This window comes from Pinus tabuliformis, chromosome 4_1 (assembly GCF_031772625.1).
Source record: "Pinus tabuliformis cultivar Carrire ecotype Pingquan chromosome 4_1, CPIR1, whole genome shotgun sequence".
NCBI lineage: Eukaryota > Viridiplantae > Streptophyta > Pinopsida > Pinales > Pinaceae > Pinus > Pinus tabuliformis.
The window spans coordinates 217,847,379-217,991,557 of NC_142303.1; the positions used below are offsets into that span (position 1 = coordinate 217,847,379).

General features: G+C 38.7%; 1 pseudogene across 1 annotated transcript; it reads left to right on the forward strand.

Moving 5' to 3' along the window:
- The first annotated feature begins 21,340 nt into the window (after nucleotides 1-21,340).
- LOC149175016 (dual specificity protein phosphatase PHS1-like) lies at nucleotides 21,341-105,936 on the forward strand (annotated as a pseudogene). Its single transcript, XR_016257957.1, has 11 exons — nucleotides 21,341-21,688; nucleotides 21,821-21,910; nucleotides 24,713-24,876; nucleotides 42,144-42,348; nucleotides 43,364-43,540; nucleotides 48,129-48,289; nucleotides 102,762-103,853; nucleotides 103,963-104,109; nucleotides 104,339-104,566; nucleotides 104,740-104,900; nucleotides 105,034-105,936. The product of XR_016257957.1 is annotated as a dual specificity protein phosphatase PHS1-like (transcript).
- Nucleotides 105,937-144,179: the final 38,243 nt, after the last annotated feature.

Consider the following 144,179-nt stretch of genomic DNA (forward strand, 5'->3'; position numbering starts at 1 on the left):
ACTGAATCAAAGGGTTAAATTTTAAGATTTTAATGGGCCATAGGCGACATTAAAATATTTAATGTAAAAGCGCAAATCCCTTTAATTTAATTCCTTCGTTACCAGAGAATTTAAACTTCAATTTCCAGCCTCTTGGTCTAACACCTCGGCTCTTGGCTTCTAAAACTCGATTTCCTCTGTAGGAAATTCGATCTCCCTCTAGGCTCTGCACTGCCATTGCATCAGCATTGCATGCGCAAACGTCAGCCTCTCTCTGGACGTCGTTATTTCCTCTCTGCCTTGTACTCTCTGGCCCAGGAAAATATTCCTCACCAAATACTATCCATGCACCTCTCTGCAAAAGATCACTTCAAAATTATTTCTGGCAGTTGCTCTGCTTCAAAAAATTGATCTTCTGATCTTCACTCGATGTGTTCTCCAATTTCCCCTCAAGCCTCTTCTTATATATTTTTGTTGGACAACCAACAACCCAAATTAACTTCTAATCAATGTCTTGATCCTTGTCTTCTTCTATAGTTTCACCCACAATTTAGATTAATACCCATTAATTATTTTAATTTCCTAAGTTTAGACTTAGCCACTCATTAAAAAAAAATTAATTGTTTTAATAAAATTGTCTTCGGGTGGAATTTCCCAAAATTATTTCTGGGTATTGGAGAATGCATGTGTCTAAGCCTCCCTGCAAATTTTGAAACTTAGAACACATCCAATGCTACCAGAAATCAACACAATTCTCCTTCGAATACCCTAAACATAGATTTAGCTTACCTAACTAACCTCAACAATATGTAGAGATGATCTTTACAGTTGAAAATCGTTAAGTATTGTTTACTGCAAAGTTGACTTGGATGGAGGAATCCTTATAGTATAATTATGAGGTATGTGGACTCAAATGAATCCAGAGAGCTACTAAAAGAACTACATGTGAGGGTTTGTGGTGGTCACTTATCTACTCATACCACAACACACAAAATCATGTGAGGTAGCTATTATTGGCCAACACTCCTTAGGGACTCGCATAATTTTCTAAGATTTTTGTGAAGCTTGCCACAAATTTGAGGGAAAGCAAAAGTTATCTACTCTACCTCTTGACATAATTATTGTACAAGCCCCATTTTAACAGTGGAGTCTGGATTTTACTAAGAAATTTCTACAAAAAATTAGCAATGGTTATAAATAGATATTGGTTGCTACATATTACTTCACAAGATGGGTAGAGGAAATCCCATTGAGATCTTCAACCACTCCACGTATTGTTAGTTTTTTGGAAGATCACATACTTATGAGATTCAAAGTTCCACATAAAATTATAATAGATAATGATAGTGTCCTGAATCAATTGAATTGGAATCATTTTGCTCTCACTATAAAATTATGTTGTCCCATTTAGCTAATTATTACATGTAGTGGAACATGCTATGAGAGTCCAATAATAATAAACTTATTATAATAATAAGGAAGACAATGGGAGATAACAAGAAAGCTTGGAATATCCATTGGAAGTATGCATTATGGACTAACTATATTACTAAAAAACATACCACTAGTAAGAGTCAATTTGAGCTTGTGTTATGGTTCGGATGTAGTCTTGCTACTAAACATGAGGTTGCTAGTCTACAAGATGTTAGAGCAATTCACCAATATCAAATAGGCGTTACAACATGTTGACAGTGCTGGACCAGCCAAATTTCAATGGCTCTCCCTGATATGTGGTCCCAATTAGACCTCACGCCATTTGGGATAGGAGCCCCATTCGGAATATCGCCTGGTTGTTGGTTTCTTAAAGATTTGCCTTGGCTCTAAATATCAACAAGAGAGAGGAATGAAAATGTGCCTTCGAAAAGCAAGTGAGTGTGCCTGGTGAGTGTTTAGTTGTAAGTGTGTCAAGTTTCTTCTACTGCAGAGGGAGGAAAGACAATGAGCCTCTAAGAGAGAGGTAATAGTACCACCCTAGTAGAGACACATGTAACCAAGAAGGATTTGTCTAACATCCAGCGAAATAGTCCACAAAGATGTGATGATCAATACAACCAATCAACAAGAGAGATTTGTCTAATATCCAACGGAATAGTCCACAAGGATGTGACAACAATAGTAACCATTACAACACATTCTCAATATGATAAGTACTAAAATAACCGAAATAGTTCAACTACTTTAGCACAGATGAAAGCAAACATGAATTACAAACATCCACATAATAGTCTTACAAATATTCATAATCCATGCATGAAGAACGTGTTGGCCATGAGGCTTCTTATATTAAGTAAAAGTTCCAAGACACATGTATACAATGAACACCACTAGCTCCAATAGTGGAGCATTGGAGCCACTCCTTGCTCCCCAAAAGAACTAGCTTGTCTCTCTAATGCTTTGTGGGAGGAGCCAAGGTGAAAATTCCTTTGCTCATATAATGAGGGTGTATATATAACCAATGAGGTGATGCTTCACCTTCCTTGTGACTCTTTGACTACCTCATGACTCTTTGAATTCCTATGACTTTTCGACTTTACATGAATCTTCATATTCTGAATGTGTCCTTTGGACTTCCACTTTAAAATACATTTTGAATAGATAATTACATAACCCACAATGATGATGTGGCATATGACAACTCATGACATGACATGGCATGACACTGTTGATATGGACTGCTTGATGACATGGCAATTCCAAGCCACTTCTGTTGTTGCTTGCTACATGTCTTCTTGAGGATGCTCTTCTATCCACCTCCTTATGGCTTAGAGGTAAGGAGTCTTCAATGATATCAAGTCTTGAGCTGTGGTCGCAAACTGGTGTCCCTTTTATCTTCTCTTAATTGATCATCTTACATAATCAACCACACAGGTGTCTTTCAACATGTTTCCTTCTCCATCTCCCTCTTCATCGTCTTGTCATGGTATGATAGAGTACTTACATCTACAACTTGCTCATGACGAGATGACATGAGTTCGATAAAACCCCTAGTCTAAGATGGCACATGTTGATCCACTGACTGAGTCAGAACTGGGTTGCACGCTGGGAGGGAGGCTCAGTGACTGTGAAATTACGCAGTTTATGAACTTAGGGATGAAGCTTGAGCCTTGATACTGTGTAATGTGTAGTCCAGGCTAGACTAAGGAAGGAAACTGCACAATCTAGGAGATCAGTGTGACAGGTTGAGGAGATGGGCACTAGTTCAACCCATTATGTAGTTCTAGGAGGCAAAGAGGTTGAGTGACTGCACAATTGCGCAACTCAAGAGCTCAATGGTTGAGGTTGAGATTAGAGACCACGCAAGGCATAGTTAAGGCCAGGTTAGAGGATTGGATTGCACAATTTTGGGGGCCACGTTCCGAACTTGGGCACTAGAACTGCACAGTGCACAGTCCTGGGAGGCAAGAACTATGCATTATGTAGTGGCAAGGGACAATGTTGTAGCTTAGGGATTGGAACTATGAAATGCTTAGTTGGGGAAGGCTAGATGAGGCTAAGTTGTTGGGAAATTTATGAAAATTGACTAAGTGTGGGGTCAGTGAACTTATGTGATCAATGACATGACTTGACTGTGACCACACTTAAACACTTGATGACACAACAACATAGATCATCAGTTACACATTAACCACACATTTCCCTTAGTGTGACAACTTTGTGATGACTTATGACAAGTGCAACACCAAAGATACAATTTGCGACAACTGTGACGATACTTGTGTGGCAATGCTTAAAACTTTAGGAATGACTGTGATCAAGTCATTTTCCCAAAGATAGCCCCTTGAAACCACCAAAATGAGCTTCTACACATTATGCGACAACTAATGTGTGAAAAGACAACATTTTTCCTTTCTCACAAAAGGGACCAAAACACTTAAATAAAACACATGGAATGGACTTCAATGTTTGCGATGGCAAGATGCAAGACTAAGGTAGGCTCCGAAATTTGGTGCAAGCCAAAATTTTGGAGGGTGTTGTAGCAATGAAAACACTTGGAAACACATTGGTGGAATTCCAGCTTCTTTGTCTCGATCAACTTGTTTGTGCAGGGCCTTGGTTGTTTAGGGAGTATTGATTCATTATGCAGATCACTTTGGTTTCCCCACTCACCTTATGAATAAACATGGTCCCCTTTTTTCCTTTCTAGGTTGAACACAAGCATAAGATTCAACACTATTGCAATGTTTCAAATTGGAAAGGGTAGTGAAGTTTGTGAGCTTTGGATTTTCGGAGTATTTTCCTTCGAAACTTCATCAACCGGCATATGTGACCCAAAACAAAGAAGGAGAAAAAAAGTTATCCAAATGTTGTGGTGTCACAAGACTCTTTTCAATTCCGCCAAAGCCAAAGAAGTTGGAAAACACATTCACACACGACGCTTAATTACATAAACGAAAACAAAACAAGACCAACAAACAAACAAGAAAGAAAAGAAACTATGTACATAGGGCAGGGCACAACCCCAAATCATCATTGAAAATAATGTTTTAAGTCTTGGCCATTAACAGGAAGAGAGTTAATATTCTTGTCCAGTGATTGAAAACGAAGTGTGTGTTGGACAAGCTTTTCGTGTATAGTGAATGGTCCAATCCACAGGGATTAGAATTTAGTGTATTTGCCTTTGTCCTCGTGGGCTTTGTCCCACTTAAAGGCTAAGTCACCCACATTGAATTCATTCTTCCTGACAGACTTCTTGTCGAACCACCTTTTGATACGACTCTAATGAAATGATTTTATTTTTTTTTGCTTTTTGCCTTTCTTCCTACAACTTGTGAAGATTGTTTATCCTACGTTGAACCAATAAGCATGGCTTGCCCTGGGATTCTTGTGAAAGTTGAAGGGCAGGAAAGTAGATGTTCAGGGGTAGGATGGCTTCTTTTCCGTACACCAGGAAGTAAGGAGAGGTGTTCAGAGAAGGTTTTGGCGTGATTCGGTTAGCCCATAAAGCATTCACCAAAGCGAAGTGTGAGTTACTCTGTTCAGAGAAAATAGTCTTCTTGATAATGCGGATAAGGTTTTTATTTCTAGAGTCAACGAGACCATTTCCCTGTGAATAATAGTTAGATGAATGTTTCAATACAATTCCATTTTCTAATGCAAAATCATATTATTTTAACGATGGAAATATGTTTCATTGTAAAAAACAAGTGAAGTTGGGAAGCCAAACCTGGACATGATGTTCTGCGTAAGGAAGCTAATGACTTCATGATCATTCACTTGTTTGAGCGGAACTGCTTATTTCCATGCGTACCAGTGAGGATGTAGTGGTGCTGCTTTGACGAGTGCAGAAAAATTTCACCAATCACATCTAAGCCCCATTGTTGAAATGGTTCTTCCATTGCAATAGGCTACAATGGGGCGGCTGACCTCTTTCCTCTATCAATACACCTTTGACAGACTGGACACTTGTGGGCATAGATGTGAGCATCTTTGAATAATGTGGGCCAATAGAAATCGGCTTGCATAACCTTGTGTGTGGTTATGTTACCTGCAAAGTGTCCCCTGGCTAGACCATCGTGGAGATCACGCAAAATTTCTCTGAATTGTTCACTTCCACGCATTTGAGAAAAACTCCATTATGGTGCTTCTTGAAAAGCACCCCATGCACCAACTGATAAGATAATGCTTCGAGTCTGAGCTCCCTCTTCTGTCATGCGGATAAGTGAGAATGAAGGGTGTCATGCTCAAGATACTAGCGCACATTTGTGTACCAAGAGTTTGCAATGGTAGTGGGGGAAGCTCACTCAACATTGTACATTTCAATTTCATGCTCCCAACCAGACGACTATTCTTCTTTCGCAACTACTACTTCTACCGCTAGACGACAAAGACCGTGGCCCTTGATTGTGTGACCTGGATTGAATTCTAAGTCATACTCTTGTAAACCAGTCATCTAATTTTCTCTTCTCTCACCCATCTCTTGTTGAACAAACAATGATCTAACTGTTGGGTGTGACACAAAGATAATGCAATGGTTCTTTAAGAGATAGGGCTGGAAGTGCTTCACCACCTTATAAACTGTGTATGCCTACTTATCAATGGCAAGGTAGTTGAGTTCAGGTCCCTAAAGGCTAGCACTCATGAAAGATATTGGTCGCTCATTATTCTGGTCATCCTTCTAAGTAAGCACTGCAACAAGAGAAGTATCAGAAGCGAAAGTGTAGAGCAAAAAATCTTTGTTGAAATATGGGTTATACAAAGGATACGCTTTTGCAATGGCTTGCTTAATTCGGGAGAACACATCCTTTCCCTTTTTACCCCATTTGTATATCATGTCCTTCTTCACCATCTCTTGTATGGGTTTAAAAATCTGAGCATAATGAAGATAAACTTGCGAAGGAAATTGATCTTTCCCAGGAAGGACTGCATAACTTTCTTGTTCACTGGGAAGGGAATCTGCATGATGGCTTTGACCCTTTCCGGGTCTACTTTAATCCCACTCTTTGCGATAATATGGCCCAAGAGATTTCCCTCGGACACTGTGAAAATACTCTTTTTGGGATTAAGGGATATCCCATATTTGCGACATCGCTTGAAAATTTTCTTCAAATGGCACAAGTGGTCAGATCTCTTCTTGGAAAACACTGTGACATTGTCAAGATAGACCACTACGTCTTACCCGATGAGTCCACGGAATGCAATGTCCATGGCACGTTGAAATGTCGCATCGACATTGACCAACCCAAATGGCATTCTTCTAAATGCGAATGTGCCCCACTTGGTGCAGAATGTAGTTTTGAGTCTGTCAAGATCTGAGACAAGAACCTAGTTGTAACATGATATTCGTCTAACAAAGAAAACATCTCTGACCCCGATATTATCTGTAATATTTGCTCCATAGACGACACATGGTAGTTATCCTTGTCTGAGGCACGATTCAAGTTGCAAAAATCTACACACAAGCGGATTTCCTGGACTTCTTCCTTACTGGGACCAGATTTGATACCCAAGTAGAATGTTGCACTTTATATATGATTTGAGCATCCAACAACTTCCTTAAATCCTTTTGAATCAAAGGCTCAAGCGTTGGGTGTACCTTTCGCAACTTTTGTTGGAAAGGCTTGGCCCCTTCTTTGATTGGAATAACATGTTAGATTATTTGTGTGTCATAGGTTTTTAACTCTTCATACGTCCACGTGAAAACATCTTAGTACTGCTTGAATAAGAGGATGAAAGCTTGCTACTCCCATGGTGTATAACAAGTACCGAGATTGACAAATTTTGAATCTTTCTGTGTTCCAAGATTTATTTACTCACACAACAATGTTGAGATATGGGTTTTTGTGTTCACTGGCCCTCGGAAGCGATTCTACAGGTAATACAACTTCTCAAGTGATACCATGCCTTTTGGCATGGGGTTTTCTTTGTTTGTGTAAGCTGCATCCTGCAATGCTTTCTCGTGCTTATCTTCGTCAATAGATGCGTCCTTGAATAAATCAAAATTCACCATAAAGGATAGTATATTTTGGTCATCATTAAAAACACGTAAATTAGTTATATTGTCAGGGACAGATGGTCTATAAAGAATTTCTACAGAAAAACCATCCCTAAGTGGTGGCAACCTAGCAGCAACATTTGCTAATGCATCTGTAGTTGTGTTACACATTCTAGGAACATAAATAATATTGAAAGCTTGGAAATGAGAAATAAAACACCATACCTCTTATTGATACCCTTTTAGATGAGGTGACACATATTGTATAGTATCATGTACTTGTTGTACGACAATTTCTGAGTCACCTACTGCATTGAGGACTACAACATTGAGGTCAATGGCTCTTTTCAAACCCAATATGAGTGCTTTGTATTTTGCAGTGTTATTGGTGCACTCAAATTCCAAGTTAAATTTTGAAAAAATTGATATACAAATAAATAAAAAATTCCAAATAATAAGACATATATGGTGTTATTTCGAGATATTATTACTGTATGAGTGCATTAAGGATATTGTCCAACGTTTCAGGTGGACACTCGTCCATCCTTATGGACCAATGAAGCCAAGTGATTAGAAAACAGTGAGCATATAGGGTTATAAAGGTGCAAAGAATGAGAGACATTAGGAATGTTAAGTCAAAATGGAACATGATATTATAACAAAATAATTATAATAATTCGAAAATTAAATACTTTAATGGATTTTTAATTTGAATATTTGTAATTATAGTTAATAGTATTTAAATAAATACAAATGAAATTTATATGATAGAGGAGAAATATATATCGGCCAAAAATGAAATATATAAATATTAAGTAATTTATTGATTAGAACATAAATTAAGGATGATTATCTTAGTAAATTATTATTATTATTATTAAACATTGATTTAAATAAGAATTTATTAATTAAATAAAACATAGATTTAAAATAAGAATTTATTCAATAAATAGATAAATTATAGCATAGAGAAAGAAAGACGGGGAGAAAGGAAGGGGAGGAGGGAAAGATTACAAGGTGGGGGGGAGTTAAAGTAAGAAGATGATCAAAGGAAATAATTAAGATTGTTATTAAAAATATTAACAATGGGGGAGGAAAAAATAAGAGGGAACGAAAGGAATCTTGGAAAATCAATGCTTAAGGTTATGCATTATAGGTTTCCAAGATTAGCTTAATTTGTAGTCATCTTCCCAATTAATTTTATTCATATGTTTTTTTATTTCAAGGGCTGCGTGGATAATCCAAGTGGAATAGAAGGGGGTGGGGGTGAGGATTTTCGCTTGGTCAAAACATATGAGATGTTTTGATTTGAAGGAATGTTTAGCAAGTGCATATTTTGAACAACGATTATGATATGTATCTGTCATGTGTTCTTTTAGACAAGTTTTAATGGATCTGCCAATTTGGACTATATAAGAATGACCACAGGAGCATGGAATGTTATAAACTCAGGGCCTGTAATTGGATCCAATTTAACTTTGGAAGATTTAAATAATTGTTTTAAAGTCTTGAAAGGTTTGAATAGAGTTTTAATGTTTTTCTTAGTTAAAAAGCTAGAGGTGTGATCAATGATTCCTTCTATATAGAGAAGTGAGATCATGGCTCTAGGGGGAAGGGTTGGAGGTTTTTTGAAAGGAGGACGTTGAGCTGCCTGAAAAGCCTTATTGATATGGTTAAAGGAATAACCATTATTTTTAAGGGCTTTTTAATATGACATCTCTCTTGGTAGAGGAAATGGGGATTAGAGATGCGAATGGTTCTTGAAAAAGATGTGAATGGCTCTGAAAAAAGTCATTAAAAGCAATGGTTATTCCTCCAACAAAATCAATATAGATTTCCATGCAGCTTGACTTCCTTCCTCCAAAAAACCTCCAACCCTCCTCCCTAGAGCCATGATCTCAGATCCCTATATAAAAGGAACCATTGATCACATTTTTTAGCCAAGAAAAATATTAAACTCTATTCAAACCATTCAAGACTTTAAAACAATTATTTAACTCTCTCAAAGATCAATTGGATCCAATGACGAACCTTAGAGTTTATAACATTCCATGCTACTATGGTCATTCTTATATATGCCAAACTGGAAAATCCATTAAAACCTATTTAAAAGAACACGTGGCAGATACATATCATAATCGTTGTTCAAAATTTTCCCTTACTAAACATTCCTTCAAATCCAAACATCTCATATGCTTTGACTAAGCGAAAATACTCACCCTCGCTCCCTTCTATTCCACTCGAAAAAACCTTTGAAATCGAAAAACATGTGAATAACTTTAATCAGGATGATGGCTATAGTTGATGTTTTATATAATAGTGAAAAGTATTCCCTTTGAGACAACAATATATATACATATACATGTGTGTGTGTGTGTGTGTGTGTGTATATGTATATATATATATATATATAATATTTGCTCAATCGTAAAAACAAAATTAAGGTTGAGAATTTTTCAAGTGTGTAGTGATTGATAATAAGGCAATAATTGCCAAGATTTGAAAATAAGAAAGAATTCAACATGGTATCAAAGCCCATGGTATTTGCCAAAACAACTTCATAAAAGAATTTGTTACCAATCCGAAAAATTTAAACTCGATCAAAAAGAATTTTTGTATCATTTCATAATACATTTTTTTTTACGATTGGTGGTTTATAGGTCCATGGTTTTAGTAAACCATTGGACCATGGTATTTCCTACCATATAAAACAAAACACATTTTTTTCTTAAAGTGAAGTGCGTGGTAAGGAAAACGCTACTCTATAGTTGGAAATAAGTTAATTTAATTTTCCATTTACAAGATGGTGTCCAATCTCGGAGTAGAAGATAGGCTAGATAGACCAGGCAATTTCAAATCATGGAAGCATAGAATACTTCTCAACCTAGAAGAGAATGAGCTCTTGGATTATGTCAAGAAACACCTCCCATATTCAAAAGAGGAAGAGGGCAAGCCAAAGCATAAGAAGAATGTGATCAAGGCCAAGAGGATCTTGTCGGATTCAATAAAAGACTACTTAATTCATGTGTAACATAATTGAAGACACCAAAGGAAATATTTGATGCCTTATCATGATTGTATGAAAGAAATAATACAAGCAGTAAGCTAACTCTGAGACATCAAATCAAAAACGTAATGGTCAACAAATCAAATTCTATTTCTACCTACTTCGTGAGGATTTCTCAGATCAAGGATTAACTAGCAGCTATTGGAGATTTAGTGGTTGATGTAAAGCTTGTGACTACAACTCTAAATGGTTTTGATTCTTCTTGGGATACATTTGTTCAAGGAATTTGTGCAAGAAGTAAATTACCTAAATTTGATAAGCTATGGACTTGTGCTCAAGAAGAATCAAGACAAATATCCAAGGCACATAAGACCAATGATGAAGAAAATCAAGCTCTTGTTTCTCATGTGAAGAAAGGAAAAGAAAGAAAAAACAACAATCTGAAGAAAAATAGAAGATTAATTCCATATCAAAAGAATGATTTATCTAAGATTAGGTGTTACAACTGTCAGAAGTTGGGACAATTTTCTTACGAGTGCTCTCAAGGGAAATGAAAATGAAAACATCATGCACATGCAACAAATATGGAGGAGCCTACATCTCAGAAAAAGACGAGGGAGACAAAAGATGAAGAGTATGTCTTTATATCATCTCTCACATGCACCATCACTCAAGGAAGCAATATTTGGCTAGTAGACGGTGGTGCTTCCAAGCACATGACTAAGTTCTAAATTTCTCTTACAAATTTGACAAAAAGGAGTTCATCCCTTCCTGTGGAACTTGTAGATGATTCAAAACGTGTTGTAAAAGGAGTAGGAGAAACATCCTACCAACTTGATTCAAGTAACATCATTTCAATAAAAGATGTATTGCTTGTACAATATTTAAAGAATAATATTCTCTTTATCTCTGCTTTAAAAGATCGAGGCTTCGTAGTAGCTTTTGTTGATGGCCAAGTCCTTCTATGACCTAAGGGTTCAAGTATAGATTTGGCCAATGTGTTTGGTGCTCGAGCAAGAGGATTGCATAAATTAAAGGGACACCCAACAAAAGCTCTTGTACACAATAATATTAGCTCCAATGAGCTATGGCACTGAAGACTTTCTCACCTCAACTACAAAGCCTTGCCAGTTTTGAGTAAAATGGTCACAATTCTACCATATATGTAGGTGGCGCATGATGGAGTATGCAAAGGTTTTGCACTTGGCAAGAATGTCAAGGGAAATTTTCCAAGTAGTGACAATAGATACAAGGGGATCTTGGTCATTATAAATTTAGATGTATGTGGACAAATTATTGTACCATCTCTAAGTAACTTTTTATATTATGTCACTCTTATTAATTATTTCTCACGCAAAACGTGGATCTATTTCTTGAAAGAAAAAGATGAAGTTTTCAATAAGTTTCAAGAATTCAAGGCTTTAGTAGAAAATCTCTCTAGAACAAAGATTAAAGTTTTGAGGTCAGATAATAGAGGTGAATACACCTCGAATGAGTTCAAAGTCTTTTGCAGAGAAGCCTAGATTAAGAGGGAGTTGAAAACTCCCACCAACCCCCAAAAAAATGGGTTTGCAAAGAGAAAGAACACATCAATTGTAGAAGTAGCTAAAGCAATGATTCACGACCAAAACTTACCCATGTATATTTGGGTAGGAGCATCCAAAACAATTGTATATGTTAAGGACAAAAGTCCTCATAAGATATTGGGGAATAAGACACCAAAAGAAATATTCACCGGGAAGAAACTAGAAGTCAACCACTTGAGGATATTCAGTTGTCTAATGTACATACATGTTCCCAAGGAAAATAGAACAAAGCTAGATCCTCCAAGAAAGAAGGGAACCTTCATTAGATATAGTGATACTTCAAAGGCTTATAGAATAGACATCTCTGAACCAAGAAAGATCGAGATTAACAAAGATGTCACCTTTGATGAAGAAGCAGTTTTCAGGAAAATCTAGAGTCCCACCGTATATATGTTGACAAGAGACCGTATTAAATCTTGCTTTGAGATTGAATACTTCATTCAAAATGTTTTGAAGAGATATAGCATGACAGTGGTTTATTGAATTGAACCAATTGATGATAATTTGCGAGCCTTAGGGTCTTTCCACCCTATAGTAATCTTGGTCTATGTATGGCCTATGATGATATTGATAGACCTTTGAGTCCTACTGCTCAACGATTATCCACAAGCCTTGGGGAAGTAGCGAGCCCTCCTTGGAAAGCTTGTCAACATCTTCATTGTGTTCCCTGTATATATGTTGACAAGAGACCATATTAAATCCTGCTTTGAGATTGAATACTTCATTCAAAATGTTTTGAAGAGATATAGCATGACAGTGATTTATTGAATTGAACCAATTGATGATAATTTGTGAGTCTCCGTAGATCTGTAAGGAGGTGCAATTATGTGCAAGTGCAAAGTGGAGCAAATGTCTGAGTGTGATAAGTTCAACATAGTTGTTGGTTCCTTCCCCAAGTCCTAATTTGACTTTGTAGTGATGTTGATCCGAGAGGTATAAACAGAAACCCCCCCCCCCCCCCACTGCCTTGAGGTTGAGCAGCCCCATCGAAAAAAGCCCACGACTGAGATTTTTCAATGCTGCCAGGGCCCGAGATTTTATGGGTGTGTGAAGGTTCCTCCTCAGGGATGTCGTGAAAGATTGCCACTGCCTTGGCGATGAGCAGATGCCAACAAACAGACTCATTCCGAAAAATAAGGTGATTTTGAGTGAGCCATAGGGTCCAGCAAATAATAAGGGGTAAACATTAGGTTTTTTGTCTTTGGTGCACTGAAATCCATTTGTTCCAAGCTTGAATAATTGTAGAACCCTTCCATGCATTTCTCATTGAGAGTTGTTGTGTTACAGCTTGCCAGAATTTGGTGGTGAAAGGGCAGAGCAAGAACAGGTGTTCATTTGTTTCAGTTGATTGTTTACAAAGCACGCACCAACTCGGCCCGAATATGGATTTGTGCATAATCGCTTCTCATGTGGGAGTTTTGTTAGTTAATACACACCACATGAAGAGACAGGCCCGTGGAGGTGCTTTCGGTCGCCATAACTGCTGCCACCATTCAATAGTATGGTTAGGCTTACGGGATTGTAGAACATGGATGTATCCCTGTTTGGTACTATATTTCCCGTGGTCAACTGGTGTCCATACTAAAACATCAGGGTCCTGATTGAGGGTTATATGTGCTTCGGACAGAGCCCCGAGAAATAAATCCCATGTGTGCTGCCACTGTACATGAATGTTTAGATCTTGAGTAGATTGCCAGCACTGACTAAAAATGGAGTTGTGCTCTTGATCGGCAATCTGAGCGATCGTCATGATATTCCAGTGATTAAGATGATGTAAGAGGTCTGGGGGCAGGAGGTATCTGTTACCCCCACCAATCCAAGGATCAATGCCAAGTCGCACAGAGGAACCATTGTTGATGCGCCATGCCAATCCAGCTCTGATAAAAGGCATAGTTTGTAAAATTTCTTTCCATACAATGGATATGCCCCCACGAGGCTAGTTTTGAAGACGGACCCAGTCCAGGATCTGTTGTGGCCAAATGTATTTGTGGAATGTCACAGTCATCCAGAGGTTTTTTGCAGTGAGAAGAGACCAGCTCATCTTGGCTGCGAGAGCTTGAGAAAATTTAGACAGATCTTTTAACCCCCATCCCCCCCATTTTTTTGGGAGGGCAATATTCTTCCAACTTACCCAAGCAAATGTTTTACTTTCCTTGTGGCCATTCCATAGATATCGGCAACATATCTGTTGTATGCGACTGAGGATGCCCCGAGGGATCCAGGCAAGAGACATCCAATATACCGGGGTGGCTTCTAGAACAGATTTAATCAGGACAAGTCTCCTTGCTCTAGAGAGTAATCTATGATTCCAAATTTTCAACCTCTTCTCCAATTTTATCACTAACCAGATCCAGTCGAAAATTCGATAGTTGTGTGGTTTTATCCAGAAACCCAAGTATTTGAGACCATCCGAGAGTTTGTGAGGAATGTAATGAAAGTACATTTGGGCAACACTGACCTCTTGTGGGGTAGTATGGGTCAGTGTAATCGTATATTTTGTCTGATTTGCAACCATGCCTGTCGCTTTTTCAAAGAGGGTGAGAATCTCATGTCATGGAAGGAGGCCGAGTCCCTAATGCTACCATCTAGGAAGATCAAGACATCATCAACGACGAGCAGGTGTGTGAGGTGGCAGAGCTCGTTCATTCTCAGGCCTTTTAGTCTACCCTCCCTTTTTGCAGAGGCAATGAGCCTACTAAGACCTTTCAATGTTGTCAGGGCCCGGGATTTTATGGGTGTGTGATGGATCCTCCTTAGGTATGTCGTGGAAGATTGCCGCTGCCTTGGCAATGAGCAGATGCCAACAAACAGACTCATTCCAAAATATAAGGTGATTTTGAGCGAGCCATAGGGTCCAGCAAATAATAAGAGGTAAACATTAGGTTTTTTGTCTTTGGTGCACTGAAATCCATTTGTTCCAAGCTTGAATAATTGTAGAACCCTTCCATGCATTTCTCATTGAGAGTTGTTGTGTTACAGCTTGCCAGAATTTGGTGGTGAAAGGGCAGAGCAAGAACAGGTGTTCATTTGTTTCAGTTGATTGTTTACAAAGCACGCACCAACTCGGCCCGAATATGGATTTGTGCATAATCGCTTCTCATGTGGGAGTTTTGTTAGTTAATACACACCACATGAAGAGACAGGCCCGTGGAGGTGCTTTCAGCCGCCATAACTGCTGCCACCATTCAATAGTATGGTTAGGCTTACGGGATTGTAGAAGATGGATGTATCCCTGTTTGGTACTATATTTCCCGTGGTCAACTGGTGTCCATATTAAAACATCAGGGTCCTGATTGAGGGTTATATGTGCTTCGGACAGAGCCCTGAGAAATAAATCCCATGTGCGCTGCCACTGTACATGAATGTTTAGATCTTGAGTAGATTGCTAGCACTGACTAAAAATGGTGTTATGCTCATGATCAGCAATCTGAGCGATCGTCACGATATTCCAGTGATTAAGATGATGTAAGAGGTCCGGGCGCAGGAGGTATCAGTTACCCCCACCAATCCAAGGATTAATGCCAAGTCGCACAGAGGAACCATTATTGATGCGCCATGCCAATCCAGCTCTGATAAAAGGCATAGTTTGTAAAATTGCTTTCCATACAATGGATATGCCCCCACGAGGCTAGTTTTGAAGACGCACCCAGTCCAAGATCTGTTGTGGCCAAATGTATTTGTGGAATGTCACAGTCATCCAGAGGTTTTTTGCAGTGAGAAGAGACTAGCTCATCTTGGCTGCGAGATCTTGAGAAAATTTAGACAGATCTTTTAACCCCCATCCCCCAATTTTTTTGGGAGGGCAACATTCTTCCAACTTACCCAAGCAAATGTTTTACTTTCCTTGTGGCCATTCCATAGACATCGACGACATATCTGTTGTATGCGACTGAGGATGCCTCGAGGGATCCAGGCAAGAGACATCCAATATACCGAGGTGGCTTCTAGAACAGATTTAATCAGGACAAGTCTCCTTGCTCTAGAGAGTAATCTATGATTCCAAATTTTCAACCTCTTCTCCAATTTTATCACTAACCAGATCCAGTCGGCAATCCGATAGCTGTGTGGTTTTATCCAGAAACCCAAGTATTTGAGACCATCCGAGAGGTTGTGAGGAATGTAATGAAAGTACATTTGGGCAGCTCTGACCTCTTGTGGGGTAGTATGGGTCAGTGTAATCGTAGATTTTGTCTGATTTGCAACCATGCCTGTCGCTTTTTCAAAGAGGGTGAGAATCTCATGGAAGGAGGCCGAGTCCCTAATGCTACCATCTAGGAAGATCAAGACATCATCAACAAAGAGCAGGTGTGTGAGGTGGCAGAGCTCGTTCATTCTCAGGCCTTTTAGTCTACCCTCCCTTTTTGCAGAGGCAATGAGCCTACTAAGACCTTCCATCACTAAGAGGAACAATAGAGGTGACAAAGGACACCCCTGCCTCAACCCTCAAAAATTATATATTTTAAAATCAATTTTTATTTTCAAAATCTTTTCTCCGTGAAAACACATTATCATAAAATTAATATTAATGATATTTATTAAATTAATTCTTCAATTTATAATACATTTTGTTTGTAAGGTTAAGTACTTTTTATTAGCTTCAAAAAGATGTATATCACAATTTTCCATGAACTATTGTTTTGCCACTTAAGAAACTAGATCAATGATATAGGCTAAACATCTTAACATTACATATCGCATAGGTTACAAGTCTGCGAAAAAAACTAAAAAAATTCTTATGCCAAAAATTGATAACCACATCTATGACAACGTTATTATAAAATATCATAGCATAAAATTTGGCTCGCCTAATCATTTTAGCTTGAGGGAGAGTCTACTTGTAATGGTGGTGGAGGATCACTGTCTTCATCAAGGGAAGTGAAGGCAAGGTTTGTCAATCTTTTGGCCAACGGAAAAATCGTTTTGTCAAACCTATCCACTTTATCTGTCATCTTTGCCACATAGACCAAAAATTCTTGTTTTGTGTTTAAATGATCTATGAGGACTCTTCCCATGAGAGTTGTTATGTGCCAATATAAATTAATTATTTGCGTGTAGTAAGTCTGACAAGCCAAAGTAGAATCACCGATCTTAGGGACCCAATTCCTAGTGTCCCTTTCAACCTAATGTTCTAGGATGAATTTGTGGATATCACAAACTTACTCCTCAACCATAGAGATTGTTCTATGAACTTCTTCACACATATATTCCATATATATAGCCATAGAACACTGAGTGGTAGCTTGAGCTCGAGGTTGAGAAGATGAGGGCAATTGAGAATCGAGACAGATAAGTGGGGTGACTCTGCCTCTTTTGCCTCCTTTACAGCAGAGTAGATACACCATGGTGCCATAATGAGGAGAGAATGGAGGAGGAAGAAATAAGAACTAAAGATTAAGGGAGTGAGGTAGAAACCATAACCCAAGGGAGAGCACCCAATGGAGATTGGGGGAAACCCACCTAAATTACAAGCCTAACTCGAGAAAAGGCTATCAAGATGGATTCTCTAAACTAACAAAGTGTACCTTACCGTGTCACAAAAAAAAAAGGGAAAGGAAAGAGCCAAACATTAGATTGAGTTGATGACACGAGATTAGGGGGAAGCTAATAAAAATAGCTTGAGAACCACAAGCAAACCCAAAAAAGGGAAGAAAAACCATAATCAATATGACAATGCCACATGTAGATGATAAAAACAAAGAAACTTCAAATTGAAAGGTTGTGAGCAAAGGAATTACTGGCAAACTGAACCTTAGACCCAATCTTAGTGCAATGCTTATGTCAAATAAAGCAAGCATGATAATTTACACCTTCCATCTGAGAGCCACGACTAAGCTTGAGAGTAAGGGCATTGTTGCTTAGAGTTTTGCATCGAGTTGAAATTCAACAATCATGGACGACCATAACCCAAAGCATAAAAAGCACCCGCAAAAGCACGATAACCAAAGAGAAATTTCACTTAATTGGTTGTGAGTTAAGTGAAAGCTGCATAACAATCGTATATACTTAGGCAACTGATGAACCATAGACCAAAATATATCGTTGCCCTCAAATCTAGTTCTCCTCGACCACCCCTGTCATGATATGCCATAACGTCATGAAATTCACCATAATTATGTTTGAAGTCGACTTGAAGGCGGGTTGCAAGACTAAATTCGCTTCCCAGATCTCCCATGCATCAAACTCTGTTGTTCCCAAAACTTCCCATGATCCAACTTCAAACATCCCCAAACGCATTGTCACCTTCGTGCAAGAAGAAAGAAAGAAATAAATAATTTTAACGTCCACGAGGCTAAAAATAGCCTATGGGACATGTTGCTTCTCCATCTGATTCTTGCATTCAACCCTTTTCTTGTGAAGCCTCACGATAAACGCTCCTAAATTCTCGATAAACCCCTCGTTGAATAGCTTATCCCAAGAGCTAGTTGCCAGAATATATGCATAACTTTCCCTGTTGTCTTTGAAGGCCTCACATTCTAAAATGAAATGTTTTTTTGTTTCCACTTTTCCATAAGAGCAAAAAATACATATTTTTTCTTCCCACACTTCTTTTGGCCTTTTCTAGCGCCATGTTTCACAATGGAGTTGATGCGAGTTAGTTCTTAACCGAGCAATAAGAATTTTGGCTCTCCAAGAAATGTTGGCCCCTATGTATGCTTTTTGTTGATGATTACGAATGAGATTAAACTCTTCAATATAGTACTTTTTCTTTCTCCCTAGCTCCTTGTTCCAGTACACTTGTGGAACTTATTGATAACAAAAGCTTTTATCTCTTTACTGTTTGTGGGACACATGTTCAAGCAAATACCCCATTTAATAAACCATTTGATATTTTGGTGTATCCAAGTCTTCTTTCTTTTGTACAATATGTCATTAAAGACAACCTTAGGCCATCTTCTCTCTTCCATTTGTTCAATTTTTTTTAAACACCTTATAACTCGCACCATAGCAATTGCTTCAATAGGAACAACCCCCGTTTCACATAACAAGATAGCATAAGAGACTACACTTTTCATTTTGAATTTGTTTGTAATCAAGAGCTTCTGAATTTTCTCAATTTGTTTCCACTGCACATTGGATGTACTACTGATCCATAATTCACAAGCTTAGAGAATCACCGAAATCACTAAAAGCCCAAAAAGAGTTTGAGTGGTTTCTAGTCCCATAATTCCGCCTCTCTACACCTATTTTGAAAAGCATAAAATGCTTTCCAACCCCCCAAAGTTCTTTTTTCTAGAGTAGCTTAGATTTTTGTTGAAGTCAATTCTGAGGTATTTGTAAACTGCAACTTCTTCCAGAGTACTGTCTTCAAAGTAGAACTTATGTTGGTTATGTTTTTTTTTGTTAGAGAAAACCACTACTTTCGTTTTGCTAATATTGACTTGCATCTCCACCCTTCTACAAAAATGCTTAAGGGAAAGTAAGTGCTCTTGCAAACCAAGAGCAGATTTAATAATCAAAATAAGGTCATCTACATACAAAAGAAGCTTTATAGCAAACTTGGCCAAATGGATACTATCACCCCCTTGTGAATTTAGCGACTCTTTGAGCTTGTCGATATATAAACCAAAAAGCGTAGGAGACAATTGACAACCTTGCTTGACCCCGATATCACTTCTAAAACTTTCAGAGATGCCTGCTGAAGTTCTAATTTTGACTTTCACCTCTTCATACAACCTATGCACAACTGCACTCAAATTCCAAGGAATCACAAGTTCCTCCATTATGTGCCACAACTTATTCCTAGGAGCCTTGTCAAAGGCTTTTCTGAAATCAACAAAGCAACAAAAGTCTTATTCCTTTTTTGTCCCACACTTTTTCAATGATGTGCCTTAAAGTTATACCATGATCAACTGTGGAATGTTTAGGTCTAAAACCTGTTTGCCCTTTAACACGTTTATCTCTTTCTTCTGCCCACTCGTTGATTTTATTTTCTAGCATGCTTCCAAATAGCTTTGCAAACAAGGGGTTTATCATTATGGTCCTATAATTGGAGGATTATTGATGCCACCATTCTTAAAAAGAGGTATTGCTAGACTAATTGTCCAATCTGCGAGGAACCCCTGTTGTATGATGCAACTTGCTAAATGACGCTATACTGCCACTCCTCATTAACCTTTCTAACACTCAGCTCAAGACAATGATACAATTCTCATAGTTGGGCATTCTCCGTGGGTGTAACTTTCCAATACATTAACTATACTAAGAATAAAGACGATGGTTGGAATATTAGTAGAAGTTGGGTCCCTGTCTCGTCATCCTAGTTTTTTAGGATTCTTTTTGGGATTTATTTTGTTTGTTTATTTATTTATGTAGGTATTTGTGTCCTTTTTATAGTATTTGTTGTTGATTTATTCTTCATTAGAATTTATTTTCTTGGCCTTTGGTGTTTTCTTAAATATTTTATCATCCAATTCGTTCTTAAGTCCTTTTAGTATTTTTGTTATTTGTTTAATGGGCCTCAACCCCATATTTTATTGTTGACCCTCTTTTATTTATTGATTACTTTTCTTTGAATATATATATATTTCCATTAATTATTTTTATTATTAAATGATCTTGTCTCCTCCTTTTTATAATTTTTGACTTTGATTTTTTTATTCTTGTTAGTTATTGTTGTTTTTTTCTTTTCAAAACTAGCAATCTAATATTGTAGTCACTTATTAATATTTGTTTTTAATAAATTAATAAACTAATATCATAATTTAAATTTCATTTTTAAAAACTAGCCGTTACTTAATAATATTTCTTTTTAATATATTAATAAATTAATATCATAATTTAAATATTATTGTTCAAACATAATTGTTACTTGCCATTTTGGTTTTTACATTACTCTCTATTTAAATCTTTGCCAACCACACTTGTTAGTTACATCAACCAAATTTTTTTTTTATATAACTTTTACAAAAAAAACTTTACTTAAAAACTATATATTTAAACTTCACCTATAAAATACAATATTTGAATTAATACATAACACATTTTCTTTTATTACTGTTTCACTTATTATTATTTTTAATTAATGCATAACACTTTTTCTTTATTACTGTTTGACTTATTATTATTTTTAATTAATACATAACACTTTTTCTTTTATTACTGTTTCACTTATTATTCAATGAATTACTTTGGGCTCCTTTTATGACTGTTTCACTTATTATTCAATGAATTACTTTGGGCAAATTTGAAGCAGTAAACTATAGTGACAAAATGGATTTAAATAGTAACAATCAATCCAAAATGTAATAGAATATTTAACCATATTGATAAAATCACAAATTTTATAATTACAATTTTTAATAAACAACATATATATGAGCTGGAAAATGCCACTCCAAAATCGAGTTCAGTCCAATGTCTAACCAAAAGCAGATCGAAATAAAAAATAGAGAGAAACGAAAGTCAAGGGCATGGAGGAGGACGGATCGGGCACAGAGACCGAAGTGAATTGCAGGAACATCGCCAAGAATTGGTCGAATTCGCCAGCAAACAAGGGCAGGGGCAGAGCAAATAGCCCCCAAATTGGGGGGCAGAATGATGATGACAACGATGAAAGAAAAAGAAAAGCAAAAGCCAAAGCTAAAAGCCCAACGACGGTGCCGTCCTTCTTACTCTAGTACTCTGGCAACTGTGGACCCAGCCGACTCTGTGGACATCACAACTGATATTCTGTCCCATTTCGAGGTAAACCTAATGCTCAAATCCGTCAGATTGGCGGACCCATTCAGTTCCTCCCCCTTTTGGTTATATATTGAATTGAAAACGAAAGCCTTAAGCGTTGCTTGTGCCTGAGATTTTAGTGTGTTTTTCTCGCAGGAAAGTGAAGAGGAGAAAGAATTAAAGCTTGTATTGGAAGAAGCATGCCAAGAAGTCGGACTCTCACTGCCCCCAACTGTTTTATCTACTGTAAGTAGATTGACCTAGATCTTCAACTGAAGTTTTAGCAAGGATTAATAAGCTATTGCTCAAAATGGGTTGCTTGGTCTATAAATTATGCCAACAATGTGTTCGCAAATAGCTCTATTTTAGCACTGGATATATTGAGGTTCGAGAGGCATCAGGGTAGAAGCAATACCTTGAGTTGAATAGTTTTGATTTTTTGAGCTACACAAAAATTATAAAACTAAATACTGAACTTTACATATAACTCCATCGGTTTAATTTCTACCAATGCCGCAAGTACTCTGGATCATTTGCCAAATGCCTCAGTCCGGCATTTTGATTAAGTCAACTGGTAGTTGGTCTTGAACAGCTCCCCTGGACTATATGGACCATATATTGGATCTCAAAGCACAATAATTGAATTCCATTCATTGTTGTCCAGATAATTCCTTTAGCTGACAAGTTTGTGGAGGAGTAATGTACTGATTATATAGATGAATTGCGAATGCTATACGCCTTTTAGTAGTCGACCACTAATTATATCAAATTTCACCAAAATGGGTTTCGACTATGAGCATTAAATTAAATTACAGTATTGGTGTTCTACAAATTGATTGTGACTTAAGCTTGACAAGCTTAAGGCTCATGTGTAACTCTGATTTTAGGTACCGACGTTCTCATCATGGTTCTGTACCGTGGCTCTGAACAATAATATTGTCGATATCACTTATCACATGGGCAGTAATTCTCACCAGCCGTTCTTTAGATGACCCATTTCATTTGAGAGTTTTTCCAAGTATTGTGAGAATCGGTCATTTGATCTGTGTCTCTCCCCCATTATCATTTGGCTTTCTATCAATGCTGCTTATTATTAAGCCAAGTAGTGAATTTCATGAGTAGTGTTGCAAATGGGTCATGTTGAAACATCCCGAGAGAGTACTAAAACCAGCTTTTTGGTCGGTATTTTTCGTAATAACGGTGCAGTTCAGACGTTTAGTTGGTAGCTAAGTCACCTGACACGGGGATTCGGGACATGTAGGATTCGAGATTCGTGGTGTCGGATTCGGACACGCTGACCCCAGAACAGGACACGTTAGGATTCGTTCTATATATATATATATATTTAAAAATTAAAATATATATATATATATATATATATATATATATATATATATATAAATTAATATATATATATATATATCTATCTATATATAAATTAATATATATATATATATATATATATATATATTAAAAATTAGATATTTCTTACACAAATTTTAATTAATGATACAAATTTATTGATTTCAAACATAGATCTTCATCTATAGCTATTAGCATGCATAGTACATACAAAATTCAAATAAATGTCAGTGGTACTAGTCACATAAATGATAAATCTATTAAAAATTTAAATCACGATTCATAATTCATAACTGAAAGACAACTTACAACTACAAGATAGTAAGATAAACACACTGACAACTGTAGTTTTCTCATTAAGTTATCAAATTAAAATGTGTTACATAGGTAGTGTTGGTGCAATGCCAATGACAAATAGAAATAGAAAATATAAAACAACTACAGGTATACAAGCCTCAAGGCATCAATCAGCATCAGAATCAGCATCACTCTCCCCATCATCATGGTCCCCACTGCTCTCCTCTGCATCCTCCTCCTCCCCTATATCCATAGTCGCCTCTGCATCTGCTGGTATGGAGGTTGACCCCTGTAAGTCATCAAATCTAACAGGCTCTAACACTGGATCATTGAGATCCATGTTGGCCAATGCCAACTCAACAGTGGTGTCCAGACCCATATCATCAGGAACAGTGTTACTTGGGAGCGAAAACGGAGCGGGAACGACATATTCAAAAGCTCTTGGTTTGGTGCTCTTGATTAAATACGAGTTCCATACCCTAATACATGACAAAATTCAATGGAAACATTGCAATCCCCCAATTCTAAAATCTTGAAAAACTGATAAGTCTGCTGGATTTTGAATGAAATCTAAAATTCTACTTTCTCCATATGAAATCCAATGAGGCCGGAACCACTCTCAAACATCCTGAGTCATTCCTTAATCTTCATTTTCATCCTTTTACTTTAAGAATTTAACATTACCATGAATAGCGTATCAATAGAGAATTTAACATTACCATGAATAGCGTATCAATAGCCTTAGGGCCTAGACTTGATCATGAAGCTGCCAAAATGCTCTACTCCTTGCTGCAACAACACAAATCACTTGCCAAATGAAAATATTAATGAGCAAACACGCCCTTTTCATACCCTCGCTGAGCTTACCGAGTCCTGGAGACAGGACACGATTCCCAAAATCGCGACACGCTTTTGAAAATCATGACACGACCTCGGATTCAACGTGTTGGAAAAGGACACAACGTGTCATATGATTTGGACACGAATCCGGACCAAATCGTGTCGGATTCGGGATTCGTAGGGGGTTTAGGACAAATCCGGTTACTTAGGTTGGTAGGCATCCATGGACCCTACCAGTGCCATATTACTTGGGCCGTGCTTGGAATTTCCTCTAACTTAATACACTGCAAGAAGATATCCTCAAAATGCATTAAGTTTAAAGATAACCTGAACTGATATTTTATATTTGTTTTGCTTTGTTTTTTCTTTATTAGTGGTCCTGTATAAAAGTGATTTGATTGACAATGTTTAGGAGTTGCTTGAATCTTGTTTTCTATAATATGCCATGGGAATCTGACCTAAACAAAGCTGATTGGTTACAATATTGACGGAATTTTCATGACTAAAGGCAGGATTTGATTTAGATCTGCCTGTCTTGCATCCTTGCAGGTTCTGTTTTTATTTGGAAACATATCGGCAGTCCCAGCATTTAGGCTTGCAACGTGGCTAGCTTCTGCCCGTGAATTCAGTAGAAGGTTTGGTCCCTCAGGTTTTCCAACACGAATATTGAAGGCCACAAACATGCTGTTCGACTTGTCACACGATGGTGAAAGGTTTGTTAGCAACTCGTTTATGTTTTTTCATTCTGTAATAGATACAAGGACTGTTATTATTCATTTAAATAGGGGGAAGGTTATTTAAAAGTTAAAACTAAGTAGCAACAATGGTTGGCCGAATCACTCATCTGCTTTGCTAGCTTGGAATCATTTTTTAATGGAACCATCTTTGGTAATCTATTTATTTCCAAACACTCATGTCAATATGTAAATGCACGTGGCCCATGGGGCTATGAATAGATGGTGATTTGGTGTATTGTTAAGGCACTCTTTGATGTTATGTTCACTGGTTCAAAACCCCCATGAGCAGTCCCACCTGCCGCCCCCACCCCATAAAAAAATATACAAATGCAACTTTGTTGTTTTACAGTTCTCTAGGCCTTGTAGGCTTAGTCCTTGAATCTTGCATTCCCTGATTGTATGCATCTTAAGTTTTCCAATCATCGTCTCAATGCTTCCCAAATATTGACTTGAGATGGAAGCTGCTGTAATATATATATGAAACTAATTTAGAAGAGCAATTTCTTACTATAGGAAGTTTAAAAGTGTTGTGTGGATATTGTAGGAAGAAGCAACCACTCAACAACTCTCAATCATTTTTGCAGCACTGGCTTTGCAACACTTAACCCCCTCAAATGCTTAAATCCTTATACTTGTTTAGGAGTTCATAGGCTGCAGAAAGGTGTATCTAAGGAAACCATGGACATATCTTAGTTCCAATCCTCCCACTGTTTGTTATCAGGGTAATGCCCTACATAACGGGTGTGGTATTTGGTACAATAGCTTTGGTTTCTGGTACAGCAAAATAGTATGCATCGATAAATTCGAATATGCCCAGATTTATAAAACGCTAACGCTGCCTAGATTAGAGCACCCTTCCTGCATGAGTGAAACTGCGTAGAATACTACATGCGTGAGGAGAGGATCAATGCATGAAGCAAGCACTCCACTCTCCTGGGAAACTGTGTCCTATCTATATCTCGAAATCTCCTCTAACCCGTGCGCTATTCCCAAGTCTGAAAAAATAAATCTAAAATCAAACAATAGTTCTAATTCTGGGAAAAGCAAACTTCCTAACTTTGAACTGAAAATAACAAAGCGCACTGCTAAATGAGGACAACTGTTAAATCTAAACAAAGCACTAAGGTTGGTGCATACATACCTCAGCATGCATGTGCATCTACCTTCCATATATAACTGCCCTTCCTCTTAACTACGGCTGTGACCACACAGTCCTCTATTATGCACAGGAAGCGATGACAATGGTTCTGCTGAAGCACCATGCTGCTGAAGGTGAATGCGCTTCACAGAAGTAGAATGTGTAGAAATTTTACGAATTAAGGGCAATTAATGCATTTTCAGAAAATTTACCTCTTTCTAGAGGTTCCACAGATCTTAACCATGTGAATTTACAGCTTTAGGACTGCTATGAAATATGATAAAACAACAGCAACAGCAGAAAATATTTCATCTTTTAACAACCCCAATCAACAAGGCAATAGAAAAGATACCAAATGCATGCCGGCAAGTTTCAGCCCTACAGGGCAATTTGTCATGTATAAACCAGATCTGAAATTCACCTTATAACAACAGTGATAACAGTAGTAAATCTGTCCTATCTTATTCAATATTAATGTTAGATCACTTAACATCTTCAGCCTTAGCTTAGATCAAATCAGCAAGACATAGAAGTGCCCGAAATTATCAAACTATGAAGATGAAGATAACTGAAAATTAAATCTGCAATAAGACAGTTTGTACAGTTGAAAACATCACATATATTAGTAAAGATGAAGTTCATATACATACTATAGCCTCATGTCAAGGCTAGTACAATCCTCTATCTCTCCAAAACCATAGTTAGAAAAAACCAAGAAAAATCCTAGTTGGCACCAAGGAGATCCAACAAGCAAGCATCACACTAGTGAGTCCTCCAAGGTACGACATCTCCTTGTCTCCACTCTTCAAGAAGTACAATCTAGGGTTTAATCACAAAACCCTAGCTCCATTGTCTCAAAGGGATAAAACCCTAACCCTTGCATTGAAGATTCTCCATGAGCTCCAAGAAACCCTAGCACCACCTCCAAGATAGGAAAGAGAGTACAAAGATGAAGATGAAAGGGAGAAAGAGAGAGCAGGATGCTCCTCCTCTAACATCTTCAACAGAAGATCCTCCTCTAACATCTTCAACAGAAGATGATGAAATGATGATGAGTTATCACATCTTCGTATCCAACATCTTCTTCACAAGAGTGAACTCTAGTATCTCACAAGAATCCTCCAACAAATACATCCTCCCTCGTCTTCATAATAACCCCTAGGGTTTCATCTAGAATTCTCTTGCCTTACTCTATTATATGAGAGATAAGGGAGACCAACAATAAATGTGGGCCTAAACCCTCAAGTAACTTAATATAAACACAAATAGACTCACGCATGTGAAGCACTAGACCCAAGGGTATACGGGTCAAGCTACAAAGTGATGTTATATGCAAGAAGGCTTGATTGGAAGGGTGCTCCATGAGATGTGTACAATGGTCCTCTTACAAACCTCCAAGGACTTGAATGCTCCTCCTAAGCCATGTGATCCGCTTGGTCCCTACTCCCCTTGCATGAACACTATTGCAGCCTAGGTGTCAACAAGTCAATTCTATGCCTCCATGCAAGCTACCCCATGCTGTCTAGGGCATATTCCCCCCCTTTGGAATGTCAAATGCTTCTCCTCCAATGTAGTGCGTTTTCCAAGCAAGCAACCTTCTCTAACTTGCTAACATGTAGAATGCGGCTTGTTGTCGCCTAGGATGCACACCTAGATTAATGTGGGAAAAGTCCCTAATCCCACTAGGTGTGGCCTTAAAGGTAAAACTATTAAATTATGGTATGTTCTATGCTTAGAGCAGTTTACTTATTTTTCTTCTTATTATCCACAGATTAGCAATCACATATACATTAAGTAAAGTGTAGATAGAACATTAAATGATCAACAGAAAACAAGCCAAGACAAGAGACACAAGATGTGGCGGCTAGCCAGGGACAAACCTCAATGCGGGGAAACCCTTTGATCAAATCTTCTTTTATCTTCAATAGTTCAGCGGAGAGAAATAGTACAAAATCTGAATTCTGTAATTTTATATCAGCAACAGCGAACCCTAGATCAACAAAGTCAAACTTGGCCAAACTAGTTGAAATTGACCTCTAAAATACTTGGTCAATTTCGGGTCAACTTGTCCTTGAACAATCTGAAGAAACAGCCCCAAAAGTTCAGTCAATTTGCAGATTTCTGAAGTCAACTTGCAGCCCTAAACTAGGGCAATCAACACCGGTCAAACTAGAGGTCAGATCATCTCGATTTTTGTGCCAAAAATTGCGGCCTGCCTAGGAGAGGCAACCACACCCAATCCACACTTCTGGATGGTCAACGTTGGTCAAAGAGATGACCTGCTGTCCTAGCGTCCTTTCTGCGTCTTCCTTTCCCTAGGACATCTTCCTTTCAGCCACACGTGTGAGAGAGAGAGGCTCCTTTTATGTGTAGGGGAGAGAGAGAGAGAAGATGAGTGAATGAATTTTCCTAATGAGGAGAATGCTCCTTGTATTTATATGCAAACGTTGAGGATGAATAAATGTGACTGTTGGGCTTCTGAGCCTACATAAGTTTGCTGGCCGACCTTGACAATTTTTCCATAATCAAAATAAATTCATATCTCCATAAATACTTATTGGAATCGGATGATCTGTAGATCAATCCTACACCTCTCGATGAGAGGAATCTAGGAAAAATATCAGAAGCCATAAATAAGGTGATCCACATGGAGTTTGGCCCTAGTTGCCAATTTTAACAGAAACACTCAGAGAAGGGGCTTTCACCTATTCTCAATTCTCTCCGTTTAAGCTCTCTCCTAGTTAAGCTAAGGGGGGTGATCCCTAAATAAGATTCTAAAGGAAAACTTATTAGAAATAACAAGGCCTAGGAGATAATAGGCAAAGCAAATACCATTCAACATAATTTGAATATAAATTAGAGATTAATTTAGCAGGTTTGAAATGTTCATGAGCATACAAGAATCAACAATTTAGATAAATCAATTATGTTCACAAGATATCCTACAAGGAAAATAATGATTACACCAGTACCTTGCTAGAAACAATATGCTCATAAGTATAACTTGCTAGAAACAATTTTCATTAAGAAATTAAGTACAAGGATATTAAATGGAAAATTGCAAGTAAGTGATTAACTCACAAACCCAATTGCACAATAAGTTAATAACCAATTGAATGCAAGATGAGAAAATGTTATTAGTGGGCGTGCGTGATCAAGTGCTCTTGGTAGATTTTGTTATAAATTTATATGCCTAAATTAAGGTGAGACTTCTCGTCAACTCCTTCAACTTGGTAAGGACTAGCGGGTAGTTGCATGAAGGACTAAGTGAGAGGGCTAAGGCCTCATTAATGATACCCCCTTAGGACATCAATGCAACCTGTGTGCCTTCATTCCTACAAGGGTCTCGACCACAAGAGAACCGCAGGGTCACGTTTTAACCTTTGATTCAAACTCAAATTTAAGAAGTTGAATGACAGTTAGGGAAGGTTATCCTAAATTTCTATTAACCAAGCTTATGCTTGGAGGTAAATTTTAGAGAATGCAATATGCAAATAAGATCTAAGATGCAATTAGTTAATAATTTAAAACAGATGCCCGAAGTGAGATACAATTAAAATGAAAAGCTTCAAAAGTGAAAGATATTAAGATTTATCAATAGCAAATACCATTCCACTTATATGATCAAATAGGCAATAAATACTTTGAGCACAAGTTATGGAATCAATGTGCGATTAGCTTATGTCAATTACGCAATGATGCAAAACGAACTAGACCAAGAAGCATATGGCAATAAGATCAAGAAAATAAAGTTACTTCAATGGATATGCCAATTAGATCTAATAGTCAATGAAATTATTCAATGAGCACAAGAGAATTAGATCAAGACAAGTAATTCAAGCTTCTTGCAAAATAAGATTAGATCTAGATCTAGAGATGTCAATGCAAAATGAACTAGTCAGTTAATAGATCTAATGACTAAGCTATCAAAAGAAAAGGAAACAAGTTAGAAACTAGGAATCCAAGAGGCTCTCGTACCAAATGAGGAGAGAAGGACATCAAGGGTGTTAAAATTGGCAACTAGGTTCAAAAAATTGGCAACTAGGGCCAAAATCCACTTTGGGAAGTTCATTATATGAAGATAATTATTGCATTAAATTCCTCTTTTCGAGAGTACCAAAATTGACCTAAAGATCACTAAATTTGGACAAGGAGAAATATGTTTTTGAAATGAAACCCACATATGTGCAAATTACCAAGGTCAACTTGGGGTTATTTAGACATGTGACTCCCCTCTCCATCTTATATAAATAAAGGTGTCCTCCATCCTCCAAAGACACATTCAAGTACTTTGTTGCATAGAAAATTTTATGTATGAGGCAACCGAGTTATTGGAGGAGGTCAAAGGGCAGTTTGTTTTGGGTTTTTCTTCTCCAACAGGGCTGAGATACTTCAGATCAACAACCGCAGGCTTTGAGGAAATTCTATGAAGTTTGTGTGGGTAATTCTGTCCTTATAGGTTAGTTGGTGGACGATTTGAGGAAGACATTATCCCCTTGATTGATCACACTTCAGTGCTATACCTTTAGGAAGGGTCGTAGGTCTGCCCTATCATAGTCAAGGGAGTTGATAGGCTTAACATGAGTTCAGTCTAGCCTTAAGGGCCAGCGAAGGGCTGCATTGAGCATACCAGAGAAAGTTGTAGCTAAAAGGAGGGTTTTTGGATTAATTTAATGCAACAACAGTGCACTGTAAGCAGCCCTAACCAAACCTTAATTGACTATTGTTGACAGAATGTTGGTATTGCAGTTTTGGGTTAGTCACTTGTTCAAGGGCAGTGATATGATCTCCAAATTGGCAAGCTATATTATTGTACTCTCTCTCTGCTGAACATTCGATATTAATAATAAGATGACTTGATAAAGGGTTTTTCCTCGTCTTGGGGTTTTTCCTTGGCTTGTGCCAGACCCGTGTTCTCTTGTCTTGGCTTGTCTTTTGCATCTATCATTTATGTTTTTTCTTCAGTTACACTCAATGTGATAATGTTTTATGTGTTTGCTAATGGAAATGGAATGAATTGAAAATCGGGCTAATATGGATCTCTGAAGTAACTGTCCTAAGCAAAGAACATGTTAACCTAAAATTAACAAAGGGGAAAAACCCCAAGCTCCCTTAAGAAAAAAGTTTCCTTTATTATATTACAAATTTGAAACCCTCTTTGAGAGAAGAGAGGGATTTGATCTTAGAGGAGGGTTTGCAAGAAAAATTGGCTTCAATGTCTTGGATACCCCTTCCTCAAAGAGTTAAAATTTTATGATTAAATTACAATGGAATTTCTCCAAGAAAATTTTGCTTGAAATGTTAGACGTCCAAGGAGGAATTTCGTACAAGAAGCAAGGAGAAGCTTTTCCTTTGCTTGCGGCTTAGAGAGATAGGCCTCTAAATGTAAATGACTTCCACAAAAAAATTCGATCTTGCTCTAGAAATGAAGATGGCCTCCAAAAAAAAATTGATCTTGCCTTTTCCCAAGGCTTAGATGATGGATCTCTTAAAAAAAAATCGAACTTGAATAAAACCCTTAAAGCCCTAGTCGTCTGTTGAATATAATGTAACTAGGTTCGATCTTCATAATATCAAATATTGTAATGATGTAATTTTGTATCAAGAAATTTTGATATTTTTTGCTTGAGACATGGGTTTCATGCTCAAGAAGTTTCTTGGTCTAGTTGTGGCTCCTATTGAGAGCCTTAGACGAGTCATGTAAAATGAAGACAGTCATGTATCGTTACACTTGTAAATGTAATTGATGTAAATAAAAAATCCTTCTAGATCATCAATGAAATACTCCAACATGTACCCACAGATTTGATGCAAAGAAACCACTTGAAATAATTTTGGAAGCCTCTTATCATGTCGGCCTAATCAAGGGATCACGTCGGCCTAATCAAAGGATCACGTTGGCCTAGAGATGAGGAGGCAAGCCTATTTAAAGGCAACATTGATACCTCCTCACAGCACATTCATTCTCATTTGTCCATAAAAGAAAAGCGAAGTGAAAGGGTCAAAGAGAAAGGTAGCCGTAGTCAATGAGGAAGTCTGTTCCCTCATCCGAGTTCATCATCAAGTTTGTTCTCTCATGCGACATTCTGATCTGGTCTAGGGTATCATGTTATATGTGTATATCATTGGGTTAGAGGTTCGATCTAGCCGTAGTTTGAAGGAGGAAGCCATTGCCGAAGAGATCAAAGTCATCGGAGGGCTAGAAGAGCCCTAAATCCTAGTATGCGTGCCTACGTTTTGAAGTGGAAGGTTTTGTTCTTGCTGCTCTAGAACAATCACTCTTTTGGCATCATGAGATCTCAGATCAAGCTCAATTCAAAAGGTTATGATATGTACGATGGGTCTACAAGAAGTGCGAAGATAAGAGGAGGCTAGATGAGCCTGTCCGAGACCATATTTGCTGAGTCTCATACCCTTGTTGCAGACCTGCTATACTGTCCAAAATTGCAGAAAGAAACAAAGGGTTGTACATGTTTGGAGGTATTTTCATTTGATGTTGAAGGCATTGTTGAGTCAAAGTTTGGGTCTTGGAATTCCTTAATAAACATTCTATAAGAAAGAGTTCAAAGGGTTTTTCCTCTCACATTTTTGGAGAGGTTTTTGCCCTGGCTTGGTGCCAATATCTTGTGTACTTGTGCATTTTTGATCTTCTTGTTTTGATAGCTGTTTGATGAAGATAACACATGTTAACAATAAGAAGGAGAATCTAAGGAAATAATATCACAAGCAGTTATCATAGTTAAGAGAAAGTGAATATTTGAGTTGCCCTTCATTTCTCAACATCGTCTAGGATCTGCGCAAGAGAGAGGAGAAGGTTTCATCAACGAACAAGTGCTAGCTTCAAAAATTAATTGTTTCGTTGATCCCCAAGCTTCGACCTGCAATAAAAAAAATTATGAAAATTCTTTAAGCCAAACCCTTGCTCCTTTCGTCAGGTCTGCAAAAAATAGAGAGGGGATCCAAGAAATATATACAAGATCTATACAAGAGAAGACACACACACACACACACACACACACACATATATATATACAAAATTTACAGATCTACTAGCCCAAATAGTGTGAGTATAACTCCGCTCTTGGGTAGCAAAATATAAGTTCTAAAATAGCTAAATCTAGTAGATAAAGTGCATAAATAGATAGATTTGAAAAATAAATGATTAGATTTACAAGCTATGGCCAAAAAACTCCCTTTAAAAATGATCTTATGATAAGCCTTTGAGGGAGATCTATGTGGCTTATTCCACTCATATGCCTTGAGAGTTGGTTGGTTCAACTTAAAACTTTCCCAAACGCCAACAAAGCATGCATGAATCTAGAATTTGCGTCCAAGTCCAACAAAGCACATTAACATCCATTCAAATATAAATCTAGAAATCATCATAAAATCAAACACTGAAACTGAAATGAAAGCTATTCTAATAACATGAAATATAAACCTAATCTACGAACATGAAATAGAAATGTTGAAATGGAATCTAATCTACGAGAGTAGGGTTAGAGATACAATACAGAGGATGCCCTATGGCATTAGATGTCTTCAATGAAGTCCATTTTGAGAATCTGCCGACCCGCAGACAGATCCATGGGTTCTTTCTTTGATGTGCCCTATCTAGTTTTCGTCATCTTGGGAGACTAACTCATCCCAATGCTATGGTCTATATGGCCATTAGATGTATCAAGCCTTGTCTGTTTTCTTTTCTGATTTTTAACCCGTTGAGGCTTGACCCTGTTTATAATGATGTATCTTTTATATCCCTTTTCTTTTTCCTCTAAGTACCAATTATGTCCAAAGCTGGTGGCTTATTTTTAACCTCTTTTTTCCTTTTTAATTTTCTTCCTGGTAGGCTGTGATGCCGATGATGATGTGACCAATGTAGACCTCTTTGCCATGTCTTCAAAATGAGTTGATGCAAAATTTGAAGTGTTGAAGTATGCTATAGGATGACCTACTTTTGCAATTCAGAATCTGTTTAGTCAAGGGTAATGGAAAATTCGTCAATACCCATCACTTTCTGACGTATATGACCTACTTGTAATTTCATTGTAGGGTTTTCTTGGATCTTCAACATGATATCTTCGTTCTAACTTGTGACCAAGCCAGACAAATGTATTATCTAGCATGGGGATGGTGGCATATGATAGATCCATCTGAATTTTGTCACCCAAATTTTGTTCTCCACTTTCTCGAAAAGAGCATTCCCCATGCATCACGCACATCTATCACAACTATATCCATAGTGATTATTTTATCAAGGTATGTTGCTATGAAAACTTGTAAATCTTTGATTAACCCACATGCTTCAATTATTTTTGAATCCATGGAACATATGTTGTGATAGCGCCTAGATATCCTTAAGTTCAATTGCTCCATGACTTTCTTGGTCATGACACTAGCGGATGCACCTAAATCTAGCATGCAATTATGCAAAAGGCGATCATTCACCATCAAAGTAATAAAGAACAGTTGATGATATTCATTCCCCAAATAATAGTTCATATTTTTTAATATAATTTCTTCAGCTTCCGGTTCATTATAAGGCATTTCTTCCCTTTGAGTAACTTCAATGACACTTAGCAATTTTGATCTCTGAGATGGAATCTTTAATAACTTAGATACTGGGATAGAAACCTTTACATTATTCATCCAATCGCCCACGTCAAAATTCAATGCTGAAGTAGGAGGAGAAAAATTTCTAGGATTATTTTGATTTTGATTATTTCTCCTTTGATAAGTCATTCCTCTAAGCTTTGCCATGGCAAAGATCTGCCCAGATGTAGGCTTTTCCCCAAAAAGTTTAGTGACATTATCAAAATTTGCAATAATATTATCAACCTCACAAGCATTAGGCCTATGATCGATCTCTTGATCTCTTTCAATAGTCCTAACTTGATTTTCCATAGAGAACATATTGATTTGACCACTCGTCCCCACATGTTCACCTCTTGTCATGCCACTTTCCATGATTCTCTTTACAATGAGACATGTAGATTCTTCATGAAACTCGTTACATGGCCTACAATATGGGGGAACTTGATCTACCATGTTGGTGGATTCCAATGGGTTGGGAGGCCTATGATCTTGTGGAGGCCCTTTATTCTTGTGCCATCTATCATTTGGTCGAGGTTGGAACTTCTGTACTTGTGATCTTTCCATTTCCACCAATCTATTCTGCATGGCACTTATTTCCTTGGCATGGTTTGCTACTAACTTCGTTTGGTTGAGCTCCATATTCTTAATCATTTGCGTCAACTCCTTAATGGGATCACTTTCAACTTCTTTAACTTCTTTTCCCTTTGACTCATTCTTATGATGACCCCTAGTAAATTCCGAAATCTCAGACTTCACAGATGCTTTTCTACATTTTTCTAATTCGTCAACTAAATTCCGAGCAACCTTTAAATTATTAGGCTTAGCGCGTATTAGCTCATAAGAAGTATTAGTGTTGAAATTCTAATGTTCTATGTTGTAACGATCACTTATTACAAAACTTTTTTTTATGCTATAATATTAGGTAAGCAATTGTAGATAGCATAGTTTTAAAACTCGGATGCAGACTCGGAACTGATCGAGGGTCAACTTTGACTTGGACTCCAACTTGGTATCGACTCAGACTAGTTGATTCCAATGACTCAGTCTTTGTAAAAAGTACATTAAATATTTAATTTTAATGAAAAATTATATTTTTAAAGATTTTCATTCATGTTTCCGAACCCAAAGATTTGAATAATAGAGAGAAGACAACACTTGATCAAAGCATACTCATGAGTATATCTATTATATGAAAATGACACCAAGTGCATTGTCCAATGCATGTAATATATAGAGATCATAACAAAAACACATAACCAACGCTGCTCCAAAGATCACCCAAGAACCTCCTCAACGCTGCTCCAAAAACCAACTTCCTCTGCTCACAAACTCTTCAGAAATGCTCACATAAATGCAATGAGATAGTTGTGAGGAAATACGAGGGGGTTGGGTCACCTTTACAAGCGTGGGAGAAGGGTAGAGGGGCTAGGAAATAGTTTAAACAAAAAAAAAAGTGATTTCAAGTCCGCCCAACTCGCCTTTTTTCCTGTTGCCAAGACCGACCAATTTAATTTGGGCTCGGTTGGTTCGACTGGTCCATTACTGAACTAGCTGAATCGGTGACCAACTCGGCCGGTTCGGTAATGGACCGACTGCCGAATTGGATAATTGACCTAGTCAGTCCAGGCATGGGTATGGCTCGGTCAACTAAGCCGATTCCAAGTTAGACCGACCTAGTTTAAAACTATGCTAGATAGAACATAAATCAAATGTACAATAGAAGACAACCAAGAACAAAATGCGATAGAGAATTTAGGTCCAATGACGAGGGCAAAACCCACAAGGGGAACACCCAACTAGACTCTTTTTCTATTAGAAATCAATTGTTCAACAGAGATACAAAGTACAATGAGAGATCAAGAGAATGAGTGAGTTCACCCAAATCTGAACAAGCTATAGCATGAAGATCACTGGTAGCAGTATTAGATGCACACACTGAATCAACCTTTCCTTCGATTGACTCAACACTAAAACACTAAATCAAATCGCGATAAAATGAAAAAATCGCGTTTTTTTCCCTCTGCCGATAAAATCGCGATAATTAAACGAAAAAAATCGTGGTAAAAACGAAAAAATCGCGATAAAAACTTAAAAAATCGCCGGGGTCAAGACAGCGTAGTTTTATAACGTTTTTTCATCCAATTTTTTTTGAAAGAAACATATAATTTTTGAGTGGGACAGCTTAATGATCAAGTCTAGGCCCTAGTATGGATATGCTATTCATGGTAATGTTAAATTCTTAAAGTAAAAGTGACATTCTCCTTAATCTTCATTTTCATCCTTTTACTTAAATTTTTAACATTATCATAAAATGACTCAGGATGTTTGAGAGTGGTTCCAGCCTCATTGGATTTCATATGGAGAAAGTAGAATTTTAGATTTCATTTAAAATCCAGCAGACTTTTCAGTTTTTCAGGATTTCAGGATTGGGAGATTGTAATGTTTCTAGGTGACACCACCTGCCCGGGCTACCCCTACCACCAGTAGAAGACGTGGTCTACCTCCTATAGCTCCTACTTCTAGTTATTCAACGTCTAGAGCACATCAAACTCCACTGCCATCTCCACTAGCACAGGCACCAACATCTACATCTAGAGGGAAAGGGAAAGCTGTGGCATTTTATCGCAAGAGGGGCAGAGGAAATCAATAGGATTAAACTTTCATTTTATTGTATATGACATTATGACATGATGAGATACATTATCATATTTTTTGTTGATATTTTGAGGCTGAGTTGGGACTCAGGAGTCAGGACTTACTATTCAGGACATGATTCAATGTTATGTGTGATTTTAGCGCTAGAAATGATATTAAACATCTTATATATTAGTTTTTTTATCATATTTATGTGTCAATGTATTTATTTATGTTGTAGATGGTTTAAATATTAAAAAAATTGAAAAAATGAAAAAAAATGAATATTTTTGTACCAAACGTTTTTTTCCCGATTTTTTTCCGATAATTTCCCGATAATTCCAATTTTTTTCCGATTTTTTCCCCGCGCCGATTTAATCCCGATAACGATTAATGCAACATTGATTTATAGCTTATGCTTTTAAAAGAGTGTGTAACATATGCATTAAAAAGTGTGTAAGAGGAATCTTTTATGACATGATTTTGTTGAGTGTAAGAGAGTGGAAGAGGAATATGCCATGCCAATAATGAGAGTGTAAGAGAATATTATTGAGAGCCATGATTGAGTGTCTTGAAATTCCTTTTAATAATAATAATATCATAAAGAGGAGAATAATAATATTGATTGTAAAACATTAAGTCGAGATTGAACTGTTAGGATTGATTAATGATAAGAAGTGATTTTTCATCAACAATGCTTGATTACCAATTGATGCAAGGTGATTTATTATCTTGAGACTTTCTAATTTTAGACTTTGTATTTTTATAAATTCTATTTTTAGACTTTCTATTTTGAGAAATTCATCCATGAGCTGCCAAATTTTCAACACTCCCTCTCAGCTAGGGAGGAATTTCTTTTGGCAACAAAATATCCTCTACTTTCTCTACTCATCTCTGCTCTGTATCATCCGGAACAATGATGGCTCACTCTAATGAAGAATAATCATCATAAGGGAGCTCCGACTACCACCCTATATCCACGGACAATAGGGGAGATTAATCTACCACCATAAATATATGTCCGATCGACAATAGGCAGGATACCACTTCCCATGAGAGGTAAGGATCACACTATATCCTATTGTCTATTGATCTTCCCACCTTTACCCTCAAGACTCTGTTAGAAAATCGAAAAGGCAGAAAGATTTTCTTATTCTTGATAGTTACTTGTGATGTTTCTTATTATTATGATTTGTTAAAATTGGCAACTAGGGCCAAACTCCATGTGGGTCATCTTATTTATGGCAGCTGATATTTTTCTTGGATCCCTCTCATCGAGAGGTGTAGGATTGATCTAAAGATCATCCGATTCCAATAAGTATTTATGAAAATATGAATTTATTTTGATTATGGACAAATTGTCAAGTCGGCCAGCAACTTATGTAGGCTCAAGAAGCCCAAAAGTCATGTCTATTCAACTTAGTATGAATAGAAGAGGACTTGAAGTCATTTGACACATGCTCACTCTTGTGATCTCTCTTCAACCTGTTTTGGGTTTGATGAAGATGAGATCTAAAAGAGTACCCTAGGATATACGCTGACGTGAAGCCCTAAACACAATGAAGGTGAAGGTCTTATATGCAGCCCTAAATTACAGTCACGTGATGCCCTAGCCGCAGTGATGCTCCAGCCGCAGTTGCAGTGATGCCCTAGCCGCAGTAAGCCGTAGGCTTAACACGCAGAAAGCTTTGCATAAGGGAGCTGTAGTTAAGGGAGCCGTAGTCTCCGCAGTAAGGTATAGATTGCACTGTGGTGCAGTGATGGCACTCTCGGCATCCTGTGATGTTCTCGGATCTAGCAGTGTAGATCAGGCTCTGTGGTTCAAATATCTCCAAGACTCTGTTGAATTACAGTGGCACACTAATATACTTTGAGGCATGTGTTTGAATTACAGTGGCATGCTAATATACTCTTGAGGTACGCATTTGAATTTTAGTGGCACGCTAATGATCTCTAAGACATGCAATTTTGGAAGCTCATGGTTCATATATATCTAAGGTTCTAATCTCAGCAGCAAGGTCACTATATTCTCTGTGGCACAAAATTTATGTGGCTTAGATTTTCTCAATCTCTGGCATTGCATCACACTACAGTGGACTCGAATTGTATTCAGTATGGCTCGACTCACATTACAGTTATGAATATTTGTATGGTAGAGACATTGTTATATGACAAGGATTTTGATCAAAATATGTTACAGTGATATGTAATACAATTTATCCATGACAGAAATTTCAAATATGACAGTGACCTTAGTGCATAAAAGTGATCCTTAATATGACTGTATATGACAGTAACTTGGATGAGATACGTTTAGGAGCAACTGTCATCAGATTAGAAGTCAGAGGGCTAAGCTGCTACCTTGGGTCTAGGAATCTGGAACTATAGCCTAGCTGCTTTGCTAGGCTGCAAGCCACAACAAGCAGCTAAGGTTGATATACATATGGCTATATAATGAAGCAACAGAAGTATAGCAGTAGCATGATGATGATTGAGACAACATGATGCAGAATGATGCAGCATGATGGGCACATTAGTAAGGAGCAGCATGATGATGGGAGCAGATGGGAGCAGCTCAGTGACTAGGTGTAGCACAGTGACGGGTGCAACATGAGTACAAGCTGCAACACTATGTTAGGTGAAGCCGTCACCTTGGAGAATCAGTTGAAGCAGAATGTCTTCAACTGATCTCTTGTATCATCTTTATAGGAGATGATCTATGCTCATATCTAGATTCTAGATAAGTCAAAGTGTTGACTTCTATTGTAAATGTACTATCTCTCTTTCTCTGCTGAACTTTGAAGAACATAAAAGAAGAATTGACCCCTTTCCAACAACTTTGACTAGGCAGTAGCTTTCGGCAACAAACAAACTTGGAAGACTTCGATTTCCCAATCTAGACATGAAACAGAGACAGAGAGGCACCAAAATTTTGATTTTTCTTTTCTCCTTAGACTTCCCCAAACTCGCATTCACTTCGGCTTCCTGGCAACAAACTTCGCACTTTTCTGAGCTACAAGAGATATCAAACTTCTTGTGAGAGAGTGATGCTCCAAATGACTTCGATGTGCTTGTATTTATAGGCTCCATGTGAGGTCGAATAGGGTCCTTAGGCTGACTTGATCTCCTTCTAGGTCGACATGGTGTGGAGGATACAAGTACAATGGAAGATCTTAAACTATATAAACCATGAAGAGATTTAGGCACCGCATTGACATGGACTAAATTCTTGACTAGGGAAATCTATCCATTGATCTCTCAACAATTTAGGCAGTGCAATGCCATGGGCTAGATTCCTGACTAGGACAATCTAGCCATTGGTCTCTCAACAATTTAGGCACTGCAATGCCATGGACTAGATTCCTGACTAGGGCAATCTATCCATGTTGGAGTAAGATGGACTCAAGCTTTCAACCTTTCTAGATACTATCAGGCTTACTAGCTAACCATCAACCTAGAAATCCGGGTGTGTATCCAAAATAGAGCTCAATAACCAACACCACCTTTCCAACTTCGGGACTCAGACGTCAACACAAAGTTCCGACCAGATGTCTTCCCAGTCAATGCTTCACTCACAAAGCCTCAACACCCCTTGATCCAGTAGATCAAGGATGACCAATCTCTCCTAATCAAACTGATTGGTAACCAACATGCTATCAAAACCTTCGAGAGATTCACTTGTACAAACACAACCCCAATCAATAATATACTTTCACATGTACATAATCAAATACAAACCTCCAGGGTCGTTCTAGATGTTGCTCCTCAACTCAGTAGGACTATCAACCGAATCTTTGACAAAAGATTCCTCAATTATATACTTTTCTTTCCTACTTCTCATGCAACAACATATCCTCCGAAATTCATTCTTCAATCAAAACCAAGCTATGCCCTCCCTCTCAACCAGGGAGCATCTTATTATCCAGACTCCCTCTTAATCTTAGAGAGATCTCTTCTATTCATGCTTCCTCAGGGAGATCAACTTCTTTTCGTCATCGGAGAATCTTTCGTGGCTTCTAACCATTTCATCAGAGTTATCCTCATCATGCTGAGCATCTTCACCATATTGAAGATTGTGTACCTGCACAACTTAGATAGCAAGTACAACCAAATCTATAGAAGCATGAAGTTAGCCATATCAGAATCACGGAAGCATTTCAACTTTATACATATCAGATACCCAAACAAGAGACATATACTCTTCAACAACTTTCTAGGGACGTTGTCATAAACCCTAACTACTTCATAACAACTTTCATCTTATCTAGGGTTTTAATGTTTCTTCCAAAGGTATGACATACCTTGCTACAACATATAGCAAACCCTAGAAATCAACAGAAATCAACAGTTTTTATTGTAGACAAAATACCATAATTCTTGAAATAGAGAAGTTAATGGCTTCTCATTTTAACTTCAAAATATTCACTCAAGGGAGGAAGCTCAAACTACATGTGAAACATTGGTTAGGAAACTCTACATGATATATTTTTGAAATTCTGTAACATCATACCTTTTTAAATTTTCAAAAGGAGACAAGGCTGCTGTGTCTCCCCTTCTTTTCACAAATAAAGGCTGTTTTAATTGGAAATCACATTTTTTCCCATCTTCTTTCATTAAGCTTATTTACTATATATAATATATTGATAACGTTACAATGTTCACTTTTTGTGCTGCTAGGAGACCCAAAAGTCATTTTGATACATCTAAGCTCCTTTGTTACCTTGTTTGTTTTCAGCTTGTATCATAATAGAAGCACTATTTCATGATTATGTTAATATGTTTATTTATATACAATAAGAAGAGTATAACGTTGAAAATAATGTACAACACTCCTATGACTTATTCATGTCTGATGAAATAAGACTTCTTTATGCAGTGCAGTCGAGTCGAAAACTCCAAACTCACATGCTTTGTCTCATGACACAACTTCTGAAACGACCCTGTGGGAAAGGTTAGGAAAAGCTGTGGCATTGGATATTGAATCAAGTGAGTTTTCCTGGGATACACTTATATCTTTGCATCATACAGAACACAAGAACAGCACAGAACATTCGGAGGATGAATTGAACAAACCCTTAGAGGTATAAGGCCTTTTTAATTCTCTTTGTTGTTCAGCTGAGAAATGGTTGTCTGTATCATATTGCTAGCAAATTGTCTGCAGTAAAATAGTAAATACATGTATTTGCAATTAAACCTGTCATGTTAGTTGGTGGAAGAAAAAAGAGTAGATGAGGATGAATATGGCTTGAGGATGTTGGAAATGTTCTTTTTGATGCCATCTTGGGCTTCTTATTTGCTGATGGGTATACTATGTGATACAATCTACTCAGTTTTCTTGAATAAATTTCAAGGCCTATATGGGTCATTTTTGATATTTTGGCCTGGGTGTTTAATAATATTTTAGCTCATTCTGAGTTATCGAAGTTAGCTGGATCATCCTTCAGGGATGCCATATAATGCAACCAATTATCAGGCACATCTAGAACATTGCCTCGGTGATTGCTATTGTAGTGCACCATACCAGTGTCACAGCCCTATGGCTACCGCGACTTCCCTTTTCTCCGTCATCATGCGTATATTGTGCCAAAAGAAGCAAGGTGCTCTGGATCTCTGGTGGGGGCTGGTACTTTTCGTGTGTCCACTGTCTTTTTGCAATGTTCTTATCCACATTAAACTGCTGGCCATCTACACACACATACACATAGATTCATTTTAGACATGGATCTATTAAGTGCCAAGAGGTTCACACCTCAAGAATTTTTATCCCTCTCTGTGCTTAATGGATCCAGGATTAAGATGGATTTATGCCAGTTGTAATACCTTGAGTTGCTGGTACATTTTCCATTTCATTTGAATTTTGATATGCTGACATAAGATCTAGAGTGGAATACTTCATGAACTTAAAATGTACTGTTATAATCTGGTCTTTACTTGTCATAATGACTGGTTTATGTCTTTTCTGTACATCCCTGTTTTTTATCAGTATTTATTTTTTTCTTTTATATTATTCATATGCTGTTATGGTTTTTGTATGAGTTACTTTGGATTAAAGAGAAACAATGAATACTAATAGATACTAGAATCGTATCTGTACAGGTTACAGTTAATTCAGGTGGAGTTGTTTTCTTTGCACTGTTTGAAGTTACTGAAGGAAACTCCAGTTATTCACAGGAAGGGGTAGCTGTTATGAAGTTCTCTTCCTCAAGAATGGCCACTCAATCTGAGCGTTTGGGCTATGAATTTGCTAAACGTTTTGGAGTCCAAACACCTCAAGTATGAATGCTCTTTCTTTTGAACTCATTGTTAGAGGTGAATCATTTTTCTACATATCAGGTTGTCCTGCATTTGCTTCTTTATAGCTTATAATTCCTTATTTTCCTTTTTATACTCTATTTTCCTTATTCCCTTTCCTCTGGGCGTTGTCTGTATTTCACTGTAATTATATCTACATCTTATAGCTTTCCGATTTGCATCCACCTTTGAGGGGGCGGCAATGAGGCTGGGATTTTTCACTTCTTTTTAATTTTTTTTCCCTTTTCAAAATGCATCCTTTTTTTATTATCCTTCAGACCAAGGGAATTGGTAACTGAGTAGAATCATGCCCAGGGGACATAGGTTCAATCCACTGGGCTGCCACTATAAGCTCCAGCTTTTCACGCAAAGCCTGAAATCACTCACCAAGGTTATGCAGGATTCAAACCAAGGTGGGCAGACAGCATTAACACCATTGATCCCAACCAATTGGTCTGCTTCTGACAGGCTTTTGCAAATGCATCTTAGAACAGTAAATAAATTATCATTGGATGAGCATGTGGTGATTTTTGGGTTCCTCCAAACGTCCTTAAATGTTTGTAAGAAATATAATCTACCAATAGAGAGGCAGATGACAGCTTTTGGCATATCTTTGCAGGAGTAAGGCAGAAACTCCTAGCAATAGCAACATCTATTGTCTAAGAAATTCAAATGGGGAATGTTTATATTGTTTTATCCAACCAAGACACTTATGCACTTTTATTGCAAATATGTTTTGATATTGAACAAGTGCTTCAATGTTGATGCTCTCCCTTGTTCTTGGGTATATATTTGTTCTCTGGTTTAGAGGCTTTTGAAGTTACATGGAACAAAGTGAGTATTTGTGTTTGCAAATGTAGCTTAAGACATCCACCTAATTTTAATCCTCTGATTTGTTTCTTGTTAATCACCCAAATTTTTCCCTTGAGAAATGGCCTCAAGGAGTTATGAACAGACAGTTGAAGGAAGGTCACTCTTATCACTTTCTCGGAGTGACCTTTGTGCTTCCACTTTGTATTCAACACTATTGTAGTCTGCAGTTCCTTTGACCTATTATATTGTTAGTAATTGGAGATTAATAAAATTGTCTTATCTATCATGATACAATCGCTCTTTAAATCTTAGAGTCATACTTTTCGAACTCAAGGGGATTATCCCTATCAAATTTTTAAAATCAGTGAACAATATTACAATGATAATGTTTGATTTTTGTGTGACCGGTGCCATAGTCCACTTGGGTGATGTGAAAGAAGAATAAAGAATCAGAAATGAATAGAATATATCAGTAGGGTAATCACACAAATGGATCTTATCGATACAAGAATTTCAAACTTGATTCTAGAAATTCCTGAGAGCAATCAAACAGTACAGTCATACACTTGAGCATTCATCATAGATAAAAGAGAAGACGATTTCATTCTTCATTAATTAGTGTGAAGCCTAGTCTTGGGATCCTTTCTTTAAAGTTTAGACAACTCCTGGAGATAGGAAAATTTCACAGTAGCATTATACAAGGATTGGAGCCATGTGAACACCTGAATGGTGATTAGACACTGAACCATGAGAGGAAGAATAGAAGAGTAAATGGTGGAGAGAAGAAAACTGGAGATATACTGATGGATTGCTCCTGCTTGCTTCTGTAATTCCAAATCTGAAAGCCTTGGATTATTTGTGGTATACTTTTCGAAAGGAGGTTATGTTTCTGATATAACATGACATGCAAGCCTTTACCAATTCGAAGAAAATCTTGTCAAAAATAGGAAAAGAATGAAGGCCAAAGAATAGCTCTAAAAGCGGTGCTGGTATACTGTAAATATAAGCTGATACTGTAGAAATTTAAAGATCTGTAGCCCCAACCCAGTTTCAAAGGTTTTGCATGTTGTTTAATGCCCACAGCCCCAAATGTTAGCTGATATAAAAACTCTTTGCAAATTATTTTGGAACACTTCAGGCCACTTCTACACTTTTCATTTTTCCAGCTGATAGAAAACAAAATAGGAATAAGTATTCACAATTTTTTAGACAGTTATTTTTGGTCAAACTTGACCCTGGAAAAACCCACAAAGGGAAAACCAGTGATAAGGAGGGTTTTATTCTTTTGCTTTTCTCAGAGAAATATGTACAGTATGAACTACAAAAACTGAGGTACTTATCTCCCTAGAAATTCGGGACACAGTTTGCAACAAGTCTGGACTTCTGCCTTGTAACTCGGGCCACTGTCCAAAGTGCTATCAGCCTCCTCTGTCCAGGTTTCTTTGCTCAGAAATTTGAGCCACTAGACTGATTTTTCTGCCCGTAATTTCAGTGCTGTGTATCTCTGCCAGCTCCTTGTAAATCTAGCCACTGCACAGCATTAAATACCTTTGATTTGGTCCCACTGGAAGCACACTTTCAGTCTTGAGTTTGCAGCATGAGACTGACTGCATCTCATAGCATTTTGGCCTGTTTTCTCACTGTTAAACTCAAGCTAAAATCTCCAGACTTTGCAGACCTAAACCACCTTGAAATGTGTGCTGGAAACTTCTAGAAACTTGTCCCGAAATTTTCAGGCTCCCTGGAAACTCGGCCCGAGATTTTTGGGCTCATTAGGAACTCGACCCTAAATTTTCGGGCTCCCTAGAAACTTGGCCCTAAATTTTTGTGCCCCTTAGAAACTTGACCCGGGGGTGATTTCTCTCACTAGCATATTTCCCTTGTAGCAGCCACTACTCTCTTACAGCAAACCTGCAATCTCTGCTTCAAAGTCTCCTCTTCCTCCTTGCTCCTCTTCTCCAAAATGCTCATGAGGACTAGAATAAGCTCTCTACCTTTTTCCTCTCTTTTTATAGTTCTCATTAGATAGGTGACCCTAACCCTTTTGATCAAGGGCTGAGATCTAGATCTATGGTGGAGATCATTCCCTCACTTCACCCCCTTTTCATATGGTTTCCCTCATTAATGACTCCCTAGTCACTTTACAACTTTATTTTTATACCTTGTACTTAAAATTATAAAGTGACTTTAATATTAAAAGTACCTAGTACATAAAGTACCACGTGAAGTGACTTTATAATGACTTTAATATAATTCGTAAAATTACATGCTAAAAAGGTGTTATAAAGTGTTTTCCTAGGCAAAAAGGAAAATGCACTAGGAAACACCTCCTTGGTACCTTTTTCTCTAACATATATGTCTCTTGCAAAAGCATTTTACATATCCTCAAGTGTAGCACTGGTATACTCTCGAAGATGTTGCTTATCTGCTCCAAAAATAGCTTGTATGACTAAAAAATAGTGCAGGTCCATTCATAAAATAGGTGGGTTTGTTTCTCAGAAAACACCAAGTATGAGTCTGACCCCATGTGGAGCACTCCCCCTAGGCTGAATTTAGAACAAGTATGAAAACAAATGAGTTATCCTCAAATGGTATGGACACCCTCTACCTACTGAAAATAGTACATAAATCAAACTACCTCATTAGATTGTCTCAACTGATATGGAAGGTTAAACATAGTGCCAAGCTTGATCTAGAACATGTTAAACTTGTCCTCCAAGGCAAGGCCTCGCCTAGGGCATATTTCTTTGGGAAAAGTGACAAAAATATCCTCAAAAACGGCACCCTATTGCTCATGTTTGCGTGCACTTGCTTGATGATAAAGCAACGTTTGAATTCTGAAAATAGATGTGCTTTGTCTAAGAATTAATTCGGGTCTTTATAAAAGCACATCATTGACTGGTTCAATAGCTCGTCCAAGTTGCTAACTCATCCACATTGTCATCCAAGAATAGTACCTACATGCATGAGTTCCATGCTTCCAAATATAGTAGTATCCATAAATAACCCTTACCTCCAAAAATAATAGTGACCTTGTCTAGAATTAGAAACTTTGAGAAATAGTTGTTATTCCAGAAATAAACATCCTCATAATCATCCAAAAATAGTATGTGTGCATGAATGGCCTGCTTCCAAATATAGTAGTATCCATAAATAGCGCTTACCTCCAAAAATAACAATGACATCATCTAAAAATAGAAACTTTGATAAATAGAAGTTCCACTTTTCCAAAACATGCATGTTGCTTTCCTAAAAATAGACATGTCTACTAATAGAAGAGTTTGAAAGTAGAAGCGTTTAAAATGAATAGTATGCTACAAATATCAACACAACCTTAGGAAGACATTTGGAACCACACATGTTGAAGGCATTGCATGCATGCATGTAATGAAAACCCTACTCCACCATATGTAACTCTCACTCTCTGCCTGTAATGATATCTTGCACTAGGAACAGTGAGGGTGATAACATATTGTATTGAAGATTTGTTGGCTTGAGAGTTTATGCTTCTTTCCTAGCATTGTTCTATATTTGATTTTTTCCAACATTTGGTGTAACTGCAAATTATTTCGATGCTTGCTTTAGAATATGCCATCTCAATGAAATTAAATATGCTAAATGATACATTATTGATGCCCCCATCCCATCAACTAAAAAGAGATGAAAGAAGTTAGTTTTAACTTTTTTAATCGTAAATTAATCTGTTGTTTTTGGTGAAGGCCATTGTGTTTAATTAATGGGCCATTTTTTGGTGCAGGCTAGAGTTATTCATAATTCCAGTGCTGAGTGGCAGAGTATCAAGGATGCTGCTGAGAAAGCAAGAAATATGGCAAGTGCAGAGGGAGATGAGTTGGGCACAACAACGTGTACTGAATTGCTAGAAGCCCTTGAATTGAGTCGTTGCTTATTACTTATGGGGTAAGTTAGCTCTTAATAAATTATCCCTCTAGTATTTGGATATTAAAGTAATATTCCACTAAGTTTCTAGGATGCAGGAACATGGAAAAGTGTTCGGGGGACATTTAGAGGTCCCCCACAAATTTTAGGGATCATCACAAGGAACTTTGGGGTGCCCAACATAGAGGAAAAAATGAAATTGAAATATATGAAAACATAAATGTAAATGTGATTTTGGGTGGGCATAGAGCAGTTTATATGAAGTGTAACTAGGATTTAGAGGGTAGACACTTTAGGTTTTGGATTTTTTCTTTTAGTTTATCATTATTTTTCTATTTTTACCTCTATGGTGCAATTTTTTGGGAAGGAAACATCTAGAAGTACGCTTTTTTAGGGTTTTTGTGGGTATCCCTCTTGTCATTAGGGCATTTCCATGTGTGTTTCTTGTACTACTTTTAAAAAGGGAACTTGGCAAAACATCCCCATTTTACTACTTGTGTCCTAGGAGGGTGGGAGCATGCTCCCCACCCTTGGGAACATACTCTCACCCTCGGAACATGCCCATGTGTAAAAGTGGATTATAGAGATTGTTTAATGTCCTTTAAGGATTTTGATGGCATCTAGCAAAGAAGACTTGTAACTGGATTTTTCCATAATTGTATTGATTTAAAATACAGTATAATACAATTATACAAAACAGTCTCTATTGTCTTTTGCATAGACAAGCTGGTTAGATCAGATATCCATATGGTTTTCCGCTTTATTACTTCTTTTTTAGGGTTGTAACAATCATATGGAAACAGTCATAAAGGATTCATAGAGTACTGTTGATGATAGATGTTTTATGTTAGTTTTAATTAAGCTAAGGTTATATGAGTCTAACAAGCTAATTTTGGACCAACTATTGGAAGTTCTGACAAATGCCCCAACATCATCAAACAGTACCGTGGTTCATTATTTTGGGTAGTTGTATTCATCAAGGAAGCAAATGTCATATTATGCCACAAATCAGTCAACATCATACATCATTTTTGGCCAAAAATTGTAGTAGCTGTAGCCTGTTACCCACCAAAAGTGGGGATCCATAGGAGAGCTCCTTTCCTAGTTATCTTCTTTAGCTGACAACCGACAGCCCTTGAGAGCCACCCATAGCTGAGTGATGTGCCGCTTTATCTCCGCTCATTGCATTAGTTATATGTATCCTCGCCCATTTGTTGAGAGCATATGTTAGAAGGTGGGAAATCTGACCCAAAAGGGATGTTTTTCATTGTGCAATGGGGTGCTTATGCTTTTTTTTCATTGGGCATGGATTATTGGGTGACTTGGAAGGAGGAAGGGCTTTGATTGTGGTTTTGTTCTCTCACCTTAATGGGGGGTTAATCACCAATCCTAGTCTTGTGGGATTTCCCCTATTGGCCTGTGGCTTTAGGAAGGGCACTACTTGGGAAACCCATTTTGGTAGCGTGGTCCAGTATTTTTGTTCCACATTTTTCACCCCTCTCCGCACATTACAAGCCTTATTTCATCATATTCCTTCTTTGGGTCCACAAGGCATTGGCACACCCCCTCCCCTTGCCCACACATTTCGTTCGGGCCTAAAAATGTTGCCCTGGAGGTTGATGTAGCAAAAAAGAAAAAGGTTAAAAGCATATCATGGCCACAAGCAAGACAGAAAAGAAAGTAATATTATAAGATGCAAAAAGGTAGCTATGCTAAGTTGCAGGAAACATTGCCCAGGGGTCCGTTTCCGGTCGGAAACGAAAAAGAAACGAGGAAACTCGTACCGCACGGCCTGGAAACTCGTTTTCAACTATACTGACCTGTTTTCCACTGGGGAAATGTGGCCAGTACGGCTGGAAACAAGTTTCCAAACCGTACGACGGAGTTTCCTGTTAACACTTGGACATTTTATTTTATTTTATTTTTAAATTTTTTTGCTTCTAATTTTTTATTGGGCGACTAAAATATCTTCTGGAGCTTCTAGATGTCTCTCTCAAGTTATAAAAAAGAGGATTTTTTTGAGTGGGGCAGCTTAATGTTCAAGCCTATGGCTGTAGTGTTGATATGCAGTTCATGGTAATGTTAAATTCTTAAAGTAAAAGTGACATTCTCTTTTATTTTTCATTTTCATCCTTTTACTTAAATTTTTAACATTACTATGAAAAGACTGGGGACGTTTGAGAGTGGTTTCGCTCTCATTGGATTTCACATGAAGAAAGTAGAATTTTAGATCTCACTCAAAATCCAATAGAGTTATATGTTTTTCAAGATTTCAGGAATGGGGGGATTGCAATGTTTCCATTGGATTTTGTCATGTACTAGGGTATGGAACTTGTATTTAATCAAGAAAACCAAGCCTCTATGCCGGGGAGACTCCCAATAATCAAGAGCACCTAGGGTACGGAACTTGTATTCAATCAAGAGCACTAAGGTCATTCGACTATGTAGGAGGAGACTCCAAATCAAGCACGAGACAAAAAATTAGAAATTTCTCATGGCTGATTTTGGATATTGCTATTTTCATTATGTGATCATTCATGAGTAAATGTGATGTAAATTTAGAGACTTATAGTTTATGCATTGACAATTGACAATTTAATCATAATGTAATAAATTAGAATGTATCATGTATGCTTTATGATTGCACATATTTCTTAAATGTCCTAATATATATATATATATATATATATATATATATATTTATTTATTTATTGCGTTTCCCCTTACCAAAATTTGTGGGGGGCCACGTTTCGTACCCGTTCTCGTTTCAGAAACTTGTACTTGTTTCCCCGTATCATGCAACTTATTAGTTGGGGCATTAAATATAGCACGTGGGCAAAAGCCAAACATGAGCTCTACCCCTTATCATTATGGTCATCACCCTAGTTCCTAGGGTCCTTGAGTGCCCCTCACATCATTAAAGAACCCATGCATGTCCCAACCCCCGGTGGGTGATGAACTGCCTCCCTTAAAGGGGGTAACTCATGCATCCACGATTGCTCCCTCCTACATCTATATAACTAATATGTGGACATCCCTCATCATTGCTATCCTAGCCTTGAGACCCCTGTTTCCCATCCATTTCATCATCATTTACATGCCACCTATTAATTGAAGGATGTATTAGGGATCTATCTTTCCCCTTAGGGATTGGGAGCACCGAATAGGATTCTCTATTAACCACTCCTACCTAGGGAGGTAATATTATTACGAGACTAAAGCCCCAAATCTGGAAGAGAAGCCCCATATGAAGTCTTAATGTGTCCTTGATTAACAAGCTTGGTTCCGTTAGATGCACTGATGAATTATTTTACCTAATGGTGAGGATGCAACACTAGACATTATATGTGATTAACAGGTGGTTTTATCATGGGATGGGCAACTTAACTGGGGCCTTGAGACCTCTGTTTTCCATCCATTTCATCATCATTTACATGCCACCTATTAATTGAAGGATGTACTAGGGAACACCTAATAAGATTGTCTATTAACCACTCCTACCTAGGGAGGTAACACGATTACGAGATTAAAGCCCCAAATTTGGAAGAGAAGCGCCATATGAAGTCTTAATGTGCCCTTGATTAACAAGCTTGGTTCCGTTAGATGCACTGATGAATTATTTTACCTAATGGTGAGGATGCAACACTGGACATTATATGTGATTAGTAGGTGGTTTTATCATGGGATGGGCAACTTAACTGGGTCTTAAGTCCACCAAAGGAGCATATGACTCTCTCCAAGTGAAGCATTGAGAGCCATGGAACTTTTGTATTTGCAGAGCATCATTATTTCACTCCATGGGCACCTACAATACCACAACAGTTTGCACTTTGCCCCATATTATTCACGAGATGATGCACTTGGACTAACATGCCCTAGCAGTGTACACATGGTTTAGCATCTATTCTGAGGCCCAAAAGAGGTTTGATTCACCCTTTGAGACGTGGGAGGGCTAGCACCATTCTCCAAGCCCTTAGCAATGGAGCATATACAGGCTATTCTATTACCAAGAGACCCATGAGACCCATTTTGTGTTCGAAACACAAACTTGGGGTCCACTTTGATGATTTGCATGGATGTCTAGGGGCCAACCCCTAGTAGATGATTTATGGAGCCCTCTTGACTCACTTTGGCATAGAGAGAACTCAACGCATGCCTCCAAGAGGCCCACGTTGTGATGACGTCAATATTTTGACCCTCTTGTGGGTTTATCTTTATGATTTTTCATTGGCTATGTGGTTGGCTTGTAACCACAATTAGTTTTTCCCTCCATTTGACAACTAAGAGGGGCTTCTAGGCTAAAATTAGACTTGATAGATCATGTATAAATAGATGAGAGCTCATTTGAGCTACTCATCATCATCACTCTTGGATTCGATCTCTTGAGAAGAACTCACACTTGTTTCTTTGGCTATTGGAGAATCTTTTGGATGCATTTTGACATTTGGAGCTAGTTCAATTTTGTCTTTGGAGCTATTTCTTGGATCTTGGATGGATATATTGCATGTCATCTTGTAAGTGCTTAATGTTGATGGAATTTTTCTCTTGAATTTGTTTAATGTATGGAATTGTTGCTTCTAGAATGTGCTAATTGTGCCCTAATTATTGAAAATTAATTTTGGAAGGCTTTCTAGTTGAGTATTGCATATGTTATTCAATGTATGGCATGTAATGAATGTTCCTAGTGGAGGAAAATCTTTGAACTCTCCATGAAACTCCATTATCTCTTGAAGTGGGTAAATGTTTAGAATTGGTACCTAGGGCATCAATTTTAAGCCTCCTTAGAGACGATTTAGCTCATCTTAAGCTTCCTAAGACTCCATATGCCCAAAGGACAAGGCACTAATCCAAGTCCTTGGTGGTCAAACTCAATTTTTCTCCATAATTTTCTCTCTAAATTTCGGTCCTCTTAAGGTAGGACGACTATCTAGGGCTTAGAGTGAATTGCATAGGAGGAGGTTTGGTGGGATTCCAAGAGCCTAAACATCAAGCCTAGGGTCTTGACTACTTGACCTCAAAGTTTGGTGGGCATCCACTTGGATTTCGTCCATAAAATTAAAATATCTTTCACCCTAAGAGGGAAATCCTAGCTAGTTTTTCTTAACTTGGGGACTTCCTTGAGGGTTGTATGAGCTTAGTACTTGGTGAAGTATATCATAAAAATCCCTTTCTTCTCATTGCCTTGATCTTGGGAGTGCCTTCATCCACGAGAATTCACAAAAACTGAGGTCTTGTGCAATCCATTATTAGGTCTCTCATAGAGTGCGAAGTGCATTTAAAGTCTTATATGCCAACTTTTAAACATTCCTTGAGAGGTCCTTTTGTATCACCTTGCACCTAAATCCCTAGAATATCTATTATAGGTGATCATTACCTTACTAGGACTCCCATCGGTTAAAGTTCATAAAGAGTAGGGGACCTTGGCTCTGGTGACAATGGGCCATTGTCCCATTCTTAGAACTTAGCGAGCTCTTTGTCTTGTAGGGTTTCCCTCCAAGGCCCGCTAGATTTTGTGGTAACATGAACCATTCTTGCAAATTTTGTGGAAAGTTGGAAACCCACATGAACCACTAAGTGAGATGCATGCCTATTGAATAAGAGGAGATTTAACCTAAAATAAGATGTGATTTTTAAAGAGGATATTGCTGTTGATTTGGGGTAGCATCAGATGTGCTCTAGCCACGAAATTTGGTTGAGAGGTTGGGGCACATGAGATCTCCAATACCCAAAAAGGGTTTGGGCAGATTCTAAACAAATCAGGAGATATTAAAATAATTAATATTTTTAATGGAGTCCCTAAGTCTAAACTTAGGGAAAATAAAATATTTATGTGTATTAATATGAATCTGTGTTAGAATGGTCCAGAAGACAAGGATCAAGCCGGATCTAATTTTAGCGGTTGATTAGGGACTTAATCTCGACCGTTGAGATGTCAACGGAAAAAGTATAAGAGGAGGCTTGAGGGGCACTTGGAGAACACATTGAGGGAGACCAGTCAATTCAATTTCTGGAGCGGGGTTTGCTGAGAAATTGAACCAGTGGTCTGGAGAGCAGTCATGAGGTAGCAGGTACGGAACAAAGAGACGGGAGATCAGCGCAGAAGAGGCAGACACAGAGCCAGAGGAAGCCAGGCAGAGGCAACAGAGGCTGTGCAGAGCCAGAAGGGCCTGCGTCATCCACGCAGAGGCTGCAGGAGTGACGCAAAAGCCCATAGAGGTTGTGTAGAGCCTCAGTAGGCTGACGCTGAAGGTTTCATGTTGACATAGAAGGTTTCAGGCTGTAGTAGAGGTCAGTAGGGCCTATGTTGGGTTTAGGAAAGTGCTGGAAACAAGTTTGGCACCCTGTTGTACAAGAAAATTGCTAAATAATAAAATCCTCCCTTGCTGCACCAGTTTTCCCAAATTGGGTTTTTTCGAGGACCAAAATAACTGTGTCAATGTGTGCATATTTTTTGTTTCTGTATTACGATGTGATATCTGCAACAATATTTATTTTAATGTTTGTTCAAGTAATTTCATGAATAACTTATGATGAAATAAGTAGGAAAAGTAAATCAGTTGCCGCAGTGATAGAATTTTCACATGGTATCAGAGCAAGTAATCAGAGACAAAAAGGGAAAATCAGTTATGGGTTGAGACCACAATGCAGAGGCATCCACCTCAAGGGACTCACGCAGAGTTTCAGAAGATTGCACAAGAGAGAGAGATTTTGATTTCTCTATGTTGGCTTCCAGGTTGGAAGAAGTGGCATGCATGATTAGTGTTGCATCATCAGAAGTATGGTATATAGATAGTGGAGCCTCATGGCATATGACGAGAATCAAGGAGTGTTTCTTAGAATATCGAGTAGAGAAGATGAAATTTCAGATCACCACGGGGAACAAGGCAAAGTGTACTCCAGTAGGAAAGAGTAACATAGTTTTTCAGACAGAATCGGGAGAGCGGTTTCGTGCCACAAATGTGCTGCATGTGCCAGGATTGGGGATGAACTTACTTTCCGTGTCACAACTACAAGGCAAGGGCTATGACGTCTACTTCATCAAGGAAAAGTTTTACGTCAAACACCCGAGCTGGAAAAAGAAAGTGCAGATTTGGATCAAAAGTAATCGGTTGTATAGATTACAACTAGAATCTCCAATGGCACTAATAGGCAGTCATGGGGACAAATACTTGAACGAACTATGGCATAGAAGGATGGGTCACTTGCACCATGGAGCTCTGAGAATTCTCAGGAGCACTGTAACAGAAGTTCTGGATCTGAGTACGGAACGAGATGATGTATGCAGGGGATGCGCTTTAGGAAAGTATGCCAAGGTGGTATTTCCCAGAAGCAACCACAGGGCCAAGAGTGTACTAGGATTGATACGTTCAGATATCTGCGGACCTATGTTTGTCAAAGCTCTCAGCGGTGCTGAGTATTTCTTTACTTTCATTGATGACCACTCGAGGAAAACTTGGATCTATTTTTTAAAAACCAAGGATGAGGTTTTTTGTCGATTCAAGGAGTTCAAGGCTCTAGTGGAGAATCTGTCAGGTAAGAAAATAAAAGTCTTGCCGCTCAGATAATGGTGGAAAATATGTCGGTAAGGACTTATTGATTTTTGCGCTGAGGGCATTAGAAGAGAGTGGACAACTCCCTACAATCTGGAGCAGAATGGGGTGGCAGAAAGGAAAAACAGGACTATTGTAGAAGCAGCTAGGGCCATGCTGTATGATCAGGATATGCCAAAATTCCTGTGGGTAGAAGCATGCAACACAACTATCTACGTTCAAAACAGGACTCCTCATCGGGCATTGGGCAAGATTACTCCAGAGAAAGTCTTCACTGGGAAGACACCTGAAGTCAGTCATTTCAGGATATTTGGGAGTTTGGCATATTGTCGCATACCCGAAGAAAAGAGGAAGAAGCTGGATCAGACTGCAGAAAAGGGGTATCTGGCAAGATATAGCGAGAACGCTAAGGCATACAGGATCTATCTTCTAGGGAGCAGGAAGGTAGTAGTACAGCGAGATGTAAAGTTTATGGAGGACAGAGCTTTCAGAAGATCTCGCGAAATGCCTTCCAAGGAGCAGTCGAAAGAGGATCCATTGGTCATGCCTCTTCAACCAACGGAAGTGAAGAATCCTTCCTCAGATTAGGAAGATTCTCAGGATGAGGAAGAGGAGCAAACAGAAGCACCTGTTGGCAGAGGAAGAACCAGTAGGGAACTTTGTCAGATTCTGCGTGATGCAAAGAACTTCATCGGAGAGCCAAGGAACAGTAAAAGAGAGTGAAAACAGCCAAACAAGTATCAGGCGTTAGTAGCTCAGGATGGAGAGCCTGCCAACTTCAAGGAGGCAGCTCAGCATCAGGTCTGGCTAGATGCGATGGTGGAGGAGTATAACTCCATAATGGTAAACGATGTCTGGGAGGTGGTGTCAAGGCCTCAAGACAGATCTGTGGTAGGTTCAAGATGGATCTACAAGATCAAATATGCTGCGGACGATAGTATTGAAAAATACAAGGCCAGGTTTGTGGCTAAGGGGTATGCTCAAAAGGAAGGGATTGACTATGAGGAAACCTTCACCCCGGTAGCCAGGTATACATCTATTAGGACCGTGATATCTCTTGCAGCCCAGATGGGATGGGAGATCCATCAGATGGATGTCAAGATGACATTTCTGAACGGGGTAATAGAAGAAGAAGTATACATTGAACAACCAGAGGGCTTTGAAACTCATGAGAAGAAGTCTCATGTATGCAGACTGAAGAAAGCCTTGTATGGGCTGAAGCAGGCACCAAGAGCATGGTATGGTCGAATAGATGGCTACTTGCAGAAGATGGGGTTTGTCAAGAGTGACGCGGATCTGAATCTCTACTATCTGGTCGTAGAGAGTGAGCCACTTATCTTAGTATTATATGTGGATGATCTCTTCCTAACAGGATCATCCAGACTCATTGAAGACTGCAAGAAGAATCTAGCCACAGAGTTCGATATGAAGGATCTGGGACGAATGCACTATTTTCTAGGGTTGGAAGTTTGGCAGGAGAAAGGATAAATATTCCTTGGGCAAGGAAGGTATGCTACATAAATTCTCAAAAGGTTCGGGATGGGAGATTGTAGACCTATGGCTACGCCAATGATCACCAACTGGAAGAAGATTGATGCATCGGAAGACAAGGATGTCGATCCCACCCTATACCGACAACTCATAGGGTCCCTGATGTATCTAGTCAGTACCAGGCTAGTTATTTGCTACGTTGTCAACACCCTCAGTTAGTTCATGGTGGAACCAAGGAGGGCTCACTAGGCAGCAACCAAGCACGTTCTCAGGTATTTACAGGGAATAGTTGATTATGGGCTCTTGTACGACAAGGGGAAGGATATCAGGTTGAGTGGATTTACTAATGCAGATTGGGTAAGCAGTTAAGTGGATCGGAAAAGTACCTCTGGGTACTGTTTCAACATTGGATCATGAATAACCTCTTGGTGCAGTAGGAAACAAAAGTCCATGGCTCTGAGCTCGTCCGAGGCAGAATATATGGTAGCAAACACAGCTTCGTGTGAGGCCATATGGCTTAGAAAACCGCTGGTAAACCTATTAAGAAGAAATATGGAGGCAACTAGGATCATGTGCGATAACCAGAGTTGCATCAAACTCTCTAAGAATCCAGTATTTCATGATAGGTCAAAGCATATTGATATTCGGTGTTACTTTGTCAGAGATTGTGTCCAACGTGGAGCTGTACAATTGAGCTACGCTCCTACAAGGGAACAAGTGGCAGATATCCTCACCAAGGCCCTTGGAAAGTCAAAATTTGACTACTTCAGAGAAAAGATGGGGATGGTAAAGAGCCCCTTTCAGAAGTAGTGTGTTAGCAACACGAATGAAGACGGAGTTGCAGTGTTGGGAGAAAGGACCAACAACACAGATGCATTGTTGGGAGAAAGGACCAACAACACAGATGCAGTGTTGGGAGAAAGGACCAACAACAACACAAATGCAGAAGAAGGTGTAGTGCGGATGCAGTGCTGGGAGAAAGGACTAGCAGTAGCACGGATGTAGAGGGAGCTGTTGTACAGATGCAGCAGTGGCAGTGGTAGAACCATGGGCAACAGTACAGGATGCAACAGTGCAGAGGATGTTGGGAAGGGAGGCCTAGCATCAGCACAGCTACCGATGCCGGATGATTAGAGTAATACTCATTGAGGAGTATTGCTAGAGCAAAGTCCTCGCTAAGAGGGAGTGTTGATTTGGGGTAGCATCGGATGTGCTCTAGCCATGAAATTTGGTGGAGAGGTTGGGGCACATGAGAGCTCCAATACCCAGAAAGGGTTTGGGCAGATTCTAAACAGATCAAGAGGTATTAAAATAATTAATATTTTTAATGGAGTTCCTAAGTCTAAACGCAGGGAAAATAAAATATTAATGTGTATTAATATGAATCTGTGTTAGAATGGTCCAAAAGACATGGATCTAATCTTAGCCGTTGATTAGGGACTTAATCTTGGCCGTTGAGATGTCAACAAAAAAAGTATAAGAGGAAGCTTGAGGGGCACTTGGAGAACACACTGAAGGAGACCAGTCAGTTCAATTTCTGGCCAGTGGTCTGGCGAGCAGTCAGGAGGCAGCAAGTACGGAACAAAGAGATGGGAGATCAGCGTAAAAGAGGTAGACGCAGAGCCAGAGGAAGCCACGCAGAGGCAGCAGAGACTGTGTAGAGCTAGAAGGGCCTGTGTCATCCACGCAGAGGCTGCAGGAGTGACGCAGAAGCCTAGAGAGGTTGTGCAAAGCCTTAGTAGGCTGACGCAAAAGGTTTCAGGTTGACATAGAAGGTTTCAGGCTGTAGCAGAGGTCAGTAGGGCCTACGCTAGGTTTAGGAAAGTGCTGGAAGCCAGTTTGGCACCCTGTTGTACAAGAAAATTGTTAAATAATAAAATACTCCCTTGCTGCACCGGTTTTCCCACATTGGGTTTTCTGGGGACATTAGTCGAAAATAAGTGTGTTAATGTGTGCATATTTTTTGTTTCTATATTACGATGTGATATCTGCAGCAGTATTTATTTTAATATTGTTGAAGTAATTTCATGAATAACCTATGATGAAATGAATAGGAAAAGTAAATCAGTTGTTGCAGTGATAGAATTTTCACAATTGTGGTTCCTGTTAGTTTTTTGTAGCATTGGATGCGCTCTAGCCATGAAAATTGATGGAGACGCTAAGGCACATGAGTTCTAAAGAACCTAGAAACCGTTTGGTGAAATTCCACCCGGATTGTATTTTATTAAAATAATTAATATTTTTAATGGGGTTACTAATTCTAAACTTAGGAAAATTAAAATATTAATGGGTATTAATCAAAATATGGGTGAGAATGATCTAGAAGGTGGATCAAGTCAAGTTTTAATCTTAGTCGTTGATTAAAGACTTAATCTTGGCCGTTGAAGTCTCAACGAGAAAAGGTTACGGAGGCTTGGGGTTCATTTGGAAAGACACACGAAGAGAACAAATTGATTTGGAGTTCAATTTCTGGGGTTAGGAAGCTGAGAATAGAACTAGGTGATCATTCTGTAGTAGAGGGGTAGGGATAGTTCAGGAGTACTGACAGAGAGGTAGAGAGATGCTAGTGGAGGCAGCGTAGCAGCTAGGAGGACTGGCGTTGGCCCAGTCTGGGCCCACATAACCCTGATGTAGAGCTAGAAGGGCCAACGCAGAAGCAGAAGCTGCCGTCACGCAAAAAGCCGCAACTGCCGAAACAATCGGGAAGGTTGACACAATAGGCAAAAAAGACAACGCAGAGCTGACATAGAGCTTGTAAGGTTGACGCAGGGCTAGCGCAGAGATAACCGAGGTTAGCTAGTTTTGCTGCCAGATCAGCGGAAATCAGCTGGGTGAAGTGAGGTAAAACTCACTTAGTTTTCTCTGTCACTGGTTTGTCGGGAGGGCAACCAACATTGTATTTAGAATTACTACTTAAAAATATGAAAACCCTCACAGCTGCTGCACCGGCTTTCCTGTATTGGGTTTTTCCGGGGACTATTTTGTCCAAAAATAACTGTGTCCTATGTATCTTGTTCTTTGCTTAGTTTTTTGTTTCATGAAATCAAATTTAAAGTAGTGTAGGCTACATAAGTAATTTGCTTCAGTATTAAGAAAATAACTTGATAATTTAAAATCAAGTAGGTGAAGTAAATTCAGATTTGTTGTAGTAGGGGTTCCTTGAGGATTAGGAATTTTCACATGGTATTAGAGGATTGACTTTGAAACAGGAAGAGTAGATCCAGCGCTGAGCAGAGAGGCCAATAGCTGTGTTTGGCAGCAATTTGAACCACCTTGAAGGGATTGCGCAGTCCTTGCCGGGAAGTAGAGATTTCGAGGAAATCTCTCTTTGAGAGAGTTGACAGAGAGGTACGATTTCCAGCTTGTGAGTTTGCAGAGGCAGAGGGAGTGACGCAGAGCCTCAGCGCAGTGCTTGAAGGACGCAGTTTCTGCCGGGGCAGAAATCCGTCGGAAAAGAGCGAAGACACATAGAAGGGGAATTTTCTCCTCAGAGAACTTTTCTCGCCAAAAGTTTGAATTTCTCACTTGCTGGGCAACAGTGCTGAGCAGTGACTAGAGGAGTCAGTTCAACATTTTGGGTGAGATGACATCACATGGGCTAGATCAGGATAGGTTGGAAGGAGCTTCCAACTATGTCATATGGAAGACCAAAATCTTAGCTTTTTTGGAGTAGTACGATCTTGAAGCCTATGTCAAGAGTGTTGTAGCTATTCTTTCTGATAATGATCAAAAGAAGTACAAGGCCGAGCAGGGGAAGGCGAAGAGGTTCATACTCGATGGAGTTTGAGATCATGTGGTCTCACACTTGCAGGGCAAAGATACAGCCCGAGAGATGTGGGAAGCTTTGTCTTCACTGTATGAAGGCTCTTTTGAACAGTAGAAGATGTACCTAGAACAAAAGTTGTAGCGGACATTGATGCAGAAGGGAGAAGGAGTTAACTCCTATCTTCAACGTCTTCAGGACACCAGAGACCAGCTTGCTGTAGTGGGGTCTACTCCTCAGTCTACCACGATGGTAAGGACGACCCTAAATGAAGTCTCGAATGAATGGCAAGTCTTCGTCCAAAGTATATTGGGTAGGGAAAGACTACCTTCATGGGAGGAGATGTGGGAAACTCTTCAACAGGAAGAATTAAGGAGGGACCTGGTTAAGGTCAACCTCAATGGAAGTAGTGGGAGTGGCATGAAGACAAAGAAGGAGGAGGAGAACGCAACTGTAGCATCCAAGGGACAACAAAAGCAGAAGCGGAAGGACATTTTGAAGGTGAAATTTTTCAGATTTGGCGAGATGGGCCACTTTGCATCTCAGTGTCCTTTGAAGCAATATGATAAGGATGAGAAACATGATCCCAAGGCTGCTCCAACAAATATTGACGAAGATGAGTTTGCCATGAGTGCCCATGCATCACCAGAAGGGAAAGGGGCGATATTGAGTTGTAGCTGGGGCCCGAGAGGACTACATGTGGGCAAGATCCTTGAGGAGTTTAACTCCTGGATCAATTCCTTGCTATGGGAGCCCAAGAATCAGTGGTAGCAAGATGGACTTAGTGTCAGATGATGTAGTGGATTGTTTGGAGAGACAGACGCAGTAGCCTGAGACTGGGAGCTAATCAACGCAGAACAAGGTTGGCAGTAGTGCAGATGGCACAGTGCAGAAGTCAGCAACAACGTAGAAGATTCAAAGGGTCAGAGACTAGTAGCAGTCAGATTCCAACATTCATGGTATTATGCTGAACACAATTAAGTTAAGTAATTTTGGATGTTTTTCAGTTGCTTCTCTCAGCAACTGAGTTGCAGTATGAATGTAGTGTTAGCAGTGGTAGTGCTAGCAGCATAGCAGATGCAACATTTGAGAGGGAGCTGTAGTACAGATGCAGCAGTGGCAGTGGCAGTGTCATGGGTAGCAGTACAGTTGCAATAGCAACATAATGTTGGTGGTAGCAACGGTGCAGAAAGGAGGTGCTTCAGAAACAGAGCAACGTGCAGTTGGACATTGTTGCTAGAGCACTTTCCTCGCTAAGAGGGAGTGTTAGTTTTTGGTAGCATTGGATGTGCTTTAGCCATGAAAATTGATGGAGAGGCTAAGGCACATGAGTTCTAAAGAACCTAGAAACCGTTTGGGGAAATTCCACCCGGATTGTATTTTATTAAAATAATTCATATTTTTAATGGTGTTTTAAAGTCTAAACTTAGGAAAATTAAAATATTAATGGGTATTAATCAAAATATGTGTGAGAATGATCTAGAAGGCGGATCAAGTCAAGTCTTAATCTCAGTCGTTGATTAGACACTTAATCTCGGCCATTGAAGTCTCAATGAGAAAAGTATAAGGAGGCTTGGGGTTCATTTGGAAAGACACACAGAGAGAACGAATTGATTTGGAGTTTGATTTCTGGGGTTAGGAAGCTAAGAATACGAACTAGGTGATCATTCTGCAATAGAGGGGCAGGGATAGTTTGGGAGTACTGACAGAGAGGCAGAGAGACGCTAGTGGAGGCAATGCAACATCTAGGAGGATTGGTGTTGGCCCAATCTGGGCCCACGTAGGCTTGATGCAGAGCCAGAAGGGCCAACGCAAAAGCAGAAGCTGCTGTCATACAGAAAGCCGGAAAGTCGGAACAATCGGGAAGGTTGACGCAGTAGGCAGAAGAGAAAACGCAGAGCTGACGTAGAGCCTGTAAGGTTGACGCAGAGCCTACACAGGGCCAACGCAGAAATAGCCGGGGTTAGCGAGTTTTGCTGCCGGATCAACCGGAATCTGTCGAGTGAAGTGAGGTAAAACTCACTTAGTTTTCTGCCATTGTATTTTCCTTGTCACTGGTTTGCCGGGAGGGCAACCAACATTGCAATGTTGCATTAATCATTATCGGGATTAAATCGGCGCAGGGAAAAATTGGAATTATCGGCAAATTATCGGAAAAAATCAGGAAATAATCGTTTGGTACAAAAATATTCATTTTTTTTTCATTTTCTTTCAATTTTTTAATATCTAAACCATCTACAACATAAAATAAATACATTGACACATAAATATGATAAAAAAACTAATATATAAGATGTTTAATATCATTTCTAGCGCTAAAATCACACATAAAATTGAATCATGTCCTGAATAGTAAGTCCTGACTTGAGTGCCAACTCAGCCTCAAAATATCAACAAAAAATATGATAATGTATCTCATCATGTCATAATGTCATATACAATAAAATGAAGAAAATAACTAAAGTCTAATCCTATTGATTTCCTCTGTCCCTCTTGCAAGAAAATGCCACAGCTTTCCCTTTTCCTCTAAATGTAGATGCTGGTGCTGGTGGAGTTGGCAATGGAGTCTGCTATGCTCTAGAAGCTGAAGAACTAGAAGTAGGAGCTATAGGAGGTAGACCACGTCCTCTACTGGTGGCAAGGTTAGCCCGAGCAGGTGGTGTCACCCGGAAACATTACAATCTCCCAATCCTGAAATCTTGAAAAACTGAAAGTTTGCTAGATTTTGAATGAAATCTAAAATTCTACTTTCTCCATATGAAATCCAATGAGGCCGGAACCACTCTCAAACATCCTGAGTCATTTCATGGTAATGTTGAAAATTTAAGTAAAAGGATGAAAATGAAGATTAAGGAGGATATCACTTTTACTTTAAGAATTTAACATTAGCATGAATAACATATCAATACTAGGGCCTAGACTTGATCATTAAGCTGCCCCACTAAAAAATTATTTGTTTCTTTCAAAAAAATTGCATTTCAAACATTTAGCATCCCTTAAAAAACCAAAAAACATTATAAAACCTCGCTGCCATCTGTCGCGACCCTCGGCGATTTTTTAAGTTTTTATCGCGATTTTTTCAATAAAAATCAGCAAAAAAAAATCCGGCGATTTTTTCGTTTAATTATCGCGATTTTATCGAAAGAGGGAAAAAATCGCGATTATTTCATTTTATCGCGATATTCACAACACTGCAACATTGTATTCAAAATTACTGCTTAATAATAGAAAACCCTCAGATCTACTACACCGGTTTTCCTGTATTGGGTTTTTCCGGGGACTATTTTGTCCAAAAATAACTGTGTCCTATCTATCTTGCTCTTTGCTCAGTTTTCTGTTTCATGAAATCAAATTTAAAATAGTGTAGGCTGCAGAAGTAATCTGCTTAAGTATTTAGAAAATAACTTGATAATTTAAAATCAAGTAGGTGAAGTAAATTTAGATTTGCTGCAGTAGGGGTTCCTTGAGGATTAGGAATTTTCGCAATTCCTAATAGTCCATGGTTGTATTTTCTTGCCATCAAGAATATCTCACTGAAGGTGAATTATAGAAGGATCTAGTTGAATCAATGTTGCATTCTATAACCCAATATGGTGGAGGTGTAATGTTTGTGCCGAACATTGACATGATGTGTGACATAAGTTGGCGAATATAATATTAAAAACAATTAAAAAAATGACCACATGATATGGATGGGATGTCTAACATTACACTCTTGCATGGTTCCCTTTTAACTTGGGATATTTCAATCATGAAGAATTTTGTAGTCAAGATGAATCTATGTTGGTTTGTAGTTTGTGAGGTGCTCCTAGATCGAAGTAGGTGGATTAACTAAAGTTAAATGTGGGTGGTTCATTATGGCGAGACAAGGCATTGACAACAATAGTTTCCTTGTCCTTCTTATGGATGAGCTAGAAGCCACATAATTGGAGTTGGCTTTCAGTTGTTGTTGCTCCTTTGTTGAAGTTGTTGATGTTTGGAGTCCTGAGCATCCTTTAATGTCTACTCAAACCACCTGGGTCTTTTGACAGAAATGGAAGGAGCTAATGACTCCTCCCCAATGCATTAATTGTTATCGGGATAATATCGGCGCGAGGAAAAAACCAAAAAAAATCGTAATTATTGGGAAATAATAAGAAATAATCGGGAAAAAATTGTTTGGTACAAAAATACTCATTTTTTTTTTTTTAATATCTAAACCATCTACAACATAAAATAAATACATTGACACATAAATATGATAAAAGAACTAATATATAAGATGTTTAATATCATTTCTAGTGCTAAAATCACACATAACATTGAATTATGTCCTGAATAGTGAGTCCTGACTCTTGAGTCCCAACTCAGCCTCAAAATATCAACAAAAAATATAATAATGTATCTCATCATGTCATAATGTCATATACAATAAAATGAAGAAAATAACTAAAGTCTAATCCTATTGATTTCCTCAGCCCCTCTTGTGAGAAAATGCCACAACTTTCCCTTTCCCTCTAGATGTAGATGTTGGTGCTGGTGGAGTTGGCAGTGGAGTTTGCTGTGCTCTAGAAGCTGAAGAACTAGAAGTAGGAGCTATAGGAGGTAGATCACGTCCTCTACTGGTGGCAGGGGTAGCCCGGGCAGGTGGTGTCACCTGGAAACATTACAATCTCCCAATCCTGAAATTCTGAAAAACAGATAAGTCTGCTAGATTTTGAATGAAATCTAAAATTCTACTTTCTCCATATGAAATCCAATGAGGCCGGAACCACTCTCAAACATCCTCAGTCATTTCATGGTAATGTTAAAAATTTAAGTAAAATGATGAAAATGAAGATTAAGGAGAATGTCACTTTTACTTTAAAAATTTAACATTAGCATGAATAGCATATCAATACTAGGGCCTAGACTTGATCATTAAGCTGCCCCACTCAAAAATTATTTGTTTCTTTAAAAAGAATTGCATTTCGAACATTTAGCATCCCTTATAAAACCGCATTGCCTCGACCCTCGGCGATAAATTGGGAAAAAATCGCGAGTATTACTCGCGATAATATCAGCTTCGGGAAAAAATCGCGATAAAGCGATAATATCGTGATATTATCGAGATTTTAACAACATTGCTCCTCCCAACCTAATGGTGGACTCTTAAAAATGGAAGCCTCTGGATGCTGCTCTACCTTTGGAGCTTCCTCCTCCTTTTCTTCTATCATGTAGAAATTCCTTGTAGATTCAAACTGCAGATTGTAATATGCTAAACAATTGACTTGAATCTACTCTACTCATCAGCGAAAACAATAATTGATTGATGAAATCACGAAGTAGAAAAAGGAAGAATTCAATCACACATAACACAATAATTTTATGGGGAAAGCCACAACTAAAAACCCCTGCTATCTGTATATTGCATTAATAAAAAAATTGAGAAGATTACAATGCTTTGCTCAAGCCCGAGCAAACTTTGCATTATCACAATCTATCTCATTGCTTCACAAACAAGCTCTAGCCAATACTTAGCCAAATTTGCTGCCTGCCAAGCTCCTATTTCCTTGCACAATTTCCTAGGGAATTAGCCCATATTTAATTGGGAAATTCCTCATCCATAACTGCACAATCCATCATAGGCCTTCCTCTGATTGCATGCACCATCTGTACAATTCATATGATTATACAACTGATAGTACACTGTCCCTGAACTCTAATATCAACTGGGTCTTTCTTTGATCTGACATGCATGAGTTAATTATGAGTGAATCTTCAGTTTACTGGTTGAGCAGTGCTGGTTACACCCTACTATTGGATCTCCCACTAATTCCTCCATCAGTTGGAACTATTTTAACTGAATTTAACTTGGTTAAATTGAATTAAATAATTACAACTCAAAAGAACTCAACTCAGGCCCCTAAAATTTAGGAACCACTCTACATGACTCTAGATAGACTCCCAACTTGAATTTACTGAGTCAACTAAGTCAAATTAAGTTAGTTAACTATTACAAGTTGCTATGAGAATTAGAATTAGAATTTAATTCCTAATTTAATGTTGTTCCTTAATTTAATTCAAGGACAAAATTAAATTAGGATTTTCTTGTTGCATTTTTCAACATATCACTGTTAGTGGCATCTCATGGGACTTCTTGGATGTCGAGCTGCCCTCAAACCTAACATCCTTACTTACTGTGGTCTTCCTCTGCCCTGAAATGAAAAGCCTATATGCATTTGAAGACTTACCATACCCCACAAAAATGCACTTCTCTATTGAGGGCTCCATCTTTGTCCTCTTCTCCATTGGTACATGGGCATATATTGGACAACTGAAAATGCAAAAGTGGCCAATCTTTGGCTCCACTTCAAAGAAAGCCTCCTCTAGAGTTTTCTCTCCCAAGACCTTATGAGGGCTCTTGTTTTGTACATACATTGTAATATTGCATGCCTTTACCTAAAGGAACATGGGTAGATCTTGGTCATGAATCATCGCCTTAACAACTCTAATTATGGTCTAGTTCTCCCTCTCAGCGACCTCATTCTGCTATGGGTTGTAAGGTATTGTGACTTGTCAACTCCCTCTTGATCCCTGCCTCCTTGCAAAAAGCTTTGAAACCATTGGAAGTATACTCAACCCCATTATTCGACCTCAATGCTCTAGGCTTCCTTCTTGTCTGATTTTCCACTAGAGCCTTAAACTCCCGGAATCGACTGAAGACCTCATCCTTTGTCTTCATGAAGTAGACCCATGTCCTCCTAGATAAATCATCGATGAAGGTCACATAGTAACTGGAACCCTTCACCAATACTAATGACATAAGACCATAGGCATTTGTATGTACTAGATCCAAGATCCCCTTGGACCTACTCTCGCTGTTTGGAAAAACAACTTTGGCATATTTGTCAACTGCACATCCCTTGCATACTCCCTACTGCTCCTTGTTGAACTCCAGAAGACCAGTGACAGTCTCCCTTAGTATGGGCAATGCTTTGTGATGTAAGTGAACCATAATTCCTATGCCAAAGCTCACATAGGTTGTCATTGTCATGGACTAGGGCTCGTATGGGTTGAACCTTCAACATACACATATTACCCTCTCTGCCTCCAGTCACTCACCCTAAGTCAAGGCTAGAATCTCTTCACTGAATAAGAACCTTGTCCATTTTGAAAATATATGACATAACCCTGTCTTCCATGGTTGAGATTGAGAGTAAATTCTTTGTTGGCCTTGGAACATACAAAATATCCTTCACCTCTAGAGAGCCTTCTAATTCTAGCTAAAACAAAATGGTTCCAACTCTCTCTACATCATACTTGACATTATCGTCAAGTTCCATATGCAGATCTAAGCCCTTCCCCGAAAAATTGGTGAATACCTCTTGTGATGCTGTCATGTGACAAGAAGCACCACTATCCACAAACTAGGAAACCCTTGGAAATTGTGCCAGAAAGGCAAGATACTAGCAAGAACTCCTTCTCGAACTTGACAACAAACTCATTGACTTGAGTATTTATAGATGATTCTAACTTCTACGACTTTCCCTTACCATTCTTCTGTTCATGACAGTGTGAGGCATAGTGCTCATTCTTGTGGCATTCTTCCTAGATCCTTCTTCTTCCCAAACTGTGAAGTCATCTGTACACCTTTGTTCTTGTTGACCTTCCTTTGACCTTTCTTTCCTAGCTAGTAAGGGCAATGTTCTCATCATCACCCTTTTGTTGCCCTGTTAAATATTCCTCCCGATTCTCCTCTTGGATGAAATCATCCCACAACTTGTCAAACTTGGGAAGTGTCTCCTGTGCAATGATTCCCTTGACCAATGGGGTGTTAGAAAATCAGAAAGGCAAAATATTTTCTTATGTTAATAATTACTTGTGATACTCTTATGTTCTAATTAACTTTCTTATGTTCTTCTTTTATCTTTGTTTCATCAAGCAATTATTAATACAAAAAGTGAAGATCAAGGACAACAAATGTAGGCGGACAACCAAGGCTAAGACCCATATTAGGGGAAACCCCAGTCAAGGACTCTTCCTTCAGTAATTCAAAATGAGATAGACCAAGACCCTATACCAATAGACCTTCCTCCTCCACCAAGTTAGCCCTCAAACTGTTCTTCCAATCTTCAAAGGTTAACTGCAACAATACTGCGTCAAAGACAACTTTTCGACCTACTACATCAGAATTTCAGCACAGCTTCAAGACCGCAATTTTGGCTCAACTGCAGCTTCAATTCCTTCGCACATGTGAGATAATAGAGAGAGAATTTCGACTTCCTTAGCAAGATAATGACCTCCTCCTCTGCTAACCCTTTCCTTCTTCTTCCTTGGAATTCATACCTTTTACTGCTTCTAGCTACTGCAATTCGAACTTGTTGAGTGAGTCCTCCAAATGAGTCAAGTTGCTGCTTATATATAGTCCTTCTAGGTGATTGAATTCTTCCTTTGAGGCCGACTTGTCCTTCCTTGAGGCCAACTTGGTGGAGGCCTAATTGACCTATTTTACATTAAAATAATTTTCTTTCTTGACAAATAAATCCCAAGAAGGGTTCTTTACATTATGACATGGACAAGGACACTTGACATAAACCCTAGAAGTCTTCAATGGAGACTTTGACCTAAAAACAATTGACCCAAGCATGAAACCCATGCTTTAATAAGTCAATTTATTTAATAATATAATTTCTTTTTCTTTCTTTTGATAAATATATTACATCATGACTCAAGTACAATTATGAAGATCGATACTAGTTACATTCTTCAACACTCCCTCTTAACTAGGGAGGTATTCATAATTACCTATATATAAAGGTACACGGAAAATCTCCAAAATGAACTACAAAGAGTTTTGACACACTCAGTGCCTTGGACTAGATACCTGACTAGGTTTATCTATCCGGGTGGGGCTAAGATGGATTAAAGATTTAAGCTAGTCTAGGTACCATCAAGCTTACTAACCAACCATCAAACCAAGGATCTAGGTGCGTATCCAAGGCTAGAGCTCCAAGATCAATGCCACCCTCCCACTTCAGGATATAGACATCAAACACACAGAGGCAGGCCAGATGTCCTCCCAAGCATCCACCATTAGATGCTTCATCTCTCCCTAATAAACTAGATCTATCCATTCATCCAAGCATGCTTCCCAAGTGTTCATCCTTCTTCATGGAGATATTTACCTGTTCAAACACAAACCCTAATCAACAATAAAATTTCAAATATGCATATACATGTAAACACAAACCTTTGAGGTCCTCAATCATCTTGATGCCACTTATTCATATGCAACTAGTCAAAAGCTTTTCTTCTTTCATTTCTTCAACAACATTAAGACATCATCAATACATTGTAGAATTTTCATTTATTTTCTGATTTCTTCTTCAAGGTATCCATCACAATCATCATAACATGCCTTCCCTCTTTATTGGGGAGATGTACTCTATTCTTCTAACAATGCTCCCTCTTAACTTGGGAAGACCAACCACTTCTATATCATCGGAGAACCTATCATGGCTTCATTCCTTCTTACAATATCACGATTACCATCACAACTTCCTTGCTCACTAATATTATCAAGTCAATTTTACTTACGAACATCTCCAACATCTTGAAGATTATGTACCCGCACAACTTAAACAAGAAGTACAACCAAATACAAAAGCATGAAGTTAACTATATCAAAATCATGTCAATATAATGGAAGCAATTAGACTTTACATATCAAACACCTAGTAAGGTTCATGATCGACAAGAAACACATACTTCCTGCTAGGGTTATTGTCATAAACCCTTTGACTACAATATAAAACAACTCAATCAAGAAATCAATCTCATTCTATCTAGGCCCTTAATATTATTTTCAGAGATATGTCGGACTCTACAATGATTTACCGCAAAACTTAGATTCCATCATCGAGACACAAAGCCTTAGATATTAGCAGTTAATAACAATCCTACCATGTTAGACACTACTAGTGTTTGTTTGCAAACCCTAGATTTAATTATCAAAACTAAATCATATCGGAAAACAATATTATCATATCCTAGAATATCAATTACTAGGGCTTTGTTACAAACCCCAAAATTAGGTCAGCAAACTTGCAAATACATATCTAGGATTTCATGCACTAATAATACAGACCAATATCAACACATCAAAGTTAGACATATAACAATTTTGATTAGGCTAGGTTTCGATCAGACAGACGAACAAATACCTAGGGATTCATTCATAGGACATTGCTATAGATATTATACATGTTTAGTTCATAAACCCTAAACATCTAGGGTTTTAATACATGACATAGATATTAACAGCAAGCCCTAAAGGGCTAGGGTTTCTATAACAATTCGAAAACATCAAAGGAATAGGAATTCTAGATTTCATCAACAACCCTAAGTAGACTAGGGTTTCAATATTAGCATTGACATACCCTTAGGGTTTTTACAGTGAACCTCTTTAGGGTTCCACAAGAATGATAATATAATGAGGGTAGATTTAATCTAATGATTAATCACCCTATCAAGAATCTTTCTGATTCAAAACCCTAGATATAACGATGTCAGTAATGTAAAACAAATTTAAAATAGAATGAACATACCTTTTATGAAGAGAACTTTATAACAAAGTTTATACTCTAAGGCATACCTTTGAGTTGTTCTTTAAAAAACCTTGTATAACATCAATTCTTGAAGTGCTTCCTTTGCAACATACCTTCTTTCATGCTTCAAGTTTCTCCTCTGAATTCTCCTCCATAACTTTTGTGTATTCTGAAGGCTTTCTTAACCATGGAAAAATATAAAGAAAAGGTTATTAACATACAATACAAACACATCTTGATAAGAGAGGGAAACCAAACATAAAATATAAGACAAGGAGTAAGAGACTTACCTTCGGTAAAATGGCTAGGGCTCCCTCTTAATCCAATCTTGAGGGATACCTACAACTTTACCAAAATAAAAGGTGTTCTAACAAGACCTATTAGACCTACAAATTCTAGAGATCAAAACATAAAGGAAAACAATTCAAAACTTAGAATAGAAGGATATGCAAGGGATAGTGTTCCTAAGAATCCCTAGCAAATAAGTCTTTGACTTCGGATTCTTCCATCTTGTTCTTCTTTGGTTGTCCTTTGAACTTCTTGAAGGTTCCCTTCTTCTTGTGATTAGCAGAATAGGCATTTGAGGTGTTTTCTTCTTCCTCCTCCTTGTTGTTTACTAACGATATTATGGCTTCTTCTTGACTACATGCATTTGATATTTGTTCAAACGTTGGAGTATCTTTCCAACTGTTAAGTCTTGATACAAAGGCACTCCAATATTTTGGTAGTCCTAGAAGGGCAGTGATTACGAGCTCCTTTTTTGGGACAACTTCATCTATTGTTTGGAGTTCATCTCTGATTTTGGATATCCTTATAAAATATGATGAAACGGTATCATTATTTGTCATCTTAACAGTTCTTAGTTCATTCTTGAGGCTTGCTATTTGACCAATGTTCTTGATTGTGAACAACTTGGAGAGAGCCTCATACATTTTTTGAGCGAAATTTATGTTCGATATGAATGGAATTAGGCTATCCTTAACTCCATCCACTATTAGGTTGATAGCCACGATTTTAATTTCTCTAAACTTTGTTTTCTCTGTATCACTTGATTCATCAACATGTTTCTTTTTACTTTTCCTTTAACGAGATCCAAAACTTTGTTCTTTTCGAGAATGAGGTCTATCCTCTTTTTCCAGGCCCTATAGTTGGAGGGTCCTTCTAGTTTGTTGTTGATTTTGGGTAGCATCGGATGTGCTCTAGCCTTGAAATTTGGTGGAGAGGCTAAGGCACATGAGATCTCCAAGACCCAGAAATCGTTTGGAGAAATTCCACCCGGATGAGGAGTTATTAAAATAATTAATATTTTTAATGGGTTCCTAAGTCTAAACTTAGGAAAATAAAAATATTAATGGGTATTAATAAATATAAGGGTGAGAAGCTTCTAAGAGACGAGGATAAAGTCTGTTTTAATCTTAGCCATTAATTAGAGACTTAATCTCGGGCGTTGATTAATGAACAAGAAAAGTATAAGAGAAGACTTGAGGATCATTTGGAAACACACCGGCAGATACTCAGTATCCCAAGGAAAATTGATTCTCAAAGAAGGAGATTGATTTCAGAGGGAGAGTTGCAAGGTGGAGGAAGAGGAGGGCATCAACAACAGTCAGTGACTGAGGAGTAGGTGACGTAGGGGCATTGAGAGACAGCGCAGATGGAGACGCAACCCTCACGCAGGCTGACAAAGAGGGATGCAGAACCACAGAGTGACGTAGAAGTGGGAGAAGGGTCTCCAGGGTGTTAGAAAGTTTCTAGGGGAAAGTCTGAAGTGTTTTCTCTCAGTTTCTTTGTAAAATCATTCCTTGTAAAGCAATTGTTGCTGAAGATTAATAAAACCCTCATCTGTTGCATTGGTTTTCCCACTTGGGTTTTTTTGGGAACAATTGTCCAAAAACAATTGTGTTGATGTGATTGGTTCTTATGCATGTATATCGCTATTATTTTCTCTGTGTAATTATGTGATAATTGCGGTAGAATTTATTTTAATGTTTGCTGAAGGGATTTCATAAATAACTTAATATGAGGAATAAGTAGCTGAAATAAATCAGTTATTGTAGTAGAATTTCAGGTTAGAAATTTTCACATGGTATTAGAGAAGAGATCGAGCAACAGGAGAGAAGAATTGATTACGGGTCAGGGGCATGATGTTAAAATTTGGATACCAGAGGACAAGTGGTTCCCTAAGGCTTTGATCTTTGGCCTAGGGAAAAGTGTCCAAATTTATTTGTACTTTTCTCCTAAAGTGACTTTATAAGTGGTAAAGTCAATTTAATTTAAAAGTGGCTTTATAAGTGGTAAAGTTACATTCTAATATAAAAGTGACTTTATAAGTGGTAAAATTACATTCTAATTTAAAGGTGATTTTATTAAAGTCAATGAAGAATTATAAAGTGAAAAAGTGACTATGGAAATAAAACGCTAAGTGGGTCATTATTTAAGTGGGTGAGTTATGTTGGAAATACTAAGGGGGGTGAATTTGTATTTCTTTTTCCGACTATTGTTTTACCAGTTAAAACATATATATTCAGAACAAAAGATAAACAACAAGAATAAATGCTTTTATTAATATAAATTGTGTAGTAAAATAGATACAATATATAGATGGTTGCAATCAATTTCCAAACTTCAACTCGGACTTTGGTGAGGCTCCAACCTCCAGAGCACCAACTCTATTTCGCCAAGACACCAATCTTTGACTTAGGAGCACCAACTCCCAAGGACTTCAATCCTTCCAGTTCTTGAGACACCAGTCCCAAAGACTCCAATCCCTCTTACTTCCGAGGCATCAACCCCAAAGACTCCTATCCTTCTTACTTCTGAGGCACCAGCCTCAAGGACTCCAATCCTATTTACTTCTGAGACACCAGCCCCAAGGACTCCAACCATACTTACTTCTGAGGCACCAGCCTCAAGGGTTTTGACCCAATCTTGTCAAAGCACATTTGATAGTAATGTTCTGTTCCCAGAACTCTTCTCTACTGAGTTCTGTCTGTTTATAGCTTCACTGTAGTCTCCATGCTACAGCATCAATGACAACCAATATTCTTATGAAGTAGTCTTCCCAATTCTTCATACTGCCCACGCAGAGTGTGGAGTACCCTTCATGACTTCTGATAATGTCTTCACACAGCTTTATTCAGTCTACTGTTAGCTGCACTAAGCTCTGCATAAAGGACAACTTTTTGTTCAAGCTTATGTTCTTTGCTGACTACTTCTCCCCTTCGATTGTCTATTGTCCTGTTGGCCCTTCGGCCCTCTTTCTGTTCAATTGGATCCTCTCGCTGCCTCTGTCTCCTCCAACTTATTTTCCACAGCGTTCAACAACCTTCAACCACATTCTGTTCTCTGTTTTTCCTGTCTTTTATTCATTCCTCATGTCTTTGTTTGTCGGTTTCCTCTCTTCGTTGGCCCTTTGGCTTCCTCCTCGGTCTCTGTGGTTTCCTCTGTCTCTTCGTGCTCGCCAGCACTCCTGAGACACGTTGATTCAACGGCGAGGACCGAATCATACATAGAGAACACATATTCAAAAAATTGTAACAACGCTCTCCTTTTTTAATGATGGCAGGCATACATAGAGTCGGCATAGTTTAACGGACAACCACGTCCTAATCACAATCGCAATCGGCTTGATTCAACCTCCTGAACTATCGGGAGTGTTATTGTATTGCATTTCTGCCTCAAAGGCCCGTGCACGACAAATATCAGAGAGATTCCTTTTTTTTTCTTTTCAAGTTCAATGAGTTGTGAACTATTATTTCTTCATAATATAGATGCCCGAGATCAATCCACTAAATGAAGCATCTCAGCTCATATATATATATATATATATATATATATATATATATATATATATGACTTTTGCAAATCACCAAAGGACATGGGGCCGACTTATGAGTTTTTCTCATTTAAAATATATAACTCGGCTTTTATATTTTTCGAAGGATTTCATTGGAGCGGCTGTACTGACAGGGAGGTCCCATACGCCACGTCACAATCGCAATCGCAATCGCGCATTCCTGAAGGTCTTTAATAAGTCATGCCTTATTGCATAGCCGATGGCCGATGGCTGATTCCCTTGCTCCGATGGACCGGATGCGATATGGTATTAAACCATAGTTAATATACCCGTCGGGTCCACAGCCTTATCGCAGTCGGTGCTTCCAATGTGGCAAGGCTTTACAACTTGCGATATGCGACAGATGCGATAATATATTAAGTCATATTACAATGTTGCAGCGGGTCCACATACTTTATCGCAATCGGATGTTTTAATGTGGCAGGGCATTAACCACTTGCGATACATAATTCCGACGCAACGGATGCAATATTAAATTGCAACGTATTGCAATGGTTCCATGGGTTCGCGCATATATTATCGCATTCAGAGGGTTTCGGGGATGACAACCCTTTTGAACTTTGCGATAGGCAGATGCGGGTCCGTGTATTATCGCATCAATATACTTTGCTCCTTTAACTTTGTTTATATGTATATTACTTCGTTATTTTAACTCTGTTTATATGCTCCTCCGCTTATGCACCTTACTCTTGGCATATGCGATAGCTCTACTCCTCTGATAGTTCTTCCTTTGGCATTATTGCTCCGATAACTCCTGATGGTTCTGTTTTCGTCCTCTGTTTGCTCTGTTCTTCTTTGGCATATATATGGCATATATATATGCTCTGTTCTGCTTGCTCTATTTGCTCCTGTAGCTCCGCTAACTCTGTTTTGGCATATATATATATTATATATATATGTGGCTCCTCTTGTAGCTCCTTTTGGTTCTTCTGGGCATGTATTACATGCAATGCTCCTTCGATATGGCTCCTCTTGCTCCATTGTGGCTCCTCTGGCTTGGCAGTGTCTTTCAAAGACCTCCTTTGGTAACTCCTCTTGTTTATGGCTTGGCTATCTTAATGGCCTTGCTCGTGTCTCTTCATGGATCTGCTCAGCTTCCCCTTGGCTTCATGTCATTCTCTAGTATTTAGAATATTGCCATATTGACATCAATGACAACCTAGGTCAACAAGTTAAAATATAGAAAGTGAGAATTAAATGCACTTTTGTTTTCATCCCTAGATCTAAATGAATCTCATCCATTAGATCTTGGGGTAACCCAAAAGGTCATTTAGAGAGTAAAAGGAGGAGAAGAGAAAAAGATCAATTCATTCTTTCATGAGCATTTGAGAGAAAGAGGAGCGGGCAAGGAGAAAATTTCCGAGCAGTGAGGAAGTGAAGTTTAGCAGCAAGAAGATATTTCAGCAAATCTGGGAAACAACATTTATTGGCACGCATCCCAAGGCAAAATTGTACAATAGGAGAAAGACACAAAAATCGAGGAAGAGGGACAACAACAAGGGCACAAATTTCGAGGCAGATTCGGGCACGATTTTCAAGGCAGTCGTACTGTAGAAATTTGTACAGCCTGTACAAGTTATGGGCACGTTTTTTTTCGAGTTAGGCAGTACAACATTTAATGCTGTTTTATTGCTGGAAAAATTTCTGTTTTGGTTGTTCGCTGATTGGCACGATTTTCGAGGCGGAGTTCAAGCATGGAAATCAAAATAAGTTGGAATTTTTACTGTGTATTTCAGTTTCTCTATAAAAGCATTTTTAGAAATAAATAATAGCTTTCAATCTTATTTTTTCCCAAGAGTTGTAGGGGGTTTTTCTAGGGTCACATTGATAAAAAATCATTGTGTTATTTTTTGTGTGTGGTTGTTATAATTTTGTTGTGTTTTGTTTCTGCAATTTCAGCAGTTGTGAAATCTCTAAATTTGTGTTTTCAAAAAATATTGTCATTTCCAGATTTTAGAATTTTTATCATGTTTGGATTTAAAACTAAATGCATGGAGTGATAAGGAAAACTGATAACCAGAGTGGGGGTTGAAATTCTTCACATGATGATAAGGCATCAACTCAAAGGGACTCAGACAGATTTCCAGAAGAAAGCACAAGTGACATGGATCACGATTATTCTATGTTAGCTTCCAGACTGGAAGAAGAAGTCGCTTGCCTGGCAAGCCCTGTCTCATCTGAGGTTTGGTATATAGATAGTGGAGCTTCCTGGAATGTTTTTCAAATTATTAGGAAGAAAGGATGAATTTTCAGATCACCATGGGAAATAAGGGAAAGTGTACCCTCGTAGGAAGAGGTATTGTAGTCTTTCAAACCGAAGTAGGAGAGCGGCTTTGAGCAACCAATGTATTGCATGTGCCAGGATTGGGGATGAACTTACTCTCCATATCTCAACTTCAAAACAAGGGCTATGACGTTTTCTTCATTAAGGAGAAAGTATATGTTAAACACCCGAGTTGGAAAAAGAAGACCCAGATTGGAATTAGAGGTAACAGGTATATAGATTACAACTAGAGTCTCCAATGACATTGATAGTGAACAATGGAAATAAAGATTTGAATGAACTATGGTATAGGAGGATGGGATACTTACACCATGGGGCTCTGAGAATTCTCAGGAAAACACTATCAGGAGTTCCAGGATTAAGTACCAAACGAGATGATGTATGCAGAGGGTGCACTCTAGGCAAGTATGCCAAAGCAGCGTTTTCCAGAAGTAACAATAGAGCTCAGAGTGTTCTAGGATTGATACACTCAGACATCTGTGGACCTATGTCCACAAAAGCTCTTAGTGGTGCCGAATATTTCGTCACCTTCATCGATGACCGTTCCGGGAAGACTTGGATCTACTTTCTGAAAACCAAGGATGAGGTTTTGGTCGATTCAAAGAGTTCAAGGCTCTAGTAGAGAATCTGATAGTAATGAAGATAAAAGTGTTGCGTTTTGACAATGGTGGAGAGTACATTGACAAAGACTTCACTGATTTTTGCACTAGGGAAGGCATCAGAAGAGAGTGGACAACTCCCTACAATCTGGAGCAGAATGGAGTAACAGAAAGGAAAAACAAGACTATTGTGGAAGCAGCTAGGGCAATGCTGTATGATCAGGATATGCCCAAATTCCTGTAGGTAGAAGTATGCAGCACGACAGTTTATGTCTAGAATAGGACTCCACACAGGGCATTGGGAAAAATCACTTCGGAAAGGGTCTTCACCGGGAAGACACCTGAAGTTAGTCATTTCAAGATATTTGGGAGTTTGGCGTATTGCCATATACCCGAAGAAAAGAGAGAAATTAGATCAAACTGCTAAGAAATGATATCTTGTGGGATATAGCGAGAATGCTAAGGCATATAAAGTCTATCTTCCAGGGAGTAGGAAGGTAGTTGTTCGGTGGGATGTAAAGTTCATGGAGGACAGAGCTTTCAAGGAATCCCGAGAAATGCTTTCCGAGGAGTAGTTAAAAGACGATCTGTTGGTCCAACCACTTCGACCAGTAGAAAATAGTACCAACAATTCTCCTAAAAGCAAAGCTTTAGAATAGAAGGAATCTCAGGAAGAGGAAGAGTTGATAGATGTACCCATTACCAGTGGAAGAACGACCCGAGAACTTCGACAGATTCTATGAGATGCAAAGGACTTCATTGGTGCACCCAGGAATGATAAAGGGGAGCGAAGAAAGCCAGACAGATACCAGGCCCTAGTAGCTCAGGTTGGGGAACCCTCTAGTTTTTAGGAGGCCGTTCAACATCAAGTATGGGTAGATGCTATGGTGGAGGAATACAGTTCTATAATGGTCAATGATGCTTAGAAAGTGGTACCTATGCCTCAGGACAGGTCAGTGGTAGGTTCGAGATGGATCTACAAAGTCAAATATGCTGCAAACGACAGTGTGGAGAAATACAAAGCCAGGTTTGTGGCTAAGGGGTATGCTAAGAAGGAAGGGATAAACTACAAAGAAACCTTTGCCCCAGTAGCCAGGTATACTTCTGTTAGAACCATGATATCCCTTGCAACACAGATGGGGTGGGAGATTCACTAGATGGATGTCAAGATGACGTTTTTGAACGAGGTGATAGAAGTATACATTGAACAACCAAAGGGCTTTGAGATACATGAGAAGAAATCTCATGTATGCAGATTAAAGAAATTTGTATGGGCTTAAAGAGACACCTAGAGCATGGTAGGATTGAATTGATGGCTACTTGCAGAAGATGAGGTTCGTCAAGAGTGACGTAGATCCTGATCTCTACTATCTTGTCGTAGAGAATGAGCCTCTAATCCTGGTGTTATATGTGGATGATCTTTTCCTGACAGGGTCATCCAGGCTCATTAAAGACTGTAAGTACCTAGCCACATAATTCGACATGAAGGATTTGGGAAAGGTGCATTATTTCTTAGGGTTGGAAGTTTGGCAGTAGAAGGGTGAGATCTTCCTTGGACAAGGGAGATATGCTACAGAGATCTTGAAGAGATTCAGGTTGCAGAACTGTAGACCTATGGCTACTCCAATGATGACCAACTGAAAGAAGATTGATGCATCAGAAGATAAAGATGCTGATCCCACCTTGTATAGGCAGATTTTAGGGTCCCTCACTCCTTGGTGTATTTGGTCAATACCAGGCTAAATATTTGTTACACTGTCAACACCCTCAATAAGTTCATGGTGGAACCCAAGAGGGTGCACTGGGCAGTAGCCAAACATGTTCTCAGGTATATACAAGGAACAATCAAGCATGGACTATTGTACACTCGAGGCAATGACATCAGGCTGAGTGGGTTCACTGACGTAGATTGGGTTGGAAGTTCAGTATATCGGAAAAGTAAAACTGGGTACTGTTTCAACATTGGATCAGGAATGGCCTCCTGGTGTAGTAGAAAACATAAATCTGTGGCTCTGAGTTCAGCTGAAGTAGAATATATGGTAGCTAGCACAACTTCGTGCGAAGCCATATGGCTTAGGAAATTGCATGTGAATTATATTCAGGAGAAGGACAGAAGCGACCAGGATTTTGTGTGATAATCAGAGTTGCATCAAGTTCTTTGAGAATCTAGTGTTTCATGATCGGTCGAAGCACATTGATATCAGGTGTCACTTTGTCAGAGACTGTGTTCAATGAGAGGCAGTACAGTTGAGGTACACTCCTACAGGAGAATAGGTGGCAGACATCCTCACCAAGGCTCTAGGAAGAACAAAGTTTGTTTATTTCAGGGAGAAGATGGGGATGGTGAAGAATCCATTTCAGTCGCAGAAATGGATAAGTATCGGGAGTTGTAGTGTAGTAGTTAGCAGTGGCAGTGTTATGGACAACATGATGCAGCATGTTGAGAGGGAGCTGCAGTACAGATGTAGCAGTGGCAATGGTAGTGTCATGGGTAGCAATACAGGAAGCAGTAGTGCAGTGGATGTGGGGCAACAGGCCAAGTATCAGGACAGAGGACTGATGCGGAGGATCAGTGTGATGCTTCTATGTTGAAGCATTGCTAGGGCACATTCCTCTCTAAGAGGGAGTGTTGATTTTGGGTAGCATCGGATGTGCTCTAGCCTTGAAATTTGGTGGAGAGGCTAAGGCACATGAGATCTCCAAGACCCAAAAATCGTTTGGAGAAACTCCACCCGGATGAGGAGTTATTAAAATAATTAATATCTTTAATGGGTTCCTAAGTCTAAATTTAGGAAAATAAAAATATTAATGGGTATTAATAAAGATAAGGGTGAGAAGCTTCTAAGAGACGAGGATCAAGTCTGTTTTAATCTTAGTTGTTGATTAGAGATTTAATCTCGACCATTTATTTATCAACAGGAAAAGTATAAGAGTGACTTGAGGATCATTTGGAGACACATTGGCACATACTCAGTGTCCCAAGGAAATCGATTTTCAAAGAGAAGGAGATCGATTTCAGAGGGAGAGTTGTAGGGTGAAGGAAGAGGAGGGCATCAACAACAGTCAGTGATTGAGGAGGAGGTGACGTAGGGGCATTGAGAGACAACGGAGTGGGTGACGCAGTGCAGGGGAGACACAACCCTCATGCAAGCTCATGCAGAGGGATGCAAAGCCACGCAAAGTGATGCAGAAGTGGGAGAAGGGTCTCCAAGGTGTCAGAAAGTTTCCAGAGGAGATCGATTTCAGAGGGAGAGTTGTAGGGTGAAGGAAGAGGAGGGCATCAGCAACAGCCAATGATTGAGGAGGAGGTGACGCAGGGGCATTGAGAGACAACGCAGTGGGTGACGCAGTGCAGGGGAGACACAACCCTCATGCAGGCTCATGCAGAGGGATGCAAAACCACACAAAGTGATGCAGAAGTGGGAGAAGGGTCTCCAAGGTGTCAGAAAGTTTCCAGGGGAAAGTCGTAGGTGTTTTCTTCCAATTTCTCTGTAAAATCATTCCTTGTAAAGCGATCGTTGCTGAAGATTAATAAAATCCTCATCTGCTGCACTGGTTTTCCCACATTGGGTTTTTCCAAGAACAATTGTTCAAAAACAACTGTGTTGATGTGATTGGTTTTTGTGCATGTATATCGCTGTTATTTTATGTGTAATTATGTGATAATTGTAGTAGAATTTATTTTAATGTCTGCTGAAGGGATTTTGTAAATAACTTATTGTGAAGAATAATTAGGTGAAATAAATCAGTTGCTACACTAGAATTTCAGGTTAGAAATTTTCACATTTGTTTTCTCCCTTCATTGAGTTTGTCATAGTTTCTGTAAATAGTAGGCTTGTCTCTTTATATGATCCTTTTCCTTAATGACCCTTCTTTGATCTCTTTTTCCTTAATAGATCTTCTACCTGCCTTTTTCCTTTTTCTTCACCTTAGCTCTGATACCATCTTAGAAAATCATAAAGACAAACAGATTTTATTGAGTTAATAATTACTTGTGATACTCTTTTGTTCTTATTATTAACTTTCTTATGTTCTTTTATCTTTGTTTCATCAAGCAACTATCAATACAAAAAGTGAAGATCGGGGACACCAGATGTAGGCGGACAACCAAGGTTAAAACCCCTATATAGGGGAAAACCCAGTCAACAACTCTTCCTTCAGTAATTCAAAACGAGATAGACCACGACCCTAGATCAATAGATCTTCCTCCTCCACCAAGTCAGCCCTCAAACTGTTCTTCCAATCTTCAAAGATCAACTACAACAATATTGCATCAATACTGTTAAAATTTTCTTAACTCAAGATGACTGTTGTCCTATGTTTCTTTATTAAATAACCCAGATCTTGGATTACTTCAATCACAGAATTAAAATTCTAAAGTTGTAGCAGTCACATATATAGTTGAAAATATAAACAACAGAAACTAACTTTTCAAGTACACATGAAATTCCGTTATTCAAATCAGCTTATTGTAAATGATCAAAAACTTATAAGGACACATCAAAACTGATGTTTTTAGCCTTCTAGACACTCAGATTTGCTTCTTGTTCACTTAGATCTGCACTCAGATTTGCTAGATCTGCTTGCTGTTCACTTAGATCTGCACTCAGATTTGCAAGATCTGCTTGATGTTCACTTAGATCAGCACTTAGATTTGCTAGATTGGCTTGCTGTTCACTTGGATTTGCTAGATCTAATTGTTGGATATGAATGTGAATACTTTAAATTCTTTAAATCTGAATATCTTTTTTTTTTTTAGTCTAACCTAAACACCCACGGGGGATTTGAACCGGTGACCTATCGCAAAGAGTGCCTTAACAAGGCACCCATTCACCATCAATCCAAAGCCCCGTGGGCCTTTAAATCTGAATATCAACATGCATAAGTAATTGAAATAAACTGTTAAAATGTTCAAACACATCAATACACAAGATTTACCCCGGGGAAACCCAATAAGGGAGAAAACCCCAGCAAAGACCTTCTTACTTTCTTGCTCTTGAACAAATTTGCAGGTACAGAACCCTTCTCGAGGGTGTTACAGTACAGTTCGCTGGGAGAGATGATGGCTGGAAACAAATGAAGCCTTAACTGACTTGAAACTTTTTCCATGTAGGTGCAAATGACTTGGATCAACTTGCATTGAGCCAAAAATGTCAGATCTGTAGCAACCTGGACTAGATCTTGTTGAAAGAAATGTAACTAAGTTCAGTCTTCATAAATGTACTTTTGATATTTGTACTTATTCAAGAAAAGAAATATTATTTTTATAATATATATCAATGAGTTTCTTGCTCATTGAAATAGGTCTAGCACATGTTAAGTGCTATACGTGAGTCAAATAGTCAAAACGAAATGTTGAAGGCATTAAGGGCATGTTACACCATGTATGATTATGTAAGTCAAGTCGGCCTGCAGTCTTCTAGTCGGCCTACAAGTCAGCCTAAAGGAGGAACAATCCTCTATATATAGAGGCTGTCCACTCCCTCATAACATCAAGAAAGTACCTCTGAAATCAGCAAAGAAAAGGAATGTGTAAAGGGTGAAAAAGTGACAAGAAAGGGAGCCTCTAGTGCAGTGTAAAAGGTGAAGTCTAGGCCGAAGTTAAGAGGACTGTTTTCTAGGGTAGAAAACAATCACACATGTGAGAAACAAAAGTATCCTTACAGTCATTACAACAGCACGATAACAGTCATAAATATCACATTGTTTGGGCTAGTAACCTAGGCTTATAAGGCCTCCTACTCAAAGCGAAGAAGAGAGTCTCTCAAGCGAAGAAGAAAGGAACCAAATCATAGGAGAAACCTCCCACACGTGCGAGAAATTAGTGCTGCAATGCAGGCATATAAGGTCTGCAACTGTACCTCAACAAGAAGCTATTTTGGATAAAGGGAAGGAAGGTGTCCTCATTGTGAAGGATCTCACCAAGGACCAAAGATTCAAGTCTCTTTTAGAGCTCACATAAAGAAGGTCCATCATCTGTCGCTGAAAGAAGGAGGATGAAGTGCTGGGGAACGAAGTGCCGGAAGGAGGAGGACAAAGTGTCGGGAAACAAAGTGCAGGAAGAAGGAAGGATTTGACTTGTGCTTGGAGGATATTCTAGTCAAGGGTCTAGGGTTTGGCATTGATCAAGAAAGAAGCTTCAATAAGAGAAAACTTACCGAAGGGTTTTCCTCTCAAGAGAAGAGAGGTTTTGGCCCTGGTAGAGAGCCAACATCTTGTGTTCTTGTTTTATGTTTTGATAGCAGTTTGATGAAGCACACACACATGCATTAATAAGCAAAGAAGAAGATTAAGCTAACAAGAAAAGTAAAAAGACTTCACAAATTGTTATCTAGTCCCGAAGAATCACTCTACACCTAATTGCCCTAGATTCTTCAACATGTTATCAGAGCTAAGGTGACACATTAAAGAAAGGGCATCTCAAGAACACTCATAAGGTGACTCATCAAGGAAGGACATGTAGAAAGTTGAAGCATCAAGCCAAGAAGTCTCAATCACTTCAAGGACAAGAAGGTTTATCATCTATCATTCATCAAGGAAGACTACATAGCAAGAAGAAGAGCCTTACATAAAAGCACCTACAAAGAAGAGTAGATCAGGAAGGGACCTACACCTCAAGCCAAGCCATCAATCAAGTCTACTTGAAGCAAGCCCACTTAGGAGAAAGCAACTTGAAGAACATCAAGATCTAAGGAAGGCAAGCCATCAAGTCTTCAAGAAGAAAGCAAGTCAACTACATCTCAAAATCTATCAAGTAAGCATATGTCCCCTTCTGAATATGCATCAATGTCTTTTTGCAAGGAAATCAACAAATTGGTAGGTACCAATAACTTTCTTGCATGGAAGAAGAGGATTGATTTACTTCTCAAGGAGAATGAACTCCTAGAACATGTCAAAGGGAATATCACTATCTTTGCTAAGGAACAAACTCAAGCCTTAGCCAAGTATAATAAGGATGAGACAAGAACTCAAATGATTCTAATAGAATCTATCAAGGACTCTCTCATTCCTTATGTCTCCAAACTTGAAACATCAAAAGAAATCTATGATAAACTAGTAGAGCTATTCTCGGTAACCACAACTGGAGAAGTGATATCTCTAAGAAATGAATTGTACAAGATGAAGATATCAAAGGAAGGAATAGCTCCCTACTTCATGAAGATCTCTGAGATGAGAGATCAACTTCAAGAGCTAGGGGAAGTCATGTTCGACAAAGAAATGACAATTGTAGTACTCAATGCTCTACCTGAGGATTGGGGCAACTTCACATCTAGCATATATGCCAAGAAGGAAGTTACCTCACTAAGTGAAATGTGGTCTCTATGCAAAACAAAGAAAACTAGACTCAAAGCTAAGGAAGATGTGGGATCAAAGGAGCAAGCATTTGCTATCATGGCCAAGAGAAAGGGAAAATTTGGCAAATTTGGTCCATGAAGAACAAACAACAAAGATATGTCCAAATTCCAATGCTATGGATGCCAAGAATATGGACACTACAAAAGGAATTGTCCTAAGCTTAAGAAGGACAACAACAACAAAAGAAAGCAGGAGGAAGCTCACATGACTCAAGAGGTGAAAGAAGAAGAAAAGAAGCAAAATAAGGAAGATCCTCCAGATCTCTACTATGACTAAGTCAAAATCTTAAAGTCTTCTTTCAAGGTTTTGAGTAGGCTAGGAGCATGTAGGAATAAAATAAAAATTGCATGGCTAGAAACATCTTCTAGAATCTAGAAGCATGAAGTACACAAGTTCTAGATACTCATGTAGAAGTAGCATTTATAATGAGAAAAAAATGCATGGTTGGAAATATCTTCTAGAATATAGGAGCATGGTAGATATAGCTCAAGATATTCATGTAGAAGGAGCATACCGAGTATAAGACTTCATCCACGATGAAAGAAAATTGATCAGGATTAAGAATCTTAGACGACCTCCATCATCAAAAGAAAAGAAACATTTGCAAGGCAAGGATATTTAAGATCCTATGATGGAATCTTCAAAATAAGGTTCATGAACCAAAGCAAATGTCTCATTGGGAATCCCATTCATGGGATTCAAGAAAAGGATGATATGCATGCAAGCTAAGATGGAGCAAGAAGGGCCACACCAAGGACAACCAAGCGAAGATGATCAAAGGAGAATCAAGATGAGGTATGTATGCATCAGAGTTTAGTCATGTTATCATTTGTATATTATTGAGTCATGAGAATAGTTCTATAACATGATCAAGTATGAAAGAATCTCTTTCACCAAGGACATGCTCGAAGGCATTTACTACAATGCAATGAAGGTCAACAAAAGGATATGCTCACATAAGGAGTATAAGGTTGTTGACTAAGAAGCAAGAAGAAATGTTGACTAGTCCAAGAAGCATGCAATGAAGAAGTGCTCTCACAAGAAGCATAAGGTGGTTGACTTATCTATCCAAGAAGAAGCAAATGAAGAAAGAGACAAGCATGTGAAGAACACCATGATCACAAAGAATCACTATCTGACAAAGAACCATTGAAGATATCTCCTGAAAGAAGGCAAGACAACTCTGGCAAAGGAAGGAAGGAACCTTGACACCTATGAAGGCCTTGGAGATATGAAAGATGCAGATAACTGATTCTACTCTACGAGGATGTCACGATGAAGAAAGCCATCCAACAAAACTTAATGTTGAAGCAATATCAGGATGAAGTCATGAAGGGCTATTAGGTCGAAGCATGTAAACAAGCAAGTACCATGAAGCATCCATGAGAAGAGTATTTCAAAGCATGGAAAAATGACAAAGGAGTAGCCAGATGACAAGCAAACCTGATGTATGACAAAAAAGCCACTTTCCACGAAGGAAGCAATGACATGACAAATCAGGAAGGGAAGTGATCAATGGATGGTGCCCTACCTAGAAGAAGTTTGAGCAAAGACTTCATGACATGAAAGAAAGGAAGAAGATCAAGCAGCTAAAGGACCTGTGAAGAAGAAGTTGCTGATGAATGAAAGAGTCCCTAGTTAAGAGGGAGCTCTGACAGGTCCCTGATCAAGAGGGAGTTTTGGATCACCCCTGATTACAAAGGAGCGACAATTGTGTTTTTCCATTTCATGTATCATGCACTAAACTAGGACTAACAACCGTAAGTCTAGATGAAGGCCATGAATGGAAATGTAGACACAAGATAGACACAACATTCTTGTCTTCACTTGGAAGAGAGAATGGGAGGATTAGGTAATCCTCTGGCATCCGATACTCTTTGAGGATGTGTAGGGCATCCAAGACAAGAGTAGGCAAGAGGACCGATATTCTTTGAGGATTGGAAACCCAAGATAAGAATAGTCCTAGAAGGTCATACTCAGAGAACACCCAGGTGGGTATGTACCTTGAGAGACAATGATGAAGGTGTTTATAAATCATTGGTCTCGCCATCATTGTAGCTCATGTCTCATGAAGAGATGGAACTGTCAGTCAAAGCCTTGCGCTATGACAACGCCGATTGATATGATGCTATAAAAGATGGATTGCAAATCCGGTTTCTCTTATGTGAATGCTTCAAGATTGATAATAGCCAAGCACCTTGTAATGTTGTATGAATACCTCCCTAGTTAAAAGGGAGTATTGAAGGAAATGTAACTAGGTTCGGTCTTTCATAAATGTGCTTTTGATATTTGTACTTATTCAAGAAAAGAAATATTATTTTTATAATATATATCAATGAGTTTCTTGCTCATTGAAATAGGTCTAGGACATGTTAAGTGCTATAGGTGAGTCAAATAGTTAAAAGAAAATGTTGAAGGCCTTAAGGGCATGTTACACCATGTATGATTATGTATTAGAGTTAAGAAAATACCTCCAAGCAAAGTCAAAGTCTCCTCCAAGCATGTGACACCACCAAAGAAGCAATTCGAGCTAAATATGTCAAGTCGGCCTGCAGTCTTCTAGTCAGCCTACAAGTAGGCCTAAAGGAGGGACATTCCTCTATATATAGGTTGTCCACTCCCTCCTAATGTCAAGAAAGTGCCTTTGAAATCAATGAAGAAAAGGAATGTGTAAAGGGTGAAAAAGTCATAGGAAAGGGAGCCTCTAGTGCAGCGTACAAGGTGAAGTCTAGGACGAAGTTAAGAGGTGGGAGAAACATAAGTATCTTTATATTCATTACAACAACATGATAATAATGATAATTATCACATTGTTTGGGCTAGTAACCTAGGCTTATAAGGCCTCCTACTCAATGCAAAGAAGAGAGTCTCTCAAGTGAAGAAGGAACCAAAGCATAGGAGAAACCTCCCACATGTGCGATAAATTAGGGCTGCAGTGCAGGCATATAAGGTCTGCAGCGACACCTCAAGAAGAAGCTAATTTGGATCAAGGGAAGGAAGGTATCCTCATTGGTGAAGGATCTCACCAAGGACCAAAGATTGAAGTCTCTTCTAGAGCTCACATAAACAAGGTCCATCACCTGTTGCTAAAAGAAGGAGGACGAAGTGTTGGGGAACAAAGTGCCGGAAGGAGGAGGACAAAGTGTCGAGAAACAAAGTGCAGGAAGAAGGAAGGGTTTGACTTGTGCTTGGAGGATATTCTAGTCAAGGGTCTAGGGTTTGGCATTGATCAAGAAACAAGCTTCAATAAGAGAAAACTTACCGAAGGGTTTTCCTCTCAAGAGAAGAGAGGTTTTGGCCCTGGCAAAGAGCCAACATGTTGTGTTCTTGTTTTATGTTTTGATAATAGTTTGATGAAGCACACACACATGCATTAATAAGCAAAGAAGAAGATTAAGCTAACAAGAAAAGTATAAAGACTTCACAAATTGCTATCTAGTCCCGAAGAATCACTTTACACCTAATTGCCCTAGATTCTTCAATAGATCCGAGCTTGTTTAAAGTAGATTTGAAGATTACTTGGGCACACTGCAGAAAAATAGACTAGATCTGGGCGAAATGACTGCTGAACTTTGAATGCTTATATCTAACAGTTGAGAACTTGAAACCTTGGATGCTCAAGAGGGATAGGTGCACCTTGGAGAGTATAATTTCTCTTGGCTGGAGTGCCCAGATTTAATCTTGGATTGACATTTGATAAGTTTCATGATCCGTTTAGAAGACTCCATGGAAGAGGGCTTAACAACATGTTCTCTCTAGACACAAGTGCACTCCCCCTTCTTCTAATTTTACATTGACATCTTTAATATAATAATGCCTTTATAAACTTAGGCATACTTAGGCTTTTAGCCTTTACATCATAACATTATATTATAACATCTCAACTAGTCTCTAGGACGAGGAGTTTACATGACAAACCCTTTTACATGACTCAAGGCATTTACATAGACATTTTATCACTCTCTCAGCCAACATGGTCCATTCACTTGTAATTACATTTAAGAACTTATGTTCAAGATAACAATAAGAAGAAGGGCTTTTCCATGTGATCATTTAGTACTACAACTTGGACACTTGTTGGAGTAAGCCTAGGAGGGGCTAGGTCCTAGGTAGTCACATCACAACAAGCCAAGGAGTCTATCATACCAGTGCTAGCTCACAGGACTTCTTCACTCGTCCTGACTCTTGCTAGACTGAGTCTTGACTGTTGCTCAAAGAGCTCACAAGGCATTGCCTTGGATTTTGCATATGGCTCACCAGTCATCCATTGGCAACTCCTTCATCCCGACTCTTGTCAAAGCTCACAAGGCTTCTACCTTCGCCTTGACTTTTGTAGTGGCTCAATTGATTATTAATCTCCTTTTTCTTAAACCCCTAGTCGCAACCCTAATTTTGGCTTCCTTGCCTCATCGCTGGCCTATAGGCCTTCTCTTCCTTGCCTTTTGCCCTCTTCCTAGCCCTCATTTGCCCTCTTTCCATCTCTGATTGGTCATTTGACTTATGGACTGAATATTAACAGGTTTTGCAGGATATTTTGGCCTAATTTTGGTATTTGCAGGTGTTCTAGCCGTAGGACAAATTTGGACAAGTTTCTTCTAGGCCTAGAGCCTACGGGTTTGATTTTCTAACCCTTGTTTACTCACTCTTTTATTTACAATAGTCATATTTGATTCATAACAGTGACAAAACATTCATGAATATGCCCTAGAAATCACTCATAATTTGCCTAATGTTAGAAAATCAAAAAGGCAGAAAGATTTTCTTTATATTGATGATTACTTGTGATATTCTTATGTTCCTCTTTTATCTTTAGTTTATCAAATAATTACCAAAACAATAGCACAAATATCGCAGACACCAGATGTAGGCGGATAGCCAGGGAAAAACCCCTATCTAGGGGAAAACCTAGTCAACAACTCTTCCTTAATAATTTCACAAGATGATTAAAGACTCTTGACCTAGACACAGACTTCCTCCACACCAAGTCAACCCTTTTTTCCTTTCTGTAGATGATAACCCTTTCAACAATAACTTCGACCTAGCTGCAACAACTTGCAGCAACAACAAAATTTCGATCTAGCAAATCTTCGACCCAACAGTTAGCCCAACAGAAACTTCGACCCAATAGAAACTTCGACCTTCCAACAAATAGCCTAGTAAATCCATACGAGTGAGAGAGAGACAAACCCAAAAACTTTGATCTTCCTTCTTCCAACAAATCTCCTCCTTCTGCAACTTCGCACTTTTTCTACTTCCTCTTCTTGTATATTAAACTTGTGAGTGATTGTCCTCCAAATGCTCCAATATATAGGCTTCTAGTGAGGTCGAATTACTCTGTTTGAGGCCTAATTGATCTCCTTGAGGCTGACTTGGTGTGGGGGTGACAAATAACTTATTTGACTCAATAGTAAATCTTTTTACAAGATTCAAAAGCCTAAAAAGGGTCTCTTTAAATGGACAATGAATCTAATGACTAAGTATAAATCCGAGAAGTCCTCAATGGGGACTTTGACCTAAAACATGATGACCCAAACATGAAACCCATGCTTTAATAAGTCAGAATAATAATAATAATAATTTTTTCTTTTCTTTTGATAAGTACATTTCATTATGACTCAAATATAATTTACGAAGACCAAACCTAGTTACATTCTTCAACACTCCCTCTTAACTAGGGAGGTATTCATACATGCATATACAAGTACATGGAAGATTTCAAAACACATGAACCACGAAGAGTTTAGGCACTTACGTGCCACAGACTAGATTCTTGACCAAGGCAATCTGTTCGGGTGGGACTAAGATGGACTAAAGCTTTCAGCCTCTCTAGGTATTATTAGGCTTACTTGCTAACCATCAACCAAGGGAACTAGGTGCGTAATGCAAGGTTAGAGCTCTATGACCAATGCAACCCTCCATACTACTTCAGGAACTAGACATCAACACATATGCCGACTAGATGTCCTCCCAGGCATTTTACACACACAATGCCTCAACACATCAAATCTCTCTAACCTCAAGCATGCTTTTCAAAAATTTCGAGAGATTTACATGAATAGTCACAACCCCAATTAGTAACAATCTTTCAAATACTCATGAGTAAAACACAAACCTTCGGGGTCTTCAAACATTTTGACGCTGCTTCACAATTTACCATAGTAGGACTTAGAGACTTCCCAAACAAATCTTTGGCGGAGGAGATTGAAAGTTGATTAAATCTTTTTTAACGGTCGAGATTACTTTGATAAGGATCAAGCCAACTAGTTCTTGGAGAATTAATCTATAAATTAGAAGTCATTTGTCATTTGAAATCATTTGATCTTTTGATCGTGTACTAGCTCTTGAAGCTCTTGTAAACTTTTTTGGAATAATACAATGCAAAGTATTTGGGGTTTTACTTGATGGCAATGTTCCTCTCTAGTATCTTATGGTAACATGTGTTTAATTTTTTGTTGATCTTATTTATAAGCTGCTGGTTAATAGCTCTTGTAGATCAATTTATTGCACATGTATCTTGTGTAAATTGTTGGGTTTTAAGATAGCATTAAGATTTTTATTCAATTGACAGGCATCGCCAATCTTTGAAGATTTAATCGTTATTTTATACCTCTATTAATTTGACGACTTATATTTTAAGTGTGCAGAAGTCATCTTTATTCAGAGATTTTGGGCGTTTGGGGAAGTCCTCAGTTGGACTAGCGTACCCTTGAAACATAAAATCTGGAGAGCCTTCCACATTAAAAATCCAAGATTATCTAACGAAATATATTTTGGAAGGATTTTCTTGGCTAGTACCTAAAATTTAAAAAATTATTTATCTTCAAAAAACTGTGCTAAATAGCTAGATCTGGCTAGAAAGAGCCTTATATCTATAGATTTGGGAGCAGAGTTGGACTCATACTCCTTAGATCTGATAGACCTATAAATTATTTGCATAGATCTGTAAATTATTTGTATAGATTTGTTATTTTCTTGTGTAGATTTGAAATTTTGTAACAAAATTTTGAATTTTAACACTTGGGTTTTTGGGATTTTCTGTATTTTTGTACATATTGGGTATTGAGTTTTTTTTTTTTACTTGTGCAAGAATAGATTTGAGAAATCAGCCAAGGAAATCTTTAGATATGAGCTAGATCTAGACCCTGGAGGGCAAGATCTAGCCTCAAACTTTTGTTTGCAGGGAAGAAACAATAAGATCTTTCATTAAAGGCTTCAGATCTAAAATTATTTGAGGAAAGTTTTGGTTTTTAAGATAGATCTAGGTCCTGAAGGGCAAGATTTAGTTTCCAAAATTCCTGCAGGGCCAACCATTGAAGGTTTTGCATCTGAAGCAAAATAATTTTTTTGGAACAAGGGTTTCAATTTTTGGGGCTCCTAAGTCCAGATCTGCCTTCTCCTAGCCCAACTAGCTCTATTGGGCCTGGTGCTAGCTGTCATTGGCCCTAGATTCCCCTTTCTCTATTTCTGATATGAATATTTAAATTTTCTGAAGCAGATCATTGGTGGTTTTTTGCAGAAAAATTGATTAAAATTTGTGTTTTAGGTATTGATTTTTTTTTTGGCAATTTGGGCAAGTGATCTTCAAGGCCTAGGGCCTAAGGGTTTGATCTCTAAACCCTCTTTTTCCTCACTGTCTGCTACAACAGTGATATATCTTTCTAATAATGTTGAAAAACACATCAAAGTGGTTTGATATTAACTGAAAAATTGTTAAATACATTAATAAGTCACTTATGTTTGATGGGTATAAAAAAATTTGCCTAGATCTACATTTTGGGTGACTGTTATCTCCGAATAATTTTTTTTTTGAAGTCTAAAATATAACAGTGGCAAAATTTCATGTGGGTTAGCTTAAAATCAGTTTCTAAGTTGTCTAATACATTAAGGAATTAATTTCTTGAGCTGGGCATCCATCATTAAGCTTATTTCATATTTTAATTGCTAATTGTAATAAGTATATTAGATCTGATATAATTTTGGAAATCACATCATAACAGGTTGAAATTTTTTTATAATTCATGTGGGCAAATTTGGAAAATTTTCGGTAAATGTTTAACATAAAGATAACATTGATAGCTTACTGTTTTCATTGTCATATTGCTGCTGTCATAACATTTGTTTGTTGTTATCCTAAATTTTTTCTTACTACTGTCTTAAAAAACAATTTCTGAAAATTAAGTGCTCTAACATCATCGTGAAATGTGACTGTCACAAGCTTTCAAAGGACTGATATGTTTGTTTGCAGCAAGCATTTCTTTGCTGTCATAAATCTTTTTCTTTTTTTGGTGCTCTTGTTGTCTTTGAAAACATAACTGCTGTCATAGATATCATCTCTGAAAATAAGTGATTTTGTTTCATTTGTAAGGGCAGCTATTTGCATAGATTACATCAACAAATTTTAGTGGTTTTTTGGATTTTGGATTTCGAGTCTAGGTGTTTGTTGTCTTTTGATTTCCTACTTCAAAATCACATATATAAGCTTGCTGTGCTAAAGAACATTTAAATTGGGAATAGTTGATATTTATCTTTCTAAAGCATTTCTCGTGCCTTGACTTGTGAATGGTAATTGCATTGAAATATAATTCTCTTTGAGCGAAGTAGCAATGAAAGTGATTTACTCCATTTGCATAATATTGAGTAATCTGAAGATAATTGAATGGTTTGAATATAATTGTCATTAGCATTATCTTGGAAGAACCGTAATTGTCTAAAGGGAGTGTTGATAATCTTATTGAAGAATTTTTGTTGAAACAGAAATTGGATAAATGCTCTAGTTCTATTTCTTGACATTAATATCATTATTCGCTTGTGGTTATTATAAAGTTTTTGCATATTAATTATCTTTCTTCAAAAGCATATATCTTGTGGTCATCTTGGTTATCTTGTGTATCTTATTGGCACTTGAGATATTTGACACTTTGTCTTGTATAAGATTGTCTCTTTATTTCATTAAGTACTTTTGTCATCAATACTAAGTACTTGAGCCTTAAATGATCTTACCTCAAGACTACTCACTCATCCCTTTGCTAATCACATCTTGCATCTCTTTTCATCATAATAACATTTTCCTTAGCAGCAGTTGTCCATCCTATACTTGGTCCTAAATTTCTTAGCAAGATAATTGACTCCACAAGGCACTAGTATCAATTATCTAAATCGAATCATTTAAGTCTTGCTAGATCTAAACAAGTATTTGGTCGCTCAACTTTGTCTTCCAGATTGGTTGGTTCCCAACTGGGTCTTCTTCATTTCATTTCTGTAGGGTATACACCCCTTAGTCTTTTGTAGGGAGACAACTTAAATAGAGAGATTGGAGATCAGGGTGACAACCCCCGATCTGAGCCATTGTCGCGGTTCCTAGACATTCTGTTGGACAACAGGGCTCATCTAGGGCCCATAGGAACCATGGTGATGACCATGGGAAAGGGGTAGAGTCCATGTTTTGGCTTTTTCCCACATGCTAAATTTGTATGTCTTAGCCATATTTTGCATTTTTGTGGTACAGTTCTTGTTGAAAGTGGCCAAACTACACTTTTTCTTTCTTTTTGGCATAAATATAGCATTGGTAGCTTACTATTTTCATTGTCCTATTGCTGCTGTCATAACATTTGTATGTTGTTGTCCTAAAAAACAATTTCTGAAAATTAAGTGCTCTAACATCATTGTGAAGGTGACTGTCACAAGTTTTCAGAGGACTGATATATTTGTTTGCAGCAAGCATTTCTTTGTTGTCATAAATCTTTTTCTTTTTTGGTGCTCTTATTGTCTCTGAAAACATAACTGCTGTCATAGATATCATCTCTGAAAATAAGTGCTTTTGTTTCATTTGTAAGGGCAACTGTTTGCATAGATTACATCAACAAATTTTAGTGGTTTTTTGGATTTTGGATTTCGAGTCTAAGTGTCTGTTGTCTTTTGATTTCCTACTTCAAAATCACATATATAAGCTTGTTGCCCTAAAAAACATTTAAGTTGGGAATAGTTGATATTTATCTTTCTAAAGCATTTCTCGTGCCTTGACTTGTGAATGGTAATTGCATTGAAATATAATTCTCTTTGAGCTAAGTAGCATTGAAGGTGATTTACTCCATTTGCATAATATTGAGTAATCTGAAGATAATTGAATGGTTTGAATATAATTGTCTTTGACATTATCTTGGAAGAATCTTAAATGTCTAAAGGGAGCGTTGATAATCTTATTGAAGAATATTTGTTGAACCATAAATTGGATAAATGCTCTAGTTCTCTTTCTTGACATTAATATCATTATTCGCTTGTGGTTATTATAATTTTTTTGCATATTAATGATCTTTCTTTAAGAGCATATATCTTGTGGTTATCTTGTGTATTTTATTGGCACTTTGTCTTGTATAAGATTGTCTCTTTATTTCATTAAGTACCCTTGTCATCAATACTAAGTACTTAAGCCTTAAACGATCTTACCTCAAGACTATTCGCTCACCCCTTTGTTAATCGCATCTTGCATCTCTTTTCATCATAATAACATTTTCCTTATTAGTAGTTGTCCATCTTGTATTTGGTCCTAAATTTCTTAGCAAAATAGTTGACTCCACAAGGCACTAGTATCAATTGTCTAAATCGAATAATTTAAGTCTTGCTAGATCTAAACAAGCATTTGGTCGTTCAACTGTGTCTCCTAGATTGGTTGGTTCCCAATTGGACCTTCTTCATTTCATTTCTATACAGTCTACCCCCCTTAGTCTGTTGTAGGGAGATAGCTTAAATGGAGAGATTGGGGTTCAAGGTGATAACACCCGATCTGAGCCGTTGTCGCGTTGCCTAGACATTCTGTGCGACAACAGGGCTTGACTAGGGCCCATAGGAACCTGGGTGATGGCCATGGGAAAAGGGTAGAGCCCATGTTTTGGGTTTTGCCCACGTGTTAAATTTGCATGCCCTGGCCATCTTTTGCATTTTTGTGGTACATTTCTTGTTGAAAGTGGCCAAACTACACTTTTTTTTTTTTTAATTCGCTGCATCAACCTCCAGGCATTGTTCTAAGCCCGACCCAAGGTGTGGACAAGGGGAGGGGGAGCGGGAGGCTAACCCTATGTGGACCCAGTGGACACATGTGGACCCAGATGGGAAAAATGTTGAATGGGGTCAAAATGAACGGAAATAGGCGATGTATATGATGTTGGGAAGCGGGACCATGCAACCAAAATCAAGATTTCTCATCTAGTGCCAACCCTAAAGCTAATGTCCAGTAAAGGAGATCCCGCGAGACTAGGATATAAGGCCAAACACCAAATTAGGCAGGGAAGACAAAAGCATGAACCTAGCCTACTCTTTTTGTCGAATCCCTCTCCACCAATTCATGTCCAAAAGTGTTCATGAAAATTAAACAAAATTACTCAACTAAACTAATGAAAGGTCATACCTTTGGGGTCGGGAGGCCCACCTTCAAACATACATTCATAATAGATGGGTGGGGAAACACATGGCTAGCTGAAGTGGTGGAGAAAATGGCACATCGCGCTATCTGGTGGATGTAAGGGGTTGTTGGCTACTGGATGAGGACCATCTAAGAGAAAATTTCTCCTATATACACTACCCATAGGTGGTGGGTAACAGGCCCATTATGTCATTTGGCCAAAAGTTGTACTTTCGTGATTTTTTTGCTTTTTGGGGAACACTGCCTTTTTAGGCATGTATATAATTAGGAAGTTTATATATATGGTAGGTGAGGTGTTGGTTGTGGTTCCTAGTGAGCAACTAAGGGGTGGTTTGAATTTCCTTTTTATGGAAAAGTTGTGAAAATTTCTGAATCTAACACATCAGAAAGCCCTACTGCAATATCTGGTTTACTATCTCCTACTTGTTCTTTAGATTAACAAGTTATTTAATAACATAAACATTGAATTAAACACAATTGCAACCTTCACAAATATACAGATCAACAACTGAAATAAACTAAGACAACACAAGGGACACCGTTATTTTATGGACAATCATCCCTGGAAAAACCCAATGCAGGAAAACTAGTGCAGCATATATGAGGGTTTTATTATTAAGCAGATTTCTGAATACAACTAGGGTGCCAAAAATGGCTCACCCTTTCCTTAGCAGTAGTACCTCTCTTCGGAGATAGATATTCCAGCAAATCAACGACCATATGATCAACCCCACAGTGACTCTGACTATTCCTTGTGCTGGACAACGAAAGCTGCTCCAAGCACTCCTTTGGAACTGCATCACCCTCTCTCGGCTAATATGCTCTCATTCTACCCCACAAAACCTCCTCAGCGCAGCGTCTTTAGCCCAGCGTCAGCCTCTACAGCCCTCTGCGCTGTTTGCGTCAGTCTATGCGGCTTTCTGCGCCATCGTTTGCGTTCTCTGCATCTGCCTCTACGGCTTCTGCGTCCTCTGCACTAGTGTCCTCTGCATCTGCCTCTACGGCTTCTGCGCCCTCTGCGCTGGCCTCCTTAGCCTCTGCGTCAGCCCTCCTAGGCTTTGCGCTGTCTCTTCCGGCACTTTGTTGCCTCTCTGATATGTATTCTTTAGCCTTGGATTGAAATCCCTCACTGAACTGCCCCTCACTGCAACTGATCTCTAATTCAATTTGCTCAGCAAACCTAGCCCCAAAAAATCGAAATCTTGATCTCTCTTGGTGTGTCTCCTACTGACCCTCAAACCACCTCTTATACTTTTCCTGTTGACAATTCAACGACCGAGATTAAGTCCCTAATCAACAACTAAGATTAGATCTAGCTTGATCCTCGTTATTTAGAATTTTCTCACCCATATTATATTAATACACATTAATATTCTAATTTTCTTATGTTTAGACTTAGGAACTCATAAAAAATATTAATTATTTTAATATCTCTTCATTCGGGTGGAATTTCTCCAAATGATTTCTGGGTCTTGGAGATCTCATGTGCCTTAGCCTCTCCACCAATTTTCATGGCTAGAGCACATTTGATGCTACCAAAACTCAACAAAAGTGAGGAGTTGAATAACATCTTTACCATTGGCTTTTGTCTTGAGCCAACACTTGGCGTTGATCTAAATCATATCTCTAGGAAAATTTTCAAGGATTATGACTTCAAAGTCATAAGTTGTGAAATAATTAAATAATTAAATTTTTATTTAATATTTTATCACATGGAAAATGAGTCAAATAGTTTTAATGAGAGAATGGGAGCTTTTACTAAATGTCTTCATGAGTAAAGCTAGAGGAAAAGCAAGATTTTTTCAATTCAATGAGGAGATGTGAAAAATAGATTTGTTGATGTTTCCACTCAAGAAGTGAAGCAAAGAAAGCAGATTTTGTTGATGTTTCTACTCAAGAAGTGGAGCAAAGAAAACAGATTTTGTGTTTTTGCCAAAATAATTGAAAGTGGAAAAGGAAGAAAGGTTGGTTGTACTTACAAAGCTTTTGGCCTTTCCAACTTTTCCTTGCTTTGAGCCATTGGATCAACTAGTTTGAGGGAGGAAATGTTTCTTCCATATATGCATATTGGAGCATTGGTACAAGGGTTGGACAATTTTTCTTAGATGCTTTGGTAGCAGTGGAGATCTCACCTTTCTATGTTTTAGTCTCTCAGACCACTACCTCCACTGCAAGTGAAGGAATTCATGGCAACCTGTCACTCAGTACTCATTATGGTGCAACCAACTTCTTGGGTAATTTGTGATTTTATTCAATTATGTTTGATTCTAACTCTTTGAATGTATTGGAGGCCATTAAAAACTTTTCATGCAGTGTGTTGGTATGTTTTTTCCTGAGAAAAGAAACCCGTAATTTTATTCATCCAAGAGGAACAAAGTTACATTTTGCACATGCTGAAACACATTTGAGCAATGAGCGCCTCACGTCAGAAACGAGAAAGTCAGGGCAAAAGTCGTCCCGCAAGCTTGAAATAAAATGCCTAGAAACTAGGCCAAAAACCAAAAAGGGCAACAAAGCCCAACGAAAATCCATCATGTTCGCCCAACTGCTGATAGAGAAGCCAACCCCTGAAAAAACCACATAAGGCAACGGGAGGAGAACCATGGAACCCCACCCAAAGCCGAAGACACTGTTGGAAAGTAACCAGGTTCGGTCTTCATAATGACGTGTAATTGTGATTTTATGTAAATCATGTAAAGAAGAAAAATAAAATTATTATTGTAATGCTTGCCTCATGGGTTTCATGAGCAATGAATTTTATTTTTAGATGGCTCCCATTTGTCATCTAGTCATAAAAGTCAAAGAGAGTCAATGTCATGTATGAAGAACCCTTCTTAGGCATATGTTACAAATGCATATCAGTCAATAGGATTGTCAAGTAGCCCTCCAAGATAAGCACAAGTTATCCTTCTTCAAGTCGGCTTCAAGATGAAATGTAGAACTCATGTCAGCTAATATACATGGACAGAAGACTATAAATAGGCAGCTCGACCTATTCCACAGTCAAGCATTTCGATCACCTTTGAAATTTGATTGACAATTGCAGAGACAAAATTCAGTGAAAGAGCTTGGATAAGGGTACAAAAACTTGGCCTTATTGTAGAAAGAATTTCGGATAATTTCAAAGAGAAGTTTGGATAGATCACAAGGATATTCTCTGCATAATTTTCTGAGATAGAAAGTGGATTACTGTGAAGAACAAGAAGGCAGAACTTCGGTGATATATCACAATAAATGTTTCAGTGCTATATCTCGATGCCTCCATAGCAAATAAGTTTGGTGCTATCACAGTGATAAGGGTTCAAAGCTACTACATTGAGAGGATTTCGGTGCTACAACAACGAAAGGATCTCTATGCTACCACAATGAATAAGATCTCAGTACTACTACAGTGAGAAGATCTCGGTGGTGATAGTGTCTCGGTGCTAAGAAGGTCGAAGTGGAAGAGGAATCGAGAAGAGGAAAGGAGTAAAAGGTTGACTGTCAAGAGAAATTGTGTCTTGGTATTGGAGTGGCAAATAGGTCAATGGTCGTGGTCTTGGTATTCGTGAATTGGAATCCCTATAAGAAGAATTTGTGCAGGTTTTCCTCTCAAAGAGTGAGAGGTTTTGGCTTTGGCTGATAGCCTACATTTTGTGTCTCTTGTCTATTTATGTTCATGCATGGGTAGCTATTTGATGAAGAAGAACACTAATAACCTAAGTAAAGGAATATCCTAACCTAAAGAAGTAAAAATATCTCACAAGCAGTTACTAATTAAAGAGAAATCACTTAATATCTTTGCCCTAGATTTCTCAATAGACACAACCCGCTGAAACCGCTGCCAAAATGCCCATGCAAAAGACGACCAAACTCGTTAGCAAAAGAAAGTGGCCCATTGAAGAGCCAAGCAACAGAACTAGCGAGTGCGCCGCGCCCTCAACCCTCCCCACAAACATATGATGACGAATGATCAAAGACCTCAGAGCAAGGCGACACTAGACAACCCTGCACGCAAATGAGCCAAAGCCGATACACGCCGAGGCAAGGGGGCATGGAGACATGAAACAGGGCAAGTTAAGCTAGGATTAGCCGCCTCACCCTGCTCCTTCAACTTCCTATATCAATGTGTTGGTATGTTGAAGAGCTCTTGTTTTGCATTATTTCACTTGAGGCACACATTCATTTCTTGCATCACTTTCAATTTCGTTGCTACTATTACTTTCATAAATCTATTTCAGCCATTATAAATTTCATTCTCAAGAAATACTTCACTTTTGGTTGCTTATCGACAAGTCAAAAGTAAAGCTTTACAATGATGTAGGTGAACTTTTGAAATATAAAGTACATAGATTTAAGTGCAGAAAGTGTGAAAAACAAATATAATCCACGTGTACACCAATTCATTAGACTAATCTCCTCATGACCTTAGGCAGTTCCTAGAAAGTGATTTTACGTTTGCTAATGATGCATAAGATACTTGATGCTTGTCACTAGTTGTATAACAGTTATACCAGCTTCACCAAACCATAAACTGTTCTAGTACTTTGTTTAATCAACCCTTAATGCCATTTCCCACCATGTGAATCAAGATAAGGTTGTCCTGAGGAACTGGTCATTTCTCACATACGTCTGTTGCTAATTGTTTTAGTGTGTATGTTTTTTATGGTGTTTTTAAAGGGATTTGGGTCATGATATGCTGTATCCTGTTTGTATCCAGGCCTAATCAGGGTTGAATCTGAATCTAATTTGGGATTCCTCATATACCCAGTGCCCTTGAGATGGATCCAATATATGCATATTTGTAGTGGTTAATAGATATTTTTAACGATTAAATGTAATTATGGAACTGTTACTTTTAAATTTCTGTAGTTATAATCTAATTTGAGTTCAACTTCAACACAAAACTGAGGTGTCATTCTTGTAATTCAAATGTTTCTAATAAGAATAATTATAATATGAGTTGTTGGTTATTGATTTGGCCTTAGAGTTTGTCAGAGCTGAAGGCATGATGGTTACTATAATTATCTGTGATGTTTCTTTCAGTGAATGCCTTAAGCTGTGCCTTCCTCATTTGGTTGGAGTTAAATGGTTTTCGTTAACCTGTCAAAAAGTGTTATCATCATCCCCAATTTATCATGTATCATAGACATTTTCCTTGGTGAGATATTTCCAAAAACAACTGAGATAATTCATTGACGATTTTCTGGGCTTTCTGAGTCCTCTTATTTAATCCTTTGAAATTATATTTTAAGGGTTTATTCCACTCACCCAAGAATACAAGTTGGCCCTGATTTACTCATTTGTCTCTCATGCATTTCCTTGGCCCTGATTTTCTCATTTGTTCTTCATGCATTTCCTTGGCCCTGATTTTCTCATTTGTTCTTCATGCATTTCCTTGTTTTTCGTTAACTACAATTGAAGGACAAAACCTCAAAAAAATACATGAAACTTGTCTTAACCTTAGTTTTGTGTGGGGGAATATGAAAATGGACAATGGACCGGTCGAGAAATTTAAAAGAAAAGCATAATGTAGCAGTGATAATTGTGCAGGATGCATATTTCTTATATGTATTGATGCAAAGATTCACGTAAACACTAAACCTTATATTCTTGTCCATTCTGTTGTAGGTATGTACATGGTTGCCCATGGTTGGACAGTTCATTTGCATTTAATACTCAAGAAGCTGCTCAAAAGACTGCTGCAGCTCTTGGCAAGCTATTGGTTCTAGATTTAGTTGTCCGAAATGAAGACCGCCTGCCTTGTCGTCAGCTTGGATGGCGTGGGAATCCGGAAAATCTTTTATTCACAGAAAAACTTCCATTTATAAATGTGGATGTCTCATTACATGAAAAAGCTGAATTTATGCCTCGAAGAAACAGAGGATTTGCAGTTTCTCATAGGGAAAGGAGATTTAACTCAGTGGACAGCAGATCTGGTTTTGATAAAGTAAGTCTTGTGTCTCACATTTCTGACACATCTGATTGGTATGGTTCTGTGGGGATATTTATGCAAAAGTAGAGGGTGGGGCACTGAAAAATTATATCAGTGACTTTTATGTTGTGGCAATTGATTCTGGAGTTCCACGCCGGCCTCCTGCTGGAAAAAGGTCGTCTGATCAATTGCAATATCCAAAGCAGGTGGGGCTTCTTCCAAATAGTACCGAATTTTCAACAAATTTGCTTTATGAAATATCTGGGAGAGACTTGGCTTTCAAAATTCAGGTGAAACTGCAGAAAATTTAGATTCTTGTTCTATGGAAAGTGTTGACCATGTTGTTCAGGAGATGGTTTTCGTGGTGCTCTGAGGGAAAGTCAAAGCTAACATGTTTTATTACTAAAATTTTACCAGAAGTTGGATGCATTGTGTCAATTATAAGCAAAATCCCACTGGGTGATGAAGATAAGGAAGATTCTGGGGCTGTTGAATCCTGTTCAACTCCATCATTTCAAAGTAGTTGTCAGTCACCAGCTCTGTATAAAGAATTTATGACTCCTGAAGCTAGTGCAGAAACTGAAGATGCTTCATTGAACGAGGGTTCTAGTCCTCAAGATCCCTCAGGAAAACCATCATTGAAATCTCCTTTCAAAGACAGCTCGCCAGAAACAGTGTCACCAATGACCCGAGACAACTCCCATGGAAGACAATCTAGGGGCAATGGAGATCCTCTTCGCAGCATGCGCCTAACTTTAAAGTTGAAGGACTTCAATAAGAATGCAAAGGTGTGATCATTATATTTAATAACATATTTGGTTGCTTATTTTAAACATTGTATTGATTATCTTACTTTATAGATAAGAGGGATTCATTCTGAGACATTAATGTCTGTAGGTGGATGGCGAAATAAATAAGGAATTGGAAGTATGGAATGAGTCTCTTAGAGCAGAAGCAGTTAAGTTCTGTCAAGAAAATGGTTTTAACATGGGCTTTTTTGAGGGTGGAGATAACCATACTGTTGTGGACACTTACGAGTTAAAGGTAATAGGTCTATAAAGGTATCTCTTATGAGTTTTGCTTGGAGATTTTTCTATAACAGACAAGTGTTGTGTTTCAGGGATGGGGCAGCTTCAAAAAACAGGGTCTTTGATTCTTTACCACGGTTTCCATAATGGCTTGGAAAAGAATGAGAAAATCTGCAAGTCTAGAGCAGTTTTCTGAGAGCTTTTGAATATTTCAAAATATTTATTTCTATTTTTGGCTGTTATAGGTAAGGCTCGAGCACCTTCTTGAAAGGATGGCTTTAATCTCTCAGGCTGCAGACACAGAGCGCCCCTCTTCTGTTACAAATTATTTGTTTGTTGGTGGAGCTTTGGCTGCAAGATCTCTTAACACGTTGCAATATCTTGGAATTACTCATATCTTGTGCCTCTGCCCAAATGAGCTTGGTCAATCAGAAGCACAATATCCGGAACTCTTTGAGTACAGAAATTTTTCGGTGGTTCTTTCTTTCCTTATTTTCCTGGACTATTGCTAGCCCTAGCTTTTGAGTTGTTGAATTTGCTATATTAGAGTTGCCTGTATTTCTGATCAGTCATGATGCATTGCATTTATAGGTGTTTTTAAGGGTGGAATTTTTGTCATTAAAGCAAAATTTTATCTATGTAACAGATATATGATACTGATAATGCAAACATCAGTTCCCTTTTTGAAGATGCTTCTGATTTCATCGAGAATGTTGAAAACAGCAAGAGTGGGAAGATTCTTGTTCACTGTTTTGAAGGAAAAAGTCGCAGTGCAACAGTTGTCCTTGCATATCTTATGTTACGCAAGTATGAATCTCTTGTTTTTGGTGTTGCTTTTGTGCCAGGTGGTATATCATATTTCCTGTATATACTTGTAACAAAATTTTTGTTCCGAAACTTATCATATTTATCTCTGTTTTGATTTGGATTTCACCGTCAGGCATCAAACTCTTTTGGAAGCATGGAATCAACTCAAGCGAGTTCACCGTCGTGCACAGCCAAATGATGGGTTCATGAGAACTCTTATAGACCTAGATAAGAGATTGCATGGGAAAGCTTCTATGGATTGGCAACAAAGGAAGCCAATCATGAGGATCTGCCCAGTTTGTGGGAAAGGTGTAGGCCTAAGTAGCAGTTCTCTAAAGCTTCATTTGCACAAGTCACATCGACGAATTTCTTCAGGAAGCTTGGATAGCCTTGATTTAAAAGACTTGCAACAAAGCATTGATTCAGTCAAATCAAGCTAATGATATGAAAACTACCTATTATCACTATAAGTTTGTCTGGCATCTCCTTTTGAAAATGAGGCTGCTAGGGTTCGTTCAGTGGAGAAAGTACACAGCTTCATCTGGGGGAAGTTGCTGGTTTCAAATCCAAGAAGGAAATTCAGTTTGCAGCTAAGATAGGGATTTTGAGAAAAGGAATTCTCTTTTGAAGTTGGAGCCAAAGCGGACATGCTTGCCCACGTTGCTTAGATATGGAGTGGGAGTACCTCTACTCTGGCTAGCAATGTGAGATTGTATGATGTATTTGATTCTGTGCATTAATAAAATATAAAATGCATTTTTTCCAATGAGAAAAAAGGTTATCTATTGTAGTAGTACGTCTACCTCTCAAATGTAATGACTTTTAGGTAAATGTGTTCGATCTAGCGCCAATTTTTCTTTTGGCTGTTGTATTTTTTAGATGAAGTAACTGCCAACAAATCTAAATTGTAAGTGGCATAGCCTCATTTTTCTGTGTGAATGTTCGAGGTTGCTAATGATGCAATTTACCTGATTGTTGAGTAACTTAACAGCATACCTTGTCTATATAGATAATGATCCTTCAAGTTGGAGCTGAAGTGAATATGTTTAACTCCCCTTGCATATGTAGGAAGGAGGTCTTGTGAGACTGCTGTTTGGCACCTCAATGTGACAATCTTGATGTACATTATTGATTGATGATATAATATATGTTGCATTTTAAAAAGTTGACAGAATTCTAGAGTTCTGTAAAGATACTTGTCAATCTATTCAATGCATCTTGAGATTTATTCATTTATTTATATTTGTATATAATATCCATTTTTCAAGAGTCAGTTGGATTTATCTTGGGTTTTTGGGTGGTTGGGGAATGATGGTTATCCTCCTCATCTAGGTTCAATTCCACAAATGGCATATTGGGCTCATATCAAGTATAATATTGCAATGGCTTTGAGCCTTGTTGAATGGTCTTGACTCGAGTCCTAAGGAATATCTTAGCTTTGCTGATGGGCTGAAGGGTTGAGTACTTGGTTACATGGAAAAAATATTCATCCATCTTTCAAGTCAAATTGCAGCGGTGCAAAATTATTGTATTAAAGCCTCCTATATGTTGCACAATTAGAGCATTGTAATATAGCCATCAGCGTGATGCTTCTCACCAAACAACTCTTTCAAGTCAAATTGCAGCGTTGCAAAATTATTGTATTAAAGTCTCCTATATATTGCACAATTAGAGCATTGTAATATAGCCATCAGCGTGATGCTTCTCACCAAACAACACCTCTTTCAAGTCAAATTGCTGCGTTGCAAAATTATTGTATTAAAGCCTCCTATATATTGCACAATTAGAGCATTGTAATATTAGCCATCAGCGTGATGCTTCTCACCAAACAACACTACCTTCATACCTGTGTTGTTGAATTGTACGGTTTTGTTTTGCATTACTATCTGGGATAAAGAACTGCAGGTTCTCATGCGAAGTATCCTTATTTTGACCACTCTAACAATTTTTCTAGTAAGAATGGGTTATGGGCTGTGATTTATATGCCTGTGTTGTTGAATTGTACGGTTTTGTTTTCCATTACTATCCGGGATAAAGAATTGCAGGTTCTCATGCGAAGTATCCTTATTTTGACCACTCAACAATTTTTATGGTAAGAATGGGTTATGGGCTGTGATTTGTAGCCATCGTGATAGCATCTGCCCTGGAAAGAAATGTGTTTGGTTAGGTGTGTAATCCTTTCTCCGCGTGATCACAAACATGCTAACACCTAATGGTCACATAGGTGAAGAAAAAATGTGCACCCTCTATGTTATATTAACTTTCTTTAATTTGGGAATATCACTCTATGCTGAGCAGCATGCCACATGCCTCCATAGTCTATGCGACAAATATTTAAATAAGCATAGTTATGTGAGGAGCTTGGTGAAATGTGACAGATAGACCTTTAATGGCCCAAGCAGTTTTGATGGAGCTGGAATATACTGGGTGAAGGTTTAAGGAAGGGTTGGATATCTCCAATCCCAATTTCTTCATGATGTCCTAAGGCGTATGCGACTGTGACAAGCACCTATGTTCATGTACATGACATGTTATATGATGTGGATAACTTGTTATATAATGTGGATAACATGATGTATTTTAAATGAAGAGCGAGATGATTAATTATATTTTATTATTCAAAATCTCCAAAATATCTCATGGGTTAACATGACACTTAACCTTATGGTCATTAACGGGTTTCAATTTCATTGACTTGACTGTATATTTAGGAGAATTTAATTCCAGAACTATTTAAAAGGAAAATCAGGTTTCATTTAGTCATTTACAATTCGTAAATATTGTTATGTGCTTTGCACAATTTGAATGGGGATCAATATTCTTTCTTTAATTTCAGTGAGAGGCTTGGTTATATTGCCATATCAATTATTGATTTAAGGCCCTTAATTTAAGGCCGTTACGCTTTCCATCGGTGTAAGGTGAAATAGAATAATACTATGCTGTTCTATTGTTTATTCATGTTGTCAGGTGTAATCTTTCTGGGATATTTTAAATTTTAACCTTTTGTTAGATTAATTTTACAGTGAAAAGTCTTTTAATCATTTGGTAATTGAAGTTCTTTATGTTATTTTAGTTAATTATAACTGTTTTAATTAAATTCTCTTTTTATACTTGTATATTTATATAAGATTCAAATGTAATGTTTTGTAATTCTGTACATTATTTCTAGTTCGTTCTAGGAATATTAAGTATGAGAAGCAGATTTTATTTATTTATTTACCATATTTAAATGTTTTTATATTTTAATATGTTTTCAATCTTTTTTTTTTTTAATTTTGATATATATATTTTTTAATAATTTAATTTAATATTAGGGAAATAGGTTTGGTTATGTTGTTATATCAACTATAGATTTAGGGCTGTTACACTTTCCATGGTTATAAGATGAAATTGAGTAATATTATGTTACACTTTCCATGGTTGTGAGATGAAATTGAGTAATATTATGCTGTTTTATTGTCTATTCATGTTGTCATATCTAATCTTTAAATATTTTAAATTTTAACACTAGGCAAGGATTAATTTCACAATGAAAAGCCACTGGAGTACTTGGTAACTGATTTTTTTTATTTTACATAAGATTAATTTCACAATGCAAAACCATTGGAGTACTTGGTAACTGATTTTTTATTTTAGGTAATCATAGACAATTGCTTTAATTAAACTTTGTTTTTATATTTATATATTTATATAAGATCCAAATATAATGTTTTGTAATTCTAAGCATTATTTTTAAATAATTTTGTTTCAAATAGGAAAAAACAAAATCATGTTTTATTGTCTCATTATCAAAAGCATTTCTTAACAAGATCAAAATAAAAACTATGATATAGTACCACTGGCATATCACAATTTGATTGAAATCATATATATAGAGAGAAACACTAGTATGCATATACTCATACACAAACAAAATAAGGTGGTCACAAAGACAGTGTCAAGGTTCAGTACATATCTATATGGAGAAAATAGGGCTGCTAAAATGTTTAGTTCAAAAATCCACATATAGGAATGAGTGTTTGGTGCCTATTGAGATTTATCCAATGTTTCTTCATGCCACAATTTCATCTTAGGATTTATTTTGACAAAGTAAATAGGTTTTAATGCTTCACTGAAAGATTGAGCATAGGGGTAGTCTTACCCAATGGTTCTTGAGGAGATACAATCTATCATGCTCACTTCCATCAAGGTTAAATGCTTCAATCTTGGGAGGATGAATATAACTGGGTGTTCCTTACCTAATGGATGAATTGGACATTAAAAAATCCATGTCATCCTCACTCACTGGCAAAGTTGAGAAGGTGGAAAATGATTTGGAAGTCTTCTAGGAATCAATAGATTTAAAGCATCAACTATGTTGAGTTATTCTTGACATGATTTCTTTTGGAAAGATGGTCAAGGGCACTATAAGCTTCATAGTTGTGGCTCAACATTAGGGTTTTAGGTTTCATTGTTAGGTAAACAAGATTACATGTACCTGGTTACTTTAGCTCGTCCATGCTTTTAAGGGTGGTCCTAAGGCCTATAGGTTTGTTCTTGCTCAACAATGACTAGTGTATTTGGTTATGAGCATTCCTTAGTAGCACCTCTATTTCCATTCCATTACAGAGGAGTCCTTTCCCCCCACTTCCTTGCATTTACTCATCTTAAACATGAATTTATGCAGTGTACTTCGATATGAAATTTCTAGGTGTTCTATGCTTTAGGCTTTTAGGTATCTAGGATGTCTACACATTTGTTTTAATAGGCATCTAGGGCATCTTTTATATGCAACTTTCGTGATTAAATTTTAACCCAACTCAAGGGTTTGTACATAAGGTATTCTTTGTATATAAATTTTTTTGGGCCTTAAACTATTGATGGAGGACCTTCAAAGTTGCATGCAATCTTTTGTTGCCATGTTAAGTCTCTCTCTCTCTCTCACACATGTTGCAATTTCTAAGTCTATCAGTTAGAAACCCTTCATGTACTTTACTGATTTATTCCTACCTACTTGTTATGCTAATTAACAAGTTATTTACCATGTAAATATTGGAAATAAATACAAGTACATGCTCAACACATTACAGATCATCAACTGAAGGAAACAGAAACAAGCACACAAGTGACACCGTTGTTTTTTACTAATGTCCCCGGAAAAACCCAATGCAGGAAAATCGGTGCAACTATCTGAGGGTTTTAATTATTAAGCAGTTTCATAATACAATCTGGGTGCCAAAACTGGCTCACCCAACATAGAATAATCTTGGGAGCAGTACCTTTGTTGGAGACAGATGTTCTGGTTGAAACCTCGGATAATCACTCTGTAAACTTCATAGCTCCAATCTGCCCCATGAAACCCCAACGTCAACCTCTAGGGACAACGTTAGCCCTTTCTAGCCCAGCATTTTCCCAACGTCACTCTGGCTTGGTCTGCATCAGCCTCTGGAGGCACTGCGTTAGCCCTCTAGCCCTTTGCGTCACCCAAGTTGGCCCTCTGAGGCACTGCGCAGCTCCTGGCTACCTCTGCGTGAGCCCTGGCTAGCTTTGTGTGAGCCCTGGCTAGCTCTGCGTGAACCCCTGGTTGGTTCTGTGTCCCCCACTCTCGGCTATTGCGCTGATCCTCCTAGTGCTATCTCTGCCTCTCTTCTTCTGTATTCATTGCCCCTTAGCGACAACTCTGATCACTCTCTCGACTTCCTTAGCAAAGCCAGCCCCAGAAAGTCGAAATTTTGATCTCTTGGTGTGTTCTCCAAGTGACCCTCAAGCCTCCTCTTATACTTTTTTTGTTGACAAATCAACCACTGAGATTAAGTCCTTAATCAATGGCTAAGATTAGATTTGGCTTGATCCATGACTTTTGGACCATTCTAACACAATTTTATATTAATTCACATTAATATTTTATTTTCCCTAAGTTTAGACTTAGGGTCTCCATTAAAAATATTGATTATTTTAATATTTCCCAAACTGTTTAGAATCTACCCAAACTCTTTCTAGGTATTGGAGATCTCATGTGCCTTAGCCACTCCACCAATTTTCCTGGCTAGAGCACATCCGATGCTACCCCAAATCAACACTTCCTCTTAGGAGGACTGTGCTCTAGCAATACTCCTCATTGAGTATCACCTTGATCATCTGACATTGGTCCCTGTGCTGATGAAAGGCCTGTTGCCCATCATTTGCATTGCTGCATCCTGTACTACTACCCATGGCCCGGCCACCGCCACAGCTGCATATGTATTGCAACTCCCTCTCATCTTGTTGCATTGTGCTGCCCATAGCACTGTCATTACTAACTACTGCACTGCAACCCAGTTACTGAGAAGTAAGTAACTGATTTCCCAACTCTGAAATCTCTATCAGGCTAGAGACACCCTCGATGTTGAAACTCCCTCTGTCACTGAAAAATGCTCCCTCTCTGACCTCTGCTCTGCTGCAACAACTCCATGCAACTCGCACTGTTGCACACCTCTTTGTGCTATCTTGCACTGGTGCAACACTCCCGTGCTTCTCGCACTGTTGCCTCACGCTGTCCTGGGAATCTTGCACTATTGCTCCTTCTGTCGCTCGATTCGCATCCGTCTCTACTGACATCCGCCGGTACTGCTACTCCTCTTTGGTGCTCCCATAGCAAGGTCTAATCCAAGAGGCTAGGTACTTTGAAGATCCTGCCCCTCATCGCCTGTAGTCTATCTGACTACAGCTCGATGTCTCCCCACTTCCGCTCAAGTGGTGTGTGTGCACTCATGGCATAGTCATCGTCTGTCTCCACTTCCTTCTTTGCCCTTGCTGGCGCAACCTTGGTCTCGGAGGCCTCTCCCTTGCTCTTCTTCCTTGGACACTGGGTCGCATAATGACCCAACTCCCCATAGTGGAAGCATTTGACCTTGGAGAGGTCCTTCTTCTTTCGTTTCTCCTGCTTTCCCTCAAATGCTAGGGCAGCATCCACCTCCTCCTTGATTTTGATCCCCTTGCCACTGCTTCCCGCCTTGCTCAACCTTCTGATCTCTTCTTGGCGAAGAGCAGCCCACATTTCCTCCCAATTTGGAAGGGTCGCCCTGCCCAGTATGCTTTGGACAAACACCTCCCAGTCTTCTGATACTGTGTTTAGGGTTGTTCTCACCATTAGTTCTTGATTCGGCGTGGCCCCTATGGAAATCAGCTGATCCTGGATCTCCTTCGATCAACTGAAGAAGGGGTCGATTTGTTCTCCCTTCTGCACCTGGGATGATCACAACTGATTTTCTAGTAACATCCTTCTCTGAACAAAAGTATGTTGGTACAATTTCTTTATGGCCTCCCACATCTCATTTGTTGTGTCCTTTTCGGTAATATGTGGTACTACATGGTCCTTGAACCCGTCAAGAATGATGCTCTTGGCCCTCGCCATTACCTCCTCGTACTTATCGTTATCAGCTGGGTCAACTGGGATAGCTATCATCCTCAAGGCGAAGTGCTTGACACAATTCTTGTCCAGAACGGATAAGATTTTGGCGTTCCAGACTACGAAGTTTGAGGCTCTGTCCAGTCTGTCCTGATCTCTTACCCCGTTCACTGCCATCTCGTTGATCCTCTACTTCCCTCCTGCAAGTTCTTGGTGTGACTCCCTTTGAGCCTCGATTTCCCTCTTGGAAACCCTTTTGCCAATGTAAAGATGCCCCCACTTCCATTGTTAGTGCAACTGCACCACTGATCCGGATTTCTCGGCTAGAAATCCTCGGTAGCAACTCCCTCCTCCTTGGCCTTGCCCTGTTATTCTGACTACAGTACCCCACAAACTCCACTCTGCAAATTACCCACAACCTCCTAAACCCCAACACACTGAAGGTTAGAGCTCCTAGGCTCTATGCAATCCAGCATCGGCAAATCAACGTCCTTAGTGAATTGCGTCAGCCCTCCTAGCCTCCGCGTGAGCCTGTCTTTGCCTCCCTACAGCCTCTACGCTGCCTCTTATTGGCTCAAACTTGACGCAGGCACTGCGTCACCCCTTCCTTGCTGCTTCTCTGCTAGGAACAACTTCTGTCACTCGGGACAACTGTTTTCTGTTGTTGTTGCTCTGCTCGGCTGATGTCCTCAGTTTTCCTGTGATCTGCAACCATGCTCTGATACCATGTTGGAATTTCTAAGTCTATCTGTTAGAAACCTTTCATGTACTTTACTAATTTATTCCTACCTACTTGTTCGGTTAATTAACAAGTTATTTACCATGTAAACACTGGAAATAAATACAAGTACATGCTCAACACATTGCAGATCATCAAATGAAGGAAACAGAAACAAGCACACAAGTGACACCGTTGTTTTTGGACTAATGTCCTCGGAAAAACCCAATGCGGGAAAATTGGTGTAGCTATTTGAGGGTTTTAATTATTAAGTAGTTTCAGAATACAATCTGGGTGCCAAAACCAGCCCACCCAACATAGAATAATCTCGATAGTAGTACCTCTCAGTCGGAGACAGATGTTCCCGCTGAAACCCTGGATAATCACTCTGGCAGCTTCACAACTCCAATCTGCGCCACGCAACCCTAGCTTCAGCCTCTAGGGACAACGTTAGCCCTTTCTGGCCCAACGTTTTCCCATCGTCACTTTGGCTTGGCCTGCGTCAGCGTCTGGAGGCACTGCGTCAGTCCTCTAGCCCTATGCGTCACCCATGCTGGCCCTTTGAGGCACTGCGCAGCTCCTGGTTGGCTCTGCGTGAGCCCTGGTTGGCTCTGCGTGAACCCTTGGCTGGTTCTGCGTCCCTCACTCTCGGCTACTGCGCTGATCCTCCTGGTGCTATCTCTGCCTCTCTGCTTCTGTATTCACTGCCCCTTAGTTGCAACTCTGATCACTCTCTCGACTTCCTCAGCAAATCCAACCCCAGAAAGTCGAAATCTTGATCTCTTGGTGTGTTCTCCAAGTGACCCTTAAGCCTCATCTTATACTTTTCTCGTTGACAAATCAACGACTGAGATTAAGTCCCTAATCAACGACTAAGATTAGATCTGGCTTGATCCATGACTTTTGGACCATTCTAACACAGTTTTATATTAATCCACATTAATATTTTATTTTCCCTAAGTTTAGACTTAGGGACTCCATTAAAAATATTAATTATTTTAACATTTCTCAATTGTTTAGAATTTGCCCAAACCCTTTCTGGGTATTGGAGATCACATGTGCCTTAGCCTCTCCACCAATTTTCGTGGCTAGAGAACATCCGATGCTACCCCAAATCAACATCACACACTTTCTAACTAAAAACAATGTTCATGTTTATAGATTTTCTTCTATTATTATAAGGTGTGCAATGATAGATTATGATTTAGAGTAAATAGTTTCAAAATTTATATTTGATTTATGCTAAAATAATTTTGTTAGCTTCAGTTTTAGTTGGTAGCCTGTGCTTTTTTCCATTTTGACATTATTAATGAGTTCTAGATTTTCCACAAGTATGTTGCTATTGCCATTTCCTTTACTGTAGTTAATGCATACATAAAAGTATTGTTATGTACCTCTTATTTTGTTCCATAAGTAGATATGCATATAATAAATGAAGTAATTGTTAGAATAGATTATTTAATTTTCCCTTTGGTTAAAAAATGTGCTCTCTCTCTCTCTCTATCTCTCTCTCTCTCTCTCTCTCTATATATATATATATATAGATAGAGAGAGAGAGAGAGGAATCGTTGTAATACTCCCCACACATGATCAAGTCTCGTAAAACTGACATGTTTAAGCTTTGAAATAGAGTGATCTATGTGATGCAGTGGTTTTTGAGGAGATACAATCTACCATGCTCACTTCCATCAAGGTTAAATGCTCAGATCCTAGGAGGATGAATATAATTGAGTGTTCCTTATCTAATGGATGAATTCAGAAGGTGGAAAATGATTTGAAGTCTTCTGGGAGTCAATACATTTAAAGTTAACTATGTTGAGTTATTCTTGGCATGATTTCTTTTATGAAGATGGGCGAGGGCACTCTAAGCTTCATAGTTGTGGCTCAACATAGGGGTTTTAGGTTTTGTTGGTAGGTAAACAAGATTACATGTTCTTCTTGGTTACTATGCTTCATGCCTTTAAGGGTGGTCTTAAGGCCTATATGTTTGCTACTGCTCAATAACGGCTAGTATATTTGGCTATGAGCATTCCTTTGTACTACCTGTATTTCCATTTCATTGTTTCTCAACATCGAATTCGTCCTTTTCCCCTGCTTCCTCACATCTACTCATAGGTTTGTAGCATATGACTTTATGAAGTATACTTAGATATGAAATTTCGAGGTATTTTATGCTTTAGGGTTTTAGGTATCTAGGATGTCTACACATTTGGTTTAATATGCATTTAGGGCATCTTTTCTATGTAGCTTTGGTGATTAAATTTTAACCCAACCCAAGGGTTTGTACTTGAGGTATTCTTTGTATATAAATCTTTTTGGGCCTCAAACTATTAATGGAGGACTTTCAAAGTTGCATGAAATCTTTTGTTGCCATGTTAATTCTCTCTCTCTCTCTCTTACACACACACACACACACACACGCACACACATAAATAAGTAGATATGCATATAATAAATAAAGTATTTATTAGAATAGTTTATTTATTTTTCCCTTTGGTTAAAAAATGCGCTCTCTTTATATATATACCTTTGGTTAAAAATCTCTTTCACACATACACACATATATATATAGAGAGAGAGGGGAATCATTGTGATCCGTCGTAAAGTTGACATGACATGCTTAATCTCTGAAATAGAGTAATCTATGTGATGCTCTTAAGTGAGTTAAGATGGATCTATGCTAGTTTTGACCAACACACTAGAAAGTGTTTTAACTATAAGAAAATTTTCATTTTCACTTGTATTGTGTATTATATACATAGTTGACACTCAAATATTTTATTTATGATTCACATTCTCCCCATTAAAAAGTCAATATATGACTTCACATGTTTGGAAATAAAAAACATATATCCATAAGATACAATCTCTTACTCTCTCTCTCACAAGTTACATATACACACACATACACATTGAATTATCTTTATTATTAATATTTTATGAAAAGTTAGATGTTTGTTGAAATTATCTTTGTTATTAATATTTTATGAAATGTTAGATGATTGTTTATATATATATATATTCTTTACTTAAAGCGCATATTGGAGTATTTGATTTATAATCCAAATTAAATATTTTTTTAATTAATACTTTTTGAATTTTATATATCAACTCCATATTAATAATGAAAATATATGATTTTTTAAAATTAAAATTAGTTTATTTTTTTATATATAACATTATGTTATTTAATATGGACATTGAAACCTTTTATTTATGGCTCACACTAAAATATTTTTGTTATCCAGTATAGGGTATATGTGTAGGCTTTAGATGTTAGCAAATATTTTTAAATTATATATATATATATATATTTCATTAATAAATTTACAAACAAATTCTTAGATAATATACATATCACATTAAAATATATAGCATATAAATAGTAGTTATAAATTTACTTCCATTTTACTATATAACCTAAAATAAGGATTTTGTAACCATATTTAATTTTAATTAATAATCACATAAAAAATAATATTTACAATATAACAAGGCTCTTGACCACTAATATTCACCCCATTTTACTATGAACATTACTAACTTCTAAATAGGGTTTCTTACAATACCATGGGCCAATACCTTGGCTTATCAATACTACATACCCAAAAACCACAACTCATTTCAAAATAAAAATAAAAAAACTATAAATATTTTATTTTAATTTAATTTTATAACATTTTTTAAAATAAAATTTAATACTTACAATAAACTTACAATATAACAATATTTTTAACCATGCATATTCATCCCCATTTTACTATGGATATTATTACTTTGTAAATAGGTTTTGTTACAATACCATGAGTCAATACCATGAACTATCAATACCAGTGACCCAGAAACCATAACACATTTTAAAATCAAAATATATTATTTTATAAATTTTTTTTAAAATTAAATCTAAAAGAGAAAAGCTATGAGGACATGTTGTAGTGGTGTAAATGTTTGCAAACATTTACATGTGGACTCAATTGAAAAATAACAAAAAGTTAGAAAAATAACAAAAAGTTTGTAATATTTACCATTAGAGAAACACACTACAAAAAGTGTCTTTTTCTCCATATCAATACAAAACCAGTGACTTTGGTGATGATCATTGTGTAGGGTTTTAGCACAAATTCAAAAACTATATTTGATACACTAGGTTAACTCAACCCAAAAGGTACTCACAAAATTACAAGACATTAACATAATAGTTTCCTCTTATATAGTCTATTGTGAGGTGGATAGGCCGATGGCACAAGCAACACCAACAACACTCTAGCACCTCCAACAATGGATCACTTTAATAACAACCAATGAAAAATTAGCAACATCCTTCTTGAACATTCCGATACACCCAAACTCATTTATCTACTCAAACAAAGATTTTGAATAATGTTTAGACTATCACAATTATTCCATTGCTAGAAGAACAAACCATATCTTTCCTAGAAACAAGCAAGCCTGCTTGCACATAAAACCAAGTCTTTTTAACAACAATTTAGCGTTGAGATTGTCACAATTCTTGAACATTCTGATACACCCAAACTCATTTATCTACTTAAACACAGATTTTGAATAATGTTTAGACTATCACAATTATTCCATAGCTAGAAGAACAAACCATATCTTTCCTAAAAACAAACAAGTATGCTTGCACATAAAACCAAGTCTCTTTAACAACAATTTAGCATTGAGATTGTCACAATTATTCCATAATTAAAAGAACAGACCACATATTTTCCAAAAACATGCATTTTTTCCTACATACAACACTAAGCCTCTCTCTAACTACCACTTGTCTCCCCTTTTCATTAGAATAGAGAGAAACTATCTTTGAGAACTATCCCCCATTCCAACTAAATGATAGTTAGAGATATATTGTGATTTGTATAAAAAATCACATTATATATATATTAAATAATAATGGGACTCTTTTAAAATATTTAATGCATTGTTTAAATATGGATAAATGACAAAATAAATGATTTTCTTTTGGGTGGTATAGTATTGGGGAATTATTCCATTAGATATTTAAAAACACCCAATAAACATTGCTTTATGGTATTTGGATTTTTTTGTCAATTGTCCGTAGTTATTTTACATTCAACATGTTTCAGAATATATTTATTTCGAGATCACTTAGCCCATAGGATAACGAGAGTGTTTGCAGGTCAAACACATTAGTTTGCTCTTGTTGGTTTTACAGGGCTTTGGCGAGTTGGACGATAGAAAGTAGGACCATTCACATGCAATGTATCTTCTCTTGGTAGCGTGAGTATTCATAGATCTTCTTGAGAGCAGAAATAGTGAACAAAGATAAGGTTCGGGAACAAGAACATGGGGTAGGAACAAGGACAGGGAAGGTGAACATGAACAATGTTAGTTCTTTATTTTACTACTAAACTTCAGTCTCTGTTGTGTTCTATTTTCTAAGGCAACGACAATGCATTCAAACATGACAACGGGGCAAGAAATTTTAGGACTTGTGGAAACGAATGATCTAGGAAGGTGAAAATTGCCTCATCAGCCAACACAGGGAAGTGGGTTTGGGTCAATGCCAAACAGTTTCAGGGCATTTTAAAACAAAGACTATCCCATCTAAAATGGGAGCAGACAAGTAAAAAATGCTCTCAAAGTACTCAGGCCCTTCGTAATAAGAAATATTCAAACAAGTCCCCTTTGCAAGCATGTATCAACAACAAGCCCAGTGGAAAAGTCATCGATGATTTTGCCTTCTGTTGCCCCACATCCACACCTCTCACCTGGTCATATGATATTTATGTGAAAGAATTGTTATGTGCAAAGAGGAGGTTGGAGGTTTTAGAAGCTAACGAGTAGGAAAGTGATTATAAAATTCATGTAATAACAACTACAAATCAATCTTTAGAAAAAAGCAATAAAGTTTTGAAGGAGCAAGTGGCATTGCTACATGAAGCTCTCTTGATAGAGAATACTACATAATGGAAACACATAAATATGGATGTGAAAAACACAAAGAAATTTATAGTGGAAAGTAAAGAGGTGGTGAATTCAAAACCATCTCGAGATAAAGGGAAAGTGGTTGCCCAAATAGACAAGCATGAAGTGAAAGTAAGAGAGGAAACGAAAGAAGGTTTCACAAAAGTTTCCAAAACTTGGGCTCAAGCTATTAGCAATTTTTCTAATAACAAAGAAGCAAACATGTGGGTTGGCAACATGCAATATAGAGAAAGCGAGGAAAGGCACGATAGAGCAACAAACATTATTATTAAAGGGGTGAAAGACTATGGGAAAAATGAATGTACTCTTGACCTTTCAAGGGACTTCTTAACAGACAAGTTGCTTTGGCAATGACAAATATGTTAAGCATGGAGGGTGGGTAAGATTAGCAGTGAGAGATCCAGCCCCATAAAATCGATCATGCTTAGGATGCATGATAAACATATCATTCTAAGTAAGAAGCAACTCTTGAGAGGTTCTCAATTTTTTTCTAAAAGAAGATTTAACTATAAGACAACAAGAGGAAAGGGGGGAGGAAATGTCAAACGTTAGGACATCAAGAGACGAGGGAAAGAGAGTATGGATTTATAAATATAAAGTTGTGATAGAGCGTTTTGTACCTCATTCGAAAACATAGTAGCAAGATGGTAACAAAAAAGAGGCAACAAATTCTTTAGTAGGAAACCATACAACAAGGTCAGTATGGACAGACAAGGACAAAGGCTCAACTGTGAGTCTTGTATGTCAAAACAAATAGCAATCAAGTCATACCGAAGTTTCCTTAAGTTTGGTTTGTTGGAACTACAAAGGTTACCCATGGAGACGAGGACCTGGGTTAGGGCCTACTGTGGAGGACAAAGACATAATTTGTCTTAAAGAAACACATGAGCATGAAGGGTGTAAGACAAATTTGTTTGAAGGGTACTGGAAGATGGTAGCCTAGAACAAGACCGCAGGGAATGGTAAAGGACACTGGGGTATCAGGGTATTAGTGAGGGAAAGAGAAAATCGTTTCATTCAATTAAAAAAAGAAGACTCAAATACATAATTCATTTGGTTTAAAATATAAAAAAATGGAAATCACATTAGAATTGCAGCATGTTATTTTGCATTGCAAGTGTCAAAAAATTACAAAAGTAGAGGGCTTGACCACAAAGACCCCTTTACAACCTTAAAACCAGATATTGCAACATATTCTAAGCTAGGTGAATGTTGAAGATTGTAACTAGGTTCGGTCTTCATTAAAAGTATTTGAGTCACAAATAAATGTATTTATCAAAAGAATGAAAAAGATACTTTTATTATTATTATTATGACTTATTAAAGCATGGGTTTCATGCTTTGGTCATCATGTTTTAGGATTTATTATGAGTCATTAGAGTCATTTTCCATTAAAATAGACCATTCTTGGGCTTTCAAATAATGTAAAAATAATTAATATTGAGTCAAATAAGCTATTTGTCCCCTCCACACCAAGTCAGCCTCAAGGAGATCAAGTCGGCCTCAAACTGGGTAACTCAACCTCAGCAGAAGCTTATATATTAGAGTAGTTTGAATTCATTCAGAGCATTCAGTCTCTCTCATACAAGTTCAATATCCAGAAGAAAGAGTTGGAAAAGTGTGAAGTAGGAAAGGAGGCTAAAAAGAGTGTGAAGTTGGAGAAGAAGGGAGAAAAAGGCAATATCGAAATTTTGGGCTATCTCTCTCTCTCGTGTGGATTTCTCTAGGAGATCGAAGTCTTTCTTGTCAAGTCGAAGTTGTTGTTGTTGCTGCTACTGCCATTTGTCGGGTCGAATTTGCTGTTGTAAGGTCGGGGTTGCTGTTGATGTTGATTTTTGGGTAGCATCGGATGTGCTCTAGCTCCGAAATTTTGTGGAGGGGCTAGAACACATGAGATATCCAAGACTAGGAAATTGTTTGCTGAAATTCCACATGGATTGTATTTTATTAAAATAATTAATATTTTTAATGGGTTTCCTAAGTATAAAATTAGGAAAATTAAAATATTGATGGGTATTAATGAAAATATGGGTGAGAAGCTTCTAAGAGACGAGGATCAAGTCTAATTTAATCCTTCCCATTGATTAGAGACTTAATCTCGGCCATTGATTTCTCAACAGGAAAAGTATAAATGGAGGCTTGGGGTCAGTTGGAGAAGACACACAGAGAGATTGAGGAAATCGATTTTCTGAGGTGAGAAGTTCTCAGGAGGGAAATTGATTGGGGAGATCTTCCAGCTGCGGGGCAGTGATAGTCCGAGAATACTGGCAAAGAGGCGGAGAGAAGCTTGTGGAGGCAGCGCAATAGCCAGGAGAGTTGACGCTGGGCCAGTCTGGGCCCATGCAGCCTTGACACAAAGCCAGAAGGACCAACACAGAGGGAGAGAGCTGCCTTCTACGCAGAGAGCTGGAAATGCCGATAATTTCCGGAACAGCTGGAAAAGCTGACACAGTGGGCAGAAGAGCTGATGTAGAGCCTCCGAGAGCTCTATGCAGGCCCACACAGTTACTGCGAAGGGGCAACACAATTGTAGCTCGGGCCAATTAGATTTGCTATCGGATCAGCCGAAATCTGCTGAGTGAAGTGAGGTAAAACTCACTCAGGTTTTCCGCCATTGTATTTCTCTGTCACTAGTTTTGCGGGAGGGAAACCAACATTTATATTCAGAACTTTTGCGTAATAATAGAAAACCCTCAGAGCTGCTGCACCAATTTTCCAGCATTGGGATTATCTGGGGACGTTTAGTCCAAAAATATGTGTGTCCTTTGTATAGTTGTCTCATTTATTTTTTGAGTAATTGATCTGTATATTGGTGAAAGCTGTAGTGTATTTACATTAATATTTTCTGAATATTTCTGAAAATAACTTGTTAAATGAATAACACAAGTAGGTAATGCAAATCAGTTTGCTGCAGTAGAATCTATGACTTGTTTGATTTAGAAATTTTCACTTGATATCAGAGGGATTGCAGATCAAGGAGGACTAAAGCCATGGGCGAAAGAACAAAGGACAATATGTGTGCGAAGGCAGCTATCTTGAGAGACAACACAGTTTCTGGCTGAGAGAGCAGAGGAGGGGTGACACAGTCACTAAGGGAGGCTCACGTAGAGCATGCGTCAGCCTTTTTGGGTGTCGTTGTTGCTGCAGAGGGCAGCGCAGTGATTGATGGGCCAACGCAAAGACTGTTGAGTCTCGTTTTTCCAGTTGTCATGGCTAGAGGTGCAACACAAATCTCATATGGAGTTGCTGGTGGGGTGTTGATTTTGTTGGTGCAGAACAATACCTAGTGGGGCAGAAGCAAAGTAGAGGGAATCAGTTCCTCAAAATATTTTTTGCCAAGAAACCTAGATCCAGTGCTGAGCAGCAGCAAAGAGAGATCAAAGAGGAGTGGTTCGACAGTTGTTGGTAGAAGGATTTTCGTGAAGGAAATCAAAATTAAGAGGGAGCTTGTTCCTTAGAGGATTTCTAGCACCAAATAAATCCATATACGAGTTTTGTTGGGGCAATAGTGAAAGAGGGAGAAGAGAACCAATTCGACATTCATTTGAGCAGAGATGGAAGTTAATGGACTGAGGAACCAGGATAGGTTGGATGGAGCATCCAACTTTGGCATCTAGAAGGCTAGGATCTTGGAAGTTTTGGACAAAATTCACATCAAGGATTATGCCTTGAAGACGGTTGTTGTTCCGGTTGATGTTGATCCTCTCAAGAAGTATGAGGAGGCTTAGGATAAAGAAAAGTGCATGATCTTGGACAGTGTCAAAGATCAAGTAATACCACATATTCTGAGAAAGAAACAACAAGGGAAATGTGGGAGGCCTTGACCACATTATACGAGGGAACTTTCGTTCAACAAAAGATGTTCCTTGAGAGTCAATTGAGATAGTTTCAGATGTAGAAGGGAGAAGAAATTGATCCCTTCCTTCTCAGGTTGCAAGGGATCCGTGACCAGCGAGCTTCTGTAGGGGCTTCACCAGATCCTGAATTTATGGTCAGAATTGCCCTGAATGCAGTCACTGAACACTGGAAAACCTTTGTCCAAAGCATCTTGGGCAAGGCTTCTCTTCCTAGTTGGGAGGAGATGTGGGCAGCTCTTCGACAGGAAAAGATCAGACGGTTGACCAAGGCTGGAAGAAGCAACAAAAGGGATCAGAGTCAAGAAGGAGGAAGAGGAGGATGTATCTCTCGCATCATCGAGACAATAAGGGAAACATAAGAGGAAGAAAAAGGACATATCCAAAGTCAGATGCTTCAAATGTGGAGAAATAGGTCATTTCTCCACACAGTGCCCTCGGAAGAAGGGCAAAGAAGAGAAGTCTAACCGAAAGGATTCTCCAACGAAAGCTGACGGAGAGGAAAACAATGATGATTGCGCCATGAGTGCTCATGAACCTCTAGAAAAGAGGTGGGGCGATATTAAATTTTAATCGGGGAGGACTACAAGGGGGGCAAGATCCTTGAGGTGCCCAAACTCTTGGATCACATACGAAAACGGGAGCCCTTAATGATAGTAGCATAATGATGGGAGTCAGTTGGTGCGAGGGATGATGGAGCAACAATGGTAGATCTAGAGTGCCAGAATCTAAAGCAGCGCATTGGAGTGTCGCAGCAGTGCAGGAGGCACAGAGCAGATACAACAACATCGTAGTAGCATTAAAGGGTCAACACAAATTAGCAGAAGAGGTAGATTTAGCGTCCAGGGACATCTCTGATGACCAACATGTCAACTTTTGGGTGGATTTTTAGTTGCTTACTTCTTAGCAACTGAGTTGCAGTGCATTAGTTAGCAGTGGAAATGCTATGGGCAACATGATGCAACATATTGAGAGGGAGTTGTAGTATAGATGTAGCAATGACAGTGGCAGTGTCATGGGTAGCAGTACAGGTTGCAACATTGCAGTGGATGAGGGGCAACAGGCCGAGCATCAGCAACGCAGAGGAACAATGCCATGGATTAGTGTGATACTTTTGTTGGGAAGTATTGCTAGAGCACATTCCTCTCTAAGAGGGAGTGTTGATTTTTGGGTAGCATCAGATGTGCTCTAGCTCCAAAATTTTGTGGAGGGGCTAGAACAAATGAGATCTCCAAGACCCAGAAATCATTTGGTGAAATTCCACCCGGATTGTATTTTATTAAAATAATTAATATTTTTAATGGGGTTCCTAAGTCTAAACTTAGGAAAATTAAAATATTAATGGGTATTAATGAAAATATGGGTGAGAAGCTTCTAAGAGACGAGGATCAAGTCTAATTTAATCTTAACCATTGATTAGAGACTTAATCTCAGCCGTTGATTTCTCAACAGGAAAAGTATAAATGGAGGCTTGGGGTCAGTTGGAGAAGACACACAAAGAGATTGAGGAAATTGATTTTTTGAGGTGAGAAGTTCTCAGGAGGGAAATCGATTGGGGAGATATTGCAGCTGAGGGGAAATAATAGTTTGGGAATACTGATAAAGAGGCAAAGAGAAGCTTATGGAGGCAACAAAGTAGACATAAGAGCTGATGTTGGGCCAGTTTGGGCCCACGCAGCCTTGACGCAGAGCGAGAAGGGCCAGTGCAGAGGGAGAGAGTTGCCTTCCATGTAGAGAGTCGGAACTGCTGGGAATTGTAGGAACATCTGGGAAAGATGACACAGTGGGTAGAAGAGCCGACGTAGAGCCTCCAAGAGCTCCACGTAGGCCCACGTAGTTACTTCGAAGTGGCAGTGCAGTTGCAGCTGGGGCCAACCAGATTTGCCGCCAGATCAACTAGAATCTGCCAGGTGAAGTGAGGTAAAACTCACTCAGGTTTTCCACCATTGTATTTCTCTATCACTGGTTTTCCGAGAGGGCAACCAACATTTGTATTCGTAACTTTTTCTTAATAATAGAAAACCCTCAGAGTTGTTGCACCAGTTTTCTCGCATTGGGTTTTTCCAATGACGTTTTGTCCAAAAATAAGTGTGTCCTTTGTATGGTTGTATCATTTATTTTTTCAGAAATTGATCTGTATATTGGTGTAGGCTGCAATGTATTTACTTTAATATTTTCCGAGTATTTCTGAAAATAACCTGTTAAATGAAGAAGACAAGTAGGTAATGCAAATCAGTTTGCTGCAGTAGATTTCTGATTTGTTCGATTCAAAAAATTTCACAGTTGAAAGGTTATCATCTGCAAGAAGGAAGGAAGGGATGACTTGGTGTGGAGGAAGTTTGTATCTAAGTCAAGAGTCTTGGATTGTCTCAGGAAGTTATTAAGGAAGAGTTGTTGACTAGGTTTTCCCCTAGATAAGGGTTTTGCCCTAGCTTTCCGCCTATATATGGTGTCTATCATCTTTGTGCTATTGTTTTGGTAATTGATTAATGAACTAAAAGATAAAAGAAGAACATAAAGATAAGAAAGTCACAGGTAATTATCTATATAAATAAAATACTTCTGCCTTTTTGATTTTCTAACATGGTATCAGAGCTAAGGTGAAGAGGGAAAAAGGTAGTTTGAGGATCTATTGAAAGGAGTCTAAAAAACCTCAAAAGGTTGAGCAAGGGATCATATAAGGAGATCTTATAAGGAAAGAAGCTTACTACCTTCAAGGATAATGTCTAACACAATAAAATGAAAGAACAAATTAGAAGGAGCATCAAATAATTTACAGGTGATGGAAGAAGAGAATTGATCTCATTCTTGAAAACAACAAGTCTTGGATTTGGTCACAAGAAAAGTGAAGAAACCTACCGAAGGATCTAGTGATGCAGATAAAGTAAAGTTTAGAGAGTCAGAAATATTGGCTATGACACTAATGGTAGAAGGTATAAAGGACAATCTTGTCCCATACATTTCCAACATAGATCATGCTCAAGAAATGTATGAAACCTTATCAAAATTGTTCGCTATTAAGAACATTGGTCAAGTAGCAAGTCTTAAGAATGAGCTAAGGACAAAAAAAATGAAAAAAGATGACATTGTGGCTTCCTTATTTGTAAGGACAGATAGAATTAGAGATGACCTTCAAGCCATAAATGATATTGTACCAAAAAAAGAGCTAGTGATTACTGCATTGTTGGGATTGCTACCTACTTGGAGTGTTTTTTCTTTAGGACTCAACAACTGAAATAAACTCCTTCATTCGAACAATTATGGAATGTCTGCAACCAAGAAGAGATGAGAATCTCATTAGTAACCAACAATGAAGAATAGAAAGTTTAAAATGCACACTTTGCTTATCATGAGAAAGGAAACTTCAAGAAGTCCAAAGGGCCAAGAAAGAAGGTAGACATGTCCAAAATAGAATGCCACCAATGTCATAAAATGGGTCACTATAAAAGTGATTGTCCTAACAATCCGAAAAATAAGAAAAGGAACATGGACCAAGCTAATTTTTCTAAAGAAGGATCTCCAAAGAAGAATAAAGTCGAAGAATAATATATAAGCGACTTACACTACTAAGTCTTTTACTCTAAGCTTTAGTTGTTTCATTTTTTATTTCTAGTATTTGTAGGTTTAACATATTTTGGAAAAACATTTTTTGAATTGTTTTTATAAGGTTAAAAGTATTCCTCGAGTTTGGAGGGAGCCCTCATCAACTTCCAAAGATAAGTATCTTACTCCTTGTATTACCTTTTCATTTTTGGTTTCCTTTACTTATCTAAGTTTGTTTATATTAAATACTAATCACATTTCTATTCATATTTTAGGAAAAGCTTGCTGAATACTCAAGGATTATGGAAGAAAGCCTCATAAGACACAACATTTGAATTACAAGGTTTGTTAAGAAACAAAAGCAATGTCTTACACGACAAGTTTTACTCTCTTCATGATAAATTTATATTCATTTCTACATTACTAGAATTATTGTGTCTAGCTCTCTTGAATCATAAAGATTCTTGATTGGGTGATTCATCATTAGATAAATCTACCCTCCTCAGATCGTTTATTACTCCCTTGGAATCCTAAAAAGGTTCTTTGTAAAACCCTAACTTAAGGGTATGTCGATGATAATGTGTGAAACCCTATCCTACTTAGGGTTGTTGATGAAGTCTAAAGAAAATATTTGATGCTTTGATATTGTCATGTTTGAGGTTATGGTATGGTTATTAAAACCCTAAATTGTTAGGGTTGAATGATGATGTCTGAAATCCTAAAAATTTGAACCATTGATAAATTAAAGTTTGTTGTTGAAACCCTAGATCTTTAAGGTTTGGTAGGGTTTATGAGCAAGACCCTTATTTTAGATAATGTCCTAGGAATGAAACCCTAGGTATATGTTTGTCCATCTAATCAAATATGTTAGATGTCTGAATGTGTTTGTGTCATTGGGTTTGACTAACATATGTTGTTATGATATGTTTGTGCATGATGATGGAATCCTAGATATATGTGTTGACCTAATATTGATGGTCATAAGTCCTAGGGTTTGGAACTAAACCCTAGTCGAAGTTTGATACTCTAGGATGATAGTGTTTGTGAATTCTAGGGTTTTGTAACTAAACCTTAGTAGAAGTTCAATTCTTTAATATATGATGACTATGTGATAATATGAGATTTATGAAATATTGTTGAAATCTAAAATTGAGCTGTGATTGGTTTTGATTGTTGAAGCTTAATGGCTCATGTATGAAATCTAGGATCTTGCACTAAATCCTAGTAGAAGTCTAACATATGAGTTCTAAAGTTGTTGGATGCATTGTAGAACTATATTTGTTTGAATTGCTTCTAGGGTTTGCAATATTTTGTAGTAGGGTATGTCATATCTCTGGAAGAAATATTGAAGCCCTAGATATAATGAAGATTGTTAGCCTGATTAAGTTTCTCAAAAAGTCTTGATGATGAAGTCTAGGGTTTTATGACAAAACCCTAGCAAGAAGTTGAAGTATAAAAGTATGTGTCTCTTGTTTGTGAACCTAGCCAAGTTTGGGTATTTGATGTCTAAAGTCCAATGCTTCTATTATTGTATGATTCTGATATAGTTAACTTCATGCTTCTATACATATTTGGTTTTACTTGTTATCTAAGTTGTGTAGGTACATAATCTTCAAGATGATGAAGATGCTCGTAAGTAAATTTGATTTGATAAGAATGATGAAGGAAGTTATATGAATGATGATGATCAAGAAGGATGGAAGCCATGAAAGATTCTCCAATGTCATAAGAAGAAGTTGATCTCCCTAAGTTAAGAGGGAGCCTGGATAGAAGAAATCTCCTTAAGTTAAGAGGGAGGGCATATTATGGTCATAATAGATACCTTGAAAGAAGAAATTGGAGAATGCATTTTGAGGGGCTACTGAAATAAGGAAAGTAGGATCTGATTGTAGAATATGTTGTTACATGTGAAGTAGGAAAGCAAGATGTATAATTGAGGAGTCTTCTGTCAGGATTCATTATAAAGTCCGATTGTGATAAATTGAGAAGCAAGATCAAGTTGTCTGAAAGAACCCAAAGGTTTGTGTTTACTTATGTACATTTGAAAGTTTGTTACTGATTGGGGTTGTGTTTGTACAGATAAATCTCTCGGAGGTTTAACAACATGTTGGTTACCGATCAGTTTGATTGGGAGAGATTTGTTATCGATCTGTTTGATCGGGGAGGATTTGCTACTGATTGGAATAATCATGAGCGTTGAGGCCTTGTGTGTAAGACATATTTCTTGGGAGGACATTTGGTCAACACTTTGTGTTGATGTCTGGATCCCAAAGTAGGGAGGTGATCTAGGTGGGATGTTGGTGGCCACCCACCTATCCCACTTGGATCCCCACAACTGTCTCTTTCAATTTTTCAGTTTCCTTAATTGTAGCACAATTTACTATTTTTAGCAAATTTTTGGGTCCTGAACTTTCGGAGCCATTTTGAGGCCCTAAACGACGTTTTTTGGGAAAATTGGGAGCAAAATAGGACCAATGTTTGATGTTTCTCTTCCTAAAGTTGTATTCCTCGGATAGATATTTCTAACTAGCTATGGTGTGTGTCAAATAGAGATTGTATGCCAAAGTTACGACCCTGGGAAGTTGATGTACTAAATTTACCCAAAACGGTGCCCATAGTGTGGTGCTTCATCTCCTAGGGTTAGGTTTTTGGATGTTTAAGGGTTTCCATTGTTTCTCAACAATAAATAGGCCTTCGAGCCTCATTGTAACTCAGTTTAGAGGCATGTAGCCGCCACATCTCTTCTCAGAGATAAGCTACTATCACCCTAGTTGGTTTATTTCCATTTCTGTTTGTAAGCATATTTCAGTATTTTAAATTAATGAAATGAAGTATTATTTCCGTTGCATCTCTATATTTATGGTTATTTCTATACTTTATTGCGTCCTTGCATAAATTCGGATCAGTGGTATCAGAGGGATCTGCTCTTTATGTGTTTTTCTTTGCATATCCCCAACGAGGTCGGGATATAAGGAATTAGGGCTTGAATTGGTCGAACCTTTGCAAGACCAGCCTCACAAATCCCGATAGCCTCCCATGGTGGATGAAAAGAAAGATGAGGGGGTAGGAAATCTTATCAAAATCTTGCTCGAAGAAGCCCTCGAGCGACAAAGGAACGCGATGATGGAAAATTTTGCCCAGATCCCTCAGCGGCTACCCAGAGGCGACACATCGACTTCCAACAACTACTCTGGAAACGCCGCACCCTTTAAGGTACAAGTTAACTTTGAAATCCCCATATTCGATGGTCAGATAGATGCAGATGTCGTAGATAAATGGTTAAATTTGCTAGAAGGGTATTTTTCTGTTCATGATTTTTCCAGTTGGGAAAAGATTATTTTCGCTCTTCTCAAAGCAGCCTCCCACGTCAAGGACTGGTGGGAAACCTACTGCGACTAGAAGGATGAAAGTACGGGCTCACTATTTTCAATAGCACCCACTTGGAATTCATTCCGAGACGCCATCAAGGAGCAGTATTACCCTGTCAAAAGCTATGAGGACAAATACATAAGGTGGACCACGCTGCGGCAAGGAAGGGACCAAGATGTGCCGGAGTTCACAAACATTTTTCATACCCTTTGCACACAGTTGGGTATCAAGGACTCCGAGTTTCATTTGGTACTCAAATACCACACTGCCTAAACAGATACATCCAAGACGAGATGGAGTTCATGAACATATCCTCGCTCGGCATGGCATATCGATACGTTGTCAAAATCGAGCAGAAGTTTAAACAAAAGAAGCGAGACTTTGGATCTACGAATCTGAAGAACAAATGACAAAGCTAAGGCTGGGTGACCCAAGACAAAACGTCAAAGCTGCAAGAAAAGAACAACACCATGAAGTCAAATAAGGACACTGGAAAGTGGTGCGAGTTCCATAAGAGCCCCACTCACAACACAAGTGAGTGTCAAACCAAGCAGTCGCTGGTGGCTGAGTTGAAGGCTTCAGAATCAGATGCATTTTCCGACCTTGAGTCAAAACCTGACAAGGGGAATGGAAAAGGGAAGCAAATCATTGATGCGGAGCCAAGCACCACTGTTTCCACCACCAAGATCCAGAAGAATGAGCCCGAAGATCCAGAGGAAGGGGAGAGACTTTTCCACTCACAAATGTGCGTGAAGGGTTCGCCACTGCAATTCATTGTTGACAGTGGGAGCCAAAAGAACCTCATTTCAACCAAGGTCGTGAAGTGGTTGGGGCTATCGACTACACCACACCCGCAGTAATACAGTATCAGGTGGCTTCACCAAGGACGAGATCTTTGAATCGACAGCAGTGTCGCCTTCCCTACAACATTAAGCCCTTCACAAATGAGGTATTGTGTGATGTTGCACCCCTTGATGTTTGTGATGTACTATTAGGCCAACCATACTTATGGAGGCGACATGTTGTGTATGAGTCAAGGCCTCGCAATTTTATTATTTCTTTGGGTAATTCATTATACAGGATATAGTAGGTAGCCCCACCTACAGCCACCTCTTTAATCACTGCTAAGAAACGCAGAAAGCTCATCTCTCATACTAGGAAATTCATTTTTTGTCTGGTTTGCTACCAAAGTAAGGGGAAGATTGTCACCACATCCATGACCCCCACGAAGGGTTCCTCCACATAGCAACAGAGGGATACGGTATTCTTCTCCTCACCCATAGGGGTACCATTGCACTGTCAGGTCAAGCATTCGTTTGATCTGACTTCCGGAGCACCTCTACCCAAGGCCGATCTATCGCCACTCCATTCTGCAAAATGCCAAGCACAAACAACGACATGATCAACATCAGGTACCACACAAGTTTCAGGTGAGTGACAAAGTTTGGTTGCATTTGTAGAAAGAACACCTTACAAGAGCCCATCAGAAACTCTGACCACTCTATATGGTCCTTACACCAGTACCAAGGTTGTGGGAAACAATGCTTTGGAACACAACATTCCCCCAGTCCTTCGCTTGCACCAAGTTTTCAATATGGACCGCCCTCGACCAAGATTCCCACCATTGCTGGACACATCAGAGGTTGCAGAACAGCTCAGCAGGGACCAAGTTCAACAGAAGTTTCCTCATCTCATGGAGGAACTCAACACAATGGGAACCATTGCTTCCTCAGGGGGGAGGAATGTTCCAAGTGGATGTTGGTGGCCACCCACCTATCCCACTTGGACCCTCACAACTGTCTCTTTCAATTTTTTAGTTTCCTTAATTGTAGCACAATTTACTATTTTTAGCAGTTTTTCGGGTCGTGAACTTCTGGAGTCGTTTTGAGACCCTAAACGACGTTTTTTGGGAAAAATAGGAGCAACATGGGTCCAAAAACTAATTTTTCTCTTCCCAAAGTTGTAGTCCTCGGATAGATATATCTAACGAGGTATAGTGCGTGTCAAACATAGATTGCATGCCAAAGTTACGACCTCGAGAAGTTGATGTACCAATTTACCCAAAATGGGGCCCATAGTGTGTCGCTTCATCTCCGAGGGTTAGGTTTTTGGATGTTTAGGATTTTCCATTGTTTCTCAATAATAAATAGGCCTTCAAGCCTCATTGTAACTCATTTTAGAGGCATGTAGCCGCCACATATCTTCTTAGAGATAAGCTATCATCACCCTAGCTGGTTTATTTCCATTTCTGTTTGTAAGCATATTTCAGTATTTTACATGAATGAAATGAAGTATTATTTCTGCCGCATCTCTATATTTATGGTTATTTATGTACTTTATTGTGTTCCTGCATATATCCAGATCAGTGGTATCAGAGGGTTCTTTTCTTTATGTGTTTTTATTTGCATGTCCCCAACGAGGTCGGGATATAAGGATTTAGGGCTTGAACTAGTCGAACCTTTGCAAGACTAGCCTCACAAATCCTGACGGCCTCCCATGGCGGATGAAAGGAAAGACGAGGGGGCAGAAGATCCTATCAAATCTTGCTCGAAGAAGCCCTCGAGCGATAGAGGAACGCGATGATGGAAAATTTTTCCCAGATCCTTCAGCAGCTACCTAGAGGCGCATCAGCTTCCAATAGCTACTCTGGAAACGCCACACCCTTTAAGGTACAAGTTAACTTTGAAATCCCCATATTCGATGGTCAGATAGATGCAGATGCCATAGATAAATGGTTAAATTTGCTAGAAGGATAATTTTCTGTTCATGATTTTTCCAGTTGGGAAAAGATTATTTTCGCTCTTCTCAAAGCAGCCCCCCACGTCAAGGACTGGTGGGAAACCTAATGTGAGCAGAAGGATGAAAGTATGGGCTCACTATTTTTAGCCACACCCACTTGGAATTCATTCTGAGATGCCATCAAGGAGCAGTACTACCCTATCAAAAGCTATGAGGACAAATACATAAAGTGGACCACGCTGCAGCAGGGAAGGGACCAAGATGTGCCGAAGTTCACAAAATTTTTTCATACCCTTCGCACACAGTTGGATATCAAGGACTCTGAGTTGCATTTGGTACTCAAATATCGTAGCTGCCTACATAGATGCATCCAGGATGAGATGGATTTCTTGAACATCTCCACGCTCAGCACAACGTACCGATACGCTGTCAAAATCGAGCAGAAGTTTAAAGAAAAGAAGCGAGACTTTGGATCTACGAATCTGAAGAACAAAGGACAAAGCCAAGGCGGGGTGACCCATGACAACCCGTCGAAGCCGCAAGAAAATAACAACACCACGAAGTCAAAGAAGGAAATAGGAAAGTGGTGTGAGTTCCATAAGAGCCCCACTCACAACACGAGTGTCAGACCAAGCATTCGTTGGTGGCCGAGTTGAAGGCTTCAAAATCAAATGCATGTTCCGACCCTGAGTCAGAACCTAACAAGGGGAATGGAAAAGGGAAGCAGATCATTGTTGCGGGGCCTAGTTCCACTCTTGCCACTGCCAAGATCTAGAAGAATGATCCCGAAGATCCAAAGGAGGGGGAGTGACTTTTCCACTCACAAATGTGGGTGAAGGGTTTGCCGCTGCAATTCATTGTTAATAGTGGGAGCCAAAAGGACCTCATTTCAACAGAGGTTGTGAAGCGGTTGGGCCTACCAAATACACCATACCCGCAGTCGTACAATATTGGGTGGCTTCACTAAGGATGAGATCTTTGAATCCGCCAGTAGTGTCGCCTTCCCTACAATATCAAGCCCTTCACATATGAGGTATTGTGTGATGTTGCACCTCTTGATGTTTGTGATGTACTATTAGGCCAACCATACTTATGGAGGTGACATGTCGTGTATGAGTCAAGGCCTCGCGTTGTTATTATTTCTTTGGGTAATTCATTATACATGATATCGGAGGTAGCCCCACCTACCTCCACCTCTTTAATCACCGCTAAGAAATGCAGGAAGCTCATCTCTCAGACTAGGAAATTCATTTTCTCTGGTTCACTCCCAAAGTAAGGGGAAGATCGTCGCCACATCGATGACCCCCGTGAAGGGTTCCTCCACGCAGCAGTAACTGCAGAGGGATACATTCATCTTCTCCTCACCCACAGGGGTACCATTGCATTGTCAGGTCAAGCATTCGTCTGATCTGACTTCCGGAGCACCTCTACCCAACGGGCCAATCTATCGCCACTCCATTCTAGAAAATGCCAAGTACAAGCAGTGACATGATCAGCATCAGGTACCACACAAGTTTCAGGTGGGCGACAAAGTTTGGTTGCATTTGTAGAAGGAATGCCTTACAAGGGCCCATCAGAAGCTTTGACCACTCCGATATGGTCCTTACACCAGTACCAAGGTTGTGGGAAACAATGCTTTGGGGCACAACATTCCCCCATTACTTTTCTTGCACCAAGTGTTCAATATGGACTGCCCTCGACCAAGCTTCCCACCATTGTTGGACACACCAGAGGTTGCATAACAGCTCACCAGGGACCAAGTTCAGCAGAAGTTTCCTCATCTCATGGAGGAAATCAACACAATGGGGACCATTGCTTCCTAAGCGGGGAGGAATGATCCAGGTGGATGTTGGTGGCCAACCACCTATCCCAATTGGACCCCCTCAACTGTCTCTTTCAGTTTTTTAGTTTCCTTAATTGTAGCACAATTTACTATTTTTAACAGTTTTTCGGGTCCTGAACTTCCGGAGCCGTTTTGAGGCCCTAAACGACATTTTTTGGGAAAACTGAGAGCAAAATATTTTGGCTCTTCCCAAAGTTGTATTCCTCGGATAGATCTTTCTAATGAGCTATAGTGCGCGTCAAACAAATATTGTATGCCAAAGTTACGACCCCGAGAATTTGACGTACCAATTTACCCAAAATGGGGCCCATAGTGTGGCGCTTCATCTCCTAGAATAAGGTTTTTGGATGTTTAGAGTTTTCCATTGTTTCTCAACAATAAATAGGCCTTTGAGCCTCATTGTAACTCATTTCAGAGGCATGTAGCTACCACATCTCTTCTCTGAGATAAGCTACTATCGCCCTAGCTGGTTCATTTCCATTTATGTTTGTAAGCATATTTCAGTGTTTTACATTAATGAAATGAAGTATTATTTTCGCTGCATCTTTGTATTTATGGTTATTTCTGTACTTTATTGTGTTCTACATAAACCTAGATCAGTGGTATCAGAGGGGTCTGCTCTTTCTCTGTTTTTCTTTGCATGTCCCCAATGAGGTCGGGATATAAGGAGTTAGGGCTTGAACTAGTCGAACCTTTACAAGACCAGCCTCGCAAATCCTGATGGCCTCCCATGGCGGATGAAAATAAAGACTAGGGGGCAGGAGATCCTATTAAAATCTTGCTCGAAGAAGCCCTCGAGCGACAAAGGAACGCGATGATGGAAAATTTTTCCCAGATCCTTCAGCGGTTACCCAAAGGCGATGCATCGGCTTCCAACAGCTACTCTGGAAACGCCGCACCCTTTAAGGTACAAGTTAACTTTGAAATCCCCATATTCAAGGGTTAGATAGATGCAAATGTCGTAGATAAATGGTTAAATATGCTAGAAGGGTATTTTTCCGCTCATGATTTTTCCAGTTGGGAAAAGATTATTTTCGCTCTTCTCAAAGCATCCCCCCACGTCAAGGATTGGTGGGAAACCTACTACGAGCCAAATGATGAAAGTACGGGCTCACTATTTTCAGCCGCACCCACTCAGAATTCATTCTGGGATGCCATTAAGGAGCAGTACTACCCTGCCAAAAGCTATGAGGACAAATACATAAAGTGGACCACACTGTGGTAGGGAAGGGACCAAGATGTGCCAGAGTTCACAAACATTTTTCATACCCTTCGCACACGATTGGGTATCAAGGAATCTGAGTTGCATTTGGTACTCAAATACCGCGGCTGCCTAGACAGATACATCCAGGAAGATATGGAGTTCTTGAACATATCCTCGCTCGGCACAACGTACCGATACGCTGTCAAAATCGAGCAGAAGTTTAAACAAAAGAAGCAAGACTTTGGATCTGTGAATCCGAAGAACAAAGGACAAAGCCAAGGTGGGGTGACCCAAGACAACCCATCAAAGCCGCAAGAAAAGAACAACACCACGAAGTCAAAGAAGGACACATGAAAGTGGTGTGAGTTCCATAAGAGCCCCACTCACAACAAAAGTGAGTGTCAGACCAAGCAGTCGCTGGTGGCCGAGTTGAAGGCTTCAGAATCAGATGCATGTTTTGACCCTGAGTCAGAACCCGACAAGGGGAATGGCAAAGGGAAGTAGATCATTGATGCGGAGCCCAACACCACTATTGCCACTGCCAAGATCTAGAAGAATGAGCTCGAAGACCCATAGGATGGGGAGTGACTTTTCCACTCACAAATGTGGAAGCAGTTGGGCCTACCGACTACACCACACCCGCAGCCGTACAGTATCGGGTGGCTTCACCAAGGTTGAGATCTCTGAATCCGCAAGCAGTGCCGCCTTCCCTACAACATCAAGCCCTTCACAAATGAGGTATTGTGTGATGTTGCACCTTTTGATGTTTGTGATGTACTATTAGGCCAACCATACTTATGGAGGCGACATACTGTGTATGAGTCAAGGCCTCACGCTCTTATTATTTCTTTGGGTAATTCATTATACAGGATACCGGAGGTAGCCCCACCTACCGCCACCTCTTTAATCACCGCTAAGAAATGCAGCAACCTCATCTCTCAGACTAGGAAATTCATTTTCTGTCTAGTTCGCTCCCAAAGTAAGGGGAAGATCATTGCCACATCGATGACCCCCGCGAAGGTTTCCTCCACACATCAGAAATTGCAGAGGCATACAGTCATCTTCTCCTCACCCACACGGGTACCATTGCACTGTCAGGTCAAGCATTCGTCTGATTTGACTTCCGGAGCACCTCTATCCAACGGGCCAATCTATCGCCACTCCATTCTGGAAAATTCCAAGCACAAGCAGTGACATGATCAACATCAGGTACCACACAAGTTTCAGGTGGGCGAAAAAGTCTGGTTGCATTTGCAGAATGAACACCTTGGGCGGCAAAGTCTGGTTGAATTTGCAAAATGAACGCCTTACAAGAGCCCATAAGAAGCTCTGACCACTCCAATATGGTCCTTACACCAGTACCAAGGTTGTGGGAAACAATGCTTTGGAGCACAACTTCCCCCATTCCTTCGCTTGCACCAAGTGTTCAATATGGACCGCCCTCGACCAAGCTTCCCACCATTGTTGGACACATCAGAGGTTGCAAAAGATCTCACTAGGGACCAAGTTCAGCAGAAGTTTCCTCATCTCTTGGAGGAGCTCAACGCAATGGGGACCATTGCTTCCTAAGGGGGGAGGAATGATCTAGATGGATGTTGGTAGCCACCCACCTATCCCACTTGGACCCCCAAAATTGTCTCTTTCAGTTTTTTAGTTTCCTTAATTGTAGCACAATTTACTATTTTTAGCAGTTTTTCGGGTCCTAAACTTCTAGAGCCGTTTTGAGGCCCTAAACGAATATTTTTGGGAAAAATGTGAGAAACATGGGTTCATGGACCAATGTTTCTATTCCCAAAGTTGTAGTTCTCGGATAGATCTTTCTAACGAGCTATGGTGCACGTCAAATGGAGATTGTATGCCAAAGTTACGACCTCGGGAATTTGATGTACCAATTTACCCAAAACGGGGCCCATAGTGTGGCGCTTCATCTCCTAGGGTTAGGTTTTTGGATGTTTAGGGTTTTCCATTGTTTCTCAACAAGAAATAGGCATTCAATCCTCATTGTAACTCAGTTCATAGGCATGTATCCGCCACATCTCTTCTCAGAGATAAGCTACCATCGCCTTAGTTGGTTTATTTCCATTTCTGTTTGTAAGCATATTTCAGTATTTTACATTAATGAAATGAAGTATTATTTCCGCCGCATCTCTTTATTTATGGTTATTTTTGTACTTTATTGCGTTCCTGCATAAATCTGGATCAGGAGGGTGGCATTGGTCATAGAGTTCTAACCTCAGATACGCACCTAGATCCCTAGCTTGATGGTTAGCAAGTAAGCCTGATGGTACCCAGAGAGGTTGAAAGCTTTAGTCCGCCTTAGTTCTACCTGGATAGATTGCCCTGGTCAGGAATCTAGTCCATGACATCATGAGTGCCTAAATTGTTGAAGGACCTTGGATAGATTGCCCTTGTCATGAATCTAGTCCATGGCATTGTGGTGCTTAAACTCTTCATAGTTCATATGTTTTGAGATCTTCTATGTACTTGTATATGTAAGTATGAATATCTACCTAGTTAAGAGGGAGTGTTGAAGAATGTAACTAGGTTCGGTCTTCATTAAATGTATTTGAGTTATAAATAAATGTATTTATCAAAAGAATGAAAAAGATTCTTTTCTTATTAATATTATTATGACTTATTAAAGAATGACTTTCATGCTTGGGTCACCATGTTATTAGGTCAAAGTCCAGATTGAGGACTTCTAGGATTTATTATGATTCATTAGTGTCATTGCCTATTAAAATAGACCCTTATTGGGCTTTCAAATCATGTAAAATAAATTATTATTGAGTCAAATAAGCTATTTGTCCCCTCCACACCAAGTTAGCCTCAAGGAGATCAAGTCGGCCTCAAACTGGGTAGTTCGAACTCACCAAATGCTTATATATTGGAGTCGTTCAAATCCATTTGGAGCATTCATTCTCTCTCACACAAGTTCGATATCCAGAAGAAAGCACTGGAAAAGTGCGAAGTAGGAAAGGAGGCTAAAAAGAGTGTGAAGTTGGAGAAGGGACAAAAAGGCAAGATCAAAATTTTGGGCCATCTCTCTCTCTCTCTCTCGCATGGATTCCTCTAGCAGATCGAAGTCTTTCTTGTCAAGTCGAAGTTGTTGTTGCTACAACTGCCAGTTGTTGGGTCGAAGTTGTTGTTGCAAGGTGTTGTTGCAAGGTTGAGGTTTCTGTTGAAGGGTTATCATTTTTAAGAAGGAAGAAAGGGATGACTTGGTGTGGGGGAAGTCTGTGTCTAGGTCAAGAGTCTTGGATTATCTCAGGAAATTATTAAGGAAGAGTTGTCGAGTGGGTTTTCCCATAGATAAGGGTTTTTCCTTGGCTATTTGGTGTCTATGATCTTTGTGCTATTGTTTTGGTAGTTGTTTGATGAACTAAAAGATAAAAGAAGAACATAAAGATAAGAAAGTCACAAGTAATTGTCTATATAAAGAAAATATATCCGCCTTTCCGATTTTCTAATAGTGAAGTCCTTATAGTGCATGATTTCAATGCTAAGATTGCAAGTGAGCAAGCTATCATTCTTTGTTGTAAAAAATATTGTGACCCTATCTAGGTTACATGAGAGAGTAATAATAAGTGGGAAAGAATTTCAAAGGACAAGAGTTGCAATCTCTTTGGTGAATAATTGCTTACTCTATGTGGGGCTCTCGATTTAGTCATTTGTAATGGTTTGACTAGATGGGAAAAGTCTGGTAATTTCACTTGCACTACTTACAATGGAGCAAGTGTAGTAGATTATGTAATTTTCTCGCATGGTCTTTGTTAGCAAATGGAGGAAGTTTTGATTGGAGAACAACTTTGGGATTTAAAATTAGATCACAAGCCAATTTATTTAACTTTCCCTTGGACATGAAAGAAGTAGTTAGGGTCAAAAACTCAATGTGTTCAACAAAATATCCCAAAGGGAAAAAGTCTTTTGACTCTAGAAAATTGTAATACCTTCAAAATAACACTAGAGAGGTTCTTTAGGTGATCAAGAACCGCACCAGAGGGAGAGAGCGATGAAGAAACCAGGGAAGAAGCGACGAGGTTCGATAACGGGCAGCTTCTCTTTTCTAGACATTATTCCTACCTGCCTGGCATCTGCTTACACCTAGGGCATTTTCCTTCTACCTTCTAATAGCTCCTACAGGCCTGCGGGCTCCCCTTGGAAGGTGTCAGCTCCCATACTGCTCTTCTGTCGGCTTCCCTTTCATGCAGAGCACCCTTCCCCGGTCCCTTCCTTTCACAACCGCATTTCTCAATTTCATTTGATCTTGGGAGTCCTTCCGCTCCACCATTCCCGAGCTCTAACCACTACAAGGCAAACATAGCAGCCTTGCCGCGCGTAAGGGGTTAGTTTTTGTTGCACAGTTTCAACCGTTTCCGTCTCCCTGCAAGAAGTTTATTCGTGATCTTGCACCCCAACCCCCCCAGCACTAACCTCGCTATGGAGGAGGGTTACGAGGAGGAACTCATGGATTATTCATCAGAAAACTGCCCTGAATCTGTAATATTCATGGCCTCCCATCTGTTATCGGGAAAACTAGTGTCTATGCAGAGCTGCTAGTCTCACTAAGGCTGGTAGCTACCTTAGAAACAAATAAACTAAAACTACTTTTGTTTTCCTTTATGAGAAATAGATAAGAGGGGAATAAGGAGACCAACCTCTGTCTTGCGCTTGGTTCCTTGCTCGATTCCTCTCCCTTCTGATAGATCTTTGCTACTCGCTTCCTTGTCTACCCAACTTCACAGAGCACCTGTAGAATCAAAGCAGCATAACACTATCCAAGAACATAGATCTATTATCATAAACAATTTAGGACCAGATATATATTGACCACACAAATGCACATAACATCAATTATACAAGAATGTGGAGGAAAAATTGAATAGATTTATTGATAATCAAGAAAGAGCAAAGAGGATTACAACCAATTGTTCTGACCCATCATCATCCTCTCAGCAAGAAAGCCCTCCTTCACCTCATGAAAAGCTTAGATCACCCAACACTATGATATTGCACCAAGAAACCAGTAGCACTTCCTTACAAGATACAAAATTCCAGCCTCTGGATCTCTGGGATGAGGGATCCATATATAGATGTTTGCAAGGGGGGTGAGTCAGCTTTTGAGAGTTGATTAGTGTCCTCTCTCTGATAGTTCTTGATTCCACTTGGAGATTGATGATCTATTACTCATCCCTGGGCGAATGTAGAGAGGCAAGTGTCACAGGAGAAGTTTCTAGAAGAGTCCATGATCCTCCACCTTGCAGATTAACCCTGCCATTTGTCCACTCTCACCCATCGCACCCCATAGAAGGGCTTTTCAAGATGCATCACACCTACTGTGTGTATTTAGGTGGGATGCAGCGCACTTTGACCATGGAGCAGGTGAGATGGTCTAGTTTTGACCAGTTCTGAGCAGTTTTTCATGGAGAACTTCTGAGAGAAGATGTAATCAGTTGACCTTGTTCTTTTAGAGGTTGGAACAACACTTTTAGGGACTTAAGAGCCCTTGTTTTATGGACATTTATGATTGGGGTTGCAGTGCCCAAAAATGTCTATAACAGTTACCCCCTAAAGCATGAGGTCGTTAATCTGTCGATGTCGGGTGAAATGCTTTATCATGAGGATCTGAAGTTCTTTCAAGCTGGAAGGTGACCTGTAATAAGATACAATACAATACATTATCTTCACAATATTTTCATGATCTAGCTGAGGTGGGAATTCCCATGCTCAGCTTTATAAATTCATTTTCATGTACATAAGACAGACAATCGTCTGAGTGTAAACTGATGATTCTGGTGGAGCCATCATCCCTTAGATTGGATGATTATCTGTACAGTAATGATGTACATTTGATGTCTTTATTTTCCTGAATATATATCGCAGCCCGGATGGATGAAACTAGATCCGGGGTCTTCAATCTCGTTCAATCTTCACTCAAAGTACAAGTCGATCCATGTGAGAGATGTTCTGGAGTCGAACATGGACAGACATCGCCTGATTACCAGCTAATGATGTAAGCTGTTAATGGGCGCGAGAGGAATCACCGATAATGATGATGACCTTCAAGGTACTGCAGTACAATTCACGTGGCGTGAATAAGGGACTCGGCGTCAAAAACCACGCAAAATCTTTCGGTCGAAGGCCATTGATGTAAACCTGTCGCCGGAAGTGAGAAACTTGCCATTGAGGCATGCAAGGTTCAAAGTACTGAAAGTGTTGTTCCTAGATAGAATTCTTGGATAATGAGCTGATGTCGACAAGAAGCGATCCGTCATAGGAGGGCTTTAGTGAATCCCACATCAATGACACGGAACGGAGAAAATGATTTTAATGGAGGTGAAAACGATCTGATGATATAAGGTTCAGGGGGGCGGTCATGAAAGAATGGAGCATCAATGTATTGCAGCGGGTGAGACACAGGTGAATTCTCTGAGCGACTTCTCTTGAACATATCGGAGACACTGACATGATGGATCGGTAGCATTAACCCCAAATATGGATGGTGTGACGAAACCATGGTGATGTGACCAGTGAATGGAACAACCCAACCCGACTCGGATGCGGAGTGAAAGTGTCATGTTCAAGAGCGACTTGCTACCGATAAAGTTTCTTCAAGTTTTCTTCCCAATTTTCCACAGTCATTGCTGACCAGTACCTCTTTATTTTTGTCAAGCTTGAGGAGGATAACATATGCTTGTTCTATAATTTTCCCTTCGGGAAAACCCATTGCTATGTTTTAACGAGCCTAGCGATAGTGAAACTCGTTCTTGTCTGTACGGACAAGTTTGTCGCTATTCGGTTTTAACGAGTTTAACGACAAGGATAACTCGGTCATTTTCAATTTTAGAGTCTGAAAAAGGGACGTAAAGAAAACTCCAATAATCCTTTTTCATCATGTAATGCCTTGAGTCCGAAAAAGTATAAAATAATACAAAAGGGATGAATTTTCGGTACTTTTAACGAGCCGAACAAAACAAGCGCTCGATCTTTTTGTGTAATAATCCCTCAAGTCCAAAAAGATTAAAATCTAAAGGAGGGATAGCACTTCCGGTCCCTTTAACGAGCTGGAGAGGCCAATTGCTCGACAATCTTTTCATATTTTACGAGTTAGTTGAAAAGAGCTTAAAGAAGACTCGTTTTTTGAGGAACGAGTGATAAATTTGGGTAGCAGTTGATTCCAGGTAAGGTTTGGAATTTTCCAATCACGGCAGTGTCACAAGGAAGGCTAACAGGATCACTCTTCGCAGTTGTTCCTCAAAAAGGGTAAACAATCAAATGGAGGTGAATGATCGGCCAAAACAAAGTGGAGGTGATGATGAGAACACGACCAAGGCTTCAAAGGCTGATGGTAATACATTCACAATGGTTATTTACCGGAGAATGGTTCATTTTTTAATGAGCTTAAACTCTGGGGGAACATTTTCTCATTGCTTATGTTTATTTTTTAACGAGCTTGAATTATGCGTTAAAACTGCTTGATATAATGGTCATTGATTTTCTTGTTTTTACCATTGACAACTTTGCTCTTTCAAAGGTTGTACTGCTTGTTCAATTGCTTCATCAAACTAGTTAGAAACGAACAATATACGTTTGAAAGATGAGATAAAACACTAATATTTTACTTGAATTACGTGAAAAGTAATTTAAAAGTGATTTTTACCTCTCATTTTACTATTTCATTTGAACTTTGGTTTGTTGGAGCTTTGGAGGTGCTTTCCCCCTTGATTTTCACTAGCTGATTCCGGGAGATTCTGTGGATGATTCTCGGTGCCGTCTAGACCAGGTAGGAGCTAAACCTAAGCTCTTTAACTTCATCTTTTCCATTTTGCATTATGAGCATGTTTTCTGGTTTTTCTGATCCTCTGGGGTTTGAAAAACTCGCCCTGGCTCCATCACACCTCTTCTACATCGAAAGGTGTGATGGATGCTGGCTTGGCCACTGGCCAGTCAACATGCATCCAACCTAGAACACTGTTGGGGGTGCGATGGGCGCAAAGAGGGCCATTTATGCACAGTTTTTCATGGAAATTTTTGCTTGTTTCTCACCAAATCAGGACCTTGACTCTTCTCTTGTTTGTTTCAGAGATTCATTGGAGCAAAATTCTTGTTACATGGAGAGAACGTGAGCATGAAGAAGAATACATGCTTGCTTTACATGATCCGGTTACGGTAAATGCACTGCGGAACTGTGGCCTGTTCAAGTTTTTCCGCATCTCTTGCATGAGGCAACAAATCAACTTGTTGCAGTATTTCCTTGATGCATGGGATCCTACCACCCAGGTGTTCCAGATTAGGGGCAAGTCCATCCCCTTGATTGTCGTGGACATCTATTTTTTGACCGACTTATCGAGGCGAGGTGCCCCTATCTCATTATCAGGTTCGGCCCGTGGGGGTGAATCTGTGAGAGATTACATTTGCAGGTATTGCAGAGAGGGATCTCAGCCGAGTAAGGACGGAAAGATCATTATCCGAGATGTCACTGACAGGTCCCTGAGGACCATTCTGTTCACTTTTGCTAGACTGGCTAGTAGTGCGGCACTTCACGTGGCCAACAGGTCTTATATGTAGTACGCCTTGGAATGCCTTGAACCAAAGGTGTTCAACTGGTGTGATGCAATACTCTCTGTGTTGAAAGAACAACTAAACAAGGTGAAAAATGGAAGATTGAAGAACTTT